Source organism: Notolabrus celidotus, chromosome 20 (assembly GCF_009762535.1).
Source record: "Notolabrus celidotus isolate fNotCel1 chromosome 20, fNotCel1.pri, whole genome shotgun sequence".
Classification (NCBI taxonomy): Eukaryota; Metazoa; Chordata; class Actinopteri; order Labriformes; family Labridae; genus Notolabrus; species Notolabrus celidotus.
Window position 1 is genome coordinate 11,242,775 of NC_048291.1, and position 121,896 is coordinate 11,364,670.

The 121,896-nt window shown below is 39.9% G+C and overlaps 10 protein-coding genes across 23 annotated transcripts; 6 read left to right on the forward strand and 4 right to left on the reverse strand.

The window, feature by feature from the left end:
* Window positions 1–9,054: 9,054 nt before the first annotated feature.
* fahd1 (fumarylacetoacetate hydrolase domain containing 1) lies at window positions 9,055–10,409 on the reverse strand. Its single transcript, XM_034711010.1, has 2 exons — window positions 10,286–10,409; window positions 9,055–10,107 (listed from the first exon to the last, which is right to left on the reverse strand). Exon 2 carries the CDS (start codon window positions 10,002–10,004, stop codon window positions 9,342–9,344), a length of 663 nt encoding a protein of 220 aa, XP_034566901.1. The 5' UTR covers window positions 10,005–10,107; window positions 10,286–10,409; the 3' UTR covers window positions 9,055–9,341.
* On the forward strand, window positions 10,340–15,277 carry LOC117832038 (hydroxyacylglutathione hydrolase, mitochondrial-like). Its single transcript, XM_034710995.1, has 9 exons — window positions 10,340–10,518; window positions 11,385–11,569; window positions 12,445–12,509; window positions 12,674–12,791; window positions 12,873–12,981; window positions 13,096–13,199; window positions 14,030–14,131; window positions 14,238–14,317; window positions 14,419–15,277. Exons 1-9 carry the CDS (start codon window positions 10,452–10,454, stop codon window positions 14,516–14,518), a joined length of 930 nt encoding a protein of 309 aa, XP_034566886.1. The 5' UTR covers window positions 10,340–10,451; the 3' UTR covers window positions 14,519–15,277.
* A 1,409-nt stretch (window positions 15,278–16,686) lies between these two features.
* LOC117832041 (hydroxyacylglutathione hydrolase-like protein) lies at window positions 16,687–21,161 on the forward strand. Of its 3 annotated transcripts, none has more exons than XM_034710999.1 (9): window positions 16,687–16,809; window positions 16,947–17,145; window positions 17,923–17,987; window positions 18,092–18,209; window positions 18,329–18,437; window positions 18,662–18,765; window positions 19,056–19,157; window positions 20,025–20,104; window positions 20,235–21,161. In XM_034710999.1, exons 2-9 carry the CDS (start codon window positions 17,041–17,043, stop codon window positions 20,383–20,385), a joined length of 834 nt encoding a protein of 277 aa, XP_034566890.1. In that variant the 5' UTR covers window positions 16,687–16,809; window positions 16,947–17,040; the 3' UTR covers window positions 20,386–21,161. The 3 variants fall into 3 exon arrangements, with proteins under 3 accessions (XP_034566890.1, XP_034566891.1, XP_034566892.1); XM_034711000.1 differs by having other exon boundaries at window positions 17,036–17,145; XM_034711001.1 differs by lacking the exon at window positions 20,235–21,161 and having other exon boundaries at window positions 20,025–20,108.
* Window positions 21,162–21,214: 53 nt separating this feature from the next.
* On the reverse strand, window positions 21,215–27,921 carry narfl (nuclear prelamin A recognition factor-like). The gene is made up of 11 exons (XM_034710986.1): window positions 27,801–27,921; window positions 24,967–25,062; window positions 24,721–24,864; window positions 24,503–24,632; window positions 24,255–24,389; window positions 23,123–23,241; window positions 22,885–23,014; window positions 22,727–22,799; window positions 22,513–22,650; window positions 22,086–22,243; window positions 21,215–21,837 (listed from the first exon to the last, which is right to left on the reverse strand). The coding sequence occupies exons 1-11, from the start codon at window positions 27,864–27,866 to the stop codon at window positions 21,596–21,598; spliced, it is 1,431 nt and encodes a 476-aa protein (XP_034566877.1). The 5' UTR covers window positions 27,867–27,921; the 3' UTR covers window positions 21,215–21,595.
* Window positions 27,922–29,549: 1,628 nt separating this feature from the next.
* Window positions 29,550–37,224, forward strand: e4f1 (E4F transcription factor 1). 2 transcript variants are annotated; one of them, XM_034710978.1, is made up of 14 exons: window positions 29,550–29,710; window positions 29,964–30,097; window positions 30,182–30,263; window positions 30,834–31,018; window positions 31,179–31,299; window positions 31,397–31,549; window positions 31,666–31,853; window positions 31,964–32,203; window positions 32,514–32,625; window positions 32,817–33,034; window positions 33,123–33,321; window positions 33,411–33,571; window positions 34,020–34,082; window positions 36,170–37,224. In XM_034710978.1, exons 1-14 carry the CDS (start codon window positions 29,614–29,616, stop codon window positions 36,542–36,544), a joined length of 2,328 nt encoding a protein of 775 aa, XP_034566869.1. In that variant the 5' UTR covers window positions 29,550–29,613; the 3' UTR covers window positions 36,545–37,224. The 2 variants fall into 2 exon arrangements, with proteins under 2 accessions (XP_034566869.1, XP_034566868.1); XM_034710977.1 differs by having other exon boundaries at window positions 29,596–29,710; window positions 33,408–33,571.
* A 1,041-nt stretch (window positions 37,225–38,265) lies between these two features.
* grid2ipa (glutamate receptor, ionotropic, delta 2 (Grid2) interacting protein, a) lies at window positions 38,266–72,244 on the forward strand. The gene is made up of 25 exons (XM_034710964.1): window positions 38,266–38,417; window positions 38,695–38,937; window positions 40,508–40,761; window positions 41,268–41,600; window positions 41,708–41,862; window positions 53,843–54,118; window positions 55,916–56,001; window positions 56,349–56,418; window positions 56,893–57,189; window positions 58,848–58,999; window positions 59,186–59,347; window positions 60,733–60,839; window positions 60,957–61,104; window positions 62,165–62,493; window positions 63,719–66,103; window positions 66,222–66,309; window positions 66,744–66,830; window positions 66,953–67,149; window positions 67,262–67,417; window positions 68,820–68,906; window positions 69,003–69,132; window positions 69,218–69,336; window positions 69,429–69,593; window positions 70,290–70,366; window positions 71,185–72,244. The coding sequence occupies exons 2-25, from the start codon at window positions 38,856–38,858 to the stop codon at window positions 71,222–71,224; spliced, it is 5,982 nt and encodes a 1,993-aa protein (XP_034566855.1). The 5' UTR covers window positions 38,266–38,417; window positions 38,695–38,855; the 3' UTR covers window positions 71,225–72,244.
* Window positions 72,245–73,150: 906 nt separating this feature from the next.
* Window positions 73,151–83,868, forward strand: slc5a11 (solute carrier family 5 member 11). Its single transcript, XM_034710979.1, has 16 exons — window positions 73,151–73,221; window positions 74,381–74,534; window positions 76,553–76,624; window positions 77,675–77,779; window positions 77,862–77,921; window positions 78,016–78,120; window positions 78,234–78,339; window positions 78,446–78,526; window positions 78,618–78,823; window positions 80,177–80,312; window positions 80,493–80,600; window positions 80,719–80,869; window positions 82,346–82,514; window positions 82,640–82,855; window positions 83,347–83,518; window positions 83,607–83,868. Exons 2-16 carry the CDS (start codon window positions 74,397–74,399, stop codon window positions 83,837–83,839), a joined length of 2,058 nt encoding a protein of 685 aa, XP_034566870.1. The 5' UTR covers window positions 73,151–73,221; window positions 74,381–74,396; the 3' UTR covers window positions 83,840–83,868.
* Window positions 83,869–84,535: 667 nt separating this feature from the next.
* Window positions 84,536–110,132, reverse strand: arhgap17b (Rho GTPase activating protein 17b). Of its 7 annotated transcripts, none has more exons than XM_034710971.1 (22): window positions 109,589–110,100; window positions 107,915–108,355; window positions 103,171–103,210; window positions 95,505–95,609; window positions 94,897–94,973; window positions 94,550–94,661; window positions 94,184–94,260; window positions 93,923–94,025; window positions 93,443–93,511; window positions 93,202–93,283; window positions 92,380–92,507; window positions 91,837–91,948; window positions 91,669–91,750; window positions 91,425–91,505; window positions 91,210–91,323; window positions 91,012–91,103; window positions 89,972–90,110; window positions 88,909–89,187; window positions 88,170–88,291; window positions 87,684–88,097; window positions 86,176–86,228; window positions 84,536–85,508 (listed from the first exon to the last, which is right to left on the reverse strand). In XM_034710971.1, exons 2-21 carry the CDS (start codon window positions 107,965–107,967, stop codon window positions 86,221–86,223), a joined length of 2,289 nt encoding a protein of 762 aa, XP_034566862.1. In that variant the 5' UTR covers window positions 107,968–108,355; window positions 109,589–110,100; the 3' UTR covers window positions 84,536–85,508; window positions 86,176–86,220. The 7 variants fall into 7 exon arrangements, with proteins under 7 accessions (XP_034566862.1, XP_034566860.1, XP_034566861.1 ...); XM_034710972.1 differs by having other exon boundaries at window positions 85,427–85,508; window positions 86,182–86,228; XM_034710974.1 differs by having other exon boundaries at window positions 85,436–85,508; window positions 86,186–86,228.
* On the forward strand, window positions 109,666–117,767 carry aqp8b (aquaporin 8b). Of its 5 annotated transcripts, XM_034711005.1 has the most exons (7): window positions 109,666–109,803; window positions 109,907–109,974; window positions 111,502–111,595; window positions 111,707–111,833; window positions 111,936–112,150; window positions 112,488–112,622; window positions 112,764–113,161. In XM_034711005.1, exons 1-7 carry the CDS (start codon window positions 109,790–109,792, stop codon window positions 112,804–112,806), a joined length of 696 nt encoding a protein of 231 aa, XP_034566896.1. In that variant the 5' UTR covers window positions 109,666–109,789; the 3' UTR covers window positions 112,807–113,161. The 5 variants fall into 5 exon arrangements, with proteins under 5 accessions (XP_034566896.1, XP_034566897.1, XP_034566894.1 ...); XM_034711006.1 differs by having other exon boundaries at window positions 109,666–109,974; XM_034711003.1 differs by lacking the exons at window positions 109,666–109,803; window positions 109,907–109,974 and adding an exon at window positions 116,957–117,767 and having other exon boundaries at window positions 109,986–111,595; window positions 112,764–112,848.
* LOC117832039 (meteorin-like protein) lies at window positions 116,446–121,482 on the reverse strand. Its single transcript, XM_034710996.1, has 4 exons — window positions 121,375–121,482; window positions 120,450–120,859; window positions 118,599–118,658; window positions 116,446–117,642 (listed from the first exon to the last, which is right to left on the reverse strand). The coding sequence occupies exons 1-4, from the start codon at window positions 121,461–121,463 to the stop codon at window positions 117,305–117,307; spliced, it is 897 nt and encodes a 298-aa protein (XP_034566887.1). The 5' UTR covers window positions 121,464–121,482; the 3' UTR covers window positions 116,446–117,304.
* Window positions 121,483–121,896: the final 414 nt, after the last annotated feature.

Consider the following 121,896-nt stretch of genomic DNA (forward strand, 5'->3'; position numbering starts at 1 on the left):
CTTGCATCCTTCTCCTCAACTTGCAGGGAACATTGGGCCTAGCATCGTTTAGCATTGACATGATACGGGCTGCTAACAGCTGATCTCGTATATAAACAATGTTACCAAAGTTACACGTAGGATCTCCAGACACACACAGAAACAAAAATAGCAAAAAAAAAAACCCACTGCAATTACATTAGGACCAATGTTAAAATTCCCATTTTAGCAGCACAATTAAACATGTTTACAGCCTGGTACAAAAACTGCTGTCGTCTCTGTAGATCATATTTTTTATGGTTAGGGAAATGTTTTTTTTTTTTATAACTGATGCATTTTGATCAGAGTTAAGATTTAACTGACAGATGCAGCTGTTTTCCAGGGGATTTAAGGGAGCCCCTCCTCTTCGCCTGTTTCTAGATTGATCGTTAGGTTCAGTCAGCCTCTTCAGGAACCAATGATTGACGTCACTAAGACTACATTTTGAACAGTCTATGACTATGATGCATTCGCTCCATGACAACCATACTATTTCTGCCACATCCTCATTCAGCTTTAGATATGCCCTTGAACTTCCTCTCCCACCATCTCTTTGTCACATTCTCCCTCTGTCGCTCCCATCTCTTCCTCTGTCTCACTGACACTACTTTTCCCTCTCGCCACTTCCATGCAGAGCGACCACATGTAGAGTCTGAGGCCTGCTTGTGCTGTGGCCTTTAATTATAAGAGATGTCAGCTCACTCAGAAAGCCCCCTCCTTCCTCTCTGGGCTCAGATTTAGCAGCAGAGCTCCTCTCTTTCATGCTCACTGTCCTTTATAGAAGAAGGGAAAGAAAACATCTGCTCTGGTGGAACCGAAAAAGGAGCCCACTTAAGATCTAAAAGACTCAAAGGCCTGCAGACTTTTTTTGTTTATTTTTTATGAAGCATGGCCAAAAATGTTCATCAAGTTGATTAAAACTGAACTTTGTTTGTGGAAATATCAGTGGTTTGTGACTGACAAAGTGTGGCTCCATAGTGTTAACATGCTAGTCTGCAAATGTGCATGCAAACAAAGCCACAACAGACCTTCTCACTCTCTCCTTACATCGTTTCTTCTCTAATTCGTGTCACATTTTCCCTATTTTTTATACCTCTGGTATGAGTTTCCAGCGGACCTTGCTGAAATTGAAATTTGCTTGGCTCACTTCATCATGCCAACTTTTACTACTCTGTATTAGCAGTCAAAGTGATTGTCGCCTTTTCACTGTACCAGCCCAGCAGCAGGCATCAAAGATAACTGATTTCCCATTCTGCCATCTGGGAAAGACTTCAGCCTCGGGGTTGGCAGCACCAGCCCAGTTGTTAGGTCCCATTAAATCAGCAGGAGGTTTGGCATAATCTACAGTTGTCGCATGAGACTTGTAATGATGTGAGAAATCAAATTGAGGCGAGCAAGAGAGGAAATGGAGCAATAGTTGAGAATGCATTCCTCAAAAGTAAATACATATGTTGTTGTAACATAAAAATGATCTACTGTAGCTGTATTTGATAAAACATAATGTCATCCAACTCTATGATTTAAGCAAACAAGCCTTACAAGGTCACTGCTGGTCTGTTTGCACGTGTTGCTCTGGATGAGCTCATGAGCAGGAAACCTCAGCTTGTGGCTCCCTTAAGAATTCACCGACACCACCAGCAATCAGTCATGTTTAATGACTGTCATCAATATTCAGGTACATGAAAATGCACAAAATTAACAAAGGGTTATCCAGTATAGCAGTTTACATGTGATCTATATTTCTAGTGCACACCTGTTGAAGTGATTAATCTTATTTAGGATTGGGAAGTAAGAAATTAATCTTAAAGATTTATAAAGGGTTCTTAGCAGCTCAAAGACTTTTAGAATGTATTTTTAGAATGCAAATTAGCAGCTACTGCATTTACACCTAATCCACTGATGATATAGAACCAATTAAGGTTGTTGTTGTTGTGTGTGTGTGTGTGTGTGTATGCGTGCGTGTGTGTGTGTGTGTGTGTGTGTGTGTGTGTGTGTGTGTGTGTGTGTGTGTGTGTGTGTGTGTGTGTGTGTGTTGGGTGTAGCTCAGTATCTAAATTGAGCACTCTATGTATAAGTTCCAATCCCACTTGTTGCCCTTTTCCTTTTTCCGCGTTGTTCCCAAATCTCTCTTCACTTTTCCTACTCTGTCCACTTTCCTATCATCAAACTTAAGACATAAAAGACCAAGATAATCTTAAAATTACATAAAAGGTTGCTGGGTTTTTTGTTACACAAATGAAATACAATATATAAAATATATAATTTATAATATAAAGGTTACTGGTTGAAACACTTTAGGATAGCAGCCAGCCTGGGGTGTCAGTAAAACAGTAGACCATTTTTAAAAAGATAAAAAGGATAATAATGATGCTAAGCACGGCCAGTTTACATATTTTGCCCAATTAACAATCTCTAAAATTGAGAAATAAATCAAATGCAGAAGTGCCAAAAACTGCAGTTCCTAAGGGTCAACTTGAGGCTGGCTCCAAAAGACAAGAATCCCTAATTGGGTCCCATTTTTAAAGTGGAAATAAACATATTTAAAGCCTGGTATACAAATGATTTTGCTACCTAATGTGATGGAATTCATAAATAAACTGGACACTGGACACTGGACACAGAAGACTCAGGAGACTCTGACGGCTTACGTTGAAATAGTTTATGTGGAACTTGGCCAAGGAGAAATAACATAACAGTACACAGGCAGGGGAGTGCAGTGCAATGCCAAGTCAGTTCTGATCGGACAAATCCCAAGGCATGTACCTTTATTCCCACAAAGATGACACTACAGTTAGATAACCATATTTGGACAATAGGAAACAAAACAATTGGGAAGAAGAGCTGTGCTCTAGTCTGGAGACAGTAAGTTGGTCACAACATTAGGAACAGGGGGAGAGACCTTGATTACTACACTGACCCTGTCTCGTCTATTCCCCCATAGCCACAGCTGACATAGGAGAAGTTACTCTGCCCCTGACACTTAGACTGGAAGAATACAAGAGTTAAACATTCTTACATACATATATATAAGACTATGAAATTCCACGACACTTATACAGTACCTCACATCTTTTTTTCATGGCACCTGTATAGGGTTTGAAGTTTTTTCAACTTGCCCACTTTTCATTACATTGAGAGTACAAGTTCTAGGTGGATGTGTCATAACTGTTTGCCTCCGTTTGTTGGTGTCTAGATGAAAGTAAGTTTGGGTCAGCATTTCGAAAAAACAGAGACATCATCTTTGAGCTTCATTGCACCTTTTCAGAAACCAGTGGGTGACGTCACTGAGATTATGTTAATGTTTTATGTATGCTATATATTTCACAAAGGGTTCTCTTGTTGTCAGCTCTTGATTTGTAAATAATCTCTGTTTTGGAGTCCATCTCTGAGTAATTTCAATCTTCCCTGTCTTTGGCTCTCCTGAAGCAGCTTTAGTTATCCATAAAGATATATTTATGTGGGATGGAAATCAAACTACAATATCTGATATCATAATAGACTTTTGCACCACAGTTAGTACTGGTAGGCGCACTTTAGCGTTTTTATCTTTTTCTGTCCGTCATGTTTTACTAGCTAACAGTAATGTTAGCTAGTAAAACATGACGGTAATGTTAGCTAGGAAGTGATTGATGCTCAAGTTAACTGTTGTCCTACAGTAGTCAAACCACATGTCAAAAAGACAACTTATTTTTACAGAAATTTGAGCCTTTTCTGGACAACAATTGCTCAAAGAACAAGAAAGCAAAGACAATAAATAGGAGATCCATTAAACTCTTATCCTTCCTCTTCATGGGGATAGTAATTTGTTTATCATCACCTGGCATGCAACTTTTAAAGATTTCAGCCCACAATTTAATGCCTGCCATCCATTCCTGCCATCGCATGAGTAAAAATCATCCAATGTGGATTGAGTTACTGACCACAGTGACTATTTGAGATTAGGCGTGATGAAGGGGTGTATATTTTTTGCGGTGGTTCTTGTTTGGGAATAATGGGCACATGGCAGACTAATCAGAAACACTCAGAGGGAGGGATGAGCCGCTCTGACGGCTGCTGTGTTGAATGGAAAGGGGGGTGAACTCCTAAACAGCAGATAAAAAGTGGGATTAGTGTGTAAGAGTGGTTTCTCTACAAATAAAGACGGTTCACACTAAGGACTCCACACATTTTCCGACCGTACCGCAGTCTCCTTCAGTTCAGGGAAGAAATGTTCGGGGATTTTCTTCCCTCTTTGTGGTTTCAGCCTCACAGCAGCTTGTTAAATTGTGACTCTGGCTTTAATTGATGAGAGAGTAATTTGGGTTGGAGGGATTTTTAAATGGTCATGTTAGCCCAACATATATTGGGGGACTTTTTAGGGATATGAGATCGAGAACTTTTATACCAGCTCCAGTCAGCGTATTGTGCCTTGATTGGAAAAATCCAAGTTTATAGAGAAGCTTGCAGTTAGTTGATGAGGTATGAAATGAGGTGCTGATGCCAAATGGATGGAAATTAAACCACATTCTCAAAATAAAATCTTTCAGAAACATCCATCTCTGTTGGAAGTTTACACACATCTGTATTGGTGACACATGTTTAAATCAAATTCTGCATTTAGTTGTTAAACCTATCGTACGATATTCTCCATGGTAAAATTACCACTCTGCCTTACACCTGCTTCTTCAAACAAAATGTTAACACGCTGCATACAGTCATTCTGAAAGAAATAGGCTTGCACCTGGCCTTCATGCATGATTTCTTTCCATTTTCCAAAGACCCTGCTCATTATTCTAAGAGAATGAATTACAGACCTCAAGTTTGGCCAATAAAAGTTGCAAATAGGTTCTTTATTTGCACCATAGCGTTATAAATCTCCACCCACCCACGTGTTCATTATATAAGTGACTGAATACTAAATAACACTGAAAACTGAAAATGAAATAAAAACAAGGTGGCCGTACACACACCAAGAGCACACATACAGTAGCCCCATCTACCTTCCAAAAAGACATACATTTAATTTCCGGGCCATGTAAGTTTATGTCTTTTAGATGCCATATTTCATATGCGTTCTCTATGACTCAGTCCTTCCTAAGGTTGTTCGTGTTGGTGGTTTTTTTCTAAGAATGGCCACACCACAGCACTGTCTGCAGCAGGCAAAGCCAGGCTTCACAAATGGCCTTTTTATGAACACACATGCACACACATCGCCAAACTGTAAATCATTTTCACATGTTGGACCTTGCAATATATTTCACATCAAGGGCTGGTGTTTTAACCTGCCAGAGAAGCAGCTTTTCAAATTTAAAAAGTCAAAAGGAGACTTTTGTTGAATTTGTTTTAATAAGAATGATTTCAATTGACTAATCAACCTTTTGGGTTGACTGTCGTGGACTATGTTTTTAAAAAATATATTCCCGGCTGAGTTTTTCCATCAAGATCTAAACAAAACAAGCTTACATGTTGGAGCTCGAAGGAATTCATGTTGAATTTTCAGGATGTTTTCTGTGTGAATTCGAAAGATTTGACCCGTTAACCTCCAGAAAGACTGATAGTTCTACCCTTAACCTACAGATGAACTGATGGCCATTAACAGATGTTTTTAGATGTCCGTACACAAATGTTCGTGTCAGACTAGGTGTAAAACAAACTTCATAAACAACTCCCTCTTTTGGTGTATTTGTACCCCTGCGTTTATCAAATATAATCGTGTTATTTACTTACATCGTGTTGATCTTTAGAGGCTTTCATGAGACACCAATGAAATCATGAAAGAGTAATGAAAATGTACATTTATGCCACATTTTGATCAGTCTCATTTACACTGTTATGCCTAAAAAATCCCATTGGAAGAAATTAGCTTTAAAGTGACTTGAGACACCAAAGCCCAAAACAAATCCAACAATTCAAATGTGCTGCAATTGAAAAACATGCTGCAAAAAGAAAAAAACATATCACTGCTGCCAGGCTGAAACCCCCAACCTACAGCTTTTCAAGAAATAAAAAAACAGTGTTTTTTTAAGTTATATTTTTGGGGCTTTTACACCTTAATTTCTAGAAGTGAGGACAGTGGATAGTGTAGGAAAGTGGGAGAGAGTGGGGGAATGACATGCAGGAAATAGGCCGCAGTCTGGATTCAAACCCGGGCCACCTGCTACATGGGTGCACAACTTAACCATTAGGGCAAGTCTGTGAAAACACTGAACATGATTCAGTCACAAGCTCCTTTTTAATGTTTAACATTGGCTTAAATGTTGTAATGCCCCCTGACAGGCACTTAGGTTGACAAAAACATAGCTTTTTGAAAAAATAAATCGTGAAATATGGAGGTATGAGGTTTCTGCCTGACAGCAACTGTCAAAAAATACAGATGTGGTGCAGAGTCAAAGACACAAACACTTAGAATTCCAATTACAAGACTGTACCTTGTGAGAAGTTAAGATTGTATAAGGAGACAGAGGCAGGAAAATTGATAAAAAACAGAATGTGGGTATTTATTCATTATGTTAAACAGTGAAGTCTATCCCCCACTAACACAAAAGTCGTCATTGTACTGCCTTCAATTAGATGCTACCATATGAAGGGTTGCAGCAAAGATGGCATACATAATTAAAACACAAAACCCTTAAACATATGTATAATATAAATGTATTTACATTTAATGTAATGACTATAAACAAGCAGAAATCAGCTAGAACATTTGCTAAAGAGTACTCCTTCTGAGCTCTTTTAATTTGCATTACTTTTTCTGTAGATGGGTTGGCCAAATCAACCACTCAGGACAAGCAAACTGTGGGAACCACGTAATCTCAACGTAATATACTGTCTCCCTGTCGACTCTACCTTCCCAAAACTCCCGCTCGATGACAGCATACAGCTTCTCGTGTTGAACACTAAACCAGACCTGAGCATGATTCTTTGCAGCCTTTGTTTAAAACCTGTGAGAATGTAATACCTTCAGTCACACGGGGACAATGAACAGTGTGATTCATATCTCATAAAAGGACAACACCTGTGATCACATACCATACTGTCTGCACTGCTGCTAAAAAAAAAAAAAAAAAGGCCATGACTGTGTCTCCCAGATCCATAATCTAATTGAATCTGTCACAACTGTTCTTATGATGGACACATATAACCCCTGAGTCCCCTGAGTCCCCTGAGGGCCCGGGGTTTGGATCCTGTGAGTCTGGGAGATAACGTGCCTTCAGGTGTAGGAAGATGATGTGCACAGAATCAGGTTACAGCAGATTGGTGGGGACAGGTTGATGGAAGCTCTGATTGATCCTGAAAACAGAGACGCCTGTGGGAGAAATGTAATTGAACCTGCAACAGATGTTAAACAGTCCCGGAAGAATGTGATTCTGAGGAAGGCAGACAGTCTGAGTGTCAAAATTAAACTTGATGAACAGAAATACCACAGATTTATTAAACAGAATTAGGACAGAGCGTTCTTGGGTGTGTTCGCTTGAAGTGGCGACAGAGTTCATAGTGCAGCATCAAGAATATCTAGCCAACTATCTGAAGAAAACACAACTCTGTTAATGGTCACGAAAACCAATACAAATGTCTTTATTCCATCCCAGTACTGCAGGATCAAAGAAAACACTGGTTGCTTTTTGTTTTTAACAACATGTCGAATATATTTGGTGCTAAATTGTTTGTTTGTGCAAACCACTTCACCACAGACTGCTTCAAAAACAAGAGTCAGTACAAAGCTGGGTTTGTTTCGACACCCACTCTCATGAAAAGATCATTACTAATAGTGTGTGACCCAACAACAGTAGACATGTAATTGATAAGTGTTGGCAAATTGTAATATTATTTACAGTTTATTACAAGAAACATTTGCATTGGTTTTGTAACAGGTTCTTCTGGAGTGTTCACTATGTTTGGGTGTTTTTCCACCTCTGCATCCATCTATTAAATAAAATATTAAATTATTGTATTTATTCAATGTTTGTGTCAATAAGTTATTGAATTAGGATTCAATAATTCTGGTACTATAATTAAAGATTTGTCTATCTAAACTCACCCTATTTCCATTAATTTAGGGTCACAACAACAGGTATTAGTATTAATTTTGTAATCCTGTATACAGTGTGTACACTTATTCGGAAAATCTCATACCATTGTTTAAGTATGTAGTAGTATGGGCCTGCTACCTTTCAATCTGTATGTACTGAATAAATAAGTATGTAACAAATAAAATATGTACCTTACGCCACCTGTCTGTTTTTCGTTCAACACTTTTCTTACCTGCTTTTCACCTTTTTGAGGTGAATTTCCTGGACTTTATGGCTTTTTGTCCTGCTCCTCCCTTCCTCACCTTTCTTCTGTCCGTTCCACACTCCCAGCCTCAATCTTGAATTGTCCCTGCCTCAACCTAGTGCTGACCTTGCCTCAATCTTCTACCTTCTCAACACTGGACTTAAACCCCGAACCATCAGACTGTAAGGCAGCAGCTCTATCCACAACACCACCAAGTTGCCTGGCAGTGACTGCATTTTTCTGTCTTTTCATTCCACTAATTTGTTGTAGTTGTTCAAAAGCACAGCTCAACCACATTGTAGGCAAACTGTTTCTTTTCTATCTTACAATTGAATGTTAATAGAAACGGGAAATGATGTGGAGCTATCTGGTTCTGTCCAATCAGAAACAAGACGTGTTGTCCCTCCATTTTCCATTTAGTGAAATGTTGTTGTATTTTGTGAAATATTGTGTTTTCTAAAATGTTGTTTTTTCCGTAATGTTGCCAAATTTTCTGTAATGTTGATGCATTTTGTGAAATGTTGCTGTGTTTTATGAAATGTTGTGTTTGATGTGTTTTCTGAAAGGCTGTTTTGCCCTTTAGGGCCACCATACTATCTGATGTTATACTTTAATTCTCAGGGTTTATCATGACTCCAGGAGTAATTAATTTTAAATGTTAAATTTCTACAGAAAATAAGCTTTACTATCGTTTCAATTAAATGTTTCTCCACCAAAGTATTGTTCTCTTAATTTAGTAAAAGTTCTGGATCACTTTTTCACCATGAAACAGAGACAGTAACATTGGATGATGAATGATTTTTATATCAATGTGTAAGGTCAAACAAAACTGATCACAAGCACATTTACGTCGGTGAAATCAATCAATGCAAGCAAACCCTGCTTTCTAAACTTATTTTCAAGTACTGTGCAGGATAGAATAAAATACATGTGGGATATGGTCCCGATGGCACAGCACTGACACCTGCTGGTCCCCTAAAATATTAAAAACAGAGAGAAAGGATCCGACTTTGCGTTGATAATTCTGAGTCTGTGTATTCACTTCCTGTCCTTACAGACGTTTGTGTTTTCTAATGATCTGGTCTGTCCACTTTGAAGCTCATGGTGACAACGTCCTCGATCCCAGCTTGCAGCTCATCATGCTCCTGCACGGCGGAGACTCCTTTAGGGGTCCCGGTCAGGATGAGATCCCCCTCCTCTAGAGTGATAAAGTCGCTGATGTAGCTGATCAGATAGGGAATAGAAAAAATCATCTGGGAGGTGCAGCCGCTCTGTTTCAGCTGGTCGTTCACTTTCAGCCACAGCTTGACGCTCCCTGGGTCAGGGATGCGCTCTTTGGGGATGAACTCACTGACAGGGCAAGAGGTGTTGAAAGCTTTGGCCAGGGTCCAGGGCAAACCCTTTGACTTGCACTCGTCTTGGATGTCCCGGGCTGTCATGTCCAAGCACAAAGCGTAGCCTGCAACATGCTCCATGGCGGCAGACTGAGGGATGGCTGTGCCCCCTTTCCCGATGACTACTCCCAGCTCCACCTCATGGTGCAGGTTGCTGGAGTACAAGGGCACCAGGATAGGGGACCCCTCTCTGACATAAGCTGAAGGTGGCTTCAAAAACAGGACGGGCTCTGTCGGAATCGCATTTTTCAGCTCTTTTGCGTGGTCGGCGTAGTTTCTCCCAACACATATTATCTTCCTTCCCCATTCCCAAAATCGAGAGATATTTCGCGTTGACATTGTGGAGGAAAGTGGAAGTTTCAGCCGCTTTGAGGCGGTCGGCTGCAGTTAAAACAAACTTCGACCGACTGTCAATGAAGCCTAAACATTAACCTACGGTAACCTGGAGGGGACACACGGAGGAAGACATTCTCAATTCAATGCTTTCAAAGCAACCTATTTGAATAATTTATACTGTGAATGGTTAAAATAAACCGCCACAAATTGATTTTATTGTAGTTCTGTGTTTCTGGTGCTCTAAAAATGTGAGAACCGGTGAGAACACATTGTGTTTTACTCACATCTTTGGGTGATTACCGGTAATTACTCTGGATCCATTACTCCACACTCGTTTGGTCGAGTCTTGGAGGTCAAAGTTGAAGAGGGGGTGGATGCGGAAGTGAAACAGAACCAAACTTTTCTGGTTTACACCACGAATGTGATGATAAGGCTCTAGCTGCTGTTGTTATGTTATTCAAGTCACTAGTGGGGAGTGCCTGCACTCTACTTGGAGCTGCTACAGCCTTCAAATTCGGTACGTGCACTCGATTTTCATCAGCATACAAACATCTAACTAACATGTTAGCGTGTAGAGCTGAACGAACATTAAAAAGCGAACATATGTGGAGTCTTGAGAGCAGAGCTGTCACATAAACATAGTTGGCTTGTGTTGGAGAACGTCTGCACCTTGTTACATAATCTCCTCCATGACAGTCCTTAAAGATCACTGCTTATTCAGTTGACTGACAGGTTATAATCTATCTTTTAAGGTAACATTGAAACTAACCTTGTTTACTTTATGTTAAAATCGTATTACCAAAGATGTACCAGGCAGTACCTGACCAGCCAATGGCTACTGCTAATATATATTTTGCTTTGTTTCATTATTCATTATTGAATACGTCCAAAATACTTAGTTATGCTACACTGCAAACACATTTTACATATTAATAATTAAAGATACTATATGCTATATACATTATTCTTCATGTATCTGTCCTTAGTTCTGTCCTTGTGCTGCTACAACAACTAGTTTTTCCTTTCAAACACACCTTGTCTTTTGTTATCGTACTGTAAAACACCTTCAGTTTCCTGGTGCTGCTGGTTGCAGAAGATACACATTTGATTCATAGTAGTCAATGGTAATACTAGGCCTGAGAGCCATATTTTATTGTGCTGTGAAGAAGACGTTTTTCATTATCACTGTTCTTGTCAAATTTGGTCTGCACCTGCTTTTTGTGAAGTGTCATCAGATAACATTTGTTATCAAATGGCACTTTACAAATAATTAATTAATGGGAATGGTTACCGCCATATCAAGATTTTTACACAATATCAAAGGTAAACAATGGGCTGTCCTCATATCACCCTGTCTGACATTTCTCTCTGTCAAATATTAAGCACCCTTGGAAGTCAAGGCCCAGGCAGCAGCTCTCCTTCACAGCGCAGTGAGGAAATCTTCTCTGGTAGAACAAGCAAATATGAAGGTTGAACTTCTCCCAGCTCTCTCTGACAACTACATGTACCTCCTGATTGATGTGGACTCCAAGGAAGCAGCTATTGTTGACCCTGTGGAACCCATAAAGGTGTGTGCATTATATGATTCAACTTTTAAGCAATCCTCCTCTTTGTATACTGTATGGGTTTGTGTCAACTAGCTACTTCAATGCATGAGCAGACAGTTTACTTCATCACATTTTGCAAAAGAAAAACATTTGAAAATGAACACATTCTTTATCCACAAGTGTTGTCCTTTCATTTCCAACATTTCACAATACATACAGAGGTATTACCTTTTATGGGTAGTTATTAAGGTGTAATAACTTGGAAACATTTCTGGATTAAAGGAGAGATTTTTAATCTCCAGCAGTTTATGTTGCCCCCTCATTTGATGCTGTTTTATAGATTCAATAAAGTTAGTCTAAAGAGTAGATAGATTTAACCCCACCATGATCAGCTGCGACTTCAGTGTTATTGAATCACTTAAATCCCAAATTGTAATTATTTGGTATAAAACAATGATTTTGATTATGCATCTATTTTTTTGGAGACATTGATGCATATTTTGTGATTTTTGTGTGTGTGATATTTTACTTTGGTACGATTCTTATGCAGGATAGAGCATTTTTGTATTTCTGCATTTATACATAAGAAAAGGGACTCTAGACTTCTTCCAAACCTGACTCTCTTATTCTGTGTAATTACTGGGTTATACCATAAACATTTATATCTTATACCTTATTGTATCTGTCTATACGTCAAAAACAGCACAAGCTTTCTGAGCTCTTTGTCCTACACCGTCACTCAAAAGCAGAACACATACAAATGGGAGAAAAGAGTAGAGAAGCGAATTCTAATGGATATTCTGCTGTTTATTGATCATGTTTTTCTAAGTGATGTCCTGTTTTTAATTTTTTTTAAAGACTGATCATTTAAGTATTTCTTCTCTGCCTTCAAACAGGTTGTGGAAGCTGTCAGAAAGCATGGCGTAAAACTCACAACAGTCTTGACCACTCATCACCACTGGTAGGCTACAAGCTAACTAACTATCATTCGCACACAATACTAAATACAGGAGAGCATTCTCAAAACACTAAAGTTGATTAAGTTAAAAAGCCAACATGCTAAGAAAAAGTTAGACATCCATGAAAGTAAGTATTGACGACACACTGATCACTTTCTCTCCACAGGGATCATGCTGGGGGAAATGAAAAGATGGTGAAGCTAATGCCAGGACTGCGAGTTTACGGAGGAGATGATAGAGTTCCTGCCATTACAAAGAAAGTGAATCATTCCCACAACTTCAAAGTAAGATGAGCAAACTGCTTTTCAATCTGAATGTAGCCCCCAAAAGACTGACGTATACTCACTACTCTCATCCCTTTTCAGATTGGATCACTTAATGTCAAATGCCTTTTCACGCCGTGTCACACAACTGGACACATCTGCTATTATGTGACCAAAGAGAGCAGCACCGAGCCACCGGCTGTCTTCACAGGTATGTCTGTCAGATAAGCCTCAACAGCACACACATCATTGTTGACGCAGGTCATTGTTGGAAGTCAGCCCTGTGTCATACCTGATGACCGAATGCTCTTTCATTTCAATGCAGGAGACACATTGTTCGTGGCTGGCTGTGGTAAATTCTTCGAGGGAACAGCAGAGCAGATGTACAGAGCCTTGATAGAAATTCTGGGCCACCTGCCGCCGGAAACGGTAGATAAACTGTTCTGACTCCATTTGTCATAGGAATGAATACTTTGAAAATCTTGGGAGATTTAAATCCTTCTTTATAAAGATCTGATTAACATAATTTTGCTATAATTTCCATTGTGAATGTAGCATTTAGATTATTTACACTTATTGCTGGAGTGCCAAACTTTTGCAAGAAGTCAGGTTCATTAAGCCCTTTCCAAAGAGACAGACACAGGCCTGACAAAGCCTTTAACTGCCAGGTTAATTTCTATGTGTTTTGCAATAAACTAGATTACAAAATCCAGTATCTGCAGCAACAAGCCTCTGTGGTTAGATGTTTCATATTATCAGCAATGATTAAATTTGCCAGACGAAGAGTAGAACAACTATTTTAAGAAAGTATTTCAAGAAGAGTTGATGCAAGCTGGTGCACACAGTTAAAAGAAAACCCATCAGGAAGGAATAATTACAGGAACTAGAGGGTGTGAGGCTCATGAACTGTGCCCCCTCAGCTGTCCTCTGCCCTTTATCCTAACATGTCACTTACTTTTAACAACTGTATTTGTAATTATTAATCTATTTTATTGTATGATTTTAGTTTTTTAATATTGGTTTTTAGGTTATTTGTTATCTTTTTATTTTCTCTTTAATGCCAGACCTGGGAAACAGTTTTCGTTCTGTCGTGTTTTTTACATGACATGACAATAAATGAATCTGAATCTGAATCTGAAAGCAGTGTTTGATGGTGCAGACACATCTTCATTTACTTAGTTTTTATAATTTATATCAATTTCAAAAGAAGGAAGCAAAAGTTCAAAAGACTGACTCACCTCTGTGTGTTTGTGTTTTAGCGTGTTTATTGTGGTCATGAGTACACCATCAGCAATCTGAAGTTTGCTCGTCATGTGGAACCAGACAACGAGGTCATTCAGGAGAAGCTAGCATGGGCAAAGGTATCTGACCGGCCTATTCTACTGAAACGATAATTTCCTCAGTCAGCTGATTCAATATCTCCTCCTGGGTGAATAATAATCTCTTTTGTGTATGTTTGTTTTCCAGGAGAAGTGCAGCAATGGAGAGCCCACAATCCCATCCACTTTGGAAGCTGAATTCACATTTAACCCCTTCATGAGAGTAAAGTATGTAAAGATAACTCAAGGCCACTTGTTTTAGACAGCTGCATCCTGAAATGTTTGTTGCAAATCTAAACACGTTTGTGTTTGTGTCATATTTGATTTAGAGAAAAGTCTGTGCAGGACCATGTGAAGCAGACAGACCCAGCTGAAACCATGAGAAGCCTCCGGAAAGAAAAAGATGGCTTCCGTGTGCCCAAGGAGTGATGTCCTGTGCGCACATGCTAACTTCTCCTTAAAATTCTTACAATACTGCAATTTGACTAAAGTATACCACAGCAATTCATCTTCAAAGCCACATGAAACTGATCTAATACAACCAATCTCAGTGAAATCATGCACATTTCATTATCATTATCAGCGGCTATCAGCTTGACACAATTTTAGTTTCATTCTGTTTGTTTGAGCATTGCTGGTGTGATAGTTTTAAGGAATATTTGGCCATTATTTGAACGCTTTAAATGGGAAATAAAATAGTTTTTTGTGTAAATAGAATTTTTAGAGTCTTAGTTTCATGTTGTAATATATTGAAGTGCAAACTACTATTTCAAGAAGCGTTCAGATAAAAAACAAAACATGACAGGGAGTGGATGATAAAAGGATGTTTGAGTACGTGTAAAATATCTGTAAATGGATAAATTAATTTCTTTAAAAATTTGAATCGATGTTTTCTTCTGACTTTGAATGCTCCCTTATGAATTTCTATTACTATTTTCATGAAATACATTTTTCTTGATAGTTTTTCTTTTATTATAAGATGCAAATAACAATGATTTCATCATTCTTACAAAAGCAACCTGTGCACAAATTACTGTGTACCTATCAATTTGTCAGCATTGAATGAAGACACCGTAAGTTATTCTTCCATGTACAGTACAACCTTACAAGACAACTGCATGATGTTTGGAGAAGCAATGAGCATGTACTTTAAGTCAGTAAAAATAAAGGTAAAGGCACTCATGGCAATGGTCGCAGGTGTTCTATTCTCACATACTGTACATTATAAATGACTCAATAAGCATTAACATAAACTCAGATTTTTTATGTTGATGGAAAAGAACTGCTCAAGATATATTACTAAACTTAGTATAAGGTCTAAAAAATCTAATCACACTGTACGCATGACATTGATATAAAAAGGCAGAAGTGGAAATATCTTTGCAGGGGACACCATACATTATTGTTCTTAATACCAATAATGTATGGTGTCCTTCAACTATTTTATACAATATTGTGCACAAAATTTATATTAATGCATTGCATGTTTTTTATGAATGCATGTTTTGTGCACAAATATTTGTCAATAAAAAAGGATGTGATGAGTATTTAAAAAATGCACTTTAATGAAGTACTTCAATAACTAATCATACAATGTAAACAAAGTAGTATTTGTATTAAACCATATTTAATTTCATTGATGTTTAAATGTTATTGTTATCACATGTACACAGCTTTCAAATAACCTTATTTGAACCATACAAAAAACACACTATTGATCAAATTATGGCAAAAGTACGGTGGCCCTGAAGGACAAAACAAATTTACAAAGGAGGAAACACTTTTACAAAGTTGGAGAAAAATTTACATTTTGGAAAACAAATTTTACCTTTAAGAAAACAAAATTACAAAATCAAAACACTTACCAAGGTCAAAACAAATTTACAAAACCAAAAAACACTTTAACAAGCGGGGAGACAATTTTACAAATGGCGGAACACTTTTACCATTTATGAAACAAATTAACATTTCATTTTTACGGAAAGGGAATGTACCAAATATCGGGAGTGATCCAGGAGTGATCGAGTGAGGGGTCATTTAGTTTGTTTGGATGGAGAGAAACCAAACGGAGCGGCGTTTGGTACTGGTACTCCGTTTGGTACTGGTACTCCGTTTGGTACTGGGTCACTTCCGTTGTTTGGTACATTCCCTTTCCGTTAAAAATTAATGTAAATTAGTTTCAGGAATGGTAAAAATGTTCCATCGTTTGTAAAATTGTCTCACCGCTTGTAAAAGTGTTTTTTTGATTTGGAAATTTGTTTTCTTAAATGTAAATTTGTTTTAGCCTTGGTAAAAGTGTTTTGCTAATGTTATTTTGTTTTATAAAATGTAAAAATGTTTTCTGATATGTAAATTTGTCTCCAACTTTGGAAAATTGTTTCATCTTTTGTAAATTTATTTTGCCCTTCAGGACCACCGTGAAAAAGTCATTGGAACTCAGACTACGACACAGATAACATAACTTATGAAAACTTCTTTACAAACAAAGTCATAAATACATTTGGGACAAGCTTTCTGTGTCCATTTAAACATCCCAGACTGCTGTGCAGAGACTGCGTTGAATTTTTCCGTGCTCGATTAAACTGTCTGAGCTCTGACACGTTAGCTCGAAGATGTCGCGATAACTTTCTAGTCCTGATGCAGAAATGTAGAATAAAAAGAATCAGGGCATCATAGCCGCACAATGATAAAACAACTTGATCGAAATAAATACATCTGAGGTAACTGTTTGTTTTGTATCTACCTTTAATATTTTGAAGCTGCAGAAAGTGTAAACTGGACTCAAATGTAGTTTTATGCTGCTAAAAGGAATATCTACTCTTTAATTTCTGACTAATTCAGTGATTTCCATTATCAGGGCTGCAACAGCAGAGGAAGGTGTCGATTTAGGTAATGTTTACTAATTAAACTTCCATACGTGTCGGCCACACGCGCATGCGTGTGCAGGTGCCATGAAGGTAAAGGTGATCTCAATCCTGGAGGACAACTACATGTACCTGGTGATCGATGAGCAGAGTAAACAAGCAGTAGCTGTGGACCCTGCTGTACCACACCGGGTATTAATAAAATATTTGATACAGTCTATGGTATGAATCCTGTATGGTGTGGGGGATGCAAAGACTAACTGAGATTTTTGTCGGATCTTTTTAAAATTTCTCATGTAAATAAAGTGAAATAAAACTTTATACTGCGTGGTGCAGATGTAATTATTGGTTAATAAGCGTTATTAATGAATACATATTTTATTATTTTTTATTACCTTATTCATAAAGCTCACACTTTCTCTACACTTTTGTCACTTTATTTAAAGTAATGATTTTCCTTCTTGTTTAACTTTGCACTTTGCTGTTTTCATAGGCATATACTTCATTTAAAAAAAGTAAAATATTATTATTTTGATATTATTACTTTTTAGAAAGGATTAACGAGATTAAAAGTCATTCATATTAACAGGCACTGAATAGAGAAATAAATTAGGTTAAATAAATAACAAAACAAGTGAAGAATTAAAAATGTAAGCATTGTTTAGAAGAATCAATGTTAGATAAACCACAACAAAATGAGTAGTGACAATAAAATAATATAAATTATTTCAAGTTTGTTTTAATATTCTAATTACTTTCTTCATTAGATTTTAGCTGCTTAAACTGTAAGAGAACTGGGCCATATTTAAGAATTCCTCCTTTGCTTTGTCCAGCAGATATTGATATTCAGTTAATTATTATGTACACAGAAAAAAAGAGACAAGAAATGCTTGTTCTTTTTCCTGAAAAAATATCTTCATAACATCTCATAAATCTGTTATAAATAGTTGCTCATTATTTTCCTGACAGCTCCTAGAAATTGTGAAGAGAGAGGGCTTGTCTCTGACTGCTGTTCTCACCACTCATCATCACTGGTACGACTATTAGGTCGGGGGGGGGGGGGGGTTAGCCATTAGCTACAATTACCCTGAATTTCCCACTTACCTAATGGTCAACTAATCATGTTTTTGCCAATCAGGGATCATGCTCGGGGGAATGAGGCTCTGCTGAAGGAGCTTCCCAAGCTGAGGGTTTACGGAGGAGACGATCGGATTGGGGGCCTGACTGATAAAGTCACCAATGACCAGGAACTGAAGGTGCACACAAGACATCAGGAGGTTTCACCTGAGCAGTCCTACAGTTATTACATAAATACACATCTTCTTCTTGTCTCTGCTTTGTTGTATTTTGATAACATGTTCTCTCTATCCTTCAGTTCAGCTCCATCAATGTGCGGTGCCTGTTTACCCCCTGCCATACCTCCGGTCACATGTGCTACTTTGTGTGGGAAGATGAGTGCACTGACGCCCCTGCTGTGTTTACAGGTGTTTATCTTTGTACACTTAAACAGCTGAGGTTGGAACCTGAGGAGTACACTCTACACACAGATCAAACAAACATGTAATTCTGCCTCAATTGTAAATACAAGTTCTGTTCTTTTACTGTTGATATGAATCATTGTTGACAAAAACATTGTTCCATTGTTCTTATTGTGTTCAGCAGCAGAGACTGATCACTGTGTGCCCTTGTCCTCTCTTTTGGTTGTTAGGGGACACATTGTTCATCGGTGGATGTGGGCGGTTTCTGGAGGGTACAGCCGAACAAATGTACCACAATCTCACCCAGGTTCTAGGCACCCTGCCTCAAGACACGGTCAGTGGGAAATCAAAGATATTTGTCACAGTTCTGTGCCTCCCTCACAGGGTTAACAACGGCTAACATGACCTCAGATAAGAACTGCGACAAGACTGAGTCACACTGATGACTCAACACTCACACAATGAAGGGATTGAGTATAGTGTGGCTTTCCCTCTTTCTCTTCATTGTAAAAAGAAACATCCTGAAAGTGACACAAAGCCCAGAATGTACAAGTCACTCAAACTCTACTGCTCTGTGCGTGTTGGATTTTTTTATGTGTTAAATTATGTTTTGTTGATCTGCAGAAGGTGTTCTGTGGACATGAGTACACCATAAAGAACCTGAAGTTTGCCATGATGGTGGAGCCAGAGAATGAAAAAGTCAAAGAGATGTTGAGCTGGGCCAGGGTGAGCAACTAAAATTGATTAAAATAATAACACTCCTTTCCTTTATTAGTAATATCACTTGTCATGTTTTTCTCATAAATAAACAAACAATAATAAAGATAATAGTCATAATTACTTAAATTAAAGAGCACTTTTTAGAAAAATAGGTTACAAAGTTTTAACATGGGCAGCAAATTAAACAGGCTGATCATAAAATCACGCAAGGGAAGATCAAGAAATAAAACCTATTTTAAAAGACTTCAAATTTAAAAAGAACTCTATTAGTATTAAAATATTTTTAAATATTTTTTACAGGTAAAATCAGGAAAGGTTTTGATGAAAGTTTGTCTCAAGAAGGGATTTAGAAGAGATCACTGTCTCAGTAGACCCGATCTCCTCGAGCAGATCATTCCAGAGTTCTGGACCCCTCACTGTGAATGCTCTGTCCTGTTTAGTTTTCATTTCATTTTCAAAATTAGCTTTCAACATTCTTACATTTTATGCTTTATTTTGATCCCAAACCTACTCACCTCTTCTGAAGACAGAATACATCAACACCAGATTAGCGTACCTTGTCAAAATTAGTTACCCAGTAAAATCATTTTTTACATGCAGTATTATACCATTGTAACTATATATACTATATACCATTTTCAAAAGTAGAGGGAATACGGGAGTTTACTTAATAGTAATTGGACAACAATGGAGCTATACATTACAGGTTAATTGACACATTCAGGATTTGACTCCACAGTCAGTATAGTAAATACATATATTTATGGTTTGATCTTAGAATATGATGAAAAATAAAATGTAGCATATGTCGTCTTTTACTCTAAATACATATGATTCATTTATTCTCTGAGTTTCCTGTTTCTGTGTCGGCAGGCAAGAGACGACGATGACAAACCAACAGTGCCATCTAGCCTTATGGACGAGTTTGAATACAACCCTTTTCTTCGCCTCTCGTGAGTTTGGATATTTTTAGGTTAAGCCATATGAAACATTTATCCTGCCGTTAGATTAATCACTACATTTTTGTGTTTTTATCATTTCGATTGTCTACACTTTATTTCTAACCCTCTTTCTTTACTGTAGGGAGGAAGCGGTACAAAAGTTCACAGGGAAGACCGACCCCATAGAGGTGCTGAGGGTCCTGAGGAAGGAGAAGGATAAATTTAAGAAGCCTAAGGAAAGACTTCCTCCACATGCCATGTTGGCTTTGGAATGGGGGCTCCTCAGACCTTGAGATCCAGATTCAGAGCTCTGACTTCTCATCTATAGTTGGATGACTGCATGCAGCAAAACACAAGACAGCAGTGGGAGGTGTTTGTTACTTTAACCCTAGATTTAATTTACACCACTGGGGGTCTGACAGGTGTAATATCATTAAACAATGTATGCACAAAGAGGTTAATGTAAAGCTGCTTTCATAAAACATTTCTTTCACTTGATTCATTTAAAGGCTGGTCACCCAATCTGGTATGCAAAAACCTAACACCAGGTAGTGTTTGTTATTAATACCAACTTTCAGTGAAGGCAGCTGCTGACATTTACATGTTTGTTTCAAATATTTGTTGCTTCAAAAATTGATTTAGGGATAAAAAAAACAACAACTGTTATTTATGTTGATTGTGTATCAGAATGTTATCTTTCCTTCTTATTCCATTTTTATTTTCTTCATTGAAGTTTAATTTCCGTCTGATAACCATGTGACTGCCACTGCGTTTTATCTGAGTTGTTGATGTCAGTTGGGACAAACTGGACATAACTTTTCCCCTCGCCTACCTTTGCAGTTGAGCGCTTCACAATGGATTCACCATAAAATGCATTTAAGGAACTGTCTAATTTAGACTGCACTTTATAGAGGAGGAGATGTTGCACAATAAGTTTGAAACAGAAGAACAAACATGCAGTGTATATTAAATGAATGTTAATTGCTGCTTTTCCTCGCCCTGCGAGAGCGTAAACTGTACATCAGAGACAACATTATTAAATAAAATACACTGTATCAGTCTGAATCAATGCTCTGTTGGATGTTTTTTTACACATTTTTGAAGAACTTAGACATCAACGGCTAGAATTAAATAATGTCTTTATTTCTTTTTATACATACATATAATCATAAGGCTAAATAAACAGGGAATGATTATACTGTGTTGGGCTTGGTGTTATTTTAGCTCATATATTAGACATGTGACAGGACCAGAAAAATGGATAACATGAAACACAATCAGCAGTATTAGTGAGAGTTATCAGATCACATACATGATAAGCCATGACCGTCCAGGCCTTACTCTGCCAGACTCAGACAACTACTGGACTGGAAGAACAGTGGTTCACAAGCTGATGAAAAACCTTCACATATTTAACTTTGTCCATGATCCTTTCCCATACTCTAAAGAGAGACAGGAACACATCCGGGCAAAATAAAACAATTAAAACAGTAAAGGCATTCGTCACCACTTCATAGCGAGTCCATTTGTCATCTTCTCCACCGTGTGGTACTGCGTGTGCAGCAGCTCTTTGGCTTTCTCCTCCCCCACACTGTGGAGCCAGGACTGGTACAGCTCGGCCACCCGAGACTCATCTTCTGGAGTCAGGGGGCGCTCTGACTTGTAGAGCTCATCCACCTTCTGAAGTAGCTCTTTTGGGTCCTGACCAGGTAACGGCTTCACTTGTCCACCGCCATTTAGACAACCTGAATATCAACAAAAAGAAAAGGACATTTCCTCATTTATAGATTGAAACGGCAAACTTTAAATCAATCAGGCAGTGCTTCTGTGGCTCCTGATATTTGTTCTTTTATGTATTAACGTAGTTATTTATGATAATTAGCTTAACACTGTGTGGAGCTGGCATGGAAGTAAAAATATTAAGGTGCTTTATAGTGTTTACTTTTTTAAGCTTTGGTGTAGATCAAATTAACATCCACATATTTCACTTTACCTGACGGACAGGCCATTACTTCCACAAAGTGGTACGGTGACTTCCCCCTCTTGAGTTTCTGCACCAGATTCTGAATGTTGCGAAAGCCGTAAGTGGAAGCAAAACACAAGAGGACTTTTCCATCTTTCTCAAGAGTCACTTCTTGAAAATCTTTATTCCTGTGGTAGAGGGGTTGATTCAAGAAACAAGTGTCAAGCAGAAAATCTTACACATCAGGTATCAGAAAGATTAGATGATGTAAAGAAGTAATTCTTCTTAGTTGCACATGCACAGCCCTTGACAGTAATGGCTTTATAATTAAGCATGATCTACATGGACAGCTATTCTGAGCTGATGTGACTTGTTTGAATGACCTGAAACTGTTCTTCAAGGAGGCAAATCTAGCTGGAACCACATATTAAGACAGAGCTCCTTAAAGCAGCCTCACCTGAGTGTCTTGTATGTGAGCTCCTTCACCTCCTCCCCAAACAGCTGCTTGGCTGCATGCATGAAAACATGATGGAGGTAACCGCCTGACCCACTGCCAGCATGGCTTAGGAACTCATCTCCACTCACACTGCTGAACCTGTGGGAAGAATAACACTTGAGTAACACATCATAATGAGAGTAAAAAAGTCATGCTCCTTGTTCCTAGAGCTTACATTGTATCAAGGGGTGCAGGCTCTACTTCACTAAGAGACACGTTTTGCTCCTCCAGCATTTTCTGAACCTCTCCTGCATGAAAATAAAAGAACAGCATGAAAGAGATGATACTTCACAATCATCCTCATAATGAGCATCATTAGAGTAGTTACCCTACCGGAGGTGATGACACAGTCCACTTCTCGAGTCTCAGCTGTATCCAGGTAGAAGTCTGACCTTGAGGCCTCAAGTTTCTTATCAAAGCAGGGCATCACAGCCACATGGTAGATCTGCTGTGGACTTATCCCCTAAGAGCAGACAAATCATAAATCTCTCTTCTTTGATAACTATCATCTGTTAAATGTGGATTAAAGTCACTTTAATATATAGAGAAATAGGTGCAGGTGTTCTGGTACCTGTTGTTCAGAAAAATAGCCTTTAACCAGTGAACCCATCATCTGCTGTGGGGATCTAGTGGTACTAATGTAAGGCAGAATAAACTCTCCATGGGTCTTCTCAGCATAGCAAATCCACCCTAAAACACACAGATGTAAACACAATGTAATCATGATGCAATTTTCATTACACCAAAGGGAGTTAAACTGACTCTTATAATCTTATGTCATTACGTTAGGTGATCCAGTGAGAATATGAGAATATCAAAAGGGTTCCTCCCTCTGCATGGATACTAACTGCACCTTAATTCTGCTTTTAGAACAGAATTTCACTCTGCGATGATGAGCAAATGTTCAATCGAGAGACATTTTTTAGGTTAAGCCATATGAAACATTTATCCTGCCGTTAGATTAATCACTACATTTTTGTGTTTTTATCATCTCAGTTGTCTACACTTTATTTCTAACCGTCTTTCTTTAATGTAGGGAGGAAGCGGTACAAAAGTTCACAGGGAAGACCGACCCCATAGAGGTGCTGAGGGTCCTGAGGAAGGAGAAGGATAAGTTTAAGAAGCCTAAGGAAAGACTTCCGCCACATGCCATGTTGGCATTTCGAATGGGGGCTCATCAGACCTTGAGATCCAGATTCAGAGCTCTGACTTCTCCTCTATAGTTGGATGACTGCAGGCAGCAAAACACAAGACAGCAGTGGGAGGTGTTTGTTACTTTAACCCTAGATTTAATTTACACCACTGGGGGTCTGACAGGTGTAATATCATTAAACAATGTATGCACAAAGAGGTTAATGTAAAGCTGCTTTCATAAAACATTTCTTTCACTTGATTCATTTAAAGGCTGGTCACCCAGTCTGGTATGCAAAAATCTAACACCAGGTAGTGTTTGTTATTAATACCAACTTTCAGTGAAGACAGCTGCTGACATTTACATGTTTGTTTCAAATATTTGTTGCTTCAAAAATTGATTTAGGGATAAAAAAACCCAACAACTGTTATTTATGTTGATTGTGTATCAGAATGTTATCTTTCCTTCTTATTCCATTTTTATTTTAGAAAAAAGTTGTAATTTCTAAAAAAAACTGAAGCTATAACCATGAAGATGACACAACATTTTTAACCTGTTTTTTGTTGCATACCTGGACAGGCTGATGTCAGCATGGGAAAACACTTGCTGTCCTGCTCCTTCCTCTGAAAACGCTCCACAAACTCCCTCTGACTCTCAAGCAGGCTGAAGGTCCGACTGAAGCTGGTATCAAACACATGATGAACCCCTGCAACAGAAACAAAAAACATCAGAAGTCAGTGCCTCTCAGTCAACCTCTTATTTTTATGTACTTTCTTAATTTGAGTTGTAAAAAGAACGGAATTATAATTTTGCACTCACCAAGGCCTTTAAAGAAAGATGTGAGCCTCCTGCCGGCCTCACTGCTACTGAGGTCATAGCGTGCTGCGAGAGAGGCTCTGGATTGTGGTGACACCGATACTATCACCACTTTCTGCTCTGCCGCATTGGCCTAAAGGTGAATGATCAAAATCACATTCAAAAAGGCATCCAAACAAGATGCAATAATCACACTTCTGAATACATATATCAGTCTCTACCTTGTTGTTGCGCAGCACTTTAAAGAGCTCCTCATGGCTCTGCTGCGTGATGAGAACGCTCTCAGCAGAGGTGATGCAGCCACTGCACGCCAAACAGTCATTCAATGTGATCTTTGCTCTTTCCAACTTCTGCTTCCCACCATCCTAAAAACACAAGAGGATTCCATCCATATCAAAGTAATAGATAGTGGTGTAATGCTTTGGATTCAATCAGGACACAGGTATCAATCAAGCCCATGTACCGACCTGGTTGACTTGGACATAGCTGCCATCATCTTCTATTTGAATTTTGGCCACAGATTTACCTTGTTTCTTCTCTACCTTAACTGGTTTGACACATTCCTGCAAAAAATAAAAAAGACCAACAAACATTGTAAAAATGTTTGTTGCAGGTGACGAGATCAGTGATCATAATGCAAATCAACATTAGTATTTCTGACACCATTCTTTACATGGTTATAATAATACTAAGTGAAAAAAGGCATTCAACTGGACATTTACATTATGGTATGTCTTACATATGCATGACTTTTCTCAAAGCGTACATGCTCTGGACACATCACTGTTTGCTTAATGAACATATTGTTTGGTCTTCCTTGTCAGTACATGGACTAAAACACTGATGCATTGTGGTTTATAAGGTCTACATGCCTTCTAACCTACATCACACAGATGAGTACATGAACTTAGTAGTAGTAATAGTCTCCTGTCCCTGAACCTTTTCTTACTGTCTGTCTGGTCAGAACTGAGATGGGGAAAAGAGCAATTAAGCTTGCAGCTTACTTACTTGGAAGGAATGACAAAGAGAGCTGAATCTAAATGAACTGGTGCTATTGAGAGATTTTAAGGTGATGTTAAACGACCTGGAGGAAGGCACATCTGGTTGCAGGTGTTCTGCACGATATACAGTACTTAACATTAATTAATTTATGTATTTATTTATTAGGGTCCCCATTAGCTTTCACATTGTGGTTGCTAGTCTTCCTGGGGTCCACACAACACAACAAAAACAAGAAAAAACAATTATTGAAAATCACATTTTATCCACAAAACAAAGATGCAATAGCAGCCAATTATAAAAATCAAGAATGAAAATGCAAAATATATCTAAGCAAATAAATGATGAGTAGCATTAAACTACAAAATAAAAGAAACAAAAACAAAATTGTCAAAAAAACATGGCACCAAAAATTAATAAAACAAATATTTTCAAAACAGTGATTACATAATAACGTCTATGAGGAATTCATCAGCACTTGAAAATCTGTTTTTGATCATTCTCATGTTGTTGGGGAGTTGATTCCAGACAGAGGAACCTCTAAAAGAACAGACTTCATCATACAGTTAGTTCTAGGACTTGGTGTTAGCAGAAAACTAGTGCTCACATGACGTGTCGTATACATGTGATTAAAACCAGAATATTTGAGTTTATCACAAAAGAACTGTGTGTTATTCCATATAACAGTTTGAATAAATGACAGAAACGTGATTTTAATTTAGCCTCCACATTTAGCCAATATAATCTTTTATGCATCTCCAGCACATTGGTGTGAAAAGAACAGTTAAGAGCCAATCTGGCAGCTCTATTTTGTACAACTTGATGTTTTTTTTAGATGTTTTTCAGCAGCACTTCAACAGATAAGCAGACAGTACTCAATGTGTGACAGAACAAGTGACTTAACAACATCTTTCATGACAGAAGGTGGAACAAATCCAGAACATTTCCTTGAAATAGCTATTCTTTTTGCCATCTTGGAGACAATACATTAAATGCTTCTTTCTGTTATGTCATGTTTGTCAGTATGGCTGCTCATTGTCAGTCAGAAACTTTCTAAACTGTGTGGCTGCTTGTCTTGGACAGGATACTCTTGAAAAACTGATTTTAAATCTCAGTCACTTGTTTTCTTCTTGATAAATAATACAATCTGCCAAAACACAGCTGCTGTATTGAGTCACCTATTCAGATCAAATGATACTGCACTGGAAAAAATACTTTTACCTTGAAATAAGCAAAAAAATCTGCCAATAGATCAAGTGAAAATTTGCTTTGTAATATTTCTTAAAATAAGACATAATATTTAGAAAACTGTGATCTTAGCAGGGAAAAATTATTTTAAGCAATATTTTACCATTATTTTAAAGCTTAGTGTCTCAGAATAAATCAGGAATATTACATTTCATGTCAACTTCTTCATTTGAGATATATTCCCCTTAATTAAGACTATCTTGTACTAATAAGATTACAAAGTTTAATTTGAGCATTTTGAGATGTAATGTCTTCTCATAGTGAGCTGGATATACTAATATTCAGTCATGTTGTTTTTTAGGATAAGCCAGCTAGGCTCAAAAGTAGGTGTTTCATTGTGTGCATGTAGCTTGAGGATGTATATTTGTATCTGATTTAGAAAAAAAAGTGCCTGAAAACTGTAATCCACCCTTAAAAAGATCAAGATTATCCGTCTCCTACAAATAAGATCTCATAAGATCAGTTTGAAAAAATGTATGAAATTTAAAATAAACCTTGTTTCTTCTAAATTACAATTGAAAACAAGATATTTTCAAGATTGTTTGACTTAAAAAGATATCTCAGATGCATTGTCTTAAAATAAGTCCCTCTATCTTGCTCAAATGTTACTTGTTTAGTAAATGTATCTTAAATCAAGTGGGACATTTTGACTAACAATGAGACAATTTCACTTGTTAAGATTTTGAGTTTTTGCAGTTTGATCCCTAAGCACAAAAAACTGATGTTACCTGCTGTTTCATCATAGTCAGATCACTGCTAACATTAGCGGAAGGCTAACAGTTTAATACGCATTTAACTTTTTTCATCTTACTGATCAGTAACTGTTTAACAAATTACTCGACATACACTTTTGTAACCGGTTTGTTCGTGTTATTAGTTTTTCGGGCTGTTTCTTCACACAGCAGCACTGACAAGATCAGATAACAGACAGAAAGCATGCTAGCTATTCCTATTTCGCAATCGGCTGTAACGTAAGTAAAGTGAATAATCAGGGTTAACTACATCTCCTGTCTATTAAATGTGTTTTTATATCGTGAAACAATAGTTTCCCTACCTGGGAGGGGGTGATAAAATCATCAAGGTCTGTCAACTGGAGTACACCGCTGAAGACAGAGGCCATAGTTACAAACTACCGTAAAGTGTGTCTTGTTTGTTTTTCTGTCGTAAATAGCTATCCTTGACTCAACTCAGTCCACTCCGGCAAATGCAATAGTCTCTCCATCGACCCTTCCAAATATACCTAAACTCGTTGAAAATAATGAGAGGACCAAGAGCACTTAAAATATACGATTCCCTAAAAGAATTCCTCACTGAATTATAAAAGTATTTCATCTCCTTACTTCAGTTATTTTATTATTTATATCCTATGTATGTACATTTTCTCATTTACCTTAAATCAACAACTGAAGCTATATTGTTTCTGTGTCCTTAATGATTGTTTATATATGATGCTCCTTCTGAATGTACCCAATGTTTGTTATGTACTTCTAAAATAAAGTTAAAGAAAAAAAAACCCTCATATGTAGTGTACATGAAACATTATTAAAAACACTACTATGAGGGGGATATAAAAATGTGCAATCATAGATAAATATGATAAAATATATTGTATCATGTTCAGCTAAAATATAGAGAAGTGACTCTCGGGTAATGACAAAGAGAAGTCAAGGGATTTCGGGGGGAAACGAAACAAACAAACAAACAAACAAACAAACAAACAAACAAACAAACAGGGACTATAGGGTTAACTCCATATGCACTTCTAAACTCCCTTCATTTTAAACTTTCTCAAACCTGTATTTAATTGCTGCAACAAATATACAGAATACACAGCTTCCAGTTTTCATATGAGTTCCCTTGAAAGACAAAATGCAAACTTGCTCTCTCTTGTGCATGTCTAAATACATGTCCACTTTAATTTATTTTTGGGGCATAAGGAAAAACAAAACACAATGGGACCCTTCCAAGCAATGTTACTGCAATTAAGAATTTACTCTTTGGATGCCAACTTTGAATACTTTTTAAGATTTTGTTGTTTATGTAAACATTACAGTACCACAATACTTTTTTATGGTGTAATTGATAGGAACCAAGAACAAGGCTAAAGGTTGGTCCCTCCTCCTAATCGTCTTTTTTTAATAGAACATGAGGAAATTTTGCCCTTTACAGGTATGAATGTGATATTAGTTACATTATTAGCCCAATCAGAAATATTTTGATTTAAATTGTCCATGTAGTAGAGTTTACGAGGATATTCAATCAGGTTCTAAACATAGACAGCTGTGGACAGAACAGAGGCATTTTGAAATGTACTTCTTTGGCTGTCGGCTAATACAAATTTTCTTAAACTGGCCCCTATATTGCCTGGCACAATACATGAGTTGGCCCATTTTCTATAAGTCATCTGCATCCATTTTTTACATGAAGTGTCTCGGTGCCCTTGATGGTTTGGGGACACCAATTTGTCTCTTCTTCTATGGATACAGTTGTTATCAAATCGACTGAAAAAGCCATGGAAATTATTGGTAATATTTTACTCTCAGATTATGATATAATACAGTTTTATACATCCTATATTAATAAACTCTGCATGGAAATGTAACTAATTTAATTTCAATTAACCTGCAAATGGTGTTTGAGGGGTATAGTTTTATTATAACGTATATATAAGTGTATCAAATGTAATGTTCGAAACATATTCTATACATGATATGTGGTCGAAACAAGATGATAGTCTGTTTCCCAAATCATCTGGATAAGCAAACAGGCGCACGCGACCTTTTGTTGTTATGACTACGAGGTCGTAAATCCGCCATGTTTTCCCTCCTTGTAGCAGCGTTGCGACAGAGACGGAGAATTCGAACGACATGAATGTAGAAAATAATCATACGGCAGAAACAGAGTGTGAGCAAACGAAGGACGGCAACGAGACCATCACTATTCAGACTACCCTGGGAGATGAAGGTTTGTTATCTTAATAGCTTAAAAACAATAATCAAATTTATCAAAAATTGTCTTTGGGCCTAGCTAACTTCCCCCATCATGAAAGTTGCTAGGAGCTAGCATTCATTAGCAACACATTAGCTAGTTTGCTTCTTCGCTGCAGAAGAGTCCAGCTTCTAGGCAGTATGTACATCAGTTTTACTGCAGCCACTAGCACAATTACTGTTTTGTGAGGCTGTCTCAACCCTGAATCATGTTGCCATTGTGCTGTCAGATGAAGATGTACACAAGTGCGGACGCTGTCAGTGTGAGTTTTCCACGCTGGAGGCTTTCATCCAACACAAGCTTCAGCACAACTGCCAACGTGCGGAGGCACGGGAGGAAAGCAGCCCAGAGGACAGCCAAGAGGTATGAGCTATACTTATGAACTGTTTTGATATCTACTGTATACAGCAGAGTTTAAATATAATGTCTGTCTGAATCGTGCCATAGGTTACAGCAGCCAATGGGAGTTCTTCAGAGGTGAAAATAGCAGAAGGTGCATCCACAGAGGAACCTGTAAAGATCTCTAATGGTGGGTTTAACAAGACTTGAATCAAATTTTTATTGCTACTCTATTTGCTAAAAATATCCCCATGTGGTTCATAATATGTCTGAAATAATATCATATTAGTCAGTTCATGGTAATTGCATGCTCAGTCTAATAAGTTGCCAATAATCAAGTATGAATAGCGTTTATATTTATAACTATGCTTTTCATGGCGTTAGTTGGGCTTAGCAGTTAAATTACACTGTTGTGAACTGTTTTCAACAAACTCCTCATCTCAAATAAATCACTGAGCTTTGAATCATCAAACTACTTTGGAAGTGTCTCCAGGTCTAAAAACACAACACATTCATTACTGTAGTGTGCATTTGTCGACACATTATCTGTACTTAGTTCATTATATATTCAACATGTGTTTGGTCTGTACAATTAATACAAAACAAAACACATGAAAAAATGTGAATTAACTTGAACTAAAAGTTACAAAACACCCCAACACCGATATGGTCAGAGACACCACAAGCCATGATTGTACCCAGTATTCAGTGTCAGAACTAAATGCAAAATATTCATGGCTTTTGTCTAATTTTCCTGCAGATGAGAGCAGTGATGTTTTGGGTCGAGGTCGCAGGAAGAAAGTCGTGTCACATAGAATAGCTATAGACCAGTCAGATCGGACAGAAGGATCCACATCTGACAATGCTGACGGAGACAAGCTTGTTTACAAAGTTAACAATGAGGGACGCTATATATGCCAACTTTGTGAGAAGACATTTAAAACTGTGAGTATGTGTGCATGTTTCACCATGAAATATTTGTTCTATTTTCTTCCTTTCTTCCCTGAGTTAAGTATTATGAGAGTTTCTAATTGCTTTAGTGCTTTTTCTTTACCTCAGGGTATTTATTACACTTTTTGTTAACACATTCTATTTCCTTTTACAGACCAACATCTTGAGAACTCACATGAAAACTCACAGTGATCATAAGAACTTTGCATGTGACCTATGTGGGACCTCCTTTCGGACAAAAGGCTCCCTGATTCGTCACAATCGGCGTCACACAGGTGAGGATGGCTTGAAGGGACTGTGTATATCTAATGTTGATGCCCTCTAGTAAATTTTAGTCAGTAATAACCCAACTATCTTCTGGTTTTCTTACAGATGAGCGTCCGTATCGTTGTAACTTATGCGGCCAGTCTTTCAGAGAGTCCGGTGCCCTCACCAGGCACCTTAAATCCCTCACACCATGCACGGAAAAGATCCGCTTTGTTCAGTATAAGGAAATCTTAGTGAGCAAAGATGGAGTACAAAAAGGTCAGGTTTATATAATTGGACGATATTTTCTTGTAAAAGCAGAACAGAAGCAGAACAGTTTAGAATGCGTAAGGAAGTTTCCTTAAATCACTAAAAGTTCTGTGTGAACTTTTTAGGGGTCGACACTAATCCTGCTGCAGTGGTTGGCCAACAAGAGGTGGTTGTTGTGGAGCAACAGCCAGAGGAGCAGGAGATGGTGGAAGCACAAACCGCTGTTGTTAGCGTTGTAGAGGCTGGTCCTCAAGAGGTTCTCCATCAGGTCCACTTCACGATGGAGGTGGATGGAACAACACAGGAGCAGCAGGTGAGATAAAGCTTTGGTCCATCATGGGAGACACAAAAATCTCTTTCTTTTTCTAATGTAAAAAATATTATTGTACTGACACAAACCCGTTGTGCTCCGCCTCTGGCCAGGTTGTGGTCGAGCAGTCCCAGGCAGAGGCCCTGGCAGCTGCTGCAGCAGCAGGTGACAACCTTATCTGCCAGGCTATCATCAACTCTGGCATCGCGCTGGGGACGGAGGAGACTGTGGTTGAAGAGACCTCATCACAAGTAACCGAGGAGATAAACAAAGAGGTTTCTGAGTGTCCTGAAGATGAAGAGAGCATGACTGAGATCCAGGTGAAGGAGGAGTTTGTGGAGATGGAGGCAGAGGTGAGGACTGGAGTCATTGAGAAGGAGCAGTATATCTTCGGCACTGAGTTTAGTTTGAAGACATGTTTTTCTCGTTTTTAACATTGGTTTCAAAGCAACTTCTAATATTCAGTGATGTTTGATCAGTTATTGTTTCATCCTTCTTAATATTTTACAAGAGATATTACCTCACCAATGATTGCAGATTCATGATTTGTGGCCAATAGTAGAGAAAATGTGTCTTCTGTTGCACTGGTTATGATTGCACACAATGTTTTTATTTTTAAAGTCTTATTACCCGTTGTTGTGTTTTTTTAAAATTATTTTGCAGGAAGCAGGGGATGGAGATCATCAGACATCCTCAAAGTTGTATCAGTGTCCACACTGTAATCGCTCCTTCAAGGGACTAAATTACTTTCGTTTTCATGTCAAGGGCCATTTAGGTAAGTTCATAGCTATTAATAATACATCACACTCCAATCTGATCATCCTTATGATCCACTTCTGTCAAAATATGAAAACCAGAGAAAGCAGTTGATGGGACACTGACCCGTTTAAAAGTCAGCTTTAGAATGTCAGGAACATTTCAGATGAATATGAAATGTACTTATGTTAAAACTCTATTTCCATGCAGGCTACAAGCCTTTTAAGTGCACCCTGTGCCACAAGGAGTTTCTGACTGGCTATCTGCTGAAGAAACACATGGAGGTGCATGTCAGTGAGAGGAGGTACAAGTGTGGTGAGTGTGGCAAGCTGTACAAAACCATCGGGCATGTACGTGAGCACATGAGGGCGCACTCGGATGAAAGACCCTACAGCTGCTCCAGATGCAACAAGGGGTACAAAACCAAGGTACATTTGGTATTGTTATTTTTTTCATTTTGTTGTAGTTCAAGAGCACTTAAAGGAGTTCTCTAACGTAACAATTCATCTCGCTCAGAATGCCTTGCAGGTCCATCAGCGGACCCACGGCGATGAGAAACCTTATGTGTGTCAGTTCTGCTTAAGAGGCTTCAGAGAGAAAGGATCTCTGGTGCGACACATACGCCATCACACCGGGGAGAAGCCATACAAGTGTCCAAAATGTAAAAGAGGCTTCGCTGAGCACGGGACTCTCAACCGACATATGCGAGCCAAAGGTGAGTGAGCTTACTCACAAAAAGAAAAGGAAAGTTGAAGTAAACAAGTGTGTAGAGGAGGCTAATGGCGTTGTGTTTTCAACCAGGAGGCTGCCGAAAGGACGACCCCAGTGAGCAGCAGGGTGCAGAAACAGAGGGGCAGGCGTCAGTAGATAGCATTGCTACAGCAGCCATCATCTCAGAGGATCCTCACGCTGTCCTGGTGGAGTTCTCCTCTGTGGTGGCCGACACACAGGAGTATATCATCAAGGTGGGACACAAGGAGTCAAAGTTACTCCCCTGTATCTCTACTGTACTGTGGTTTTAAGGGGAAATCATGAGGAGACATACTGATATTTTTATATTCTGTTCTAGTTTGTATAGGAGAGACTCCAAGGCAGATTTATCATAATTAAATAAATATTATGAAGTTATTTATTTTAATGATCCAAATACAGTTTTAGCGCTTATAGAAGCTAGTAAAAGATTAAGAACTACTGATGACGTAACATGTTGAAAATGAAGCCGTGAGGAAACTAACTTGTAGAAATATCTGAATTTCATGTTTTATTCATGTTTTATTCATGTTTTATGAATATTATTTAAGGCTATTTTTATTCAGGTTGCTGTTCAGAATAAATTTAAATATCCTGTACTAATGTCTGTCTGTACCAAGGAAATATTCAGCCACCTTTTGATTCATCTCTCACATGCTCTAGACTCAAACGGAGGAGGAAGTGCAGGAAGAGGAGGTCACACTCATTCAAGACGGCCAAAATGAGGTCAGAATACACAAATACACACACAAATGAGAACATGCGTATGATCGATGGCAGAGTTTGAGACTCAGTCTCTATCTAAACTTAGCTTGGCATATTTGGAATGCAACTATCTATTATTGTTAGTGATGATTACGCAACAACTGTTTGTAAAATCAGCTGATGATTTAAGACAACATATCAAAGAAATTAAAAAATGCTCTTCATCTCATATTGTGTCGAACAAACTAAAATGTTATGGCCAGTTTTTATTTCTTTTGTGTTTTGAAGTAATAATCAGAATCAGGTTAACTGCGAAGTAGGTCACTACTCACAAGGAATTTGTTTTGGTGTTTCGTTCCAAGAATAATAAACGCAGGAGTCGAGGCTAGTGAATAACAAGAAACTTAATTTAAGCAGGATAAATAAACCAAACCATTTTTCTGTGTATAGTGCTGATTTAAAACATAAATTATCTCAAGACACTTTACAAAAAGAGCAGGTCTATACTGCACACAGCTCCACAGTAATCATATCTCTCATATACTCTTCTTTCTGTCTGTGTATCTCAGTAAACAGGTAACAGGATACTAGATACTTTCATTGCATGTATTACAGGGAAATAGTACAAACATATTCACACATTTTCAACTCACTATAAGTTCCTCTGCTGCTTCATCACTCTGTCTGGTGTCTCCTTTGTCCAGGCTGTCACTTCTGTGTAATGTTTATGCAGCCTAGAATAAAGGTCTGTTACCAGACAGAAACCTGAAGCAGAACCAGACTCACTTTGAACAGCCATATGCTGAGACTTTTGGTTTAATGTTGTGTTCACACCAAACGATCGTGCTATTCATGCAAATACAAATGCAAACATGTTTTGTGTTTAATTGCTTAATTTGAGTGTCAAAATCGTGTGTACATGAGTGCCCAAGAAGCAAATTTTCGCACGAGGGGCAGGGGGATCCCACGCCACACCAGTCTGTTATTATCAAACAAGGTTGAGCTCGGATACAGTGAATGGGGAAGCCGGTTATGCTGGATTCAAGTGACAGACAAAGTTTCTCACAACTTACCAGATAATCATTGACACCAATTTTCCTCACAGTGAGCTCCTGTTATATTCTTGATCCCATTAAAGGAAGGCAATGTCACAAAGTTTGGGGAAGCTGCACAGAGATATAATCAATGTGTCCTATATATTCCAGATGAATGAACGTCAGCTGGACTATATGTCACACTATATGTCACCGGAAGATCTGCAAGCTGATTGGCAATCGCGGTGCGATAGATTCACTGGAGTTCAGATTTTTTCAACTCTTGTGAATTATTTGCGTGATTCGCGTCACCAGACCTCTACTCGCGTCTATTCGCGTCTTTACATTGACTTTACATGTATTTCATTCGCATGAATGATTTTATTTGCATTTGGTGTGAACGTGTAGAAATGGAATAAAGGGAAATACAGAACGAGAGAGATGAATAGAGACAAACAAACTGTCAACAACTAGCTAAAAGAGAATGATGGCTACAGTGCCAATACTATTAGTAGAAGTTTTGGGGTGTTTGCAGAACCTGCAGAATAACAATAATAAAATGGTAATAAAAACTGTGAAACAAAAATATTACAAAATGATTAATCATCAAGCCCCTGTTGTGAGTATTGAACTGACTGAGACGATTGAAATGAATAGTGATGCCTTTTACCCAACATAAAAAGCAAACGAGACCATTATAAACAAGTTTGACAATTTCTATATTGTAATTGTTGATGTCTGAAGCTGCTGTGAGGGGCGAGGCGTCAGACCACATGATCGACAGCCCTTCGTTTATGTTCATGGTTTATGTAATGGCAAAGATTTACAATGAGTGACACATTTGACTGTGAAAAAAACAGATCACATTTTTTTTATCAGAACATGCTACCATGGCATGTACAGAACAAGATCCATAAAGTGATGAGGTATACATCCTCGCGTACAGGGGGCGCCAATATCAACGCAAACTGAAAGTTCCTCACAGCAGCTTTAAATATAAAATGTCATGTAACTCTTAGGTACTTTGACAATATTACATAACTCCACCTCTTACGCCTAACTTCTCCTGTTCAGATGGAAAACCAAATCATGAAAGTGGTGCAGCGAATTGTCAGCCAGTCACAAGGCGCCGGCGGGACAGGCAGCCATCAGATCATCGTGCGCGACGTAGGGATGAACGAAGAGGGCCCCACGATCTCTGACTGCGGCGACACCATCACCATCGCTACACCGGAGTGCCTGACGGAGCAGGTGGCTATGACCCTGGCCTCGGCCATCAGTGATGGCACGCTTCTGGCCACAACGGGGACTGTGGAGACTGCGGATGGAACAGTTACTATGGTTACCACAGAGGAAGCGGTAGAAGAGGGGATACAGGTGGTGCAGCAGCAAGAGGAATACGTCATCACTTCTCCAGAGGAGGTGGAGATTCAGACTGTCATTGTATGATAGAAGAGGATAATAACTGGACTGTGAGGGTTTTACTGTGACTGTTTCTGTGTAGCTTATCACTGCAGAGCGTGGATGAGCTTCATGTTTGAGATCTGACTCCAAAACAAAGGCCAAAGTGTTCATAACATTATGTCTGTGTGACACATGAAGAATGCGTGTACATGAGGACTACTTCTATACAGTTTTGTGGCTAGATTTACTTAAGTGAACACTGCCTTCATTATGCTAGCTAATCATTTGACTTTCACTTTTTGCATACAGCCTAAACAAGAATTTAACTTGATTCAATTTTTTGTTACGTTTTTCATTCATATGCCTGAACTGATGCATAACGTTTTTGAGTGGTACAGACTGAACATGTCTTCACTTTTATCCTCAGTCAGAAAGTGGAGCTCTCTCCTTCTTTAAGAAAGCTCAGCAGAGCTCTGTGATGTCTGTGTCGGCTACAGACAAGTTGAGATCTCTTCATCTGTGCTCTGAAATGTGATGCTCTTAAAAGATGAACGGTGAGTGCTTACAGATTTGAGTCTATGCAGGGATGGTTTATTGGTACAGAGATGCTCCTCTGAGCTGGTCACTAATAATGCATCTTTAAGCATGACTCATTCACCAAACATACAAAGTGTGTTCAGCTCATTTGAGCAGCCTTTGCTTTGAATAAATGCTATTTTCTTACACTGCTTTCTTTTATTTATCTGTCGATTTTCTGTTTTTTTCTAAACCAGAAAATTAACTTTTCTGCCTGATTATTTATTGGTCCAATCAGATTCCTACAATTATTTCTGTGCAGATTAGTTTTAGACAAAACACAATGTAAATTGCACAACCATTAGCAATGTAACATTTCTTGAGGTCAACCTTGAACCGAATTAATATTTCAATCAGGTGAAGCATTGTTTAAATCTTTCTTTTTGACTAAGTTTAATCAAAGTCTATTGTGATGTTTTCAATTGAAACAATTTAATGCAGGCGGCCTTGTGACCTGTTATGTTCTTTTTATTATAACCAAGGCCAGTTTATTTATTAAGCACCTCTCACACACAGAGCTATTCAAAGTGGTTTACGGAGTTAAACATGAAACAATAACACTAACAGCATTAAGAGAAATATCACATTAAGAAAAAATAACATCAACATATTAAATATTAAAATATGAGATGAAGAAACATATAAAATATCAGGTGAAAATAATAAATCAAAATATAAAAAAATATTTGAATGTCCTAGAATTTGAAACTCATTAGAATAGTACTTTACAGTTTGTTTACAAAATCAGTCAAATTAATAAAGACTTAAAGTTTGAAGTTTAAAGAAATAATAAAAGCTGAGCTTGAAAATTATCTTTTTTTTTTAAATCCAGGACATTAGTTAAAAACATCTGAATATCAACCTTCTTCTTTCCTGCATGAGTAAAAGATCATGTTTTGTGGTGTTATTTTATTCTCATCAATGAAGCCCATCTACTTCCCCTCTCTTTTTATGTTTGTGTTTGTAGAGTCATCTGCAATCATCATGAGAATACCACCCACTTTGAAACTACACACCAGGTAAAACACAGCCTCTACTCCCTCTGGACAAACACTGTAAGCTTTGTTCCAGCATTTTAGTTGAGAAACTTAGTCACTAAGTTTTTGATCACCTTGCTAGAGTACATGCTGCTGTGTTTGCTGTGTGTAACCTTGAGCATATCTGCAGGCTACATCTCTGTAACTGGTGCTCCAGTACTTAGGTTAACGCAGCCGCTAAAATCAGAGAAATGTCCCTGGCTGGTACGCCACACAGTTTCTGGGTCAGTCCTCAGCCCTCTGAGGGGGCCCCATCCACATGAGCAACAGAGGAAGACAGAGCGAGGGTGGGAGAGAGAGAGTGGGTAAGGTATTTATAGAAAAATGGGGCTTCGCTGTACCTTTTCTTGCAAAGAACCATTTCAGGACCAAGTGAGCGTGTCCCAGTTTTCTGATCCTCGCTCAGCTATAGGCTTTAGGCTGAGGCTGAGGCTGGACCGCCTCATCCAGGATGGAGAGGCTGGCTTTCAGACCCTCTCCCCTCTCCTCCAGCCTCCCTCTCCTCAGCTGCATGCTGCTGGTTCTCTGATTGAGAACAGAAGGAGGCATTGGCCCAGGTAACCTCCAGATGTGACCCTACAGGTACACTTGATCTGGTTAGCTGGGTAGAGACTTTTGGAGGCAGTGAGCTCAGGTGAGGAGCGGCTCGAGGGTGTCCGAAGGCACTCTTTGGCTGCATCGACCTCCAGGCCGGGGGTGAAGGGAGGCTGGCTGGAACGTGCCCTGCGGCAAGCCGGGCAAGGATGAGGCGTTTCCTGAGCAGAAAGGGCCGCTTCTCCCTGCGCCAGAGCAAATCTGGGACCCGGAGTGCCTCCAAAGATTTCTGTAAGTATTTCTTAAAATCCTAGCTTTTTACATGCTTCATCTGCTGGAGGTTAGATAAAGAGGAAGGATAAAACAGAGGTTTTGTATCTGGGTCGCAGGCTGCAGAGAAGAGGACAAAGAAGTCTTGACAATCATCTGAGTTGGTTTTTGTACTGGTTGGGACAAAGAAATGTGATCCACAGCCCTTGAACTGTGATTTCCCCATCTATTTTAGATCAACAATCAGCTGCAGTTTGATGTTTCCTCTCAGCTAGCTCTTTGAATCTTTGAATCTGAAATATGTTTTATTCACTCAGCCACATCTCACTCTCAACACGTAACCCCATGCTCCAGTAAAATCTGATTTGTCTTTTTTTTTCCACTAAAGCAGATCTGACACTTCTACACTTCTTTGTAAAGTCTCTCACTGGCTTATTTTCTCAGTTCTTTTGCATTTCTTTCTTACGTTTTCTTCTTCCTGTCTCTAATTAGATTTCTGCTTCCTCTGTCTCCTTCTGTCTACGCATCTGATCAAGCACAAAAACAGAAACAGGAACAGAGCAGCTTCATTCTGCTGGTTCTGATGGATGATTGTGTGCAGTTGTCTTGTAATTGCAGTTTTATGATGTATATTACATGAGTGGACTTTCTTGTATTTCCCGATGTCATTTTTTTTCACTCTGGAGTTCTGGAGTTATACTGCCATATCAGAAACAGGAGTGACACTACCACTCAAACATGTAAAATCATTTATCTTCCATCCAGGTGTTTTTCTGTTTTTGACATTTAACATTAAAGTAGACTCAGTAAAGGAAAATCAGCCATATTTTTTGAATAGTATTGCAAAACAAAGGTGAAAAGACAGTTTAAAAAGATCAGGAAACAATACATATTTAATGGTATGAGGAAAAATTCTCCCAGAATTTTAATTTTCAGTGTGAGGTCCAGTAGATGACGTTATTTTGGGATGTTTAGTGAGAAATCTCCAAAAGAAAACATTACAATACGAGCTGAAAAATCCCCATTCTGTCCCACATAAATCTGTGGCTGTAGATGAGAGGATATGAAGTGAGCCTGTCGGGACTTTTCATGCTGCAGGAGAATGAGGCCAGTGACCAGGGGAAGGCCAGCAGTTCAACATGTGGGCTGAATACTGACTGTCAGAAATAACCTACTTTCATTCAGCTAACAGATAAAAAAAAAATCTACCTTATTTAAAGATGATGTGTGGCCTGACTGGCGTGACTTTATATCTGTGACTTCACTTAAATAGACCTGTGTACCTGCTGCTTACAGCTCTATTGCTGAGATGCCCTATTTAAACCAGTGGACCATTTGACCTCCATTTTACAGACCACAACCTGCCAGGCTGTTAGAGCAGCTTGCACTAGATTAAAAAGGTTGCTGCATGCCCACATGACATGAATATCTTACCTCCCAGTAAGAACCTATTTAATACTAATCATCCTAATCAGAAACAGCTTTCTGGCTGAAATCAAGCCCCTGCCTTGTGAATGTACTCTGACCTTCAATGTAACATGTTAATGATCTGTGTGAATATATAGTTTAAATGTTGATCTTCCTTCTTCAGACCTCGGCCTACCAGCCACCAATCAGAACTGGCCAGAGGCATTTGGCTTCAGGCTGGGCGGCACTGGGCCCAGCTACATCCTGTCCGTTGTGGAGGGCAGTAGTGCCTACTTAGCTGGCCTGCAGCCTGGAGACCAGGTGGTGGACATCGAGGGCCAAGATGTGACCAACCTCAGCACACCAGCGCTGATTGCTCTGGCTCAGACCCTCAAGACGGTGCCACCAAGCATTGGGGTAGTGTCAAGGGTCGAACAGGTCAGCTGACACACAGTAGTAGTCATCTGTGATGGCTTGCTTTCAGACAGACTAGAAAGGTACAAGTTATTGCTGCCAAAAAAAGAGAGTCAATCACAACGAGAAAAAAAGTAAACTGAAAAAAGTAACCAAAAAGTTACAATTCTTATGTCATGACACTTTGACACCTTTACCTTAATGCCTAGACATTATATTGGTTTTAATATCATGCATTTATTTAAGTTACTTACCTGCAGCAAGCCCTCTTGAGGTGATGTTTCCAAATATCCAACAATGTTCTGCCATATCCTGAAAGGGACATTTGTTCAAAGTGCTTTAAAAGGAAAAAGAGTCTTTAAGGTTGCAAAGCAATGTACAAATGTGAATTTAAAAACCATAATAGGTATAAAGCAAACAGACCAAAGTAAATTTTAAAGCTTTTGTTTTCAGACCAAAAACATACCAACAATCAGCTCTGTGGATGTGGACACAGCACTGAAGTGGCAGCTACTCTGTTTGTTCCTCAGATTGACATCACTCCAGGCCCAGATGGCCGGTTTGGCTTCACCATCGTAGGAGACAGCCCTCTGATGGTGGAGGACTGCATGCCCAATGGTCCAGCAGGTCGCAGCGGCCTCAAGGTTCGCGACTACGTCATGGAGGTCAACGGCATCCCAGTGAAGCACCATGAAACAGCAGCAGCCATGATCAAAGCAGCCCAGGGTCGACCTCTGCGTCTGGGCGTGCTCAGTATGGCCCGGCGACCCAAGCGACTCAGCAGCAGCATGAGGGTGCTGTCACAGAGCGGGGACAGCGTTAGGGAGAGTCGCGCCCACAAGGCCATGGAGTTTAATAAGAAAGTGGGTTCCACACAGATGCATGTTACTTAAAGCATATTAATATGCTTACTCTTTGTATCTCCAGTTTTATATGTTAATCACTTTCTGTGCCCTCTTTTTTCCATCAGGTGGAGGAAGTGCTGGGAGAGGAGCCAGATGTGAAGGAACAGCTGTTTGAGGTGCTCAAGCAGTATGCTGCTGAGAGGGATGTGGAGAGTCTGGCTGAGGCGCTACCTGACATCTTGATCACAGAGGAGCATCAACAGCTGATTGACAACGTCAGGTAGCCTATCAGATTGTATGTCATTCAGATTTCCGTGTGCATTAGTGCCTCATGTTTGGAGTTTGCATATCAGACATAAGGACATTTCTGTAAACGGTTCATACTCCCAATCCCTCTCTGGTGAAACAGATTTCTCTGCAAGTTGAATCAGGGGAGATTCACTGTGCAACAAAGTTATTCTTTAGTGGCGGCTTCAGATCTGGTGTCAGTATCCGTCACTGCCAGTGATGCAGCAAGGGCAGTCCATTCATTTTTCAAGAGTAAATGTGTGCTAAAGTATTTAAATATGCACTTTAGCCCTCACTGGCTATGTCAGAAAGAAACAAAAGGATGTTTTTTTCCCTTTATTCTATAGGGACGTTACTGTCTAACAAATATCAGAGTCCTCTTAGGTTAGTTAAATTTGTTCCGACCATATTTTCTAATTAGTAGTGCTAAAAGCATCTGAAAATGACTGAATTTTATAAACAGCTTTATTTCTAAAAACTATGATAGCAAAGCTCATTTGCAACCAAGCAAATTCTTTCCACTAATCCAAATACAAAAAATAATCCACAAACAAAATTAATCTCAATACAATGGCACCTAATTGTGTATACATAGTTTGTTCTAACAAGCTGATTGGGACACTAATACTGAGTGAGACTAACTGCAGTTTTCATGCATAACTGGTTTAGAGTGCACTACACAGAGTCGAGTCTGCCATAATTCAGCTTTACACAATATAACAGCTGCAGTGAGGGGGCAAAAACTTCTTAATTGCTCCATGAAGTCAATATTGTACAAACTTCTCCTCTCAGCATTTTACTATCAAAAGCGAGAGTGTAATTCAAGCTTAAAATAAACTTTGACCTGATGCCAAGCACTGACTTCTGCCCGGGGATGTTGGAAAGTCACTTTGTTCTGTTTCTCCCCTATCAGGTACACCACACAAGGGTATTACTGGAAATTCTCAGCTGAATATTACATTTCTCCCTCCTCAGCAAGGATAAGAAAACCAAAACCCCCAAACCCAATCTGTCTGCACACACTTGCAATACAATTTGTCAGTCCTCCTCCTTTTATCTTTCCTCTCTCTTGCTCTCGCTCTGACTTTCTCTCTGCTGGTCTCTTTTTTTCCCTCTGTCTTCCTGTCAGCTGTGATGCACTCTTTGATACACGCTCTAAATTTTCACTGGGTGCTGTTTATTCCCTTCTCTGCATACAGCTCTTAGCTGCTACAGCCCAGTTTGCTGCTGGTGGTTGAGATATGCACACACACAAAAACAAAACAACATGCAGATGCTTCCAATGCATGCACACAGTCCTTTCTTTGAAATTCAATGCTGGAACTAATTATGAACTGCTGCCTCAGGTGAGTACTGCAATCTATTTGTGCTTCGTGGATTTAAAACAGTTTTAATTCTAACTGATGATGAAGTTTGGTGTCAAACCGATCTCATGGCAATTAATGATGGTACAGCTAAAGCATTTACAGTAGTAGCAAACAATGGTTAAGTGTCTTTCCAGTGACTAATATTTTTGGGAGTAGTCGCTCCAGCTCGGAAACAAAGCTGCTCTCCAGCCACCAGTTTTTTCGGACATAGCTGTCTGTATCACAGGTTTAATTGCATGTTTCCTCTCTTAAAAAGCTGCCTGCAAGATGCTTTGTAATGTTTGTTTTGCACAGTCACATTAATTATACATTAGTTTCATCAAGAGGACTGGGGAATGCTGTTTTCCTCACCTTACGGCAGTGAGGACAGTTCAGCAACTCCCAATTAGAGCCTCTTTTCAGATAAATCAACTTTGGATTTTAGTCATTGTGAGTGGAATCTATGACCTTTGTGTGCTTCAGGATACAGCGTTCTTTTTTCTCTTCATAAATCTGCCGTTGTGCCATGGTGTGGTCGTCATTATCAGCCATGACTGTGCTGTATTATCATGTTCCTTTGTGCTCATTAGGCTGTGCAGATTTAACAGGGTGTTGTACGGTGTGCCTTTCTGGAAAGAACCAGGTGTGGAAGAGCTCTGTATGTTTGGAGCAGAATGTGGTGATCATGTTTCTGTTTTAGGACCCTTGGGGAGTTTTGCCTCCAGGTTGCCTGTTAGCAATGCCTCAGGGTGGTGTTTGTGTGATAACCGCTGCTGACAGTCAGACATCTGAGGAATCTAGGCAAAAAAAAAAAACTGTATGGAGTTTCTCTTTTTCGTGGTAAAGGGGCCTTCATTGGTGCTTTTATAAGCATGTTCCAATGCTGTTGTCTGCCTAATAGCAACATATCTCTAGGGCTGTGGTTCTCAAATGGGGGTACCCATAGGGGTACGTGGGAGTACAGCAAGGGTAATGTGACAAATGTAAAAAAAAAAAAAAGTTGCATCACAACAAATCAAAAAGAAATCTGATTAAAAACAACTTTATCAACAGCTTTTCATTTTTATTTCAATGCAACATCAAATAGGGCACTATTTCCAAAATGAGCATATTCATTCATAAAATATATCATTTGCAAAACTGCTTGGACCAGACTGCATCCGTCTGTTGACGTCAATTGTTCAGCGAGTGATCACTTACATTTGCATGCTAATAAAAGCGCAGCCAGGAGGATAACAATTGACAGGTTGTTGAAATGCTTCTTGTTTGACAGAAATAAATCGGTGTGCTCCTTGGGCCATCAAAGGTACTAGCTGCCTCAATTTTTAATTATTTCTGAACATATTGCACTTCAAAAGTATAGAATTTGTATCGCCTTTCATTTCAATGTTATTATGACACTGTAAAACCACATGCATACATTTATTCATGTTATTTTCCCATATTATTTCCTGAAAATTTTTCTCAGCCATACAAGGGGGTACTTGGCTGAAATTGTTTTTGGAAATGGGTACACAAGCCAAAAAAGTTTGAGAATCCCTGCTCTAGGGAATCTAAATCCAGTCAGTCACTATCATGGTCCAGCCAAATCATCTAAACAAACTGGCATTACATTTTGTCATATCGAGTAGCTCATATGACAACTGTATCATGATGTCTCTATGAAAATGGCAACCTTTAAGGACCATCTGCTAATTTTCTCCTCTTAAAGGGAATCCTTGGAGAAAGATTATAATGTTTTCTCCACTGGAAGTGCACTAGAGATTGCACTTTATTGCATTTTCTTCTAAATTCACACTCTAATGGCCACTTCCTTTCCCTTCTGTTCTGGCAGTCTAGTTGTTACATTGTAGTGTTTTCTCCACTAGACGTGTACTATAAAACATGCTTATTTACATTTTCTCCAATAAATGTGCACTTGATGGGGCCCTTTTTCATATTTTTTATCTGGCAATACAATCTAGAGATTATTTCATACCATAGATCACACTACAGTAGATCACATTTTCTCCACTAACATCCCACTCTAGGGGGCACTTTTTCCCCTTTTTTTCTGGCAGTGGAATCTAGATGTTACTTTGTTTTCTCCACAAAAAATGTAGGATATGTTGCACTTTTATCCCATTTTCTCCAATAAAAGTGCATTTGAGAGGGCACCTTTTTTAGGCAATGCCATATAGATGGAAGCACACTAGGGATTGAACTTTATCACATTTGTTTCACTAAATTTAAGCTCTAGTAGTCTAGTAGTCACTTTCTATTGTTTTCTCCAATAGAGATGCACTATGAAACACTTAATTACATTTCTCCAATAAATGTACGCCCTTTTTCACATTTTATCTGGCAATACAATTTAGTACTTCTCAACATTATCTATAGTAGAGGTAAACCATAGAACACACATTATCACGTTTTCTCCACCAAATTTGCACTCTAGGGGACATATTCTTTCCTTTTTTTCTGGCAATGCAGTCTAGATGTTACTTTGTTTTCACCTCTAAAAACACCATGGTTTGCACTTCATAAAATTTTCTCCAATAAATGTGCACTTGAGAGGGCACTTTTTCCCTTTTTTGGCAATGCCATCTATAGATTAGTTAATAACATGGAAGCGCACAAGAGATAACACTTTATCACATTTGTTATGCTACATTTGCAATCTAATGGGCACTTTCTTTCCCTTCTGTTCTGGTGATGCAGTCTAGAAGTTGCTTTATATTGTTTTCTCCACTAGAAGTGCACTATGGAACACTTAATTACATTTTCTCCAGTAAATGTTCACACGAGGGCCCACTTTTTCCTTTATTTTTTGCCCTCAAAAGGCTACTTTTTACAGTTTATTTTGTCATTCGAAATTTTTTTGCCATTGAGTTTTATATTGTTTTTTATTTTATTATTTCTATTTCCTAGGAACTTTGTACAGGCATTGCTGTGTTTTTTAAACATTGGGGAAAGGGGGAGTTGGTGCCAGTGGATTTGAGAGATTGTATGTCATGATCTCCGGTGTGGTCTCCTGACATTTGAAGAATTAATGTGTCTGCTTCTGAAGCTGAATCAATCTCTGTAACTCACTTGTTGTCTCCTGCCCCTACTTCTGTCTCTCCCTCTCTCTCAATCCTTGTCCCTTTAGTCACTCAGTAACACTTACAGTAAAAGTCTCACACCAGCCCACCTTAGTTCGACAGTGAAAGGTCATGTGTCAGAGGATGTGAGGTTTGCTTAACAGATTATGAACTGATGTCTTCTGTGTAAAAACTTGACCAGCTGGGCCACACTTGGCTCAGTCTGCCTCTGTCCCCTCTCTGGTTTGCCTCACTCTCCCACAGGATGTGTTCTATTTTTATGCAGCCTCTTTCTTTTAATAAATTCTCTTTTAGGTTTCTGAAGCGCTTGCCAGTGTCGATTCTTGTACGACTCTAAAACGCAGGGATTAGGGTGTGCTTGAACACTTGAAAGTTGTGCAAAAGATTTTGTATCTGGCGTGTCAGTAGAGAATCTTGGAGCACCTATTAGCTCTTTTGTTCCTGCTGTTCTGTGCTGTTATGCTAATTGAATGTAATTATAGTGAACTGTGGGTCTTTATCTCACACTGTATCTGTATATAGACTTCAAAGATGTGAATTAATTACACAGACGCTTTCTCAAACCAAGATGAAGGCTGCAGTGCAGATTTTTGTTGAATGCGAGAGTGTTTGTGTCTCTACAAATGTTTTATGAATCATTCGAGTTGTGTAAAGCAGGAAATGTTGTACGACATCCAGAGAATTGATGTCAAACTTGTGATACAGACAAGTTTTGCATGTTCACTTTACTGCTTCTTACACGCACACACACCCATTGTGCTGACCTGCCTATGGAAATCCACTGGGGCTCTCCTCTCTTCTCCACTCCTCTCTCCCTCTTCACTTACTCCTCTGTTCATCTCATTCTTTCCTTCCTCCTTCCACTGAGGGAAGAGCAGGTTTGTCACTCATTACCTCTTACTGCTGAGTGATGGATGACTCTGTGACGAGGATTATCCTTCAACTTTGACTCAGAAGACTTCTCCGTTGCTGACCTTGACCCTGGCTCTGCTGAAGGAAGAAGGGGACAGAAAATGGGAGAAAAGGATGAGAGCTGCCCTAAACATGAAGTTGGAGAACAGCTAATGATGCTGCCTGAAGTTTTTCTAGAGGTGTGGAGGGATGTAGATCATATCCACTCTTACAGTTTGCTCCCTCCTTCTCTCTCCTTCTCTCTCTTCCTTCACCTGGCTTCTTTCCGAGACTCCAGCGAGCATTTTTGAGATCCAGGACACTTTCCTTTTTCTCCTCTTTACTTCTTTGTGAGAGAGCGTGAGAGTTTGTTTGTTCAAACTAGATGGGGACCCACCGAGATAGAGGAGAAGCATTTGCATTGCTTAACTGAGCTCAGACACCTCGTCAAAGCCCCAAAGAGCCATGGGAAGGGATAGGAGCGTTTCCAGACACTTTCGGTAGGGAACTTTTCCTTTCATCATCTCAGGAGTGTGCACTGTGTGTTGTGTTGTTTGCGCTGATGTATGCTGCTGAAATATTGTTGTGCATCTGCTATTAGTGAGTTTTTTATTAAAGTTTGTGCTGATGGTTTTTTTTTTACACTTTTTGTCAGCATGCAAAGTACAAAAATCTCTCCTGTCTCTGTATTTTAGCATCAGCGTGATAAGAAAACAGATTTTTATAACAACTCTACCACTGCTGATATTTCTTTCTTGTTAAGTTCTGGCTTCTTAAGAATTTATTCCCACTCTGTCATTTAACCCAGAGTGTTTTAAGCTTTGTTTCCTGTTTGCATATTCATGACTGTCCCAGCTGTCGAATTGTCCGATCAGAAGTGGGTCTGATCATAATTGTTCTAGCGATGATTTTCCCAGCTGATTGCAATTGTCATTCATCCCTCTGTGAGCTGTGTCCCTGATCCACCCCTCCTTTAGACCTAATTATAGACTCCATTCGCCCTCATTGTAATTGAGGGCATCCCAAGGCCTACATCCAACTGCAACTTAGGAAATCTGAGAAGTTTCCTCATAGTTTTATTTGCTAGGTGACAATATTTGACAAGAGAAATATTCTTTGACTCAAATCTCAACATAGGTGTTGGAAGAAATCTGTAGTTGATAAAAAAAAATAGCCAGGCCTTGTGCCCGTCATATATGCGCATTATACTATATGTCCCTGTTCTGTATAGTTTCCCCTGTCCAACATTTGTTCAAGCAACTACAGTGATGTATGAGTGTTGTGTGGGAAAGTTCTGTGGCCTACATAGCCGTGAGTGCAGACTAAACTGCTTCATTCCCAATAGCTACATGACCCTGGCCTAGAAAGAGCTCCAGTTCTCCTCTTTCTCTCTTGTTTTAGATTTGTCATACTTGTATCTACGTATCTACCTTTCTAATACCTTGCTTGTTTTCACATCAGTTCATCACTTCTGACAACTTGTCAGCCTGTCAGTGAGTCTTCCCCATCTTGTTCATATTTCTGCCTCTGTCACTCGCTCTACCTCTGTACCTGCAAAGTTTACTAAGGTTCAGATGGATTTCTTTCTTCTACATACTGTTGTCATGTTAAATATCTAACCATTGTTGTCACAACTCCACTTTCTATACAAAACCAAGTCTCGAGATAGCAGTTCAAAGCAGCCTGTCTTCAAAGACGAGCACGCCGCAGACCCTAGAGGGAGTGTTGACTTTTTGTTGCATAAATATATCCTGTACTTAATCACAGACACCTAGGTAAACTATTTCCCTTCAGCCTCATTAATATGGATGCTTCCACGATAAGTAGATGCAAAGGTACTTAAAAGTCCTTATCCTCCTTATCCTTCCTCTTCCTATGGTGACCAGGGATGCACTTACGCAATTTTCACACACATGCTCATTCCCCTTTACCCATCAAATGCAAACATGTATTTGTAACTGACTGGACCGCAGTGACATATTTTACACAATCTCTGCAGCTAGAACAAAGGAAGAAAACTTGATTTATTTAAAGTCTGTGAAACAGTGACTCTTTAATCCTTTATCCCCTTTTGTATCACACAGAAATAATTGATGTTGTCTTGTTTTACAGTAAAACTAGGACACATCCACTTCTTTATAGTACAAGACTAAGATCTAAGCTGTGTAATATACCCCTTGGCTGAATATCATTGTCTTAATTAAGGTGTTGATGAGGTCCAAGCAAAACATTTAGGAGAAATAAAAGGGGACCCAGCATTGACCCCTGTGGAACTCCATTTATCAAACTATGTTTAAACTATGTTTGATCTATAAAGTGGCACAATCCTCATAATATAAAGTAAAATATGTCAAAAGTCCAACAATATACATGCTTTCAGGTGATGTATGTGTATTTTTTTTTAGTAATATGTTGTGGAGAACTGGTTTAATAGCTTACCCGGCACATTGCACCAGCAATACTGGACATATCTGACAGGATGTTTAAGTTTTTTTCATGAGAACTCTAAAATGTGTTTGCTTATCATTCACCCCATCCAGTGACTTTCCCATCCAAGGTGCAAAATGGTCATTGGCAAAAGGCCTTGTACTTAAATAGAGCTTTTCTAGTCTTTTCAACCACTCAAAGTGCATTACACTACTCATCACATTCACACTACATTCTTATAGTGATGACGTAGGATGCTACATTATCACATTCACATGCATTCACACACCAAGGGCATTCTGAGGTTCAGTGTCTTGTCCAAGGAAACTTTGGCATGTGACAATGGGAGCTGGGATTGAACCACCAACCACCCAATTGAGATGACCCACTGTACCACTGAGCCACAGCTGCCCCGAAAAATGTGGTATTTTGAAAGAAGTGAAAGTGAACACATTCTAAGCAGTAAATATAGTGTCAGCACTCATGAATGTAGTCAGGGTTGCTTGTAGACAGTTGCTGAAATTATGTTATACCAGACAAGCTCAGCCAGTTTTCCAGTTCTCCCAAAATAATACACTGACTGACAAATTTTGCAGGCAAGGATGAGATCAAGCAACATGAAAGATGAACAGACCTTTGTCTCTTCATTCTTTTTTTGAGTCTTATTGGTGCTGTTTTTTCTCTGCTAAGAAATCAAAAGCAGGTCTAGAGTTAGAGCTGCAGTCAAACCTGGTTCAATGCTCCACACTGTGCTTCTGTAAAAGTGTATTTTTATAACATCTCCAGTGGTGTTATTGATTGCATTATTAGATACTTTTTGTGCTGTAGCCTATTGTTGTTGATGTTGTAGGGTTTGTATTTCTTACCCTCGCTGGCAACACTAGGCATTTATCAAGGGGAAAACACACACCGACACACACTGTGAATCAGCAGTTAGCTCAGGATTCCCATTATGTGACTGTGATGTGTGTGAATGGGTACGCTGGGTGGCGAGCAGGAAACAATTTGGGCTTTTGCTGCAGGCTGAGTAGTGTTTGGTGCAATAACACATGCAAAACTTGACTGCTAGAAATGCAAATACGTTTATTGTTCTGTGGTTGGACAAATCACACTGACCCACTAAATGCAAAGTGGAAAATCTGTTTTCAGGAAACAGTTGAAAGCTCATGTGAGAGTCCTTTGCTTGATTTTTATGTCAAACCGGGTTAAACCAAAGCAGCTTTATAGGAATGCAATATGTCTTAAAGCTAGGGTTGGTAGCCACAGAAAACTAACATGAATTTGGATGCTGCATTTCCTCAGAGCTCCGGTGCCCATCCTGACAGATCTCAAACCGGTCCTCAGCACATCGTTTGTGTTTTGCACTACGTCAACTCATGTCCCACTCAGCGGTAATAAAACACCATAACATTATCTTAGTAAAAGCTAAAAACACAAACAAACATTAAAAGTTCAGGCAGGAGGCGGGCAGAACGGCAGGAAGGGATTTGATTGGTTTCATAATTTGGCTCCTGATGGCAGGGATTGGTTGGTGTTTTCCCAGGTTTACTCTGGCTGTAGATAGCGGCTTATTTTCGCTCTTTTTTAAGAACACATTATGTATTGATTACCATCGGGACATAAAGATAATTTTAACCAGTATAACAAAAAGTGTATCTAAATCTGACTACCAACCCCAGCTTTAAAGCATTGTTAGAATTGGAAGTGCATTGAGAAACTTGTATCATATAAAGTAATCAGTGTATTTGTTGACAGTACAGGTAGACTGGGTTTGGATATACATTGTTCTCATGTTAAATTGGTTCACTGTGGAGGTGTCCTGGACATTTGGAGATAAAGCCATGTCTTTTTCATTTTACTGTATTTCAACCCTCGTGTTACCCTCAAATTTACTGACATCTTTTATCATTGTGGTCAATATGACCCTAGCAATTTAAACCTCCAGAAACTGATTATTACCCAGGTTTATGTGTCAGGTACTTTATGTTTCTTTGTTGACTACCTAAATAGCCCTTTAAATGAAATATATTTCAACCATAAACCCAATTTAAAGCATTAGAAGGACTTTATTTGTAAAACAGAACATCAAACTGCTGTGAGTTTGGCATGCTCTCGTCGGCCCTGTCTTGTTTCTATGTTATTAAAACCTATGACACAGGACACATCATTGAGTGTCTTTGGGGACATGGTGGCTGGAAATATTATATCTCAATCTAAAGGTTGGCGATTCGATCCCAGCTTCTGCAGTAACAAGGAAGTGTCCTTGGTTATAGTGACCTCAATATCAATCAAAACAACCAAAACAAATGTATGCAAAATGTTGCTGCTAAAACAGCCTGAGGTCAAATTGACCCTAAGGAACACCGGTGCATACATTTTTTTGACAGGAAATTGGAACATATTAACTTTTTAATTCTATGTTTCCCAGTTGTCCCCATTAAATTAGGAGAATTCATGAAGTATGAAGCCAAAAAATGATGTTTGTCATTAATTTAGAGACGTTAAATATGGAAAATAGGAGGGTTAAGCTTTTTATGGTGTCTTCTTGCAAAAGTTTGCAAACTATTGAGTCAGATTTTTTTTTTTTGTCAAAAATCTGCAGAGAGAAAAATGACTATGGAATATTGCTACAGAAGTAGCACAGCTCATGCGCCACTCTTAATTCCAACCCAATATTCACTCTTGGTTTTTGTGAAACTACCAAGCAAAGATTCAAATAAGCCTTGCTTCCTAACAATGCTCCCAAATGTACCTACAAAGAGAGTGTGACACCTTTGAAAACAAAACCACACAGCTGAGCCTTATCCTCAACAGTCGCGTTTGAGTAAGGAGTTGTGCCGTGCATCTGGATGTACGCTGGAGCTGGTGCACTCAGAAAAACAAAAGCACTCTTTTCTCCTCTGCACAGTGGAAGCACCCAGGAGATTCATGTTGCAGACAGAGATTGAGAGAGGCTTGCGTTGAGGGTGGAGGCAGCCACGTTTTGAAGGTGGGATTGGAAGATAAGCAACAGAGAAAAGGGACAAATGAGGTGGTGTGTACATGGGTGTGAAATGGAGGTTTGCTTGTGTATGTGTGTGCAGAAAGATGTGTGTGGAAAGAGAAAGAAAATGGGGAGAGGTGTCCTATATATTTAAAAGAAAAACACAGCATGAAACACTTCTCAAAACACAGTTAATGGCAACGTTTCTTCCATTACTGGGTCATTTCTGGAGATATGTTATGTAATTTTCTTCTTCTTGCGGATAATTGACCAAATATAAACCCCATGCAGCAGACAGCGCCGATAAAAGGGTGTTTAATGGGAGTAGACATCTCAAGTATTCAGGAATATCAAAAGAAGATTTTTTTTTATGTGAGGTTGATCTTGCAGGAAAATAACACCATGAAAAAAAGCAACAATAAGAGTTTTAACATCAAGCCTGAGACTTTATCTTAAGACCCTTTTGATACATTTAATGCAGAATTTGACCAAAACTCTCTTCATTTTAGCAGCTGTACACATTTGTTACACATAAAACTGAAAAACAGGTGCACATTGTCCAAAAACCAACTCAGTAATCCATGTAATACTGCAAATTGATATCTAAGGGCTTAGTTTTTGCTTTCTGAGAGAAAAAAATGCATTGGTGATTATGGGAGGAGAAAATAACACTAGGAGGGGGAGTGGAGCACTTTCTCCCAGAGGTGGCTCCTTCTCCTTCTTCACATATTAGCTGTGAGCTGTGACTGATGCTTAACACTCTTACCTGCAGCTGAGAGTGTAATAGGACCCCACATATGCAGCTCCTCTCTTCTCTCTTTCATTCTCTTACACACGCTCTCAAACACACATACACACACACAAACCCAATGGATCTATCCCTTCCACCTGCCTCAGCCCTCCCATGAGACGATATGGACTGCATTATTTTTGAACCAATTAAGTGAGACCAGGAGCTGGAACAAAATACAGAACAAGAATCCCTCTGTTTTTTTGGGGGGCATACTTTGGACTACGCAGGCTTTGAGGGATTAGGATATGGAGATTGGATTTTGTCTGGATTTTGGCTCAAGTGCTTCTCATGTGATTTTGTTTGTTTTCTGTAAAGCTTTTGGGGTATGATCAGATTTAAAGAAGTAGTCTGAGTCTTTTCAGTGACTGGACTTGTACTGGATCCATCTCTGTTTTCTTCTTGAGTTCCATCTTGTCTGAGATTGCCTCTGATTCCACAATGTTTGCCAGGATCTTCATTCCCAAGAAGCACCGGGAGCGATTTGACGAGGTGGTTTCCCAGAGCCTGATGAGCAGGATCAAAGGGAGGAGCTTCAGTGACCCGAGCCGTAGCCACCTTCGCCGCAGCAGGAGCGAGGACCACCCTGAACGCCTCCTGGTCTCCACCCGAGCTAGTTCAGTACCACGCACCCACGCAGAGGAGGGTGTGGCCCCCCCAACACGCGGCATGCGCAAGACCACCTCACTCATAGCTGGGCACTCCAGCGGCTCCACCACCAACTGCAGGTCTGTACTCAGTGTTAGATAGCCGGCAGTAAAAGCTGGTGTCACAGAAATTTCTGTACAATTTCTGTCGTTGTAGGTACCCTAACTTTCATTTCACATCAGCTACACTCTGCATGTCTTTTAAGTTTTCAAAGCAAACCTTTTTCCTTAAATAACATCTTCCCCCTCCTTGAATCTGATCAAATTATAGGAGCTGCAGCGGCAGGTTTTGCTGTGCAGGAAAGGAATTTATGTGAATTTAGAAGAGTGTATACTAAATGAAAAATAGACCCTTCAGCTGGAAAGCCAATGGGAACATAAACCAATTAAATGGTCATGCTGGTTTTCTTGCTTCCTTCACATGCTGTCATGCTGTCATCTGAAGTAATGACAGTTTTCTCTATGTTGGAACGACAAAATCCTCATGTCAGAATTAGAAGAAAAGAAGCACACACGTGATCATTACAATTACAAACATCCATCATCTTCTATTTGAACTGTTGCGATAATTTGCCTCAGGAGACTGCTCGTTTCCTCTATGGCTCTGCCTTGTGAGGATGTTATATGGCTCCCCTGGGATGCACTGTCCATATTGAAGCAGAGTTGTTAATGCAGGGTGTGTATTTAAAGCAATATGCTGGATATAGAAATCTGCAGGAAGGCTGCAGTTTGACATCTGTCAGAATGGGCAAGTAATTTAAAGTTATCAGTTACATAACATTGTTAACTTTGTTACAGACAAACCTTTTGGGCAGATAACAAAAACAACACTGTATGCAATGAGCTACCATAAGGATGAATTTTTCAACTCCAATTCTCCAAAAGTTGGGACATTGTGTTAAATGTTAAAAACTGATTTTTGATGGTTTACAAATCATTTAAACCCTTTATTCAATTGTAAATAGTGCAAACTTATCAATTGTTGAAACAAAAATTGTATTGTATTATTTTGTAAAAAAAAAAAAAAAAGTACATCTTAAATTGGAGGACAACAACACGTTTAAAAAATGGTGGGATTGGCGTGGATTTAGCCTAATGGTTAAATTGCATGTCCATGAAGTGGTTGGCCTGGGTTCGAAACCAGCCTGCAGCCTCTTTCCCGCATGTCATTCCCCCCACTCTCTCTCAGTTTCCTAAACTATCCACTGTCCTCTCCTTTCCAAATAAATGTGTAAAAGCCCAAAAAATATAACTTAAGAAAAAAGTTGGGACAGAGACAACACCATTGTGTTCTGTTACCTATTCTTTTGAATAGTGAACATTTGGGAATCCAGCAGACTTGTTTCTGGAGTTTTGAAAGTTAAGTGTTATTCAAGAGGGCTGAATAGCTTCTTTAACTTGAAAATTAGGATGCACTGTAGATGGTAAAATCCCAATCCACAAATTCTTTGCAATTTTGCACTGGGGATAATTATTCTAAGATTGTTGAACTATTTGCTCACCCAGTCTCTCACAGAGTGGTGAAACTTCCCCTTTTTACTTCTGTTAGAGCCTCTCAGGAATACTCTTTTTATACCAGGTCATGTTACTAGCTTCTTGCAAGTTAAACTAATTAGGTGGGAGATCAAGTGAGCACATATTTTTCATTAAGAAACATAATTTTTTTCACTTTCAACATCTGATGTGCTGTCTTTGCACCATTTTCAATTAGACTGGGTTTAAAGGATTCGCAGACCATCAAAATCACACATGCTTTAATATTTGCAGCAAATTTAGTATCACCCGACTTAATGAAGACAGTATTTTTTTTCTTAATTTTAAAATGTCTGGTTGTTCCTCAGTCTCACAGTTGATCACAGCTCATGTTTGTCTCTTCAGGACAGTGAGAGTGTGTAAGGGCAACATGAGCTTTGGCTTCACTCTCAGAGGCCATGCTCCAGTGTGGATTGACTCAGTCATTCCTGGTGAGTTAAATAATGTGTGTGAATAGCTCTCTTGGATGAATCATTGTCTGATTCATTTTTATCAATGGGGTAAAGTTTCTATTTGGGAAAAAGCAGAATTTTGGGTCAGTGGTTACTGTTAGTGTGAGGGTTATTCTAAAGAAAATGAGTGTAAGATTATGTGAATGTTACATAAACGTATGTTATGTATGTAAATAATTAAGGTGTTGTCATAAATGAGCAGTTTTAGCTTACATTGTTTTAACATTTAACAGAGGAAGAACAGATTATCTCTTCAGCGTATCATATGGCACTACTTTTGGGCTCTTTATGAAAACTGAATATCTCACATTTTTTCTGTCCTTCAGGAAGCCCAGCAGACAAGGCAGGTCTGAAACCAGGAGACCGCATCCTGTTTCTTAATGGACTGGACATGAGGTTGAGCTTTCACTCATTAAAAAACAGATAACATGACACTTTTTAAAAAAAAAATGTTTTCAAAAGGTCAGAATAAAACCATGCAGTTTCTATTCCAAATTCAATAAAATAAAAACGCCTAGGGCTTGTTAATTTTTTTGTTGTTGGTAGAGCTTACAAAGTTGTTTTGTGAACTTCATCTCACACGAAAAAAAAATCTTTGAAACAGCTGAAGTTCAAAGACAAAAAATGAAAAGGAGGCTCCCATGAGAATAAAAATGTATCATTATACTTCAGTATCTGTGACATCATTCTATATAACCTCTCTGCCAACTACAAGCAGCTTTTCAGAAGTGTTTCTCTTTAATTAAACATCAGTAAAGTAAACAAAATGATGACAACATGTGAAAGAAATTTCATTTGTGCTCTTCAAAGAAAAATAACTGGGCACATGCCATCAAAATCATGCTTGTGCCTTCATGTGTCTCCCTGCAGGACCTCCTCCCATGAGAAGGTGGTGTCCATGCTCCAGGGCAGTGGTGCCATGCCCACTCTGGTAGTCGAAGATGGTCCACCTTCTTTCACCATGTCAGAGCAGGACCTTGCAGGGGGCGGCGTTCCCACAGAACGTGCTCGTTCCCCTGTGCTCAGCTCCCTACAGTGGGTGGCAGAGATTCTACCCCCAAGTATCCGGGTTCAGGGCCGCACCTTTGGTCAGCAGCTAGAGCACCTGCTGACCATCCAGGAGAGGTACACCATCTGCAAGGCTCTGGAGAACTTTTTCCAGCACAGGTGAGCAAAGTGTTGGGGAAAGATTGGGCCCCGAAAGAGACAGAGGGAGTCAGAGGATGGATATAAGAGCACAATTGACAGGAAGAACTAAGGTTTTTCTTTTCTGCTGTTGAAGCTAGTTATGTGAATATTTTTATTGCTCTTTGACATGTAACGCTTGTGTGCAAGTGAGAAGAAATTTGTAATACAGCTGAATATCAGTCACCTGCATTTTGTATCATCAATAACATCCTCTGCACTCACATTTTAGGATATAGTTTAGAGTTTGTTTGTAGCATTGTCATTTCTTGGAAGTATGTGAGAGCAGAGACAAGAAACCCAAGTTTTAAAAATGCTTATAGTTCTTCCATTCACTAATTACATAGCATGATAAAGCAGTCTGAAGAAACTACAGATTTTGCAGCCACAGATGCAGGGAATGTCAGAAGACAATATCCGAAATGAATAGAGATGAGGTTCAAATTCATATTTTTCCTTTTATAGTTAATTTTATGAGCATGTTGTTGTGGTTTGACATAAAAAAAAATCTGGGGTTGTATCCCAGCTCAGTATCGGAGAACTAGTGTAACTTCAAAAAGAGACACGTTAAAAGGTTCCTTTGGGGATTCAGTTGAGAAGTTTTGGGGTTTGCAAAAAAACACATTGAAGAAAAAAGAGGGATGATAGGTTGAGCATTGAAGTACTGGATCTACATATTTTATTCGTCATAATGCAACTAATAGCATAATTTCATCACACCATGCCTCTGAGTCTGTCAGGGTTTGCAGTGCATGCTAATTTTTGAAATACATTTTAAGACCTTTAAAGAACTGCTGACCTCAAAGGCACTGTGAGAAACTTTCATGTTGTGTTGATTTTGTTGACTCCCTTGGGCAAAATTGATATTGGACTGCATATCCCATGAGCACCATCACACTCTGTTGTAAAGATGTGGTTCTTGCCAAAGTGAGCCTTTGTTGTGGGAGCAAATGAATGGAATACAGATTGTCTCAGGATGCAGTGATAAGCTTATGTATTGATTTGCAGCTACGTTAAATTATGAACTATAAAGTGGATTGTAAGACACAGCGACTACACATTTTTAACCCTGACTTTTTACCTTTAGTTAGATTATAAAGGGTGACCAGACGTACTGGTTTAACATTACCCATCACTGCCCCAGTGTCATGATGGGTCCTCGGGTGTTGCAACACATGTCAGAATAACCTAAAAATGCAGGCAGTTACACTCTTTTGTCATCAATGAGCAGTAAGGCTCTCAGAAAACCAACCCGAGGCGGTTTTCAGGCACTAAAATTCTCATTTTATTTTGTAGGTCATGAAAAGGCAGGACTGATACTATTTCAAAATCAGTTAAAAACTCCCCCCAGTGCCTTCAATAACTCGTAATCATATCTGGTTGAAGTTCTTCAAAGTTGTTGTTTCTGGAATTACCATGACCTGGATGACTGCAAACCTTCACAGACTTAATGACATGATATGGGTTGATTTCATTTGACAGGTCCAAATGGGATTAACATCCAGTTTTTAAAGTTTCCCAGGCTTTACCCCTTGTGATAGGTACACTTACTTTATGTGCACTAAGATGCACACAACTCTGGCCCTCTAAAAGGACAGCCAAGCAATCTGTGTCACCTTCATCTGTTTCCATTGCAACAGAAATGTGGACACTCTGATCGTGGATGTGTTCCCGGTGCTTGACACTCCAGCCAAACAGGTGATCTGGCAGTTTGTTTACCAGCTACTGACATATGAGGAGCAGGAACACTGCCAAAGCAAGATCTCACGCTTCCTTGGATTCAAAGCTCCAGGTGTGTGCTTTTTTTCTTCTTGTGCATGTGCCTTTAAAAGGTCCTATGTGTGGGAATGCCAAGTGGTGTTTGTGTGTGAGATGAAAACTGTCATGGGGATCTTTGACAAACTCAGGTTCAGATCAAGTTAGCAGCTGTAGCCCTCCATATACACCTATGCATTGCCGATATGTGTGTGTGTTCCAGTTCCACCACCACCACCTCCTCCTCCCCCTCCTCCAGAGCCTGAGGTGGCCCCCGAGCCCCATCGGCGTAGCAGCTCCATGAGGGTGACAGGGACCACGTACAGGAGCAGTGTGAGGGGACGTAGCTCTGATGATCTGGTCATTGGAACACACTTGGGCATGGGTATAGACCTTCATTAAAGTCATCATCATCAGTAGGAACAGTAGAACTAAGACCGCCATGACACTTTTGATCATCACCATCGTCGCTGTTGTGTCTGAAGCACTCCATTATTTTGAATGTGATCTTTTTGACAGCACTCAAGAGTTGATTTTTGGTGTCTTTTGGGGTTTTACTATACTTTATTCAAGATTTCATTTACTAAATAACAGTTTAACTTACTGTCATGTAGCTATATCTACTGGGTTGGTTGTGTTAATGCCTGATTCTTCCATCCATAATGTTCACATGGGGGCCTTCATCCACCAACATGTTCAGGGTGGGAAACTCAACTGCTTTAATAAATGGTTACTCTGTATTATAAGTTTTTAACTAACTTGGAGTGTCTGAACTGATATCATTTTACAGACTTTCAACTAAACTGGAGTGTAATCGGATCATGTTTTAAAAATAAATATGGCACAAGTGAATGAGCTGTCTTGTACAAAAGCTAGCTAACAAAGAACATTTTTTCAGGGAAGAAAGGCCTTAATTTATCTCAAATAGTTATGGTAGCTATGATTTGAAGCCTTGTAATCACAGAGCATTTGACCACACGATAGCCTAGTCTATCTATTCAGCAAGCTAACACATTAACACAAGAGGAGCTAAGGGGAAAGTTGGCTAGGACTTAACATTTGTCTGTGGTATTGAAATGATAGATGAACTACGAGGGTAATTAAACCATAATTTAACATTAAACATGACGTTGGATAACTCATCAGCTAACATAATACAAAAGCTAGCCAGCATGAAATACTGTCTGGATATCATTACCATTTGATTGTGTTAGATAACGTAAAAAAAAAGCCTTAATTTCTCTAAAGACTTTGCTGTCATATTGAAATGAAAAGTTAAATTGGAAGTTGTGAATGCTAAAGTTAGCTGGTGCTTGAAGCTAATGGGCTCACATTTTATTTAAAGGGGGATATCCTTCTATATAGAATTCCCCCCCTGATTTACCCTCCAGATTTCCACTATCTGTCTTTTTGTTTGCTGATCAATCAAAAATGAGTACATTTATCAGGGTTAGATTTATAGATCCATATGTTTATGAAATGTACAAGAAAGAACAAAGCAATACAACAATACAGTAGATATGAGCTTCCAACCCTGGCTGAACATCAGAGGTAAATGGCAGCCATGTCAATGAGGTAAATTACTCTCCAAAGATGGCCTGAACTTTGCTAATTCAGTTGATTGTCAACTCAGGCAGAGGTCCTAAAACTGAAGCCTATCCAGGCAATCATACAGTACAGTAGCCAGAGTCCTTTAGTCATTTTTCTTGTTGGTCCACTGGAACAAGTACCTTTATTGTACTGGTCATGCTAACGAATATATTTTCATAGGCCTTCGTTCAGAGCCAATGCTGGAGGTAGGGATGAGGTTGGCACCAGGAGAGAGACAGTCAGGTGATGGTACCTCTCTTCCAGAAACTCCTAACAACCTCACCAATGTACGTACTAAAAGCCCATCCTCATAGAATAATGATGTAATAGATATAAAGGTAGGATTTATAATAGCTAGGGTGGAGGTCTTACCCTGGTTTCTTTCTGCATTTCCACCATACAAGCTGTCAGCAGTGTACGCTGAATTGGAAAACATGTATTCAGCCAAGAGGTCCAAGTCCCTGAAGAGCCGTCCTCCTCCTGCCCCAGAGAGTTTGTTGGATCTGGAGGCCCCTTCGCGCACATCCTCCCCTACAATTCATGCTAACACAGGTAGCTGATAGATATTTATTCATATAATTTAGAATTACAGTTGAGAGACCTATCATATAAAATAACTACCGTACTTATAAACTGTTTGCTTGTGTGTTTGTGTGTTTGTGTGTGTGTGTGTGTGTGTGTGTGTGTGTGTGTGTGTGTGTGTGTGTGTGTGTGTGTGTGTGTGTGTGTGAAATGAAATGATGTAAAAGAGGGAGGAAAACAACATGCTTAAAAAGTACTGCAGTACAAAAATGATAAGTCCCAAGGTAGCAGACCCATTTTTGCCTCAACTGAATATCCTTGAATTGTGCATTAACAGGATTTTATTCTTTATTCTATGCTATACTTAAAGTTACAGCAGAGCAGAGTCTCAAAATAAACCCACTGCTTTGAATCTTATTTTAGCCTGCTTATGCTATTGTTAAAGTAGGAGATCCATTTGGGATCTACTGACATCTTGATGCAAAGCTTTTTAATGCCTTTTTTACAACATGTTTTCTTTTTCTTGATTTGGTCTGCACAATGACTTCTCCCCCTTCAATAAAGACCTGTTTCCCCCCAGTTAGGGATTCAGCATGCACAGATGGGAGTAATATCTTCACTTTGAATCCACCACAAAGCAGATACCTGGCTCTCAGGGAGCAGGCATATTAGAATGAAAGACTGAGCCTCCCAAGGGGGATATGGTGATGGTGGAAGTGGACATAGAAAACACCCTGTGTTTTAAAGTGTTTTCTGCAGTGGTTAGTGTGATCTGGGGGGATGCAGATCACCCTCTGAACTTTTTTTTTTTACAAATATTATTTTTTAGATTTAATTGGGGAAATGTAGTATGATATTAGTGCTGTTATCTGAGACTGAATGTTGTGGTTAGCGACTTCTTTAATGTCCTCCAGATTTTGGAAGTGTAAAAATATTTTCTATTTTTTATTTTGAGACTTTTTTAGTCATTTTTTGAAAACTGACAAACATATGTATTGTGCATTGTTCTGTGTATTCCTAAGAGAGTGTACCTACCTGCACAATGTTTTCCATCAATATAACTTCATACTGTATTTCTTCAATGTCTCAGGTAGCCGTAAAGGCCCCCCACTGCCTACATCCTGGCCAGAGCCTCTCCCAAGCCCCCCTGCAACCCAGTTCTATTCTTCAGGCCTAACAAGCCAGACCAGTGGGGATTCCAACCCCTACATCAGCCTGGACAGTCCCCCTCCATCACCAGAGCCCCCTGACTTCCCATCTAGTCCCCCCACCCATCGCCGCAGCAAGCGACGCTACACCTTCTCCAAACCACCGCGCTCAGAGGACACAGATCGATTTCTGGATGCGCTGAGCGAGACGCTGGGACAGAGGGTGGCCATTGTTGATGACTTCCTGACCCCTGAGAATGACTATGAGGAGGTAGAGTCACAGCAGTACTAAACAGTAGTGCTTGTCTCAGATGAATGAAACAGCTCTGAAGCTACATTAATGGAAGTTAGATTATTAGTCAACTCTTTCTGATTTCCTTTCAAGTTAATGAATGTGTAAAGTCACATGTTATTAGTTATCAAATTATGTATCACTGCAAATTCTTAAATTCTCCCTACTGCATGCTCTAACCAACTTACGTAACAATTTTGTAATGACTGGAAACCCAGTACAGTACAACAATGAAGCCTCATATGTCTTGATAAAATGATCAAGACATGAATTACATTGTTTTCAGGGTTTAAATCATTTTTTACTTTACAAAAATTACAAAATATAAAACAACCAACAAACTATCTTATTATTAAGACTTAAAAGCTGTTAGCAGTCCCAAATTGATTATCAGGGCTAACACATTGACCTGCACCAAAACTAAATAATATTTTGTTACATACTAATTCATCGCAAATACTCTCCTCATAACTTTTGTTATGAAATGCCTATATGAACTGATATTGAGAGAGGTGCACACTCTGTTATTATACCTTTTATCGCACCTGCACATTAGGTATATATGGGTGGCATGGGTAGTGTTTAAAATTGAACCTAACGTGAAAGTCCAAATAACTGTAGTTCCTTGAATGTCCATTTGAGGCTGCCTGCAAAAGCCAAGGAATCCACATTCAGTCCCATGTTAAAATGCCCATTTTCACAGCAGGAAAAAACATGTTTACAGCCTAGTTAAAAAAACTGACCGGTTGGTGCATTGAAACTGGTTATCAGGAAGCTAAAAGTCCACCTCAGCTCCATTTCTTTGTCTGTTCCTTGGCTGATCAACAGTTAAATTTAGTCTATATTTCAATACGACGCTTGCCATTGTTGGGTTTCAAAATGTCTCTCCAGAAACCAATGGATAACAACACACAGACCACGTCCATGTTTTAAGGTTTCATACATTCTATAAGTATGTGTCACATTTTTGTAGCTTTTTCAAAGAGATCAACCTAGAATTTGTTTAGAACCAGCCCAGTTAGATTGGACATATGCATTTGAAGAGGTGGTGCTGGGGTTAGAATACCAACTCCATCCCATTGTAACGTATACAGTAATAACTGCATTTTGATCAACTCATCTGGCATAAAATGTGTAGCATAAGAGTTTCACAAGATCCACTTTGACGTTATGGCTAATAAAGTGTGATTGGTGTTAATGCCAGGACATTGTACAGATGGGCTTCCCAGATGAGGAGGATGAGGATAATGAGGAGGACTTAGGGGTGGATGAAGAGGAAAATGGAGGGTTTGTGGCCCCAGAGCTCAGCAGCCCCAGTGATGTTCAAAGCAGCAGCGGAGAAGAGAATGCCTCCTCCCTCACCTACTCTTCCTCCTCTGACCATATACCTCCACCTCCGATGACCCCTCCACCACCTCCACCTGTACAGTTCAATGATCCGCCTCCTCCCCCTCCAGCACCTGCACAGACTCAGCAGCAACAACAGCAGCAGCAAAATCTCAGCTTCACCCCTGAACATTCCCCAAGAGCATATGTTCCCATTCGCCGGAAATCTGGTCCTCCTCCCCCACCGCCTCCTCGCAGTAATCCACCACCTAAACGCCACTCCTTACATAAGGTGTTGCCCTCTAGAGAAGATCTTCAAGTCCATGCCACCATACAAGAGCTTAAGGCCTTCCAAGAACAACAAGTCTATCAGGATAGACAAGCCTATGAGGAGCAACAAGCGTTTAAGGAGAGGCAGGCTTATGAGGAGCAGAAAGCCTATGAAGAACAGCAACTATTCCAAGAGCAGCAGGAACAACAGGCATACCAGGAGAAAATGTTCAAAGAAAGACAGGCCTATGAGGAGCAGAAAGCTTTTGAGGAGCAACAAATGTACCAGGAGCAACAGGCCTTTCAAGAAAGACAAGCATATGAGCAACGGCAGGCCTACCAAGAACAAAAAGCATACGAACAGCGTCAAGCCTACAAGGAGCAAAAAGCGCTAGAGGAGCTTCAAGCCTACCAAGAGCAAAAAGCGTATGAAGAGCGCAAAGCATATGAGGAGCGTAAAGCATATGAGGAGCGTCAAGCCTATGAGGAGCAACAAGCGTACCAAGAGCAGCAAATGCAACAGATCTACCAGAGTCACCACTCGATGCCTAACCAGCCAACACAGCAGAAAGCACATTCACCTTTGCCGCTCCAACAACTCCACCAATCCTTACCGCCACTTCCATCCCCAGACTCAAATCATCACCATCCTAACCATCCTCTATTGATGATGCGCCAAGCTCAGCAGCAACAGGCCCAGCAGAGTCAGCACCATCGACGCCAATCCCGTTCAGCCCCATCTCCACATCAACCATCACCCCAACCAACATCTCATCCCAACCAACAAGGTCAGTATGCTGAGGGCATCTACCAAAGCCATCAGGGAATGAGATCCCAGCCCCACCATTCCTCTGCAGAGATGCTCCACCAGATGCACCAAGCCCCAGTGCATCATTCATCTGCTGAGATGCTACATCAGTTGCAACAATCCCAAGGCCACCACTCACCTGCTGAGATACTGCAGCAGATGCAACAGGCACATTCCCACTATTCATCATCAGAAATGCTAAACCAAATGCACAAAACCAAGGCCCATCATTCTTCGACAGAGCTTCTGCACCAAGCTCAGCAGATGCAGCAAATGCAGCCCCACCACTCCTCAACTGAACTCCTCCATCAGGCTCACCAGATGCACCGAGGACAACCGCATCATTCATCCACTGAGCTGCTTCATCAAATACATAAACCTCAGGCCCACTACTCCTCCACAGAGTTGCTCCATCAAGCCCACCAGATACACCAACCTAAGCCCCATCACTCCTCAACGGAGCTTCTGCATCAGGCCCAACAAGAGCCGGCCTCCCTCCCAGTTCAGCTAAACCGGGACGGCCACTCTCATCAGAGTCGGAGAAGTCTTAAAAGTCAACATCAGACCCAGCAAGGGAGACACCAAGAGCAACAGATCCACCAAACCCATCATCCCCAGCCCACAAAACCCTCACCTCAAAGACCTCACTCCATCCAGCAGACCCACCACCACTCAAGCACCCCACAAATCCACCACATCCACCATATGACCCCACAACCTCCTCCACAGGATTACCAACACCAGATTCACGTAATCCACCCTCCTCAGCAGCCCCACAGACCTCAGCCCCTTCTCTCCACATTTCAACCCCTCCAGCCACACCAGCCCACCCTCTCCACTTTCCAGCCTCTGCCCCAGCACCACCAGTCCCAACATCAGATCCAGTCCTCCACTCAAGCCACCCGTCCACAGTCCCAGCCCTCGCATCACCTGCTGCAATCAGCACACCAGGCGCCAGCTCAGTCCCACCACAAGCAATCTCATGGCCAACCACAGTCCCTGCCCCACTCTTTATCTGACCCAACAGAGCATATGGAGCCACCACCACCTCCACCTCTGCCCCCACCTTGCTCACCTCCACCATTACCCAGGCCATCACTATCCAGGATGGACTCTAACCACATGAGTGTGAAGAGGTTGCGCTGGGAGCAGGTGGAGAACTCAGAAGGGACTATCTGGGGACAGGTGAGCTCAGTCTGGGAGCTGGAATATTTTAGATTTTTCTCTCCAAATTGAAAACAGTCAAATATTCATGGGACTTTTATTTACCCAGTGCCATTTTTTTGTTTTTTGCCTTTGGTAGTTAGGGGCAAATTCTGACTATGACAAACTGCATGACATGGTGAAGTATCTGGATCTGGAGCTGCACTTTGGGACACAGAAGAGCTCCAGTGAGTACATCTGGCTGTCTCTAGTGATCATATGGTAGGGTGACATAGGATTTTTGGCATTCAGGAAATAAAGTGCTCATTAAATACCAACTTTTTTCGACAGAACCACTCTTGCATCATTAAATTTAGAGTATTATTATCTAGGTTCTTTGACTGCTGCCCTACTTATTTAGTAATCAAGTTAACATTTTTTTACTCCTGAATTTGAACTCCACTACATCTACTAGGATTAATAAAACAAAACAAACACATTTCTCCCCTGTTTCCAAATTATCTTTCCTGCAACTGCTCTTATTTATGACTGTATTGTGGGATATTCCTCTAATTTGCTTCTTGCAAACCAGTGCAACATACTCAGTAATTTCCCTACAGTTCTGTCTATGATATATCTCAATACCATCCACAAATTGTATTAACATCTTCCCCATTTTAAGTGCCTACTTTAGAGCTGCCACCTCTAGAAACCTTCAAGAAGAAAGATGTGGTTGAAATTCTGTCCCATAAGAAGGCCTATAATGCATGTAAGTTTAAGGTTTTGTACTACATTTATGTACTTTCAGTGTTCTGCATTTTAACTGGCACCCTGATATGTACTGTAGTTTAATCGTGATTACATTTTTGTTTACCTTTTTCCTTTCCTAAGCCATCTTGATTGCTCACCTGAAGCTTTCTCCTGGGGAGCTGCGTCAGATCCTCATGAATATGGCAACCGACAGGCTGGAGCCATCCCACATCAAACAGCTGCTGCTGTATGCCCCAGATGCAGAGGAGGTCAAAAAGTATGAAGGGTACAGACAGGACCCGAGCAAACTCAGTGAGCCGGACCAGTTTGTGTTGCAGGTAAAGCGGAACATTGACAACCTGGTGAGCCTTTGCCTGTGATCATGTGTTGTGTTTGTGTTAACGGTTGCTTTTTTGTTATTTTTTTGCTTGTTTGTGCGTTCTAATTCAGATGTTATCAGTACCGGAGTACAAGACCCGCCTACAGAGCCTCCTCTTCAAGTGTTCTCTGCAGGAGAAGACGGAAGAGTTGAGAGGAGCATACGACTGTCTATATAAGGCTTCAGTGGAGCTGAAGACAAGCAAGAAGCTGGCAAAGATACTAGAGGTAACTTTATGTTTGGTACAAGCCTGTTAAAGCTCCTGTGAAGAATTTTCATTATGTGCTGATTTTGGCGCCCCCTGTGGACAAAGTGGTACATGTGTAAGTGGTGCTTTCTAATAAAATATATCACCTTGCCTTTTTCAGCAGTCAAACATGTCACTCACTGTGAGTCTCTGCTGTAAACAGTCTGTTTCTGCAGTCTGCTGTTAATCACCTACACGTTTAAATAGTTTAAATAACTACTTAAAGTAGTTACTGTTTGCTTTAGTAGGTCACAAAGATGCAACAGTTATAATTTTGGTCTGTTGAAAACCAGTGAAAATCTCCTCATAGGAGCATTTAAGTACATTAAAATGAAAAAATATATAATATTTTTGGGTATATTATATATACATGCTTCTTTGACGCATTCTTTGTGACCTGACTATAACACATTTCAAATAGCAACTTCCGGCCTGCACTGTTGGTAGTTTTATTTGTTGTGGCAGTTATAGGTCTGAAAAGTAAAGCCAATCAGGAAGTGCTTCAAACCGGCATTCTTGCTAATGTCCAGCAGGGGCAACAACACAGGAAGATACATAAGATTGTATATGAGTCTATGAGAAAATGGCCCTCCTTCACACTACCTCAGTTAATGTTTTTGTAATGAATTCATGGTTTTAATCCCTAATTTCAAGTCCTCTTTGATACAGTATGGTGTTCTGATAAAATCAGTAAATTCAGCCAAATTTAAGGCTTTATATAATCAATTCAAAGGGTGATGATTTATGGCTATATCAACATCTTCCATACACATAATCTGCCTTGATACTCTATTATTTCTTAATTTGAAACCAAGCGACAACCTCCGGTCTCAAACTATGACGCCAATGCGGAAGTGTTATAAACCGCAGTTCATCGAGAATCCGCTTGAGGCTGGCGGCAGAAACACCGGAAACCACATACACAGCAATTAAAAAAAGACGCTCTTTGCAGCATTAATAAACATGTTTACAGCCTGGTTCAAAAAACGTCTTGGCTCTACGAAGCTAATCCCTCTATCGGCACACACTGTACGGGGGGTGAAATTTTTTCTAACGCGACGGTTCAGAAGATATTAAGATTACGAGTTTTTGCCCAAATAAGGACATGACTGACTTAACTCCCGGTCAGGAACACATAGCTGTTGGCTAAGAGGCTCACGCTCTGCCTCTTTATATCACACTCTGCCTGGTTAAGTTCCGCATTTCCAATATGGCTGCCGCCGTCGATTTGCTTCAAAATAGCACTCAGGAACAGATGGGTGACGTCACGGACACTATGTCCATATTTTTAACAGTCTATGTTTGAAACTAGATATTAAAAACAAATTTTTAATGTAAAAAATTTGTTGCAAATTAAAATGTTGCAATATGTCTTCCTCTAGTTTGTGTTGGCAATGGGGAACTACTTGAATAACAGTCAGCCTAAAACCAACAAGACTACAGGCTTCAAGATCAACTTCTTAACAGAGGTAAACCATACAGAAATAAATATTCACTGCAAAATGTTGAATTAAAGCAGACTAAGTGTTTGATCATAGTATTTATCTCCATTGTGTCCTCTGCAGTTGAGCACAACTAAAACAGTGGATGGGAAGTCGACATTTCTTCATATTTTGGTCAAGTCGTTGTGTCAGCACTTTCCTGATGTGTTAGACTTCTCCAAAGATTTAACCATGGTTCCTCTTGCAGCCAAAGGTAACTACATTTACCCCTTTTTTATATCTTCACAATATTTCAAAATTTACAAAAGATTTCTATTTAATGTCACACCTGTCTACAGTTAACCAGAGGACCATCACTTCAGACCTGAACGACCTCCAAACAACCATCCAGGAAATCCGTTCAGTCTGTCAGAAGATGCCTGCGACTTCTGAGGACCGTTTTGCTGTTGTTATGAGTGTATCCTGTACCAAAAAAAGAATATACTAACATATTAGAAGATATATCAATTTAAATACAAGTTCAGTGTTCCTTGACTTCAGTACACACAGAACTTCTTGGAAAACAGTCATCCAGCAGTCCAGTCTCTGGAGTCCCTGCAACAGAGAGCTATGGAGGAATTCAGCAAAACTGCCTCTTTCTTTGGAGAAGACAGCAAATCCTCAAACACAGAGGCCTTCTTTGGGATCTTTGCTGAGTTTATGGGCAAGTTTGAGGTGAGCCAGAGGGACTCATTATTTCAAATAAGTCAGTCTGACTTTTATACAGTGTGACAGGAAAAAACAGTCTTCATCCTCTAAACTCTTTCTCATCCTTCTACCAAAATATGAAACATTATGCTTTAACAAAACTTGTTCTGCATAACTTAAATGGCTGCAGATAAACACTTGCCTTGCCTGATAATTACTTCATTACTGTGCAGATATCTGACTGCCTGTGTTTTTTTAAAGGTCTAAACTCTGTATCTGGTAATGGGCACTGCCTGAATTCATCAAAGAGAATGAGAGAAACTGCTAGCCTGATGCTGTTAATGGGCCTCATGTAGAGGCAGACTCAATTTTTAGACACTGCGTTGCAGCCTCATAAACCCTCGAAAGATTTTCCCTAGGAAAGCTTTTTGTAATAATACAGCAGTTTAGTATGAGCTTATTCAGAATTATGCAATTTAAATTCACTTTTCATATGCAGATATTGTTTTTTAGTGCAGCTCAATGAACAGACATGCTTCTTTCAATCTGTCATAACGTTATAAATGTATCCATTTAAATGAAAGGTTAAATCTCACTTTTTAAACATTATTGTTTACATTTTTAAGTTTAAGTTTATATATGTATTCTTTTTATATCATATTCAACCACAACCAGTGATAACGTTCATTTAACCTCATAAGCCCTGTTGTGTCTTTCCCTCAGAGAGCTCTCGGTGAGTGGCAAGCAGCAGAAAACGCAAAGAGCCCTAGAAGTCCACGAATGGCCTCACCACTGGCCTGGTAACAGTGACACATACATATAAGGAGATGACTACCTTGTTCCTCCACACACTTCCTCAGAAATATTACATGCATCTACTGTATATTCAGACATCCACACACAACACACTCAGTGCACCATTTAAGCAAAAACAAGGCTTAATGTATGTATTGTTTTCTGGTAAATTAAAGGAGGAAGATTTATCCTGGTGGTGTAGGATATTTCTGTATAATTCTAGACATCTGATATGATTAGAAGTCTAAAATGGCAAAGACAGATACTTAAACAACTGTTTGGTTGTGAAGGTACCTTTATTGTGACATCCTTAAGGTTAAGGTGTATTTCTTTAAGAGTCCAGTGATATTTACACAGTTATATGGTCAAATCGTTGTTATTTATATATATACATTTATATCCATGAATAAGATATAGATTTAATAAACTCTATCCTAACATAGGTACTTAATTAACATATACTCACATTAGAGCCTGACCAGTATGATGGTTGACTGTTATCATTGGCTGATCTGGGTCAATCACAGATATATCATATTAGCATATACGTTTTCTTATATTAGCCAATACAAATTGTTTCAGACAAAATGTGCAGACAACAAAGCTTAAGGTGTTTAAGAAATGAAATCAGCGTATATTTCTGACTGCATTGTTTACAATCCTCTCAGCACTGTCTGCAGCGCATGTAGCAGAGCATCACAGCTGAGCAGACGGCAGTCCGCTCTAGGATTGGTTAGAAATGTGTTGTGTGATGTTGCACGTTTTTGATCAAGTTATCTGATTCAGAAAGCAGCTCTCTGAATGAGGTCTCCTTTAATTTCAGCCCAAAAATGTCCTGCACTGGCCACTATTTTTATAACTGAGGAATTTCTCCCTTTTAAAACGGCTCTCAGAAATCCAGATCTGTACGGGCTCTAATTTACATTCACTCGATGGATTTGGAAGGCAACACAAAGCTGTTTCCTGTAAGTTTACATGTGCTTTATTTTTGTGAACTGCCCACCACACTGAATGTAACATAGCTTATTAACAGACTAAGTGTAGCTTATTTTCTCAAACAAATAGTTCCTTTGTTTTCTGCATTATATCTATGCCTTGATGTGAGCAAATCTCCAAATGCCATGTTAGTTATAGCCATTTGCATTTCTTTCTGTAAAGGCTGTTGTTCTATTTAACACTAAACTTCTAATGATATTAACTTGTATGTACGAGACGATGTTAGTGACAAGTTGGCCAGTTTTGTAAAAGATAATTTTAGCAGTACTATTTTAACAGTTCATTTTGACGTGTCCAAAGTCATAAACACACTATTTATAGGAATCAGAAGTGGGATTATGTGGAGCCAACAGCGGGCAGTGTGCAATATGTGTGTGTTAAGCTGTGTTCCACTGTTGGATATTCTACTGTCTAAACTTCAACAAAGATAGACTGTGTTTGTACTGTACAGAAACAAGAGTTTATTTAAAGAAGATAGATACAACTGCTCCAAAAAAATACCATTGAGGCACTTTGTTTATTTAATGTGTTGTGCAACTTTTTTTCTGTAAAAAGGACAGACTGTGAAATTATACCACTGAAAGGACAGCAATACCTTTAAGTTTAGTGGAGCAGAGCAGAGTCTTTAATGTTTCTGTATTCTGTGGAACACAAAGCTTCATGTGACGCTTTTGAATAGTAAGACACATTCTCATGATAAAAACAACGTGTGCTGATAGTAAAACCTTTGAAGCTTTGTTTTCTAATGGTCTCATGTTTCCCCAGCTTCAATTACAGAATGTAAACCTTTTAAGATTTGCTGTCCAATTAATGCCTATAAAGTGTTAAGTCTGTATTTTGTATTGTATCCTAAAATTGCTGACAACTATTAAAAAAATGGTACAATATCTGAGTTGCCTGGATGTCTGTGTTCAGAAAACATGTAGTCTCATAAACAGTATCATCAAGGTATTATCTGATGTAACACTGAAAGGGCAATAAGTAGTCACATAAAATCCCTTAACTGTATCACTGAGAGCACGCAGTGCACACCAGGCCTGCCTGGCAGTGCATATCTAACTGAGATTTAGGTGTTTTCATTTAAACGTTTTATTGGGATACTTTAAAAGCCCGTTTGACAGAGTGAAAAAAATGTTTCCCACATGGAAAGCCTCAGTCCAGGATGTGAACCAGAATTACTCAGTTGAAATTGTCCGTGCTACCACACAATTGACTGTAATGATCAGAGTTCTTTCCCCAAACTAACCAGAAAAAATACCATCCTGTTACTGTTCCAAAAAGTCATCAGAGTACATGTAATCAGAGTATTCTCTCACAAGCATTCAGATTACATGTAATCAGAGTACTTTCAGAAGAGTAGTCAAATGACATGTAATCAGAACAGGAAAAAAGGGAAACATCCTTATAACTTCTGCTCACACACCAGTGTTGGAATCAAGTTATCTTTCTCCTGCAGTTAAATCTTAGATAACATTCATTATCACGAGGTACACCCATCTGGTCGAGAAACACAAAAACACACAGATATTTCTGCCCAATATTGCTTTAGTATCATTTATTCTCATTACATCAGTGCTCGTTTGTAACTGAAGTCACTCAACAACCATTTAGCTCTTCCTCATGCAGCCTGAGTGTGTTGTGCAAACACCTCTCTGTTTAGAGTGATAAATCCCTTACATTTTAACCAGACACTTGATGTGCACACGCTGGTAAAGTGGAGTTTGATCTTAAAGCAAGTGGCGGAAGTAACAGGAAAAACATGATCAGCATGATGACTCGCAGTTGTACTATCAGGCATGTTGTTTTGTTTGGAACAGAACAACACAAGGCTGGAATGAAACACAGTTTAACAGCAGACTGAAAGGTGAGTTTATTGTAATATCTCATACACAATGAGACAATACTAACAAATATTGTGCATATTAATGTCTACATTTCTGTGAAAGTGAAAGATATTTCCGATTTTAAATGGAACTTGAACTAAGTTTATTAGTGCAACCATTACAAAGATAAATATTTTAAAGTTTAGATTGCACAAGTCAACAATGTACACAATGCTCTGAATAAGGATAAAAAAGCATGTTTAACTCATATAGCATATATTTTTTAATTATCTGAGCAGAAATAATCTAATCTTGTCAAACTGAATCAATTGAAATATTACCATAATAGAGTTACCTATTATGGTAATATTTCAATTGATACAGTTTGACAAGATTAGATAATTTCTGCTCAGATAATTAAAAAATATGTTGCACTCCAAAACAGCATTATTGCAAAAGCTTTTCTCTTTGGTGAATGAGCAGAAGTTTTATCAGTAATATGTTATCACAGCATGAACTCACAATTAATTTCAATTTTTGTTTACCTAAATCATTCCTGGAGAATTTAGAATACCCCACTGTGGACTTGTTTTACTTTGTGAATTTTAGGAAAATGAACCTGTAAGCAGCATGTTAAGATGGCTAGTTAGTGTTGGGTGGTGTAATCTTTAATGAGGCATTATATAAAGAAATGCAAGTTTTGTAAAAAAAAAAAAAATGGTAAAATGACAGTTGAGGTATTGCAAGTTACAGTGGAGAAGCCAGTTATTTATGACTGGGGTGGCCAAATTGGGTCACGGACTTATGTAGGAGTGGCCTGGTGTGGTGAACATTAGGGGATGCTAACATGTTGGAAACCAGCACACCCTAAACCCTTTTAAGGCTGCAATGAAGATTGGACTTTGGATGGTGGGATTTCAACTGGTGATCTAGTAGGTCATGCTGCTGTGCAGGGGAAGCAAGTTGAACAGGTTAGGAATGTGTTATAAGGGATCCAGGAGCCTCGGAGGAATTGGCACACCCACATCACAAACATACAGACACACACTCAGGGAGACAGACAGCAGCGCAGGAGAAAGAGGGAAAGGAGGAACATGGCTTCAGACAAGACACAAATAATAATAAAAGCTCCCCAAATTATTTTTCTAATGAGTTTATCATGGGCAGTGTTTCCAGAAGCTTAACATTGTCTACCACCAGTACAGTAGAGGACAGAATGGATCCTACGTACAACCCAAAGACCAGCATGCCCCCCTCTTCATCACCTGCCACAGGGGGCACAATTTCTCTGGTTGCTGTGGACATAGTGGTGCTGGTTGTCTACTTTTTACTGGTTCTGGCTGTTGGCTTTTGGGTGAGTACAAGGGGAACAGGGCAGTGTTACAATTATTTTACCAATCATTTTTACATTGTAAGGTTTGCTTATGAAAGTTGAAGGCTACTTGCTTGAAAACCAAAATTTTGCACAGAATTGTTCCTCGCGATATCAAGTAAATTCTCTTTTCTTATCCTTTAAAAAGAAACGTCTGTATGAACTTTTAAATCGACTCCTTTTCAGCCTGACTCTCTGAAAACTCTCTCTCCCCCTATTAGTGTAGTGTATGAATGACACTAGCTGTAAAACAAACAGACAACATCCTTCTCACTAGTTAACCTCAAGTTTTCAAATACACCAAATCAAATCAAGGTCTATTTTTTTATAGCACCAATTCATGACAAATACTATTTCAAAACACTACAAAAGGAGCAGGTCTAGACCATGCCCTTTGTTATATTATTTACAAGTACCCAATATTAAGCCACCATGAGCAAAACACTTTGTAGAATTTAACAAAACCAGAACCAGACTCATGTTGAACAGCTGTTGTGCACGACTGTGTTGGGGTTGGAAAGTAGGATGAGTAGAAAAAGTACATAGAAATAAGCAGACAGAGAAACATCGACCACAGCTCGCTCAGACTTATCACTACAGTACCAACCATTATGATAAAAGTATGTGTACTATTGGTGGGAACAGCAAAGTATGATAAAAGACTAGTCATAATATTCATTGCAATTAAGTCAGCAGGTCTAATATTACTATTTACAGTTATAATGATGATGGGGTATGACTGATAATATCAGTTATGGCAGTTGTAGTCATGCAGTTCTAAGGTTAAAATGAATCTCATAACAGTAACAATAACGGAAGGATTGCCACGGTAGCAGGCCGATCAACAGGGACCAAAGAGACAAGGGACCTCAAGAACTTCCCCAACAGTCTTTGGCTGGTCACTCCAATGAGACATGAAGATATAAAGTCATTGTCATGCAGACAAATGGAAAAGAGAGGAAGAAACAGGAGCTCAGCGTCAGGTTAGGCTGCTCCAGTCATCTAAGCGTAGAGCAGCATCACTAAGAGCTTGTCTAAGCCTGAGCCAGTTTGACGTTTTAAGTCTACTCTTAAAAGTAGAGAGGGTGTCTACCTCCCAGATCCCAACTAATGGAGGATTCCAAAGAAGATGGGCCTGATAACTGGAGACTCTACCTCCCATACTACTTTTAGGGACTTTAGGGGGCAGGCTTGCAAACTTAGAGACTGATGTTATAGATGGGTGATAGGCATGGTGATAGGGCACTGAGCATAACAGTTGGTCAACATTTACAAGCATTCAATGGCTTTAGCAGAGGGAAATTAAATGCTATCATGGTGCGACATTGACATTATGAATGGACAGTGAATATGATTTTAACTGAACGTAATAATGCAACTTAACTCAAATTCTGAGCAAGAAACAATGGGCATACAATTGAGTGGAAGCTTGTCCTTGTCTAATCTTTGAAAAAACATTTTATATTAATAAACATACACAGATTTCCATATCATAGAAACACAACATGTACAACAGTTAAGGTACAATGAAATACATAAGCCAAGATACACATATGACTCTGTGTTTGTTAGTAGCTAAAAATGGGCATATTTCTGCATAGCTTGTAGACAGTACTTCACAGTGCTTATAAAATATTTATCCATAAATATTTTTTTTCAGATGTTTGTGTTTTTTATAGTTTACAGCCCTCATTGAGAAGAGATGATTGTCCTAATTTAGATCTGCAACGTGGTCTTATCGTCTGTTAATGCCTAGTCCTCGGATAAGTCTGAAAAGAGGCTCTACAGCCAACCAAATATTAAAAAGCTAAAATGCGTATGGCCTTCACAGGTGTACAGATTGGTCTTTTAGTTTTGATAGTGATGCTGAAAACCAGCTTTTTGTCATTAAATGTGCCTGACTGTAGACAGATGTTGATGCTTGAGCCAAAACTGTTGTTTGGAATGAAAACAAATCATTTTTCTGCGGCAATTGAATCGGTTTCTCATTTCTCTGTCAGTCTATGTTTAGGACAAATCGCAGCACAGTGGATGGTTACTTCCTGGCTGGGAAGAGCATGACTTGGTGGCCGGTGAGTCAAACACCATGCCGACAATAGTGGCTAAAATGTAAAGCTCCTGTGTGTCACAAACTACTTCTTGGAAGGGGGACCCACATGCAGACAGTAGAATATTTCATAACAGAAGATCAAAAAGAGCAATAAGTCAAACAAAACGTACCGTAACAAGTCCATAAGAACTAAATCCAAAAAAGGTCCACTTGAAAAAACAACCCCAAGCACAAGAATACTGGAAGCATGAAAGATGAAGAGAACACAGGAGAGGACACAATGATCCAAACCCACAAGGGAGAAAACACTGAGACTTAATACACAGTGAGTAACGAGCAACAGGTGTGAACACAGGACACAGGGGTAATCAAAGTGGAGGGAAACAAAAATGAAGTAAAACTAAACCATACACATAGGAAGCAAAGAACTACAAAATAAAACAAGAAACACTAAATACTGAACTTACAAACATGAGTGAAAATATACACACATAACGAATACAACACAAGACATGGATCACTAAAAAACGACAGGAGGAAAACAAAAGGATAGCTTTAATGCCTTTTGTGAAAAGAAGACAGAGCAGGACGCTGGAAGAGAGAGTGGGGGTTGACATGGCTGCATGCCTGCCCCTCAACACTCAAGGACTAATAGCCTCTGTACATGAGATGCATAACTAAACCACTAGGCCATACCGGTGCCATCATGCTCTCTTCATCACTCACTTTGAGTTTTTTGTAGCAGAAAATGTAAACACACCCTGTTTTGGCAGCAGTCTGTTAATCTGTTAATCACCTCATTGGGCTCTTAACCAGAGGCAGAGGTTACAGACAAACTCTTCACCTAGAAATAATCAGTCTTGTCACGGGTGGTCTTGTTTGTTTTTTGTAGGTGAAACAGGGACATCCATATTAAATTCACAAGAGCTTTTAGTACATTTTAAAGACTAATATGAAAGCCACATAGGCTCAATAAGACCTCATATGCGCCTTTATAAATTGCAATGTAATTGAAAGTCAAACATACTGAAGTGAAATACCAAGTTAATCTTGATTCTCACTCTGTGTTCAGGTGGGTGCATCACTGTTTGCCAGTAACATTGGCAGTGGACATTTCATCGGCCTGGCAGGGTCAGGAGCTGCTGCAGGAATTGGGGCTATTGCATATGAGTGGAATGTAAGAAATTGTGCTTTTTAGACTTTCTTTCAAAGAAAAAGTTAAGGTTGTTATTGTAAATTTGTAATTTTGTAATCCACAGGGTATGCTGATGGTGCTGCTACTAGGTTGGCTCTTCTTGCCTATTTATATCGCCTCTGGGGTAAAAGCTTTAATACCTACAATATCAGACATGTGCACCTGCCTGATTTAGTTAATCTATTCCTTTTTAAATCATCTTCATATTTCTTCTCCAGGTTACAACCATGCCAGAATATTTGCAGAGGCGGTTTGGCGGCAGAAGAACACAGTTATTTATAACCATCCTGTCCTTATTTATCTACATTTTCACAAAGATATCAGTATGACACAAACCTGTTATCATTCTTCACACCATGTCAAGTCAGATTAGTGTGTTCTGCATGCTTTTTTTACATGCATCATATGTGTCCCAATGTGTGTGTTGCCTGTGTAGGTGGACATGTATGCAGGTGCACTGTTTATTCAGCTGGCTTTAAATTGGAACATCTACCTGGCTGTGATTTTGCTGCTATCAATCACTGCTCTCTACACTGTAACAGGTGACCTTCCTCCCTTCCTTCTCTTAAGAGGATAACTTGTAGTAGCTAAGATTTTGGAGTGCCATGTTTTATTCTCCTTTTAGTGTTTGACTTTGTTATTTCCTAGGTGGTCTTGCTGCTGTTATCTACACAGATGCTGCTCAAACAGTAATCATGCTGGCTGGATCTCTCACCCTCATGGGCTTCAGTAAGTCAAATGTGACTCCTGAACATGACATCCTCTCATCACCAGAAGTTTTCTAATCCAGTTAATCTGACCCTCATGTTTCCTTGTTGAGGCTTCGCGGAGGTCGGAGGCTGGAATGCTCTGATGGAGGGATACTTTAAGGCCATCCCTTCGATCCGTGTGCCCGACTCAACCTGTGGCATCCCTCGAGCAGACGCCTTCCACATCTTCAGAGACCCGGTGAACTCTGACCTACCCTGGCCTGGGGTCATCATTGGCATGTCCATCCCCTCCATGTGGTACTGGTGTTCTGATCAGGTAATATTATAAGAAACAGGTTGATGAAAAAAAGAGCAAATGCAGGATGAATAATTGTCAAATTGCATCCAGTCGATGGTGTGGTCTTTGCTAGTGGATCCTTAAATGGGTTAGCACCTACATATCTGACCACTTGCATGTCCTCACCCCCTCAAGGGCTTTGAGATCTGCTGATCAGTTGTTTCCTGTTTCAGACCAGGATGTAAAACAGGGGTGACTGTGCCTTCTCAACAGGGCCCCAAATTATGGAACATGTTACCTCCCCACATAAAAAGTTCCCCAACCTTATATGCCGTAAAAGCTTGTCTCAATAGTTATTTTCAGTCCTTTGCTTTTAACCCAATATGAGAGTCTCCATGTCTCTGTTATTTTTAGTTTACCTTTTACTTTATTTTTAATGTGTTTTATTTGTTTCATTAAATTAATTATTCACAATTCCTAGCACTTTGATAAACTCCAATGTTTTTTAAAATGTGCTCTATAAATACATCAATTTGAATAGCTTACTTAATATAGTTAGCAAGAAATCAAATTAAAATAAATACATACTTGCTAATAAATTAATTGTCTACCCCCTGGAGTTATACGTGAACTTTGAAAAATGCATTTTCCTCAGATTACTGTGAAAATTTCTTCAATCACCAGGTAGCATATCTTGTTTTGTGGGGTTTTTTTTGTTTAAATAAGACCCTGATCTAAAGCCCCTGTGAGGAATTTTTCAGCTGGTTATGAGACACAATTAATGAATCATAATGCCTCTTTGTGAGCTGTAAAAACATACAAGAACATGAGCAACAAGATGGACTATTTCAATAAAGTGAGTACACATGTACAGGAGATAAGATGCACACAGATAAGATCTACTGCTTTAACAATGAGGGGACAACAATTTACAAAAACAAACGTTCCTCCCTGGAGCTTTAAGTGAATATACATTATGTTGTATTGAAGAAGGTTTGAAATAAAAAATTGAGCCTACAATGTTAATTTGTCTATGTCTACTGTGAAAATAATATAAGTGAGAAGTAGAGTCATTTCCTTGCAGACTTTCTTTAATGTACAGTCTTTGTTTTATACTGTAAGAGTTAAAGTGTGCAAGCAACTGGCATTGAAGAACTAAAGTTCTCAAAGAGCAAGTCTGTCTTCTCATAAATTAATTTTGCATGTGCTCTCTACCCCCTGATACCTGCCAGATGCCTTACTGATAATAATAGGATACATAATAATCTTATCCATTCTGACTCACATTTTATAGGCCACTACTTTGAGTGTACTATGTTCTTCTAAGGGTGTTTATAACTCATTAATCAGCAGTTTATGATCGCTCACTGCTGTGGATGTGATTCTCTGCAGGTGATTGTGCAGCGATCCTTGGCTGCAAAGAACCTGACTCATGCCAAAGGTGGCTCACTCTTGGCTGCGTATCTCAAGATTCTGCCTTTCTTTGTCATCATGCTGCCTGGCATGATCAGCAGGATACTTTACACAGGTGCAGTAAAAACAGCATATGGGGGAAATGATATGTCATCATTGTTAGAGTAAAGGTGACCCCTATACAAGAGTGATTATCATTTAAAAAAAAGCAATGTACTGTAGTTTTCAATACTGGTCTGACAAGTTGCATTCAGGCAATGTTTGAAGATGATGATGTTTGAATGACATCCTGCAGATGATGTGGCGTGTGCAGACCCTGAGCTGTGTGAAAAGATTTGTCAAAACCCAGTGGGTTGTACAGACACCGCCTATGCCAGGCTGGTGATGGAGCTGCTGCCTACAGGTGGGTCACTTTCCCCTTAGTTCACGTCCTCTCCTTCATTTAGCTCAATGCTTTCACTTCTTCTAGGACACCTTTCTCTTGTGTAGTGATTTTTGTGTGTGTTTCTCTCCATCATCAGGGCTTAGAGGTTTGATGATGGCGGTGATGATTGCTGCCCTCATGTCCTCACTGACCTCCATCTTCAACAGCTCCAGCACTATTTTCACCATGGACCTGTGGAAGAGTTTCAGGACAAATGCTTCAGAGTGGGAACTGATGGTTGTGGGCAGGTATAGATCAATCCTATAGAATGCAGACTAATTTACAATGCTGCTTTTATTATATTACATAAACAGAAAAAGGGTGCTGGGACATCAGCAGACCTGTGAAAAGACAAACAAAAACAGGTATAGTATAATTTGTACAAAGGAAGGTGAATATTGGGGGATTTTTCTGGTGCAATCAATGATTGGTGATTTGTTTTTTACTTGTGACAACTCAAGTCTCTAAAATGTTTAGTTAATTCCAGCCTAGATCAGCTAACCTAACACAAACATTGCCCTGGTTTCTGCAAATACTGTATAGACTACTGTGAACTATAGTTCTGCAGCATGGTTTAAGTTTTCAATAATTATGAGTTTAACAGCTTTTTTTATGTCAAGAAAGGTGAAACACAAAGTGCTTTTACACACTACTCGTCAACCATTCACTCACTGATGGCTGAGGCTGCTGTATAGCAGGGACCATGAGTGTTAGCTAATCTCATTCATATACATTCACACACCGCTGAACAACAGGGGGAGTATCGTGTCTTAACAGCCCGGGATGTGCAGATGCAGAATGAACTTTGTGACACTGGCTTGCTCATATCGTAATATCTTTAATTACAACAAACAGCGTCAGCATCAGTAACAAGCATCGTGACCGCTTTGTGGATGACTGGGCCGGATGAGGTCGCCTCTCCTCTGTCTCCAAAGGCCGTCTTATAAAGGGTGTAGGTGTTGTCACAACACACACATATATGGACATCTCAATACCAGTACAACATTGTTATTTTGGACTCCAACTCTGAAGACCTTAAAATTACAACAGTCAAGTGACCATTGGTCAAAGATGCCAACTCTCACAGTCAATCACATTTATGGCGAGATGCTCTTTTCTTAGAAACTCCTGAAGCCTCCTGGAGCCATTCTCCAAATTCTTGAAACCTCCTGAAGTTATTTTAAACAACACAGACTTATACAACATATACTTAATCTTATGTGGTTGAATATCAGATACTTCAGGAGCAATTTGGGGTTCACGTGACTTCTGATTTATAGACGACTACCCACTGAGCCACAGCTGCCCGGAAACTTAACACTAGGGATTAGAATCAGAGTCAGAGTTTTTTATTTTTAATGTTATGTTTTTGAAAGAAACACTTACTAACTTTGCTACCCTGTGGGTGTTTTGAGTTAAAGGCTTGTACTTGTCAAATATTTTATTTCCTCTCCAACCCTCTTCATTTAAAAAAGTAACCACATGTGGTAAAACAATGCACTGGAGTAAAATCATTCACCAAACAGCACATTAATAATTAGATTTCAAAACCATAACCCCTCTTTCCACCTCATTTTTAGGCAATGCCTATTTCAGATTTTGTTTACCCAACCCTCATACAACCATAGACATAAACTCACACAGAACTATTCATGTGCAGTGATTTAAGGTTTTCTCTCGTTAAAGATGTCTGGTGATAAGCACACCGTGTTTTTGCATTGCAGGGTGTTTGTACTTGTACTGGTAGTGGTGTCGGTGCTGTGGATTCCTGTCGTCCAGGCCAGTCAGGGTGGACAGCTCTTCATCTACATCCAGTCTATCAGCACCTACCTCCAGCCTCCAGTCTCCATTATCTTCCTCATGGGCTGCTTTTGGAAGAGGGCCAATGAGAAGGTCAGGTGGTACAAAAACTGATCATCACTTATCAGTTACATTTTTAATTCAATGATAACAACAGTACAGTGCAAAAAAAAGTTGTCATCGTGCTCATCTACTCTCCCTTTCTCTTCCTTCTTCAGGGTGCGTTCTGGGGTCTGGCTATCGGCCTGGTGATTGGTTGCATCCGCATGTTGTTGGACTTCATTTACCCTGCGCCCCTGTGCTATGAGGACGATGATAGGCCAGAGGTGTTGAAGTACGTCCATTACCTTTACTTCTCCACACTGTTGTCCTGCATCACACTGGCTGTAGTGGTGGTGGTCAGTCTGGCCACAGAGGAGCCCAAACCAGAACAGGTGAGGCCGTTTAATCAAATCGGACATCCAAATATGTGTTGTCTACATCTATTTCAAGTCTTCTATTTCTAGTTTACTGCTGCATTTATATGTACCAATAACCCCTTGTTCTTAGTAGCACAAGGGGTTAAATTGCATCAATGTTAATCTTAATTTAAGTACAGCTCACCAATCTGGCTATGTGATAGTAGCTTGTTTTCACAATAAAATACATAGAGGAACACAAGATAAAAGATGCTACCTTAGGGACCTTCAGATGCTCCATACATTTTCCTTGATCATGCTGCTGACTGATTCCAAGCTTAACACATTTTTTTCCTCCTTAGGTCACACAGAAATGTACTTTATACTTCATGTCTTCATACTTGATTCAAACAGTTGAGGATTCCACTTAAACATCTCCTCATATCTTCTGAATAGTCCAAGAGCAGAAATCTAATTGTCCCTGATCTTTGGAGGTTCACCCTTTGCATGATTCTTTTGTTTTGTAGATTAGTCGCCTCACCTGGTTCACAAGGTTCGACCCAGTGGAGCCCAAAGAGCAGGTCTTCTCAGTGGAGCAGAGTAAAAAGACAGAGGTGATAACTACTCCACCAAACAAAGCAGGGGTCACAGAAAAAGAGCAGGAGAGCACCAACGGACAAGAACATCATCAGAGGAGAGGTTGGGCCTCTGTGCTGTTACACTTTTCCATCACCCTGTTTGTTACACTTGCATGTTAACACACCCTCTCTCCCTCCTGAATTCACAGATTCATCATCCTCCACGTCCAGCATCCAGAGTCAGTCCAGGTTGATGCGCGCCCTCTACTGGTTGTGTGGGATTGAGAGGAAGAACCAGGGAGATGATAATACTGGAAGGCCTCTGGTACCTGAACAGACTATCGGTTCTCTGGAAGAAAATCCAAGTCTCAAACTTGCTGTCAACATCAACCTCCTGATTTGTTTAGCTGTAATCTGCTTTATTATTGGTTACTGGGCTTGATGGCAATTTATGACACACATTGTGTGTATGTGGGGAATAAAGTTAATTTAACAATACTGGGGCTTATTTTCTTCTCTTTTTTTCTTGACTTTCTCGTAAAACTGACGCAATAAAAAAAACATCCATACCAGTAATATAATTTCCTTTGCAACTCATAGTTGCTTGATCTTTGTTGAATCTAATATAGAAAGATTAATGCATCATATGATGACTTTGTAATGTCCCGGCAGCTTACGTGTAAAAACTTAGGAAAGATATTTTATCAAAAGCTTCATTAACAATACTCTTTGTAAAAAAAAAAAATTAAACCTAATATATCATTCTAACCTACCATGTCAATGCTTTTTATCCATGTTTTTAAAGGATTTTTGAATTAACACCAACATTTTATGGAAAAAAAAAAAAAAATAACAGGAGAGAAAAAGTTGACAAAATTGTTGAAAATGTTGAACAATCTTTAATTATTAAGAGTAATGATGCATTGTACGATGCATTTTGTGCAGGAAAGCCAACATAAAAATGATAAGAAGAAATTATAAAACAATCAAAGAGCTGAAAAACACCAAAACATTGTGAGGATCATCAGCTGTAGCAAAAATAATACACAAAGAAAATTCGAATTACTTGGCTGTATTTGGTTGTAGCTGTAAGCTCGAATGGGAGTGATAATTTACGAGATGATAATATTTATAAAAATCAGTTCTTAGAAAAATCCCTTTTAATGATAAAAGCTAACTTTTTGAGTTGTTTCAGGATATTTGAAATCAAATCAAAGTCTGATGGCAAACAATGAAATACTACCCCACTGGATTACTAGAAGGAAAACTATCTGAATACCAAAGATAACAGCATTCCTGCTGTGTTTAGATGATTGCATTTTAATATTGCACTCTTCAAATATTTGGTCATTAACATCCATAATAAAGGCCCTGACAGCTCTTCATCTTAATTAAATTCTTTGGCCCACTTGCATTTCTTTGGTCGTTTAAACTTGCACATGTACAGCGAAGTTGAAGTGTGGTAACATCTGAAAGCTTTTCCCTGCTGAGCATCACATTTAGCCAGTTGAAACAAAGAATATCTGGGAAAAAGAATACAAAAATGCCTGAAAATGATTCAGTTTCATGATAAATACATCATCAGCGGTGGCTAACACTCAAGTATCTCAGCAGATCTGAGCTGCTGAATAAAAATTGCTTGCTCTGACTTGGTGCTGAGACCATGTTTACAGATTGCCTCCAAAAACGTTCATAACATTAAACCTTTATTATCAATAGCAGGAGTCTGTGATACTCTTGAAGTTCAGCACATGTGTGTTTAGTTATACCGCAGCAAAACAGAAGAAATGTAGCCATTATTCTCCAGATAGCAGCCTGGCATTATGTGAGTTCAGAGTGAAGAGCTGGAGTTTGAGTTACTTCGCTGATATCTAATTCTTAACATTCAAATCTTTTACTTGGACCAGCTGAGGGGAGTATGGTTTCTATAATCCCTCATGTTTTTCACAGCGCGGTGCTCTCTGTGTTGATCTCAGGGTTGGTGGGGGAAGAGGCTGTGGTGGTGGCAGTGGCGGCGGAGGGCTCTTGACCAGCAGAGCTCTCCTCTTGTTGGTCCACGATCACCTCGGGGATGAAGGCTCGACTGATCCCCTTTAGGACCAGGCCTCCGTCTGTGCAGGACAGTTAGGGAGAAAGGGTTAGCAAAACAAAGTAGTTAAGAGAATCATGCACACTTTGTTTCAAACTTAGGAGTGCACACTGCCTTTACAAACTCTATGAGACGCCAAGGATTGATCTTTGTTTTGAATGTCTTGTAGTTTCAGTTCTATTTAAGTTCTAAGTATCTGTTTTGAACGTGGAGGCAGTTATTGCAGATTATCCTTGGTGTGTTAAAATGTTAACGCAACATAGTATCTTTAAAAATCTGTTCAAGAAGAGCATGTCAAGAGCAAATGTAGGCTTAAAGACTGTTTAGATGCATGTTAGTATCACAGCAAACTGTTTGCAGGCAAAAGCAGTCACCATGGGGGGAGCAGGAAACTCAAGCATGTTAGTTTTGTTGCACAGTATGGTTATAATGCAAGACAAATGCATACTAATATACATAAAGCATGTATATAGTAGGTTTATAGCCAACACAACACACCAAAAGAGGGGTTAAAGTTTACATTCTTCTTCCTCCCACACTCACACACCCACACACCCACACACCCACACACCCACACACACACACACACACACACACACACACACACACACACACACACACACACACACACACACACATACAGTAGATACAGAAGCAAGGCCAAAGGCAACAGCCAATCAGATCCTTACCATTACCTGCCTTTGCAAAGCTCATCTTACAGGCAGGCCGGCAGTTCAGACATCTGCAATATTTACACATTTCCTGTCATGCATGAGATCACCAAATTAAGTTTGTGAGGCACTTTCACAAAGTGAAACCAACAGCCAAAGAACTACATATAGCAACGCTATGAGAGAAAGCGGAAATCACTTAATACTGAATAACAGCATGTGAATGAAGTTGGTGCAACAACAGAAAATAAATTACTTGTACTGAACTTAATTAAGCTGTGTTTTTGATGATATTTGAAGCACTGTAGTCACATATGGAATTGCAACAACTGAATGCAGCCACAGTTGATCCCTACTTTTAGCTGCTGTGAGGAACTTTAAGTTTCTGTCAATTTTGACACCCCTGGTGGAAGCAGCAGTATGTCTTATCTCTTTGTTGATAATTTCTTGAACATGTAAGTAGTGTCTTAACTAAAATCTCATCCTGCTTTCTTTGAATCAATCAATATTCATGCTGGTAATTGGGTTTGCTTTTGTAGCTCATAAAGAAACATAAATACAAATCTCAGTCTTTACCTGGGCCCCTCACCTTAAGGACTACAGCCTCTCTACATGTGATGTGCGATTCAACCACTAAGCCAAACCAACACCCCAATTTCAGCTAACAATTATTTTTTTACACTAAGAAAAATAATACAAAGTATGATGAATCTAGTATATGATCATTCTGTAGGTGTCATTATATATGTATCTCGGGGGGGGGGATTCACCTTTAAGGGGTGCCAAAACAAATTGAGCCCCACATTTTTAAGCTGCAATATTGAATCGACTGAATTCAAACATGCTCCATTCTATGTAAAACATACTTTTACTGCTCATATTTTGATGCTAATACTTATTGTAGCTTGTATGATTAACAAAATATATTAATACAAAGATACTGCTTCTTTCACAGTGGTTAACTCTTCCTGGTATTACAATATATATGGTGTTTTATCCCAAATACAAGCATTTTTCCACATTTTACTTCATCACTAAAATATTGCAGATAGTAATTTTACATTTTAAACATATGAGATAATAAAAAAAAACAATTAAAGCATTGCACTTGGACATGATAATAACTGAATGACATAATCCCTGAGGTAAAAACCATTAAAGTAGCCTTTAAAATGAGTGCCATTATTGTTAAACATTTACATTTTAAACATAATACGATTCGATTTCAATTTGATGTCTTATGCTCCTTCAGTTTTTTCTCTTTGCATTGTTGTCTCTAGTCAAATATGATGTAAATATTTCTCTCCACACTGACTTAGCATGTGGTCTAATCAAAAATCCTGCTCTTTTGAACTTTCTGTCGAAAAAACGTCATCATACGGTTGCATATTGCAGACAAACACACATACACACAGAGTAATGGTTCTTTGTAACTTAGTATTCTTAACCTATTTTATATTATGTCATAGTATTGCACACTATATGGTTTAACATGACCTGTGAGGCTGAGGAAACAGACTGTGTACCTGTTATGATCTTGGAGGCGGAGCCGAAGAGGCCATTACCATCCTCATTGGCTGCAGGCTGTGGTGGCGGGGGCATGTTGGGTCGGGGGCGAGGCTTTGGGGCCGGCCTAGAGGGGCGAGGGAGGGACCCGGAGTGGTGATAAGACAAGGGGTTGGAGTGTGGTGCGTCGTGAGGTGGAGTGTCTGGAGGGGTGGGAGTGCTCGGGGGAGAGGGCTCTGACTCCCCCTGGGCCTGGTGGGCCTGAGGAGGCTGCGGGGGCGGGTGGCTTGGGACGTGGATTATGTTGTCTTTGCTGGGGTGGCGCCTGGGGGCGACGGCTGGGTGATGAGGTGAGCTGGGTGTTTGGGTGTTGCTTGACTGGGAGGCGAAGGGACTGGCCTGTTTAGGCGGGGCGGGGGCCTGCTTCTTAGTGCCTGTAAATGAAAACACAATTAGTCCTTGTTGCATGGTGATGAATAATTCATAACAGGAATAAAATGACTCACCTCTGCGAACCATGTGTGGACTGGGCCCTCTTGATCCCCCCTGAGAGTGAGGGGTCCCCACTGAAAGATGGACTGAACCATTCCTCTGGGGAGGGGGGGTGGACATCAGCTCACGGGCCGGGCTGTGAAAATACAATAGATCAAAATCTTAATCCATCAACCTGTAATCCATGCTAAAAGTATATCAAGTCAACTGTGCCTCAATGGAAACTCATGCAATTTAGAACAATCACATGGTACCATTCAAAGACTGATTATCACATTAAATGAAGATTATCACACAAGAAAAACACAACTAACAATATTGACAATACAGAGAAGAGGATGCAAAATCTGTGTGCAGTAAAGTGTAACATGCATAATTAGACATCGCCACAAAATCATCTCTTCGACTGCAACACAACAGGCAAGGAGGAGAAAGGAGAATAAAAATATTATTGAAAGTAGGCTGACGTTGATCGATCATGACAGCAAGCAGGAGGTGGTAAGCAGAGCATCACATGATTTTTTTCTTGATGACACTTTTTTTTTTGTTAAAATGAAGCCAAATTTAGAGATGTGGGGGCAATGATGTCGTTATGATTTTTGTATTTCATGATGTCCGACGAGTGAACAGTGAACTCAAGGACCAATCAAACACAGGACAAACACAAAAGGGTGGACGAGCTCCAGATTGGTTGATTGGCAACGAGCAGGCGGAGGTGGAGAATAGTTGCTACCTCAGCTCGCTCCTCCTTACCTGTTCTCTTCCGTGCTGATCTGCGTTACAACCTGAGGTTTCACTGAGGCTACCTGGACCCAACCTCCCAGACCACCACCACCTCCACTACCACTCAGGCCAGGCTGATCGGCATGCGCAGCCAGGGACAGGACCTGGGGCAGGGGCTCAGTCTGAGCAGCGCCCCAGGCTTCCAGAGGGGGCAGTGGGGGTTGGAAGGTGGGTGAGGTTAGATGTGGATGCTTTCTAATAACAGTGTTGGCTCTACGTGGAGCGGGCTCCGGCACTTTGTTAACAGGGCTAGGGAGGGGGGGAGAGGGGAGAGAATTCAGGAGGGCAAACCCAACACTAGTCGAACAGTATAAAATAGCAAGAGACAGAAAGAGAGCGAAAACAGAGACAGACAGAGAAAGAGATGTTGCAGGAGACAGAATGAGACGCCACTTCCTTAGTTCAGTTTCAGAAAGAGCCCAAAAAAGGACATAAAACCACAAGACAGTGACCTTCTAAATAAAACAACTTTGCTCTGCGACATCTCTGCAGGGACAGAAGAAACAGATACCACATTGCACAAACAATATGCAACAGAGGAAGCCCACACAAGACATAAAACCTATATGAAAACCTATGCTTTAATTGGAAACAAAGAGAAAAATACACAAGTAACAAGAGAAACAAAGCCATTGAGACAAAATGTTAAAAATTCAAAGTGGTTTTTGCTTCATTGAAAGAGAACACCATGTTATCGTTTTCAGTACCAACTTTGTAAAAATATAACTTATTAGCTTGTGCTCAAATTACTGGAACATAACAGAAATGTGGTGCAAATATAACACAGAACATCATTCCCTTCTTTAACTCGTAAGTGACTTGATTCATGGGAGCTACATTGGACTACGGCACAGCTTTGAAGTCTGGACTGGGCAGATCTTCAGTGGGTGTTTCAGAGACTGTGATGGACTCGTTAGCCACTACATAAAGGGCCGACACCGCCGGGCCCCGCGACTCCTGCCTGCTCAGAGTCTTGGGACGGGACGGGAGGGTGAGCGGCAGGCTGAGGCTGAGGTTGGGGCGAGACAGGTACCTGTCTTTACGGGGTGTGTGACTGTCCCCGTCCTGCCCAACCAGGCTGCCAGGGCGTTTCCTCTCCAGGCCGGGTTCAGGGTCAGGGGTGGCTGGGTGGGTGGGCAGGGCGAACATGCCTGAAACGTTGAAGTCCACCTCTGAAAAAGAAGCAGGTTTGGGGAAAATAGAGAACAGATGATGAAAATTACACGACAGGTAAAGACCCCCTTAAAGCTCCTTTGATCTTGGCGACCCCTGTGGACAAAGTGGCACTTCTTTTTCTTTGCTGAACTTGTCCTGTACATTGGTAAGTAGTACTTTCTAACAAAAATCCCCATCAAATGTATCACACACTTCACATTTTGACTCAAAAGGCAGTTTCTTCAATGTGCTGGTAATCATCCAGCCTAACACCTCCCCCCTCGATGAAGTAACAAACATTGAAAGTTACAACACAGAAGTTGTCAGTCTTGCTACTGATTGTCTGGTATGCCTTTGTAGGTCATGAAAAGACATCAAATCAATTCAGTCTGCTTTATTACCAGCTAGAATAAATCTCATCAGGGGGCTGTAAATAAATGAGTGTTGATGTTCAATAAACAGTTAACAATGGAAGCCAGGCAACATATCTGAAAGAGTCATTAATACATTGTAACATGTTTGCTAATCCTCAGACACACAAACACGTGTGTTATTCTGCCACACCTGCTCCTCTTCATCACAGTGATCCTGCCTCTCCCCTGTAGCACCTTTGTCCCTACCTCTAATGCTGGCACAGTGGTGGGATGATTTGGTATTGCCATTACACCTCTGAGACATTCATATTGAAGGGGAGAAGTTATAGGGGCAAACATATCAGGCCTTTAACTGACAGCATGAAAAGGTCTAGAGTTAACCCTGCCTAACATCACCGTCAGATAGACTGATTATGGATATCTTCAACAACATTCAAACTTCTTCCAAAATCTTATAGTTGTGTCTTCTTTTCCGCTCTACTTTATTTGATTCATCATGGTAAAAGGAGATCTACATCAAATGAAATAAACAGAGCTGTCTTACCTTCAGGGAAGAACCAATCAGCGTGCTGGATAATGGGCTCAATGATGGCAACAACATGGACAGATGTAGCTGCTGCCATTTCTGCCAGTGTCCTGAATATAATCACATACAAAAAGGACAGAGAGGAAGCTTTACCAACCTTACCTTCACTTTGTTGTCAGAAAATTGATTAACACTGAAAAAGCACTTGGTTCTTACCCCTCTGTCTTTGCCCAGAGCAGGTTGGGACCCAGGACTATGGCGATGTTGCTGGGAGTCATCTTATTAACGTCGCTGTCCTGAGCCAGTTTCGCCAGAAACTTCACCAGATACCTGGAACAGAGACTCTAGTTGATGTAGTAACTTTCTGTCTGTGACTGATCATCATTAAGATTGGCAATAAACTATAATAATATAGTTTAAGATGCTCTTACCTGAGGTTTGCTTTGTGAGTCTTTGGTAAACGGTCACATGTCACCCACAAGGCCTGCAGCCTCTTGTCAGAGTCAGTCACACTGAAAACACACACAGAAATATCTACTTGTTACATGAGTACAAAAATAACTAAGACAACCTAAGTGCAGCGGGAGCTTCATATGAGTGTTGTAGGTTAATATGCATGGACTGAGCGTGTTAACCAGGGTATTAAAAGAGTCCTGTCTGTGTGTGTTTTCTTACTTGGAGGCCTGCAGCCACTCGTCGTACAAGCTGAAAGTCATTAGAGGTTCAGGAAGTTCCCTAAGGTACGACTTCAGGGCTCCTGTGTGTGAATCGAAGAGCTATGAGGAAATTATTTGCACCAGATGGTTTTATTTTTTGCAGTTTTGAGGGAGAGTTTTATGTTACCGGCGACGGCATGGGGATCAGAGTAGAACTCCTCAAGCTGAGAGGTTGAGCAGTCCAGTGCTGCTTTTAGCTTTTTCAGTTTGGAAGCTCCTGCAGCTATCCTGAAGAGACCCTGCAGGGGACACAGAGAAAAGAACACTGAAAGGTGCTTTTTTTCTGATAGCTACATGTGACAGGTTTCAAGCCTGAAATGAAGGAAGAGAAGAAAGTGAAGTGACTCTTTCAGGATGATTGTACAGTGGAAAGCATAGACCTTGAGTTTTGCTTCCTTTCACAAAAACGTCTTGAAGTGTACCCCTTTGAGGAGACTGGTGTTACAGTTGAATTTAAGTAGTGTAATAGTGAACGTGCTAACAAATAACAGATGCTGCACAGACATAGAGCTTATCCCCGCAGCCTCAAGGCTAACTGAGCAAGTCAGCCACAGATGTTTTCCAACTGTAGGTGCCATCCTTTCTCAAGAACATGTTTTACGAGTACAGACATTCAACTCAAATAACCCTTTAACTTTGTCCCACTTTATCCTTCTCCTCTGACTCATACCTCCTCCTTCATGCCGGTCTCCAGCAGCATCATGACGCAAGCCTCGATGGGCAGAGCAATCTCACGGGTGCTCCTCTTCAGGTGCTCTTCCAGAAGCGTTCCATAGGCTGGCTTCTCCATCCAGGAGTCTAGGATGAATCATCAGTATCATCACTTTTCTTTAAGTACTCAACAGCAGTTTTTTGCTGTGTCGGCACACTGTATTCTAATCTTACTGTGTGAATGAAAATAAGCAAAGGTTCATCCTCTGGCACTGACTTGTTTATAGTAAAGTAGGCTATGTCGTGTGAGTGTCAGCTGAATTGGAGAGATTTCTTTGAACAAAAACATATCGCTGGGTTTAATGAACTTCCTTTCATCCCACTTCTTTGCCGTCACAGTGACACCATGCCTGTCTGAAGTCTGTATCATGCAAATTAATTCAGGCAGGCGCACACAAGAGCAGCTTCATGCATTCAAGGTTGAGACATTTTTATTCTCCAGGGGTCATGTAGCCAGGTTTTTTTATTTTCAAAACCACAAAGAAAGACTTTCTCATTGAGAAACAGTCTACAAAACACCAGATTAGTGCAGAAGGCCAATTTGAACCTCAATTGAGAACACTTGCACCTCTTTCTTAAACTCAGTCTGGAGCCCTATGTTGCTGGATTTTGAATGTTTCTTATCCTTTAGGCAAAGATATGTTTTAAGATTCAATTACATTGCCCAATGAGGTGGCAGGAAAAGTACAAATCTTGGACGGATATATTAAAAACAATGGGTGTCAGTTTTAAAGACATAATGGAGTTTAAAGAGGATGCATTCTGTGTTGTGCTTCTTCACCTTGCTGTATTTGGATGGTTGGTATAGCTGCCTCGAGAGCTGCCAGAGACCTCCTGTGGTACTCAGCCTGGTCCTCTAATAACTGGGGTACATAAAGAAACACACAGTTAAACAGTTAAAGTGATTGGCACGTGGTAAAAAAAAAAAAAAAGACATGGTCAAAAAATACTGCCTAAGAGGAATTTGAATCACATTTCCATTTTTGTTCCAGATCATTTACACGAAACTGAGGTGCACCTACCATGACATAATAACGCGCATAATCTCCCTCTTTGGAAGCAAAGTTGTACATGTCTGCAGAAAGCTGGTCCTGAGGGATGAAAACATATCTTTTAACTACCATTCATGGCAAACAATACAGCAACCTTAAACCGTCTGCCTCACTTGATGGAGAACATTTTAATAAAGACAGTAGATGAGCTCCAGATGACAAAGCAATGACCTTTAATTACATGGCCATCATAATGAGCATAGCATGTTTGTTGCTGATCCACCCCAGTACAAAGCTCCCTTTGTTCAGCCACTTTATCAGATATGATCCTAACGTGATGAAGCGGCCCTGACTGGAGTGTAGGTGTAATAAAGATTTCTTAATGAAATACTGCATAGAAAGAACAGCTAAACCACAGTGATTTTTAAAGCACTGTATGATAATCAAGTATGATTATTAATCATACTATATTGCATCCTATCCCATCTGATATACTGCATACATTATTACCTTGCATATTTCTACTTTATTGTGAGCCTCGTCCATCTCGTCTTTGAGAGAGTCCACCTTAGATGCCATCGCCTGGTTGCTGGACTTTGTTGCCTGGTACCACCTGCAAAGATTTATTGCATGAGTATATTTTATGCAAGAAACCTTCATTTTTTTATAAAGTACAGTTTTGCTAAGATTCACTTTTAAAAAGAAGGATGTTTTAAAACAACTTGAAAGTCTTAAAAAGACTTGATTCATTCAGACGTGTTGTCAGTGTACCTCGTCTTGGCTGAGTCATAGTCCAGAACCAGTTTGGCCAGTTGCTTTCTCTGCTTTAAAATATTTGGAATCTCCAGCTGTAACAGGAAAGAGAGATGATGCACACATGCGACACTTTTGCCATGAAAACATTTAGCACCACACAAACACCAGAATAACACAGAAGATGCAAAAGGCGGTGTTTAATTTAGCGCAATCAAGAGACTAAAAGAGCATGTACAATTTTTTAAATTCTAATTGTAATTTCTTAAGGTTTCAGTTTAAAAATCATATGGTTGAAATGCCATTTTATAAGACACTTAAATGCACATTAATCACGTAAAGTGGCTGCTGCAGAATAAGGAGAGCTGGGCGGTCTGTTTTTACCTCTGCCAGCTGATTTAGAGGTTCAAGGATGTCTCTCTCGATCTGGACTTCATGCTGCATAAGCTCGGTTGCTAATCTGCTCTCGGCCTCTCCACACACATCCATCATCTTACTGCACAAACAGACACACAGAATGGATACAAACATGACCATTATTTGCATTGTGAAAATATAAATGTAAAAGTAAAAAATAGGTACATCTTTAAGTAAGACCTTTACAAGTTAATTCCACTCAAATAATGATTTCAAAGTCATATTTTGGTTCAAAAGTTGTACAGTTGCACCTTTCTATACAGCGGAAACTGGTTTTGAATGTAGTAAAAAAGTTTTAAGCTTTTTCTTCTCACCCAATCAGACTCTCGTCTCCCAGCTGACCGCCTCCCTCCTGCATGGCTTGGGACAGCGCCGTCAATGGCAGCTTTTTCTGCAGATGAACAAGCATAAAAGCCGAGAGATAAACTCATGATTAGCTACATGCATGTAAAACCAAAGCACTGTCATAAGTTAGACAAAAACATATTTCTCTGTCAGTTTAATTTAGTGTGAATGGCAGGGGCAGGGGCAGGGGCAGGGGCAGGGGCAGGGGCAGGGGCAGGGGCAGGGGCAGGGGCAGGGGCAGGGGCAGGGGCAGGTCTGTTATTCAGTGAAAGTGAAGCTGGCAAGAGGCCAGTGCTGAATATTTTCCTCCTGAGTCTCTGTCATATCATTGTGTTACATAACAGGAGATGCTATGTGTTCCTAGCACAAGATAGCGTCCTCTTGCTAATACTGGAGATGGTTTCATGGTGACTCAGACGAATGATATACTAGTATCTCTGTGAGTGCCTCTGACAGCAAATGAAAAAGCTCCAAATAAAGATCCTGATGTTCAGTGTGCTGGAATCATGGTCAGCTACTAAGAAAATGTTAACAGCTCAGCCTTGTGCTGATCAAGAGAAACCGATTGGCTTCTTACGTGTCTCTTCTCTGTGTCTGTGCCCAGTTGACCCTGCAGACAGGACACCAGCCTCTTATGTGTGTTGTGCGACACCGAACGCACCAACTCCATCCGCCTCTCAATCTGTGTGTAAAAGACAGAAAATGACAAATTCAAAAACATATAGAGGAGGCCCAGGATGAAGGAAGCTAATCTCCCTGTGACATGACACACACATTTTCCTGTTTGATAAAAACAACCCAGGTGAGAACAACAAATCAAACACCAAAGCTGCTCTTACACATATCCATCTTTCAAATTCCCAGCCCGCTCTTGTGTTTGTAAGATGATGAAGGATGTCAGTGCTGTTTGTCTTGTTCTGTTCTACTGCTGGGAGTATTACGACAGGCAGCACTGACAGCCAGGTGGAAGGAGTGGAGGTAGATAAGACACACAGGCTGATGGATTGGGGTCTTCATTGAAAACAGGTGAGGCCTCTATGTCTCTGGACTCCATGCAGAAAGTTACCATCAGTAAAAACAGATGAATCATTATGATGGCAGGTGGCTTGACTTGTTATTGTTCATTTGAAGTTTTCTAAGCAGTATGAAGCGGATTTTCATGTTTCAACACCTTAACCATCAGTCTTTACTCTTTCACAAATCATTCTCTAAAGTATGTTTCATAGCTATACCACACTTAATGCTACAGCAGTAAAAAATCAAACTCTCTCTAAACATATGACACCTGAAGTCAGTGCATCTGCCAACGTTAAGAACTTCTGCAGTTCATATAAGCTCTTTCCCTTACATCTGAACTCTGTGTAACTGCTACCTTAAAACAGGAAATAAATAAGATGAAAGAACAAAAGTGGGACGGATGTGTCCAAATAGCTTTTTTCATTTTTTTCCCCCCCACCTTTACTGGATAGGGCAGCTGAAGAGAAGGAGGAAATGTGAAACGTAGAGAGCAAGGTGAGACATGCAGAACAAGGTTAAGGCCGGGAGTAGAACCTGCAACCTCTGAAACCAGGACTACGACCTCTGTACATGAGGTGTGCGCTTTCACTGCTGAGCCAAATCGGTGCCACCGGTTAATCTTACACTAATTAAGTTTAGAATAAAGGTTACACTCTATGAGAAAAAAAAAACAATATTTCATGAATAACTCCTGTTAATTACTATCAATTGTTTCCATCACAGGCCTGGAATTAAATTGAATAATTATTTTTTCGACAAGCACTGCATACAAAAGCTTAAATATTGCTCCAAGGCTATTAAAAATACACTGATATTATGAAAAAAAACATGATTTTTTTTTCTCTTGTATTGGAGTGTCATATGTACTATCATCTAAACAACAAAGATACTATCAGTCTTTTGTTCTGTCATTTTAAAGCTCCTGTGTTGAAAATGTACATTATAAGATTTGTTTTACTTCCTGTATTTTGTATTTGTGGTTTTTAGTCCTTACATATCAAATACAATCTCTAACCGTTCTCTGAAGGTTTGCCTCTAATGGTTTTTGCATGGACTTGATCGACACCTACCGGGCCCAACACGTTTTTTTATCGTCTCAGATCCTGTGTAGAAGTAGATATTTTTAAACAAGGAGCATAGAAATATAGTTTTTTAAGTTAAAATGTAGGGAAAAATATCTACATTTTTGGACAAAGCGAGAAGTGGAAGCTTCGACAATTACTTGGAGCATCAGGCTTTGCTTCTCCCAATCAGCCAGAGCACACAGCCCGGCCTACTTATTACGTGAAAGTGCAAGAAAGAGCAAACAAGTCAAAACCACACAGACCAGAGGGCCTTCTTAGCATGAAGTTCTTTGATCTCAGATTGTCAGTATGTCCTTGAATGCACCTCCAGTGAGAGTTTTATGAACATGTGATTGTGATGTATCTCAAATTTAAAGGCTCTGCCTGTTGATCTCCATATTTCTGAATTTAACTGAAGCCAGTGGCTGAACAGGAATTAAAAACATTAGTGTGGTGCTGAAACTTAAACTACCTTTTAGATTTACTTTCAGATCTGAACCTTTACCTGGAAGAGTTTTGGCAATATTTCCAAAAGTGTGAGGTTTTGTTTTAGGTGTCGCATTCTTAAAGAACCATGAAAAACAACATTATGTTCATGAATTTGATCTGAAGCTCATAGAAAGCGTCATGATTTTAGCGTGACATGCTCACTGTGCACTCAACCGTCTGTCTGCCATTTATTCACTTCCTCTTCCTGTGTCAGAGTAAACATCCAGCTGTGGCTCGACATCATTTGCCTTCTGATCCCCATCTTGCTGTCACTCCTCTTCCTTTACTTTTATCCTCACTAATTTGCTGTCTTTACAGCAATGCCGGGCACTCTCTCTATCACACACACATAGATACAGACACACTCTTTGCCTCCTCCCTCTTCCTGCAGCTGTCCCTCCATGCCAGACCACAGCTGGAGTTGGCTTCTTCGTCTGGATTCAATTGATTCGCTCACCATTCAGCTGATCCCCAGCACTGATTAATGCATGGAAGTCAGGCTCTATGTGGTGGATCCAAACCTCCATAAAATCAGCGCCAAAAAGTAACGAAAGAGATCTGCGTGGGTGCAGCGTGGGCGGTACAGTGGATACACTTAGGGGTTGCATTTGTGTCTGTCTATGCCCATGGAAAAGTGTTTCCAATGAGCTTACAATAAAAGCCCCTTGAGGGAAGTACAATATAATACATCTCTGGATGTCTGATGATCTCATCCTTAATTATTTGATTGTATATATTAGTATGTAACAAGAAAACTGAGCCAGGAACCAATCCTGAGCACTGACAAGCAAACACACACTCTTCAGCAATTAACAGAACTGAGACGATCCCTTCCACCCTGCCTCTCCAGTTATGGAGCTGTCCAAAGGTTTACAAGCAAGATATCGGCATTTTTCCTCCACAAAGCAATGAAAACAGCGAACAGAGCGAGCCGGTGACCTCTGACCTGCCAAAGCAGAAAATATGGAACGCTTAGTGAGTCATAGAGGAACCCGGTGGGTGGATTCAGTTTTGTTTTCTGGCTCGGAGCTGCAGCTCTGGCTGGCTGTAGAACTGGTAAACTGACAGGCTCCTGGCTGACCTTGTTGGCAGGATTGTTTACTGTCTAGCTAGTTGATGACGGAGCAGAAATGGGAATCAAGAGCAATAATTGTCTAAAGAGTCATGTCTGTTTGAGGGGGAAATATGTTAACAAAAGTATTAAAGGTGGGAAATATGTTTGGTTTTGTCCCAGTATGGACTATGAAAACTGAAAAGTTCTGTGCTGCAAGCCCAACCAAAAAGCTCCTGTACTTAAAGAGAGTACTCTGACCTACCACATTAGGAGGTAAGATATACGACCTGCAACTTAATTTCAGACCCTGGTCCCTGCGTTGGGAACACAAAATACCTCTTTGAGTGGGAACGTTTTTTTGAGGTGGAAATTAAATTGATAATGATAATGTAGCGTTAGCTAACCTTAACAGAAAATGAGCTTAGGCATAGCCATACTATAGAGGAAGCAGTTATCTCTTTGGCGACATAACAAGGAAAACAACATGCATTACATTTAAATCAGAGCTTCAAATCAAATACTTTGTTTCCAGATATTTTAATAATGGGGGTAAACGGAACCAAAGTTTTGCATCCATGCAAAGTTGCTTATCTTTCTTGTATCGTTTCATTGCAAGACACAATGAGGATATAACGATTGGCCAACAAATTCTCCACCAAATTCCACCCCAACTGACATGGAACTGTCATTTTACCCTACAGTTTCGTTTTAAAGATTAATCAACATTGATATAACTTTTTATGACTGAGCATTTGACTTTTGGCGACCAGCTGTTCCCCCCCTGTTTCAAGGCCTTATGCTAATCTAAGCAGGTGCTGGCTCTTACAACATGTCACATGTACTGATTTAAGTTTGATATCTATACTTTCATCTTACACTTTTGGAAACAAAGGATCAAACCTTCCCTAGCAGAGGACAGAGTGGAGCACACTGGAGTTGTTTATTTATCTCACAGACACACAGGCAAATACCTGCCTAGCATACAGTATCAGATATGAGTGCACTCCAGTCTCCACAACAATAACAGTCTATTGTGTATCCTGAGTTGTATTCAAATACTGTGACATGGGTCCAGTTATAGTCTGACTCTCTCCCTCTCTCTCTCTCTCTCTCTCTCTCATATGAGGCCGGGCGAGCAGCAGTGTAACCAAGCCTGGGAGCCTCCTCAACTTTCCCACTGAGGCAGGACGTGTCAGAACAAGAAACATGTCTTAGCCTTAGGACTGTGGAAAAACAGAGGAAAAAAATACTAGCACACCATGAAAACCCTAGTGTCAAATTTCAGGTTCAGAAAATGGGTTGTGGGGAGGGGGAAAGGAAAAACTATTCTTTCTCTGCTCATGTTAGGGAAGAAGGAAACTTCCCCAGTAAAGGGTCATTAAATCAAAACACTGATTCACCAATCTGTGGTCGGCTACACATTTCATAAAGATGATCCTAACCAGGTTGAAAATCTGCAAAATCACTAAGACGACAACACTGATTCGGACAAGCAACTCCAAGCTCAAGTTGTTGTTATTGTGCCAAAAGCCACTTCCACTATGCTTAACGCCTGACAATCACATTCCTCATTGAGAGCTGGAGCTACAGGAATGTCAAACGCTGCACAAAGCTCCTGTCGTTCAGGACCAAAGACCAGAGAAAGTGTTCTCTGGGAGGGCTGGGTCAGGTTGTGCTGTGTGCTTTTGGTACCATAGTAATTTAACATCAATCTAATTCCATTATCAGTCTTGTACAAGCTTTTTCCTAAAAGATTAAGCTTTTCTTCTCTTTCGAAAAGAAAAAAATGTGTTGCTAACCACCAGTCATTTATGTCATTGTGTGTTGCTACATGTTCAAACCACAAGGGGTTCATAGTTCATTCCTGCATGCCATAAAACTGACTACACGATTAAACGAGGGCTTTAAACCTCACCTTCATGTTTGCTTCCACAAAAGCTTCCTCTGTTAACATGCTCACTCTTTTTCAGTCTCTTTTATAATTCTTGTTATTCTAGCAGTGATCTCATAGTTTCACTCACAGAGTACTCCCATCCCCCAACATGCAAAAACACACACACACACAACCTCTCTCTCTCTCCCTCTCCCTCTCTCACACACACACGCACACGAACACACGCACACACACACACACACACACACACACACACACACACACACACACACACACACACACACACACACACACACACACACACACACACACACACACACAGAATGCAGAGGGTACACCCAGTGTGATTTCAAGATAACAGAATGTTGCCAGAGTTTGCCCTGAGTGGAAAACCATGAGGCTGGTGAGGTATCACTGACTGAAAGACTCCCCAGTTGTGTTTCAATGCCAGCAGCAGTTGTAGTTAAATACTGCAGAGAAACTTGGCATCAAGCAAGTGCAATAGCATGATGGCTTTAATAGAGTCTTTGAGGAAAACTCATTTAATGAGTTCAGGATTTTACTATTCAAGGAGTGTTTTTTTTTTTTACAGTGCTATACACCCATTTCAATTGAAGAGGATTGAATGGTGAATGGTGTATATCACTGCCACTTATGGTTGATGAACAGTGAATGACAGTTGCATTAACTAGTTAACATTTTCTGCCAGGAGTTATAACTCAACAAAGGTTTTGATGGTTTAATGCGCACTAGTCGATAACTATAACAACTGAGCATGCAAAAATCCTTACTTATTCCTCTTAAGGTATAGTAGACAGAAATAATGGGTTCTAGAGATACCCTTTTATTGGATGTTGTGTTGTATTTTTCTCTAACATTGGGTTCAATTTCAACAAACGCTCATTTGTCGATCAATTTTTTCCCGCTTATCTGGGGTTGGGTTGCTGTGTTGGCAAGCTAAGCAAAGTAACCCAGACATCCCTCATCCCGTCAAGATTTTCTAGGCCCTCCTTGGTGATCTTGAGATGCTCCCAGGCTAGATGGGATATATAATCTCCCTCCAGTGAGCTCTGGGTCCACCATGGGGCCTCCTCCCAGCTGGACGTGCCCGGAAAACCTGTTATGGTGTATACAGACCAAATGCAAAAAAAAATCCCATTTGGTCAGAACACACCATAAAGAGAGGTGTTTCAGGTGGCCCCCTATTAAATGCCTGAACAACCTCAACTGGCTCCTTTAATTGACAGGAGGTAATGTCTCATGGTAAACTATCAAACAGATTGTTTTCTATTTAGTTAAATGTTTTTGACTAGAATTGCAAGAAGTGCTCAGATTATGTAAATACCAAAACACTATATATTTAAATGTGTTGAAGCCGAATCACACTTAGCTCCCTATCATGCACATTAAAGTAAAAAATGACTAACATGATTCATGAATTAGAGATGCAAAGTTTAATAGTTAATAACCTTTAGGCGTGTCAGTCCTCGGGCCCAAATGATTATTTGTTAAGATATTTCCACATTTTTCATGATTGACTAAATATGTCATGCCTTTATTGGGGCAAAGAAGTCAACAATTTCCTGCTTCCTTGCTGATTCTTATCTTTCATTTTTAGTTTTTAGCAAACTTCCTTTTTCACTGCTGATTGAGTAAATGGGGAATCTTTGGATATTTAGACTGTTGGATGGACAGATAAAAATTAAAAGATGCATCTTTGAAACTGATGAGTATTTTTTTCCCATTTTTTTGTTTTAAGTTATATTTTTGGGCATTTTTGCCTTTATTTGATAGGATAGCTGAAGAGAAACAGGAAATGTGGGGAGTAGAAAGCATGGGAGGACATGCAGGAGATGGTCGCAGCCGGGAGTCGAACCGGCAACCTCTGCGACGAGGACTGTAGCCTCTGTATGTGGGGCGCTTAGACCGCCAGGCCACCAGCCTCCAATTTTCCCCATTTTCCCCATTTTTAAACACACCTTTTAGTCCAGGGTGATTGTGGCACTAATTGGCAGCTTACAGAAACTATTGAATATCAACATCCTGTAGATCAACCGATAAACTAAAACTGCGTCCTAACAGCATGTGTTGAAAGCAAGCGACAAACTCAACCAGACTATATTTTGCATAACTGACCATAAGTGATGATATTACAACTCCTCATCTCACTTCAAAAACTTAATGAAAGGGACAGCTGGGTGAAGGGAGATCGCCAAGGCGCTGGGAGTGCCCAGTAAGAAAATGTTCATTGATTTTAGAACTTGTTAGCTTGATGGATAAAACTGATGTAGCGGTGCATTAACAATATTCATATATCCGATTAATGTGTTGTGCCTTAACTCTGGCCGTCCTGATATCTGTTTACAAAGTGCAAACACAGGAAGTTAGAAAATACTCATCAGACATCTCCAGCTCCTCTTCATAAGTGTAAATCTAATCTAGTGGATGATGTGTGAAAAGCGATTGTCTTGCTACACAATGCTATGCGATGTCTTTCACTCTAATGCTGTAAATAAGATACCTCATACATGCGTTTGTGACAAACAACAAATTTGCTTTCATCCGTATTATACATATTGTAGCTTTTTTACTACAAGCTGCAAACTTTGATGAAGTAAATGACAGTTTCATAACATTAAAACTATGTTGTGAAATATAGTGTGTGTCCGAAGCCCCCTGACACATGGTGTATATGAATAATTATAGAGAAAGAAGTAATATTCACCAGTAGGAGGTCATCACTCAGCACCTCAGTTTTCTCAGCCCTGTTAAAGGAAACAGACATGAAGCCAAAGGTCAAAGCTCAACAATATAATAACATACTAAGAACACAGATACAGATAAACCACCTTCAACATACAGTAGTAAGACATAAAAGCATAATCATCAGAGTAATAAAATGTAATCTGAGGATATGAGTCAAGGGACGCTCCTTCAGCACCTATGGTAATTTGAATGAATCCCTTAAACACACTCTTCTGTGCTGGAAATAAAATCATGTATAGCAACATTCTGCATATTGTGACTACTCTAAAGTTGTGTTTCAACAAAAGAAGACGGAACCTTCTGTTTGAACAGATTATCAAAGTTACTAAATGTATAATACACTTAATTCCAGATACAAATGTTGTGTGAAACATCAGCTGATAATGTGACATTTGTCGGGATGCATCAACAACTGTTCACCATTTGTGCATACAAACGCAACATCTATGCACAAACAGACAAGCCCTGTGGCTGTTTTCCATGATAGACATGTTGGATTCCTGCACTCTCTCTGAACACATGCTTCCTGTTGTGTCATCTCCACCTTGTTTGTTATGGCAACAGGATGGAGGTGTGTGAATTTGAGGGGAGGGGGGCACTGCAAACAGACATGTTGATGTCTGAAACACATTGCACATTGTGGCAGAGCTTGTGGTGCATTGGATAACGGTGACATCACTCCAAAGCGTCTAGGAATTACCAATAAAACGCCCAAGTAACCCCCTAAAGTAGTGATAGAATAAATTTATATGTGACCTCATACTTTTACAGGAAATTTTTACCTGTTCCAGCTTATTAGTTTTGTACTTCTTGGTTGAAATCAGCAAGCAAGCACATCACTCATCTTTTTAATACACCAACTCACACACTACACGTCTACACACACTAATCTCAGGAAACCTCTACCAGAGCAGGCCCACACTATAGATTCAAACCTCACAGGGATCAATTAACTCTCGCCCACGCACAGTTATTACCTAAGACTGGTGTGAGTAACACCCTATAGATAGAGGATTACCTCACTAATGCCTGAAATATCCTTAATCGAAACAACATCTGTAAGCCACAAGAGCTGTGATTTTTAAATGTTCATTGTTGTACATGAAAAATGGTTTGTTGTTTGGCAGCCAGAATAAGCACAGGCCGAACATGTGGTCATGGAAATACTCAATAAAGGGGCACAAAGTGTTAGAAACGGCATCAGCAAGAACTATCATAATAGACCAACCTTTTTAAAAAAAAGCTTGTTAAAGTGGCTCAGATGTACTGATTTAAGTCTGTCAAATGTGATGTTAGGTCTTAGACCATTATAATTCTCTCCTTTAAATTATGGGTGGGGGAGCCGCAGTACTTTTATATCATGTTTTTGTGTTTTGATAGTTTGTCAATTCCGACTGGTTTGTATGTTGTATCATGTTAATGTTGTTTGTAACTCAAACTGTACGTCAACATCATCTTGCTGCAAAACAAATCTACCTACTGGTATAAATAAAGTAACCTAACCTAACCTAACCCAGACCATCAGTTAGGATGAGGGCAAGAGTATTTATAAGACTTTGCATTGGGTCCTTACACCGTGCTGTGATTATTTTTCTGCTGACAAAGTACGAATAAGAGGACTGCAAGAAAAATTTGACAGATCAGTTATACAGAAAATAATGTTGCTGCTCTTTGAGCTTTAAAGATCACTATCTTCTACAGATCAGTGATTGCACATTTAAATCACAATTTAGCTAACTTTGGACGTCCTTATTCAGCTAATGTTGGCTGAAGTGTTTAGAGAGGGATTTTTTTATTCTATTCTTCAGGTTCTATATTGTCACTTTGATACCTCTGTAGTAGCTTTACGTGATTTACATCTCAAAAACCACCCACTTTCATACAATTGGTCAGCTCTATTCTCTTTCTCTCTTTTAAGGAGATTCACCAATGTAACAGTACAAATTGAGCAAGTCTCGTGTCCCTTTGCATAATTCTTTTATGACTTTTTGAACAAGCCTGTCAGAGCTGCCTGCAGACTCATCCTGGGATCATACCGACACACATTTACCTCTAAGTCTGAAACTTTGCCCATGTCTAGTATTGACTTCCAACAATTTAACTTAATTTGTTTTTTAAATATGAAAAAGCTTAATATCACCTCTTTGAAATTATACCATAGTTTAAATTTTAGATTTTTCTTCACTAGTACATACCTGCTGGAATTTTCAGTCTTGATAAACTGAATATTTTCTAATATTTCACGTTTTTACAAACACTCTTCGGATGACTTTCCAAGAAAAGGGGAAACTCTTGATTGATGTTTTAACAAGTCTGAATAAAAAGTATGAAGAAATAAACTGTCATAACACACTGAAGCCGGATAAGCCCTCTATTGTTCCGAAACAATTTTTAGCTTGTTCCTCTCACAGTTAAACAAAGGTTGATATTCATTGTACATTCAGTATGTGAAGGCATGGAATACGATCTGCAGCCAGAATGCCTTTACAATGATCCATAAGATCGCATTACACATTAGGCTTCACTCTGAGCGAGAATGTTTAGATTCCTATCAATATTGAATTAGCATTGATTTGACTCAAGCACAGCTTGGCTCAGCTATTGTTCTAAAAATAAACCCCCACAATGCTGGATCCCAGACCCCGACAGAAAACTTGGAGGAACATAAGACAGAAAGAAAGAGAAAAGAAGAGAAACAGCATGCTACGTAAATGGACTCTTGAACTAACACAGAAAACAAAAAAACTGCTTATTCCACGTTTCATGTGAAGCTTCACTGCCTTCTTCCCAAATTAAAGCTTTGATTAGAGTTTTCTGAGTAAGCTTATCTGTGCAAAGTGCTCCAGTGGTATGCAAGGACTCACAAACACTGCAACCCTGACAGATTACACCATACTGCAACTAAATCAAGCTGCTTCCCCCTTATTAATCATAAGTAAATCAAACTGGCTTCCTCTTTGTAAAAACACCCCTCTGTGGCGACATGACGTCCCCAGCCTCTCACTGTGTGCCTGTCAACAAAGTGTGGAAACGCTTACTCTACAAAAAAAAGCCTCCATGCTGGGCCCTTCCTGGGCCTGACAGAGAACCAAAACAACGCTAACTGACATTCACTGTATTGTGAAACAGATCAAAAATAATCACAGTGCTGTAGAGTAATCAACTTTAAGCCAGTAACCATTTAAATGTAATCTGGTTTCTTTATGTAGAAGTGTATGACTTTTAAGTCCAGCACCCAGGAGGAGGGAAGAGGTGGGAAAGGACTTTTCTGAACCCTGTTGAGTCAAAATAATCAATCACAAAAAGTTCAAGGGTCTTCCAAGATGCCCTACCTTATTCTTCTCAATGAAACTGTGTCATTACTTGGTGCTTAAACAAAATAGGCATCCCCTCCTACAGAACACTGAAGATGCAAACTGTAACTAATAACTGTGCAACAACGATTTTCCCCTTTAGAGTGACATGGCGTTAAGTCCCAGGGACGGGCAGGGATAAAGGGATATTTGTTTTCTTGATTTAAAACTGAGGAAAAATGTGGCATTTGACCCCCTGATCTGTCCTCGGTTGTTGTTAGAGATCCCGTGCTGGACATTTCGTATCAAACACAATGCTGCTAATCTGAGACGTTTATTTATAGAAAACTATAACTCCCATTTTGTTTTGGTCATGCAGTGGTACAAATGGAACCAGATGGATTTCCTGGTATGTTAAACTCTCCCAACAGAAACCCACTCAAATCTGTACTTACAAACACTCCTGACTCTGAAAGCAAGCTGTCACTCTGCTCAGTTCGGTTTTACTGCTCTTACACAACATATGGAGGAATGTGTGGAGGAATCCAGCGGCTACAGGGTTTTACTGGTTGGAAAGTCATTTTGAAGGAACATTACTCGAAGGGCATCATCTGCAGACAACATTAATGCAGCAATAACGGAAGATATTGTCTCAGAGATGGCTGTTGATAGAGGACAGGGCTGGAAGCCCCTGTGGGAACGGAGATGAAGGGGATGGAGAGAAGGGGGCAGGATATGGTGTAAATATTGTGTTTGTGTTTGTTTGTGAGGGTGTGTGTGTGGAGGGGCAACTAACTGCCATTACCAACATCAGGACATATTGTGTTTGTGCACGTGCTAGCATAGAGCTGCTGAAATAGAAATAACTTGAAAATATGATGTAATTCTGTAAAGGCCCTGACTGAAATGGGATCTGCCAGCCCTGAATTCTGCCTTCAGGTTAAATGAACGTTATAGGCGCTATTTGAGTTCAACAAGTTGGTGATGAATCACATAATCTATAATAAAGACTGAAAAATATCATGATATAATATCAATATCTATAAAAGAGACATTTAATGTCGTCATTTGTGGTTCGAGGAACATAAGATGATAACTTTTTCGGCTTTTTGGGGCTGAAATTTAGAACAAATAATCGATATTGAAACAGATTTAATCCAATGAAGAAACGGGCTTCTTGCAGAAACACAGAAACGGCAAGTCATCTGGACAGAAGAAGTGACATGCAGGCAAGTTTAGTTGACTTTCACATCAACAGTAAACTGTTGTTACAGGTATTTATCACGGAGAGACCCAGCCCAGCCCTCAAGACGGATGACATGGAAAATAAAACACTGTCAAATCATGAAAAGGAACAACAGTGCCAGATTACATCCACATGCAACAATGTATGTTGAGATGAACACTCACCTTCCGACTGTCTGGTTGGCGAGTTGCCTCATGCGATTAAACTGTTTCTTCATCTTTTTTTCTCTTGTGTCTCCTCAAAGTCAGTAAAAGTTAGCTGCGCCCCGGAGCGCCCTCGTTCATCCACCGTGGATCCAAAAGTTGCGCTACGTCGCAGCCATTGTGGCTGAATAAAGGGTTGAGCTCAGACGAGTTTAACACAGTACAAGTGAATAGTTTCCGTGGTTAAACCCGGTGACATTTGCTGTGGCTTCTTAACAACAGGGAGGAAATCAGATGAGTCAATAGAAGCAGCCCTTGACGAGCTTCAGGATCTCCATTGCCACGAATGTCAGACTTCCTACTATACTGAGTGGTCCGTGTGAGCAACCAGTGAGGTAGGAAGAAGGAAGTGTCTTTACTTCCCTACTGTACGCTGCACGGCCCACTGCTGACATGTGATACCTTTGCAAGAAAAAAAGAAAAGCATTGAGTCAGCTATTGGTCTGTCATTGTTATGGAAAAGTCACACTCATATTCGTTTTAGTTTACTATAAAAATTACTTTCCAATAGTCAAGAACGTTGCATAGTTTTTAATGTTCGGAGTAGAGACAGTTTTTTGTTTTTTTAAAGAAGGTTATCACAGGTAGGGTTGTGCATGTAAATACACATAACGTAGTAAAAGAAAAAAATCTGCAAAGTCGATAAATTGTTAGATTTAATGGAGCAAATGGTTGGTAAATGAAAAACGTGAGAAAGTGTTAGCAATGCTGAACAGATTCCGAAGGTATACTCAGCCTACTCCTGGTAAACCGGCTAATTTTGGAAGATAGGGGTCCATCTAGTGGACTGTTCAACATTGTTTTCAATTTTGTATGTGCGTGTTTTTTTAAAATACGAAAGATGATAAGGGCCACTAAAAAAAAATAAGGTGCAATATTTTTATTATTATTACTATTCTGAGATTAAAGTCAGAATTCTGTATTTTTTTTCTCATAATTCTGACTTTAAACTAAGAATAATAATAAAAAAAAGATATTGCACCTTAATTGTGTCTTTCAGTGGCCTCCTTTTCCGTATGTTAGACCTATTAGTGTATGTATTCATTTTTTTAGGCCTACTTAGAATTGTAACATACGAAATAATACAGCTTTGTAGTTGTTTATATAAAAAAAAAAGTCTACAAGAGGTGGGCGTATTGATTCTGTGGTATCGATATATCGATTCTCACACACTACTCATTTGAGTATCGACTACTCTAATAAAATATGGATACCAATTAATAATTGCGAAATAAAAGTGCATGTGTCACTTCTGATTCTTTTAGGGTAACTTACTCCAAAGTGTTGTACCGAAGAGGCTGTTTTAAGCTTTCCACTCAGATAATTTAAGTAAAGGATGTTCATTTTTTCTGTGTTTTTCTTAATTTATTTAATAGTTTAAAAAAAGGGTCACCAAAGGATTTGCATATTAAAGTTGTTAAATGAACAGTATTGGTCATGGGAGTTGTCTTTCAAGCGTTGCATTTATTTTATTTTTAAATCACGGAAAGTATTGGCATCGGGTATCGAATATCGAATGAATTGCCAAAAAAGTATTCGGCATCGTAACGAATCATAAAAGTGTGGTATGGCCCAGCACTAACTTGTACAGATGTTCTAATGGAGTGTGAAAAATACCTGTCGCTCACGGCCCACCTGATTTTGGAACAGCCCATCTGATGAGGGATGTCGCCTTACTAAAACCATCTGCAGGCTACTCCTGAGCATGCGCAGTGGTCTGCCATAGAGGCGCGGTCCCCTCCCATGAGCCGTTTAAATTAGTCCATACGGTCCATTCGGTGATGTCACGGGCAAAGCGGGAAATAAGAAAAAACAAGATGGACAGGGTGGAGTTGAATGGGAATAGAAATGTAATGTTAAACGACAAAATTACAAACAATGGTGGCAGAAGATGTTACAGAAAACATGTTAAACAGTCTTTGTCACCCCCTTATATCGCCTAACATGGAGTAGGATGTGGTGGACAGATGAAGACCTGGAAACTGAGCAAAAGGAGGCAGCTGGAGAAAACCTCCAAGCAGGTAGGCCCACAACATGTAATATTAACAGTGCCAGCGGAGTAATCTGAGTGCTTTATGCGGGTTATTACCGTTTTGTGGGCTGTGATATGCTCTACCTGTGCTGCAAATCCTGTGTCGAAATACAGGTGATGTTCTGCCTCCTAGTGGCAGATACCTCGTCATTACATGGGCAGTCAAAAATGCCTATAAGGTTCAGTCATCATACAAAAATAAACGCATTACGTCAGTTAACACCTGTAGTATCATGTTATCTATTTCTACAGTGAATGGAGGAAGGTGAAGTGGTCAGAAGTTGTACTACCTTATAGAAATGGGTTGCAAACCTCCTTTTTTACACATCCAATGCTAAGATTTCTGCTGCCAGTTGCACACAGTGGGAGTTAATTGATGTTTTTCTTATGGTGAATAAACAGTGACTTCCCTTAGAGAAGAGAACCTTGTAAAATTCAGGATATTCATACTCAGTAACTGAAAGTAATCCACCATGTCTCTTCAGACAAAGGGCAAAGCTTTACCTTATCTGGCTCATGCAGCCAGGTATTTAACGAGGGTTGATCAGGTGGAGCTTGTAAAAACACTCCTATCTGAGTAGCAACAATGTCACTGACCTGTGAACCTTGCTTGTAGGATCATATAAACACTAATAATGATTATATGGCCTCTATAATGGAGACTTCTGTGCAAGGTGGGCAACTTTTAACCTTGCTGAATGTACTTTAACCCTGATTTGTTGTGGTTAAAGAAAAACTAATCCCTCACTATTACATGTTTGATTTGCAAGCAGCAAAGTCATGTGACTAAAACTTTGAAGGAGTATATATTCTCTTCTGTTAAGATTAGATAAGGCTTAGATTGTTTTATTGGATATTTATTCCTTTTTAAAACACCTATCACATTGCACACAGACTGGTCACAACATATCAAGGCAAGGATGGGTTTATTCTTTATTTAATGGCCTTTAAAAGCACAATTTCAGTTGTACAAGTCTATCATAGAAGCATTTTTACCCAATTTCATAACAACACTTTTTGCCATAGATCCTGTCGTGTCCTTCTTTTAGCCCGCCATGGAAAAGACTCTTCTGAAACCGTGTTTGTAAAGCCTCAGTAAATTATAAGGTGGCAATATGCAACATTAACCCGTGCAGGTTCATTCCTGCAGTGAGAAGGCATGTGATGAGCAAACCATTTTGGCTTAATGATAGAAAGGGTCAGTAAGTCAATGACAGGTTAGTAGAACAACTCCACCACACTCTAACCTCACATGCCAAAGTCTGTGTGATTAGCGGACACGGAGATATGCGTGTGCACACTCCAGGAGATCGCACTCGGAGTCACATCTTCAGCGCTCTCTGAAGACTCATGGCTAACGAGAAGGTAGAGATGAGTGAAGTCGGGGCGTCTCTTCTGTCTTCAGAACACAAGCCACCTCCAGCCAAACCTCCTAACAAATTTGAGCAGGTGTTTCAGCCATGTCTAGGCGAGCTGGTGGGGACTACTTTCTTTGTTTTTATTGGATGTGTGTCAGTGATAGAAAATGTGGAGTCTACAGGGAGGCTTCAGCCTGCTCTGGTGCATGGGCTGGCTATTGCTGCTCTGGTAGCATGCATGGCTGAGATCAGGTGAGGATTATATTTTCTTTGTTTTTCGTCCAAAATAAAGAATTTAAATTCATTATGCATGTGACATGAATCATATCTCAGGAAATAAACCATGCATTCTTTCCTCTCCAGTGGTTCCCATTTTAACCCTCCTTTCACCCTGGCTATCTATCTATGTGGAGGGATGGAGATGAATATGGTGGCTCCATACATTGCATGCCAGTTACTTGGAGGGGTGCTTGGAGCTGCGATGGCAAAGGTGAAGAGGTCATATTTTGTAGTTTCAGAAAATCTCTTTTAAGAATCTGCCTGTGTACACATACATAAGATTATCTCCAGTTGACTCCATTGATGCCCACAGGCGATGACCTCGAGGGAGAACTTCATCAAAGCCCACGGTGCTGCGTTTGCAGTGCTGCAGCCAGACGCTGAAATTGGAGGTGCTCTTTTTGGCGAGGTCGCTATGACTTGCCTGATCACAACAGTGTTGCTGCTTGGAGCTTTTAATGTTAGAACAAGAAATCCTATGGTGCCATTCATGGTGGGCTGCACTGTGATATTTACCATCTTGGCTGGGTGAGTTAAAATGAACAAGTAGGGAAATTCCAAGTCTTACAGGAGGTTATTTCTCTAAAAAGTGAAGCTATTATGAAAAGTACAAAAGACATTTTGTCATGAAATGTTTGTGCGTTTGACTTAATATTTTGTAGAGATGGACTTATGGTATATTTACGGGTTTGTCAAAGTGACAGATTTGAAAGTAACACATCTTGTTTGCATTAAAAATCAACACGACACATATAGTTACAAACATTGGATGTATCAGAAATATTCTAATTCACATCATTATCCTAATTTCATGCACCAATAACTCATTTGATTACCTCATCATATATGTCTTTCTCATTATTAGCGGAGATGTCTCTGGCACCTGTATGAACCCAGCCAGAGCCTTTGGTCCAGCTGTCGTGAGCAACTACTGGACTTACCACTGGGTCTACTGGGTAGGTCCCATTGCAGGGGGCCTAATAGCAGTTGCACTGGTTCGGTAGGTGCAACACAAACTTTTACTGCTTAATTTGAGTTGCCCAAGTTTAAAACTTATTTAATTCATCATATTGATTTTGAAGGTTAATTTCTGGCTGAACAAATCACAAATTGTTGTTTTTTTCTTTTCTTTTTTTTGCAGACTCCTCCTTGGAGACAGAAAGATGCGAATAATCCTTAAATGAGTTCCTGTGTTTTTATATGGATCATAAGATTACCATTTACAGGTACAATACACTGTAGTCCCTTTATTTTGTTTCACTGGGATGTATTTCTTTTTATTATTATTATTACATCATTGTGGCAATGCTTTTTTTTTTACATTTCAAAGGCACGTGTGTTGTATGTTGAGGCTCTCGAGTGTACAGAATGTAAAATTATGCTTAGTTTAAAGGTTACTTTAATATGATACCGGACCTTTAACACATGGAGTTAAAGTTAAACAGAGTTGTAGATGATTAGTAGAATAAGTGAGCTTATTTCTCCCTGAAAATGAGAGAATAAATTGAAAATGACAGCAACTTGTTGCTGGAAACCTGATGATGTTTTGTGTTGTTGGCTGTATTTGAACAAAGTGTGTCTGGTTGCCGTTATTATTATGATTTTTCAGATTATTTGGGGCTTTTCATGCCTTTTTGGAGAGGACAGAACAATGGATAGACTTGTGGGAGTTGAATCCCAGGTGGCTCCTTCGAGGACTGTGGCTGTTGCATATGGCACATGCAATTTAACTGCTGAGCTAATCCAGAGCTTTTCATGCATACATTTTCAAAAACGTATCTAAAGACCATGAGTTTATTTCTTATTTCAAGGAAACCAAACTTTTTTTTTATCTCAAAGTAATTACAAAATCAACCCATTATCACAAGAAAACAAAAGTTTGATTCCTAATATAACTCATACTGTTGAAGAAGAGTGTTATGGCAGTATACACTAATCACTGACTGTATATTTATATGGACAGCACACCTCAATCTCTTCTCATTGTGAGACGTGACGCCGAAGTACTGCCTTGATGGGTGCTGACATTTTTTATTGTGTCCATTCTTTTTTACAGTCTGTGGCATTGGTGAAGTTTTGATAGCTGTAGCTACTCAGCAGCTGAGAAAATTGGATATGGAGTTATTATTGATCAAAAATGCCTCAGCTTCTGTGCATCATAATGTGAGATCAGAGATTTCTCCCCTCTAGTTCAGAGTAATAGATTCTGGTTTTGTCAGTACATGGCATTGGCCTCATGTTGGATTTGATACTATAAGGAGTTCAGGCAAACCTATTTTCCAGCCAGGTGCAGCAGGTGCATGAGTGGCTATGAGTTAAAAAAGGAAAAGCTCAATCTCATTACCTTTTCAAGTGAGAGGAACATTTATAGATGAGTTTGAGCCCAAACTCAATTACTTCAGATTTTCTAACACAAATGCTGCACACTGGTAAAAAGAGACCAAATGGCAACCTTTTCAAAGCCTGGAGACATCTCTGCCTCAGCTTTGTGTTGGCGCTACCCTGTGCCTGCTCTCTAAAGCCAGAGCACTGAATGCCTGCTCGGTACTGGAGGGTATCATGCTGTTTCCATATTGTACCCCCGGGCCTCCCCACAGCAGTGGCCCACATGGGAAAGCAGGCCATGCAGTGGGATAAACCAATTACCCCCCTATCTGGATGGACTCCTGCCGGTGCACCATGCAGCGGCTCCAGGGCCGAGCCCTCCTGGGTTCGTTCCCCATGAGAGCCTGCTGGAATTCCCAGAGATGAGGATTGTGTGCTCTCAAAAGCCTGCAGAGAGGTTATATTTTGCTTGGAAATTTGACATGGTAGTCCCCTGGGACAATACTGAGGGAGGAGACTTCAAACTGGGCTTCTGTTGGAATATGAAAACTTTGTGGAAAGCTGATATTTTAGTGACATTTATCAAAATTAATCCGCTTGCTACCTCTAAACATGTCTTACAAAGAAATCTAAGAGTACAAAAAATGACTCTTGATATTAGAAGTGGATCTTAGTCTTCTAGTGCAGGAAGTATTATTTATTTACTTATCTTCAAAAAGGCACAAAAAGCTCTAAAACCAATATAAAACCAACCGGTACAAATGAAAGATGAAGGTTTTCTATTGATATATCTTACCTGTATATGGTTCTTTTCACTTTCTGGTTATTTAACTGAAAACTAAAAGTTAACACCTGCACACAAAGGGGAGCAATAGCATTTAATGTAAAGATAAGGATATAGAGTAGAGAAACACAAAGCAACAAATTGTGGACTGAGTGAGAGTTAAAGCAGGGATCGCCCCTCCTCTAGGCCTGGGTTTCATGAGACCTGATGGTTTCTAGATGACAGCAGCCGTGACAATGGTCATTATGTCTGCCAGAGGCCTTGTCTCTGCTGGGCCATTGTATTGGCTCCATTCAGCTCACAGTCATTTACACTTTCATTGGCAGCTATTTAGTCCTCATAAAAAGTTCAACACACCAATTTGTGAGCGCTGCCCAGCCAAGGAGAAGTGTGGAATAGGCTAAGAAAGCAGTTTCTTTAAAAGTCAATTAATTGTTCTCCTCCTATGGGAGGGGCCGAGTGGGAGGATCCCCAGGCTTAGGGGCCTCACATCTGTCCATTTGTCTTGCTGGGCTGTGATGCAGGGGCCACACCATGCTAAAGAAAAGTCCAATTCAGCCTGCTCAGAGATATCCCCAGTTTGGGAGATTTGGTATTTCATTTTAAAGTAGGGCTGTCCTATTATCATAAGAATCTGATTTCAGGGAGAAAGATGGGAGGCAGAAGGAAAAGGGACAAAAAAAGCTTGTAGGACACTTGAGATTTTAATCCCATTCTCAGCAGAAAAACAGAGATTATGCAGCATATGATTGGAAATGGGGGTCTTAGTTCATTTATGCCTTTATCACCCTGCCTTTTAAAAGAAGCACTGAGAGGACCTCATGAAATTTAGATTTTTATGCACTGTTTCATGAGCTCTGCTCACTTCATCACACAGCTACATAAACCGACCAGTCTCCATTAAAAAAGAAATATACCTGCAAACAGTGTTTGTATTTTCTATGTGTATTGTTGCTTAAACAAACACAACTTGAATATACTAACTTCATACTGTAAGCCAATTATATTCCTGTTAAATGTAATTTTCATGTAGATTATCATAGCCTAATGTCAAGATGAAAGGCTTGATGAAACTGGAGGTATGTTTAATTTGATGCTACATTTCTTGCAAACACAAAAGAGACAAAATATGAAGATATTGTGTCTTACTCATGCAACACAGAGACTGGCAGACGTTCTGTAGCATGGCTAAACTAAACTTCTACACAAGTGACAGTTAGAAAAAGGTTTTGTCCAATGACTTAAAGGCACTCTTTGGAGTTCCTCTCTTATTTTTAAGTGGTCTCCCTCTTATACGGATGCCTCTTCATGACCTACATAGTGCAATGAGAAGATCAGTGAAAAGACTGGTTGTTTCTTTACTCTTTTTTTAAAAACAATTTTAGTGGTTGTGTTCAGGCTGGATTTTCCGCTAAAAAAGTTGAGTCGATAATCAGCACTCACTCTGAAGTATCTACTTTTAGAACGAAAAGCAAGTGAACTAGAAGTAAGTTAACAAGCAGGAGGTTTTTTTTCTTGAGATAATTTTTTTTTTACCTAATGTTTTGTAATAATGGCTGATACTGGAGCGAGATTAGCAAAAAGACGTATGTTTTCTGTTGAAGTATTGCTTTGAATGGAGAAACTCTGAAACTTTGGGACAAAAGAGTTAAACCGTGTGCATAGCTGTTATTCAGACATTAATTGGGACACAAAGAAAACATGACACTTAAGGTAACGTTAAACCGGTATAATTTGTTTAGTCTCTTTAAGCTCATAATGGTAATAAGTCAGAGTTTACAAAGTAAGGGGAAAGGTCATAATTCCATGTAGCTACAAATAAATACATGACCTCATCACTCTGCATCATGCCAAAAGTTGTCTGAGAAGATCTGTATTCCATTTATTTGCTCCCACAACAACATGTACGCTTTGGCAAGAGTCACATCTTTACAACAGAGGGGGATGATGCTCATGAGAAATGCAGTCTTCATCCCGAAAAAACACTACTGATTTCATCAAAATACAATCAACACAACATGAAAACTCCACACAGTGCCTTTAAAGCTGTAAAATGATACTTAAATGTTATCATGTCATTTGGAGGTCATGTACACAAGATGTATATCTAGGCAAAGAGGATTTGAAACTTTGACAAAGACTCAGGATGAAGACTTCACAATTGTTTATTTACAAGATTATTCATCTGACAAACTGTTGATTGCACCCTCCTCCTCGGTTCAAAGGGCAGTTCTCACACTGAGGCAGCAAAGTGAGCGACGGTTAATGTGGGGAGAAGCACAAAGGCAGAGCGAAAACCCAACCCCTCTCCAGTCTCCCAGGACAGGAGGCAGCGAGGGAGGGAGACAAAGGCCGGTCCTCAATGAGCCTGAGTGCAGGAGGCCCCGCTGTTTGCCCTGCTCTGCTCCCCTAAAAGTGTCTTTCACCAGCGATTCAAAAGCTGCGTCCCTGCTGGTGATGCTGGATGCCACCTTGCTGGCACATGACAGCACTAGAGGGATCCCACGGTGCCAGTACAGGGGTGAGGATGCCTGTGGATAAGGACTTAGCAGTGCTAAAACAACCACACTTCCTCAGTTCAAAGGGAAGTCGCAGGAATTTTGATGTGCCGCCCAGGCGGTCTGGTACAGGGACAGGAAGTCTTTGTATCGCGGGGCACACCCTAACCAAGCTTCCCCAAAGTGTTCTGACCCTGTGAAGAGGAAGTCCCCATCCCCAGGCTTCACGTGGCACTGCAGGTGTGTGTGGATGTGCCCACGCCATGACCCGACGGACAGGGAGGACCCAGAATTAGACAGTTCTTGCTCAAACACTCCACTGCGTTGCCGGTACACCCGGGCAGCTGACACCTCCACCAGCGATGTCTGACGTTCAGAGTCATTGGAGACATTCCTGATTGAGCCTCGAACCACTGACAGGGCAAAGACCAGAACTTTGTCATCACAGGAAGATGTTTGTCTTTGTTTTATCTCAATCAATCAGTCTTTATTTATATAGCACCAAATCACAACCAACGTTATTCCATGACACTTTTACAAACAGAGCAGGTCTAGACTGTACTCTATGTTAAATTGTTAACAAAGACCTAACATAAAGACAGGATAAGATCCAGCCTCATCTTACAGACAGGACTCAGTCTGATCCACCATGAGCAGAGCACTTTGCAGTATTTAGCAAGTTACATTGGCAAGGACAAACTTCTTTTAACAGGCAGGAACCTCAAGCAGAACCAGACTCATGTTAAATTCATCTGCCTTGACCAAATCATCTCTCATCCCATCCTTTGCTCTGCTTCTTACTAAAGCACAAACCTTTTCTATTCTGCTCATGTGGTTGACTTTCATCAACAGATCATCACCACAGTTTAAAAAAATGTACCTCAGTAGTTATTCCTTGCTATGAATGTAAATATTCAGATCCTAAACTTAGTGTTTTACTCAAGAAATATCACACAAGTATCATCATCAGCAAACTATGAAAAGAACAAGGGAATGAAGCCGTTCTGATTTTTTGGAGTCAGTATGGCCTGAATCTTTCTTGTAGTTTTCCTGTGGGATGTTTGCATAAGAATCTCAAAGATCTGTTTTGTCCTTTTTGGCAGCAACTTTAAGACCTTATTTGACCTATAAACCAAGGAATCAAAATGGCATTGCTTCTGTGGAGTACGTGTTAAATATATAACAAAATTTTCTCAATTAAACATCTTATTACTGTAATTTAGTTTTTCATTTTCATACTTTAAATTGAATTGCTTTATAGTTTCAAATGTCTTTGTAAAGATTTGGTGAGGATTTGTCAAAGCGTGTACTGTGAAAGTATGTAACAGGACTTGTGCATGGAGAGCAAGATCTTGCAAAATGTACCCACCAAAGTCACTGTTGCAGATGGCCATGAGGAGTTCTGAATTATTGCAGGGTCGGCACGAAGCTGTGGGTGGAGAAAAGAAATACAGAAAATGAAGATAGTGTTATAACATGCACAATAGTGACATTAAAATGCATCTGTCTTGAATCAGATCACTTTGTCTTCTTTAATTTCCCAGTCATCCCCAAATTCTTAGTCAATCAACTCTCCCAGACAGCATCACCAAACACTCTGTAACTGACACTTTTGCACTGATCTGCACGCCACCCCTCCCAACCATATCACTGACCTAAAACCTGGCTCCATTCACATCGAAGAGTAAAGAAACCAGGGGTAAGATGAAGGAATGCTACCCCTTTAAGTCCCCTACCAGCCACATCAAACAACCTCTCGCTAGTCTCGACCTCTGTGTTTGACTCCTATTGTATCTACCTAAGTGAGCGACCTCGTGCCAACACTGGAGACTGCAGGAGTCAAATTCTTTTGCCAGACTGGCAATGCCGAAAAGATGAACCAGCAGATGTCTATTACGGACACAGAATGACATCAGCCTACTGGGAGAGGCCCGCACACATGGATAAATGCTAATAAACAGACACCCACAATGAGAAGGCATGTGTGGAATCTCTTAAGTATTTGCAGACTTGATTCAGACCCTTCGGCCTGTTGCCCTCCAGCCACCCTGGGGTCTGCTCTGTCCCGCTTTGTCCTCCGATGGAAACCAGACGGCCAGACAAAACACAAGACTGACCAGCAGCTGCATGCTTCACTCAGCATGATTACAGCCAGTAATTAACCAACCAAGGATTTTTTCCACAAATCAGGACTGGTCACTCCCTTGAAATCAGTGTTCAGTATTCAAAATTGGGATGTCAGTTTTAATAAGGCACCCTTTTTGAGGGGTTTTAAAGCTACTGTGGGGAACTGTTTTAGATTGTGTCAACCTCTGTGACCTCTGAAGACAAAGTTGTTCCTCTTGTCCCTTGGTTGATTTTTTTTTTGTACGTGCACAAGTAGTATGTTTGGACTAAAAAACACACACTGGTGCCTTTTCACGGTCAAATGTAGGATTATCTCTAACTGGATTTTTACTGTCAGAAATGGGGGGTATTTTGGAAGGGTGAAGTTAATTTTTTTGTCTGACACCAGCCTGGTGGCAGCAGTAATGGACAAGCAGGGTGCTAATGGTCTTGTCTGCTTTTGCAGGTGGTACAAAGGCATCAACATTAATTTCAGTCTGTTTGATAGCCAGCTAAATATTCTTCACAGGACTGTAGAGATGCCTGTGTGGTGTTTTCCTGTAGAATTCCTGTTCTTAAATATTGGCAAATACCAAATAACTCTTCAATATAATTCAAAATAAAAATGTTTTGGTGTAGACAAACTGATCACTGACTTTTTGTGAACTTTTGTTGAGATCACATCCTCGGATAGAAACATCATTTATTATCATCAAATGATAAGGTATGAAAAGTGCTGATTTTGATAAATCATGTATTGGATTGTTGCAGACCCTGCATACTGGCATTAGTAACAGAATTTGTCTATTCTTTTTATACAGTTAGGGGGCAGTTATAGATGATGTTAATCATTGCTAATGATTGGCTGTTAAATAAAGTAGCTTTGTCACAATGCAGACCTTCTCTTACAGATAAAAGGTCTTTAAGCTCAATCTTTTCCCGATCTGGCAACCCAGAATTTAGCCTCATCTGTGACTTTTAAGCCATCTGTTATTTTGCCAATTAGTAACCACCAATGCATTTTTTAAGACTTTAACATATTCATGAAGAATGACTCCATAGAGTAACACTGAATCTGTTAAGGACATGCCACTGTGAGAACGGGTCTACTCACTCTGAAGCCCGCTCAGGCCCAGCTTGCCTGCAGCGCTCCTATTTCCCAGCAGCTCGTATCTGAAGCCCATCGTACGTCTGCTCCAGGCTCCATCGAGCTGCGGACTAGACTGGAGGTAGATGGCGGGCCTGCGAGGACCGTCCGCCCGAAAGCAAAACACCTGCTGGTGCTCAGGCCGCCCAGAATCCGTCACCAGCAGCTCCAACTCCCCGGAGCGCTCGATAAAGACGCTTGCTCCGCGGAAGGAGGGAGAAGGTTTTATGCACACTGTCGTGCGGCGGGCGGAGTACAGGTTTGGCTCCAGGACCACCCGGAGAGCCTGGCCCGGGTAAACCCACCTCACCGAGCCCTCTGTGCAGCGCAGGCGCACCTGGAGCACTATCCTGGAGTCCACAGCACCTGCAAAACCGCTGGAAAAAACAGAGGCCTGTTATTGATCCAACTGTGTGAGAGACTTTTGCACATTTTAAATCATATTCCCCGTGGATTTCATTGATACTAGCTTTAGAGATATTTGGAAAATCATTTGCTAGTTTTGAAACTAATTTGCTTTCAGTAAAAACATCAGCTGTGAGTCGATGATAGCCCCAGAATCAAAACAAGTTTGAAGGTTTATTGGTTCAAATGTTAGCCTAGCTGTAAATGCTCAAAGATGCAATGAAAAATGTTTATTACATTATCTAATAAAAAACACCAATGGAATCATACAGGCTATTTATTCAAATATGTTTTTGCATCAACGGAGTTTTTAGAACACCTCAAATAATTGTTTTTGCAACAAGACAAATAATTAATTAAGTTGTGAACATTAGAAACGCCATTTGGAGGGTGCAGGATATTTTTAAATGGCCAATCAGCCCATCAATATGCAATTTAAACGTCCCTACACTTTAACATGTAAAATGCCCATGTTGGAGTTCCTCACCTCCCGGTCCAGTTGCACAGATCAGCTGCACAGCTCCTCAGCTGAAGACTCAGCATGAACATCCAAAAAATCATAGCATTCGGCAACATTTCACCCACAAAAATAAACACGCAGAGAGGAGAGGTCGGCGGTGCATGGCTGGAAAGTGTGTCTGCTTAACAGTGTGTGCACGCGAGCGCTCTGCTGCACAGCTTAATGCATCCCCCCCTCCCTCCTTTCTCTCTCTCTCTCTCTCTCTCTCTCTCTCTCGCTCTCTCTCTCGCTCTCTCTCTCTCTCCCCTTTCCCCCCACGTCTCTCTCTCTATAGGGCTGATCCAGTTGTTGGGGGGCTGCCCGCCTCTGCAGGTCTTTGCACTCTGAAAAGGCAGACCGTTAGAAAACTTCCAGCCATCTGTTAACATCTGCTGAGTCTTTCTGCACTTTTTTTCACTCCTCTGAGTCTTTCTCTGGTCTGTAGCTTTTACATAGTCTATTCTTTTTCTTCAAATTAAGATTTGATTTATTTTATTATCATCTTAATAA

Excerpts from the sequence above, each read along its gene's own strand:
- LOC117832039 (XM_034710996.1), bottom strand. The coding sequence starts at position 121,463 with ATGTTGCCGAATGCTATGATTTTTTGGATGTTCATGCTGAGTCTTCAG. Across the intron at positions 120,860-121,374 it reads CTGTGCAACTGGACCGGGAG|CGGTTTTGCAGGTGCTGTGG; the intron begins GTGAGGAACTCC and ends TGTTTTTTCCAG. Across the intron at positions 118,659-120,449 it reads GGGCCTGAGCGGGCTTCAGA|CTTCGTGCCGACCCTGCAAT; the intron begins GTGAGTAGACCC and ends CTCCACCCACAG.
- grid2ipa (XM_034710964.1), top strand. The coding sequence starts at position 38,856 with ATGAGGCGTTTCCTGAGCAGAAAGGGCCGCTTCTCCCTGCGCCAGAGC. Across the intron at positions 40,762-41,267 it reads TAGTGTCAAGGGTCGAACAG|ATTGACATCACTCCAGGCCC; the intron begins GTCAGCTGACAC and ends TTTGTTCCTCAG. Across the intron at positions 67,150-67,261 it reads CGGACCAGTTTGTGTTGCAG|ATGTTATCAGTACCGGAGTA; the intron begins GTAAAGCGGAAC and ends GTTCTAATTCAG.
- aqp8b (XM_034711003.1), top strand. The coding sequence starts at position 111,336 with ATGGCTAACGAGAAGGTAGAGATGAGTGAAGTCGGGGCGTCTCTTCTG. Across the intron at positions 111,596-111,706 it reads GCATGCATGGCTGAGATCAG|TGGTTCCCATTTTAACCCTC; the intron begins GTGAGGATTATA and ends TTTCCTCTCCAG. Across the intron at positions 111,834-111,935 it reads TTGGAGCTGCGATGGCAAAG|GCGATGACCTCGAGGGAGAA; the intron begins GTGAAGAGGTCA and ends TGATGCCCACAG.
- narfl (XM_034710986.1), bottom strand. The coding sequence starts at position 27,866 with ATGGCCTCTGTCTTCAGCGGTGTACTCCAGTTGACAGACCTTGATGAT. Across the intron at positions 24,633-24,720 it reads AAGTGCTGCGCAACAACAAG|GCCAATGCGGCAGAGCAGAA; the intron begins GTAGAGACTGAT and ends ATTCACCTTTAG. Across the intron at positions 24,390-24,502 it reads ATCTTTCTTTAAAGGCCTTG|GGGTTCATCATGTGTTTGAT; the intron begins GTGAGTGCAAAA and ends TTTCTGTTGCAG.
- fahd1 (XM_034711010.1), bottom strand. The coding sequence starts at position 10,004 with ATGTCAACGCGAAATATCTCTCGATTTTGGGAATGGGGAAGGAAGATA.
- LOC117832041 (XM_034710999.1), top strand. The coding sequence starts at position 17,041 with ATGAAGGTAAAGGTGATCTCAATCCTGGAGGACAACTACATGTACCTG. Across the intron at positions 17,146-17,922 it reads ACCCTGCTGTACCACACCGG|CTCCTAGAAATTGTGAAGAG; the intron begins GTATTAATAAAA and ends TTTTCCTGACAG. Across the intron at positions 18,210-18,328 it reads CCAATGACCAGGAACTGAAG|TTCAGCTCCATCAATGTGCG; the intron begins GTGCACACAAGA and ends TCTATCCTTCAG.
- e4f1 (XM_034710977.1), top strand. The coding sequence starts at position 29,614 with ATGAATGTAGAAAATAATCATACGGCAGAAACAGAGTGTGAGCAAACG. Across the intron at positions 30,098-30,181 it reads GCCCAGAGGACAGCCAAGAG|GTTACAGCAGCCAATGGGAG; the intron begins GTATGAGCTATA and ends ATCGTGCCATAG. Across the intron at positions 33,035-33,122 it reads ACAAGGGGTACAAAACCAAG|AATGCCTTGCAGGTCCATCA; the intron begins GTACATTTGGTA and ends CATCTCGCTCAG.
- LOC117832038 (XM_034710995.1), top strand. The coding sequence starts at position 10,452 with ATGTTATTCAAGTCACTAGTGGGGAGTGCCTGCACTCTACTTGGAGCT. Across the intron at positions 12,792-12,872 it reads ATCATTCCCACAACTTCAAA|ATTGGATCACTTAATGTCAA; the intron begins GTAAGATGAGCA and ends ATCCCTTTTCAG. Across the intron at positions 14,132-14,237 it reads AGAAGCTAGCATGGGCAAAG|GAGAAGTGCAGCAATGGAGA; the intron begins GTATCTGACCGG and ends TTTGTTTTCCAG.
- arhgap17b (XM_034710969.1), bottom strand. The coding sequence starts at position 107,967 with ATGAAGAAACAGTTTAATCGCATGAGGCAACTCGCCAACCAGACAGTC. Across the intron at positions 94,974-95,504 it reads CAGACACAGAGAAGAGACAC|AAAAAGCTGCCATTGACGGC; the intron begins GTAAGAAGCCAA and ends GTTCATCTGCAG. Across the intron at positions 91,949-92,379 it reads AGACCGGCATGAAGGAGGAG|GGTCTCTTCAGGATAGCTGC; the intron begins GTATGAGTCAGA and ends TGTCCCCTGCAG.
- slc5a11 (XM_034710979.1), top strand. The coding sequence starts at position 74,397 with ATGGATCCTACGTACAACCCAAAGACCAGCATGCCCCCCTCTTCATCA. Across the intron at positions 76,625-77,674 it reads AGAGCATGACTTGGTGGCCG|GTGGGTGCATCACTGTTTGC; the intron begins GTGAGTCAAACA and ends CTCTGTGTTCAG. Across the intron at positions 77,780-77,861 it reads CTATTGCATATGAGTGGAAT|GGTATGCTGATGGTGCTGCT; the intron begins GTAAGAAATTGT and ends TGTAATCCACAG.